We start from the raw sequence: 142431 nt of genomic DNA on the forward strand, positions 1-142431 counted from the left end.
TCATTTGCTTTCTTCTCTGTTTATAATGGGAAATAAAGTTGATTTGGGTTTGCACAAACTTACCACTATCGTCAACCTCATAAACAGTTAAATATATCGTATCCTTCGCAAAGGGCGTATCAACTGATTCGTCGGAAAACATGCCACATGTATAAGCTCCCTGAACCGGGGTATCATCGCGTATAATTAAACTCCACTCATTTTCTTCCTCATTCACCGATAACTCTGCTACCGCAATCCACCGGCCGGGAATCTCTAAAGCTTCTTGCTCCCCAAATGGTAACACAAACCACTTGAGTACCGGATTGGGTGGCATTATATCTGCTGTGCAGGTGAGTGTAACTGGAGTTCCACTTGGTACCACTAATGTATTGATGCCACCTGTTCCACGAACAAAGTTCAATCCTTCTACGTCAGCTGTAATCTTAGTTCCAACTGTGTGATTTGAAAAGAAAAGTATGACATGAAATACCCGCATTGGTTTCTAACATTGTCTCACACGGTGGTATAGGGTATTTTAAGATGAATTCTGCAATTGATTCCAAAATAGAATTTTCATTTCATTTCAACTCATCTCATCTCATCTCATCTCATCTCATCTCATCTCATCTCATCTCATCTCATCTCATCTCATTTCATTTCATTTCATTTCATTTCATTTCATTTAACATGATGAACAAAGTGAGCTGGTATGAACACAAAGGCTGGTATGAACTGGTATGAACACGAAAGTTACTCGGCTTTCCTCATTAGGATATGTAGAAGTTAAGGTTAGCAACTACTTCAAACTGTTACGATTTGGTAGTTCACAGCATCTTGCGAATGGTAGTAAACTTTGGCGAAAATTGCATTGATCATTTCATAGCGAGTGTGTAGAAGAATTCAAATATCACAGATACAATTTTGTAGGTCCCGTGATTCTTGAGTCATGTTGTAAAGAGGGCTGTAACAAGAACACTTTTGTAAAACGAACATATAACTCATTCAGAAAAATGAATAAGTTTTCAAAGTAGTATATGACTTGTAGAATGAATATTTGCAAAACATCAAAGTGTTATTTTTCAATAATATATTGATTTAGATAATGAAAATCGATTGTTTTGCTGCTTCGATCAAGAATACCTAGTCTATCCTCAAGGTCCCTAGCATACGTAATCTCAACGGTCACGTGATAGTGTAGCATATATGCATAATAGAAAGAACGGTAATATCACATCATCATCATATTACATTACACTCACCATGTACGTCCACGTTCACAGACCCTTCTCTGCCATCTTCTGCGACGCATTTATAGTTTCCACCATTCCCGAACCCTTTGGTTAAACTTAACTCATACACCCTTCCCGTCTCTGTCTCGACCATCTTATATTCTGTGATAAAAAAGGAGTTACAAAATTACGTTACCGACAAAAGCGCATGGACAAAAAACACGACAGTAACCAAAATCCCTCTAATGTATGCCTGTTTGTAATCTTCGACACACACAGCCCCATACACCCCTACACGTGTTTGCAGAATGATTACAAAATTACGTTACCGACAAAAGCGCATGGACAAAAACACGACAGTAACCAAAATCCTCTAATGTATGCCTGTTTGTAATCTTCGACACACACAGCCCCATACACCCCTACACGTGTTTGCAGAATGAGGACCCTGTACTGGACCGCCAAACAGGACCGCGTTTTGTTTGATTTTCTGCGCTTAACCGGGGACGTTTATACCAACTATACACATTTTATTTTATTTTACTACAACATACCATTTACAATAATTTCAATTTCTCGCCGATACTTATTTCCATCGGGATCTGTTGCTTCGCACGTGTAGGCACCGTCATTTGCATATTCCTCGAACTCAAATGTTGTTTCATGTTCAAATCCGAGTATGGTATCAGCTTCGACAGCTTTGAAAATTGGGTACAATTGAGTAAATTGACGTTGTGTCCATGATATGGCTTTGGCAAAGAACGATGTACGACAAATCAACGTTACGTCGCCTACCTCTCTGCTCACTGAAAACAATGGATCAGACAATTTATGAAAAAGTTAAATAATTGCTTGAAACAGATTGAATGATGACGAATACATGTGAAGACCTGAGCGTAAGAAGACCGTAAGTCCACTTGGCCCCTCAACATGTATACACTAAAGTTGCGTATAGTTTCGTATAGTTGGTAATGTTTTATACATGTTCAAGGGCCAAAACAAATCGTTCACAACCTTTCATGATGTTTTCACCCTGGAACATGTATTAAACATTATAAAACCCTTAGAAACTATACGTAACTTTAGTGTATACATGTTGAGAGACCAAGTGGACTTACGGTCTACTTCCGCTCAGGTCTTCATGCTGAATCGAATATCCAAACGCCTGTCACGCATTTTTTGTTGACCCTGCATTGTGAGTCAGCTGTTGTTACAATATAGAGCGGAGGAGCCTAGTGGCCACCAGTAGTGTCAGTGGCAGAATTACACAGTACTGCCTAATTTCATACCTGGTAGTATTGTTTCATCTGCTTTCATCGCTCTTGTCAGTCCGTCTACCTCAGTCCTGAGAGCGATCGTTAATCCATCTGTAAAATATTGGCAAAATGGTTGAAATTATTATGCCAATAAAATATAATCTGTGATGTAAAGTAATGCATAAGGCGACGTAAATCAATGGCAGTGACCATTACATAAATACAAGAAAGCTTAAGGTGGTACTATACCCCTCGATAAATTCTCAAAAAATAATAACATACTGGTAATAAAAGTTATGTATATTATAGGGGCAAGGAATCCAGTTACTACATTGGAATTTCAGTGACTCAAGACAAGCGGTAGGTTATTTATGATAAGAAAACGCTAGAATGTACCTCATTTCTATTATACAATGATCCACTTGTCTCGAATCACTGAAATTTCAGTGAAGTAATTGGATTCCTTGCACATATACATAACTTTTGTTACCAATGTGTAGTTATTTTTTGGAAAAATGCAAAATTAGTCAAAAATTTATCAGGGGGTGTAGTACCACCATAACACACATACTATTTAGATTTCAAATGGAGTCATCCATTTGAAATTCACACTCCATGTGTGAAGCATTTATAAACAAGACACACCATTATAAACAAGATACGCGCCCATACACTTTTCCATATATTTTGTGGTATCATAAAGATGTGGTGTCAAATTTGGTTTGTTTACCTGACTTTAACCGATGTCTAACAAATCGAGGTATTACCTATATTCGCCTGTCGAATCGGGATCATCTGATACGACTCAAATTTAAAAAGCCCGCATAGAACTAAAGATTTAACTGCATTGAAACCTAACACTCATTTGCTTTCTTCTCTGTTTATAATGGGAAATAAAGTTGATTTGGATTTGCACAAACTTACCACTATCGTCAACCTCATAAACAGTTAAATATATCGTATCCTTCGCAAAGGGCGTATCAACTGATTCGTCGGAAAACATGCCACATGTATAAGCTCCCTGAACCGGGGTATCATCGCGTATAATTAAACTCCACTCATTTTCTTCCTCATTCACCGATAACTCTGCTACCGCAATCCACCGGCCGGGAATCTCTAAAGCTTCTTGCTCCCCAAATGGTAACACAAACCACTTGAGTACCGGATTGGGTGGCATTATATCTGCTGTGCAGGTGAGTGTAACTGGAGTTCCACTTGGTACCACTAATGTATTGATGCCACCTGTTCCACGAACAAAGTTCAATCCTTCTACGTCAGCTGTAATCTTAGTGTATGAACTGGTATGAACACGAAAGTTACTCGGCTTTCCTCATTAGGATGTGTACAAGTTAAGGTTAGCAACTACTTCAAACTGTTAAGATTTGGTAGTTCACAGCATCTTGCGAATGGTAGTGAGCTTTGGCGAAAATTACATTGATCATTTCATAGCGAGTGTGTAGAAGAATTCAAATATCACAGATACAATTTTGTAGGTCCCGTGATTCTTGAGTCATGTTGTAAAGAGGGCTGTAACAAGAACACTTTTGTAAAACGAACATATAACTCATTCAGAAAAATGAATAAGTTTTCAAAGTAGTATATGACTTGTAGAATGAATATTTGCAAAACATCAAAGTGTTATTTTTCAATAATATATTGATTTAGATAATGAAAATCGATTGTTTTGCTGCTTCGATCAAGAATACCTAGTCTATCCTCAAGGTCCCTAGCATACGTAATCTCAACGGTCACGTGATAGTGTAGCATATATGCATAATAGAAAGAACGGTAATATCACATCATCATCATATTACAATACACTCACCATGTACGTCCACGTTCACAGACCCTTCTCTGCCATCTTCTGCGACGCATTTATAGTTTCCACCATTCCCGAACCCTTTGGTTAAACTTAACTCATACACCCTTCCCGTCTCTGTCTCGACCATCTTATATTCTGGGTCCATTAGTTCTTCGTCATCTCTGTACCATCTTACAACTCCTGCAGAATTCACACCGTAAAATGTACATCGAATAGCTGGGCTACCAGTAACCGTACCATTCCCTGTATCAATGAAACGCCGAAGCATGTTGTGAAGCAATCGTGTATAATGTCACACCTACGTATTCACCTACCCTTATACATTCGTACTAGCCATAATAACTCTACCCTCAGCCTTATAAGATTATTGATAGATTTTATTTTGCCAAACTACCTGTTATAACTATAATTATAGATTTGTAAGTTAAAAGGGGCTCTCGGGTTCATGTCGATTTGCAGTGGCGTAGCTAAGGGTTGTGGCGCCCAGGGTTAAGGATGAAAAATGGCGCCCCTCCCAAAACTTTGAAACAAGTGCACTCATTAATATGAATTTGCATAATGGCCTCAACTTGATCTTTCAAATGATTTTGTGCAGGAGGGAGCGCAGAATCGATGCTGAATTGGTCAATTTGGCGCCCCCTAAGTTATCGCCCAGGGCAAGTGCCCCACTCTGTCCCCCGTCGCTACGCCACTGTCGATTTGCCTGCCCCTTCTCGACCTGCCAAACATTTTTTGCTCCCCCTTGCACATGTCAAATTACCGTTTTTCTAGACGCGATATTTAAAAGGTGCTCCGAGAATGTGTGCCGAAAATCGCTTGCTCCCATTTTAGCAATCACCTAATAAACTGAAAGATGAATTTAGTTTATATTTTCATACCTTTTGGCTTTTTGCAGATGTATGCAAACTTTGAGGAACAAGGTTCGTCAAACCAACTCAAGCTCTTCATACGAACACACAGGTCACGACCATTCCACCCCGTTAGAAGGGTATCCCAATAAGTATAATCCGCCTAGAGGAGAGACAACATCGAATTATCATTAGTTTGGTTAACGGTATATGTGTGGGTGTGTGTGGGGGTGTGTGAGTGGTGTACATTTGCCTTCCATTAATTTCGAGTACTCCAACTGAACAACACAACGACACACCAAAGACCTCGTGCACAAAAAATAAGTAGGACCTAGACACGTATTGGGCTAATCCTGTGAAAGATTTTGGACAGTGGAGTATTGATTTTAATGGAATGAGCACATTTGGCAGCTCCATTTGAATTTCATACACACTCCGAGAAAAACTCAACCCGAATCTTCTGCAAAGGGAGGATGAGTTTCAAATGGAGCTGCTAATGTGTTAATTACATCTGAAATTCATACACCCTTTGTTGAAGATATTTCCAAAATCTTCCACAGGGGTAGTGTGAATTTTAATTGGAATACCCAGGCAAAAATATATCATGGGTATTCCCAAAATTCGCTACTGGTTGCCTCTATCAAGGATTTATTGAACCCATTTAAAATGTAATTGACGCCCTTGAATAAAGAATTCATGGGCATGGAAATAGAGAAAATTTGACATTGACCGCGATTAATGCACATGAGCTACCCATGAACATGCCCTGAACATATCAAGGCTCTGACTAAACGCATGACAGAAAAAGAAGATAATTTGACATTGGCCGCGATTCATGCCCATGAGTTACCCATGAACATTCCCTGAACATGTCAAGGCTCTGACTAAACGCATGACAAAAGAAAAAAGCATGCAAGGCATGAATATTCATGTGTGAGCATGAACAACCCATCAAAAAGTCCCAAATTCACGAAAATTCATGCCCGTTGGTAGCGAAAATAGAGCATGTTCATGGGATGTTCGTGGCAAGATCTTGGCATGTTCAAGGGCATGACTCATGCCTAAATTTTACCTGGGTAGCTCATTCTCGGAAATACGTCAAAAAACGAGGTCCTGTACTCTGTGGCTAACGGTTGCTGGATGTTATCGTCGTAAGAACGGGTATTACCGAATTTTGAGTGGCGTTGTGGGTGTGCGTGGCTGTGGGTGTGTATTTGTTGATACTCACGGGTGTTTCGTCTGTGAATTCGAATATCCCATCATTATCCTTGTCATGAAAACCAATCCATGCTTCTCTCACGCCAGTCGATTGAATCAAATCTACAGGTACAAACAAGTTTAGGGGATTTCTTAAGGGATCTGGAATGAGCGTTCTGAGCGTTTCGACAGTATTTTTTGTGGGATATGAGAGCACATCAGACATATCGAATTGCATTCTGAATACGAAGAATGTCTTTCTGATATCAAATAATTTTTTGAAATTCACGGAAGCGATATGGATTCGCAAGAGAGGGGACAAGACCATGAACAGAGACGAGGGCACGTTCTTTCTGAGTTACATCTTTGATCCTCTGCTCAAGACCACCGCTGGAGACAGGAATACTACTTCCGGGAAAATCAAAACATCCGGTCAAGGTTCCCGCTTCAAGCAGATGGATCAATAACATCATCAATGCTTTGAGAAAGCCAGAAGGTTTCTGGCGAAACTGTCAGCAGAATAACGCAAGTTTTTCACTTGGTCTTGACAAATTAACTCTAAATAGACGAGATTATACGAGTTAAATATTCGTTTAGCACTGCTACATTTAGAACATATCGCTAAATGATGACAATAAGAATTCGAAGAAACCATAAATAAGCGTGTGTACGTGTAGGGGTGTAAGGGGTGTATATATGAGGCATATTATGTATGAATATATTGAGATTTTGCCGGGTGTCTAAATGGTAGTCTTGAGCATGTTATTATACTGACGTTATAAGGCCGCGGGGTCAAAATGTATAGTTTGTACTATCTGCGACCTATGGTTTGGGAGTCGAGAAGTTTCATTTGAAACAACGATCATAATTACAAAACAATATAATGGATATTTTTGACACCTCTACCTCGTCAAATATAACAGCCTTAATTCACCAGAATGCTGGTCTTATTCTTACCGCTGATGAAATCATTTTCCCGCCAACCGTGCACACTAGTTAACTCTGACCCAACCGCACGACATTTGACCTCGGCGTCTTCCTGTGTCACAAAAGTTTGACCTATCTGGTAGCAGAAATCGCCATAACTAACCCATTTACCGGATGTAGGGTCGGTATTGCAGTCATCTTAAAGCAATAAAAACACCTCAATTGTGTAAAGTCATCTTAACTTCAGGTGCATATTTTGATTATTAACTAAACTACATGTATTATTATAATTTAATTAGCAACATTGATACAGTATTTCTATAAATTACAATAATAGGAGACCGGTGCTAAGTAATAATTTCTGGTGGAATGACTTTGGGTGCCCTAACCTCACTTTATGATATACTTACCCAAACGTAAGCCGAAGCTCCATTTACCCACGTTACAGAGCCACAGGGCCGTTCCGACCATTAGGCCAGGTAAAGCGGTCGCCTAGGGCGGCAAACGTAGAGGGGCGCAAAAAAAAAGGGAAAAAAGAAGAAAATACGGGAATGGAGAAAGAAAAGGGAAGAAAAAATGAGGGCGGATAAAAAGAAAAAATGGGAGGAAAATAAAACGGGGGCGAAAAGAGAAACAGAAAACTGGGCGGAAAAGGAAACTTACTGGCATAGGCTTAGATCTGGGGGAATGGGGGATACCCACCCCCCAATATTTTGCCAGGCATGGGGATGGTCCACATAATCACCCCCCCCCACAATGTTCACGTCTGTATGTGGGTTTCTGACCAAATTAATCTCATATTTGGCATTGTAGCCCCAAAAGTGCAATTTTTTCGCGATTCCCGCGTACTTATTCCACTGTTGTACCACAATTTAATCAGTTTAGCTTCAAAATTGCACAATTTTTCGCACGCTTCGCGCATTTGTACAATAGACTTATTCTGTCGCCAAAAGGTGCTGGATTCACTATACTTCAAGAGTTTTTTCCAACCCCTTATAACCCCATCCCTACGTGCCACTGCTTACAGGAGTCAAAATATGTTAGGCCTTATGCATGATATCATGTGTATTATTCTTAATTCGTGTAAGCGGTGGCGGACGGAAGTAAAGACTGCACAAAAAGTAACGCAGCTGTTATAAATACGCCTATAGCTTCAGAACTAATAATTGTTTTCACAAAAAAGTGGGATAAAAAATACAGAAAAGAAGGAAAACGGTCGTGGGCAGTAAACAAGTAGGTCAATGGAGTAACCCCCTTAACACTTTTTTGGTATGCTTTTGTGAGGCGGCAGGGAGAGGCGTTGCCTAGGGCAGCAAAATCCCTAGGAACGGCCCTGCAGAGCCAAATAACTAAAATGTACATTTTAGTGTTGCAACAACTTTGTTTTCATATTCTGCCCATTACTCCCTTACCATACGCACTTGTATATAAAAATCGTGCTCCGGTCACCCTACTGTGCACCTTTACTTAAATAAACCAAGGCAGTTCTTTGAAGAAATTAACACTCGAGTGGAAAATTAAAGCAATAATGTGTGATTTGCATAAACAATAGATTCTTATTTAAATGTAAGTTTTCACTGATAGCTACTAATCACATTGTCGCCTTTTAATTTCGAGCCAAACAAATGAGGTAACAAGAACAAAATTGCTATTTCATTCCAGCGCCTACAATGCGTTTATCAGTTCGCTAAACGTAATACATTGTCATGAATATTGGCGTAGTTTTACATAGCTAGGACGAACAAACAAGACGTAAGACGAAATTTGATATGCACACAGATTATACGTCAAGACGAACAGCGCTTACAATGTGTATATAAACTCGCCAATCGTATGATTATCAGGATTATTGGCTACACGCCGCTGATGTGATGTACGAACAAGACGTAAGAGCTAGGAATAGCGATATGAATACAGTGTATAAGGTACGTCACTGATCAATGATTCACATGTACACACGCACGCGATGTGTTTATTCAGCACTCGATCAGTGAGTACAGAATAAAACCGATGAGAACCGGTTAATTATAAATGTTAAATTTTACTGTAATTAAACCACACTAGCTTAGTCTTTCAATTCACAGGGTATTTATGTACACCAATGGCTATTACAATGGTGCAAAAAGTAGAAATTCAAAAAATATTAAGGACGTTGCTGTGGAGCAAATTACACATTATGGCTTTAAAGAAGTCTACTGGATCTATATATTTTATATTTCTCACTTTGCATATTATGGGACAAAAGTAGAAATCCAAATTATGATAAAATAAAATTCACCGCAACCTAAATGCCCAATAATTCGAAAAACCATGTTTGTCGATCGAAAAACTTACCATAAACGAGAGTGATTGTTTTCATATCCGATGATAAGTCCGCTTCACCCATAAAGTCAACGTCAACGCTCTCTGTCAATGAGATGATCAAAGTTCAATTTCATGTTAATTCAACACAACGCGGACCATTAATTCACATTACATACCTTTCCTTTACAATGAACATGAACAGGGCCGGATTTTCCTTTTGGGGGCCATGGACCAGGCCAAAATTTAGCGGCCCCAAAACTCACCGTGAGGAAGGCATGTGCACTCATGTAGCCTAGGTAAGTTTTGGTTTATAATAGGGGGCCTACTATAAGATCGACAATGGCGGCGGAAGCATTACAAATTGAAGGAGTGAGCATATTTTGTTCCGATTCAATTTCAGACTATTTAAGCCAAAAATTGAGGTGACTTTTGCTATATAAATTGTGCAATTGTACCAAATTTTGGTCCAAAACATGGTATTTTGGGGCTAAAAAGGAACATGCACAGGCAAATTTTGGGACCCCAAATGTTGGGGCCCTGGGTCTGGGCCAATCTGGCCCAATGGTTAATCCGAGCCTGACAATGTGGATTATTGATATAAAGCAACCATTATTCAAACATTAGAGAGCTTGCGATTTCCAAACGTAGACATCGGACGTACGTTGATCTATTCAAAACCACTCTCCTGTATCGAAGCGAGGTCACGTATTTAGCTATTTTTGAAGATATTCCACGCGCAAAATCGACGTAGATACATCGTTGAAAATGCATAAAATTTGTCCATTTCACAATATGTTAAAGACAGTCAAAGATAATGAACATACGAAGGAAAGTCTAATTATTATTATGATCCTTTTTGTTTGTAACAAATCATTATAATTACGGTACAGCGATGTGTTAAAAATGGACTAAATTTAAACGCAATATTCATACGCAGAGATTGTCTATTGAAATGTGTGTGATACCTTGCGTATAAAAAATTAGCTTGCGATTTGACATTTTGGACTCAACGTAGCATTAAAACGTACGTTCCACCATGGTTCCACGTGGAAATAGGCTGATTTTACCTCGAGTCTAGGTAAAGGAAACGTAGAGAACGAGTGTTTCTCTACGAATGTTATAATCAAAATATCATGTGTTTTTTGTACAGCTGAGGGGTGGTGCAATAACTTTGTGTATCCCCGAGGTGGTGAAGTATTACAGGGGTGGGGGGGCAAAGATTGGTTGGCAGGTCAGAAGGGGGGGCAAGCATTTTTTTGCAGGTCGAAAGTTGGGTGGGGAGGGCAAGGAAATTTTGGCTCAGATATTTTAGGAACATTAGGAACGCGTTCAAATATGCAAAATTCCTGATCGGTTATTTATGTATTTATTTATTTATTTATATATATATATATATGTATAACAACATTTTACTCAAGTTAGACTATCTTTTGAATAAAGTGCTCAATCCCAAAGGGAGAGCGTATAAAATTCAAAGAACAGACCTTCCAGAATAGGTAGTCCACTCTGAGCATGCCATCGTGTCGTCTGACGATTGCCTTTTAGGCATGAAACTCAGAGTAACGACTACCTATTCTGGAAGGTCTGTTCTTTGAATTTTTATATATATGTATATGTATATATGCAAGAAGTATCAAACTGCCCGGTGGAAAAGTGCTCAATTCATTTGAAGAGCGAATATAGTATTGTCCAGTAGCTAGAATGTAAATTACAAATCTGCCTTTTGGACAATACTATATATTTATTTATTTATTTATGTATTTATGTATTTATTTATTTATTTATTTATTTATTTATTTATTTATTTATTTATTTATTTATTTATTTACTTATTTATTTATTTATTTATTTATTTATTTATTTATTTATTTATTTATTTATTTATTTATTTATTTATTTATTTATTCATTGAACCATAGATGTCAAAGAAAGGATGTTCACTTGCACCTATAAGATTAGTATTTTTGAAAAGAGCTGTATTGTATTCAATCTATGTTTGCAGACATACACAGGTAATTAGTGCAATCTGCTTGTGTTGGCATGGTTGGGCGATCTATTCAAACATTGTATTCATCTATTGCGATTATTACGTCACTTCTTAACTTATAGAGGCCCTGCATTCTTTTATCGATTGGCTCCAAACAAAGGATTTGAACCGGTGTCCTTCACCGTAGTTATGGCGGAGTGCAGTTCAACAAAAGCATGATTGCAATCAACCACGACATTTCGGCTCACACACATAAAAAATGCACTACGATAAAATAGGTTGATGAAAACAGTGCAACAGAGCATTAATGCACAAAATTGAAAAGCTGTATAATTTATAAACAATATACACTACACATAAAAAATACTACTACAAGGGATTTTCAACATAAGAATCCAAACAATCAAGTACCAACATGCACAGTTTTGTCCTTATATCACTTTTGGGTTTATAACAAAATGTTTTCAAGCCTCTATCGTGATTAGCAGCTGCATAAGACATCTCTTTGATAGCTGATAATGCCCATCTATTCACCAAGTGGCTATTAACTGATGAGCACTGTCATTATGCTAATATGAAATCATTGTTTATCAACAAAGGCGAGGGACTCGTCTGTCGATATGCTCAAACAAACCGCTACATTGTTCAATGGCTTTCTTGTACTATATGAAATATGGTGGGCGATTTGAAATGCACGTGCCCTGACCAAACTACGATGCGTACGCACACTGCAGGGCAAAGAACAATGGAAATTGTCATAATTCGCGCGCATACTGCCGGGCAATGACGTCACATGTCAAGTGGTCTATACCCGATCAATGTTGGAGTTGCCTATAGCCTATATGTTTAAAATTCAATATGGCTACCGAACTGTCATGTGGTCCAGTGGATTATTGCGCTGGACTTCTGTATTCTGTATGTAGCAGCGGCGTGGGTTCGAGGCCCACCTGTGCCGAACTGAAATTCCATTTTTTTTAAAATTTAATATTAGGGACATGAGACTGGGCGAATTTATGTATGACGTAGAGAGGATTAAGATCCCTTTATTAATCCCTGCCCCCCACCGACTACCCCGGGCTGATTTCATGCAAAACAAATCACCAGATGACTGACTATAGGACATAGCGCCACAACACGAGCGTTGGTAAAGTATGTGGCCTCACTGCAATACATAGCTACGTAAAAACGTACGTGTTAACGTACGTAAAAACGTACGTCCTACGTCTACGTTTGGAAAATCGCAATCTCTCTATTATCTTAGATTTAACTTACTTTAAATACTTATTTAGCGATGTTCTGTACTAGAAATATTTGTCTAACCTCACCACCAGATGATCCACAATAATATTTGTCCCAATTTAATTACAATGTTTCTTGTCTACTTGTAAACAAGTGACTCTGGAAGTGTAAATTGATATCCGCGGTGTCTACTCCTATTGATACATGTGATAGAATGAAATTACGGAAGTACTTTTATTCCATCTTCAGTCTGATTTCCGATTTTAATATCTTTATCAGGTTGCTTTCACAGTTGGAATTTGTCCACTTCAGTACCACATCTATGCTGGTGACAAAAATGCGACATCTCTGAATGTACCGAGTGTCCCAAAAGTCCCTTAACATTGTGAATTTGCCATAACTTGCGTTGGGTTAATAGTGTTGTTACAAAAATTGCACAGTATGTAGATAATTCTTTTAGAAATGTTATGATACCAAACATGCCTATGTGGTCATGACACTTTGGAATGAAATTAATGGATATCTACCGTACCGTAAAACCCACTTTTATAAACGCAAAATAAGTCTCGTCAATTGAGACGTGAACACGATATAACGTGTTATCATTTTAAAATCTGTTTTGTTTAATTTGGCTGTGTTTGTTTGATTGTTTGTTTGTTTGTTTGTTTTCAATGCGTAATCTTCATTTTCTGTTTTATCTGGGTTTTATATGGAAACTACTTAAGATCTTTTCTGAAGATTCGATGAACAGTTGTACGCGGTACGTTGTTCTCCATTGAAAGTCGACGTACTGATCGCCTTGGGCTTTTCGCCACCGCTCTTCGTATGACATCAATGTTTGTAGCCGATCTTCCTGTTCTTCCACGTCCTGCCCGAAGTAGATCATGAACAGATCCAGTTGATAGGAATTTCAGCACTAGTTGCTGGATTGTATTTCGGCTGGGTAGTGCATAATTTACATTAAACTGTTCCTTAAACATTGCTTCAGTGAGTTTGTCCGACTTTGTCTCGGCAAAGAACCATACGACCTGAATCCGTTGATCTATAGAAAATTCATCTTCACTTCAACTGTTTTAAAGTAAAGTTTAATATTGTCAATATATCCTAATTATAATCTAAAACAGCAGTCACGCTTATGCTAAGCCAAGTAATCCATGAATGTTCATACCTAAATGTTCATACCTTGCTTTTGTGGGTTTGATACACACATATGTACAGTCGCACAGTAAGGTCAAAGGGTCATCAATAATGCTGTTTTTGGTATCAGAATAATTCTAAAAGATCAATCTATATGAATATGTTCTCCATTTTGGTATGAAGTAGGAAATATTTGAGATATGGCCAATTCACAATGTTAAGTTACTTTTGGGACACGCTGTACCTTAAAGCGACACGGTTTATCATGACAAAATACTTTTAGTATGCACAATAAACAAAAGCGATCAATATAATTTCACTTACCAATAGCATCAAATGTCGCCGAAACATTAACAGTACTCTGACCAAACATACTGGAACAACTGAAACTAAAGGTCTCGTTAAGCCCTATAGTTTCCAGCCACATCCTCCAAACTACATCCCATCGAGATGGCGACTTGGGTTCGAATCTCATCCTGTTGAAATACGGATCTGCTTCCGAAATCTGTACACCTGTCTGGCTGTCATAAAGTATTGTATCTTCCCTTTTCCATCTATATGTACCAAATATTTCCTCAGGAGCACATACCAGAGTAATCGATTCATTAGGAAAGACTTTAAGGTCGTAGTTACCGTTCTCATCACGTGTCAGCGTTCCACCGCCTTGTTCCAGTTCCATCAACACGTCAACTGCAACAGTACAACAAAGAACAGTTATTATGCTGAGATCACATGTATAGGTAATATCACATTATATCCAGGGTGTCCCAAAAAAGAGATAACCCTCATTGCGCCCTAGTTTTCTCTTATCTCTGAAAAGATGGTCAAAGATATTTTGGTATATCAAAAAACATTAAATCGTTAGCTTTAATAAAGCAAAACAATTATTTCAATAGGCTCACAACGTTTGGAGATATGCTCTTTTAAAGAAATGTACCCGTTTTTCACTCCGAGGAGGTTTGGCTACTTCAAGATTGAAAAGAAGTATGCGTACCACGCATGACTATAATCCATTTCGCAATGATAACTTTATAAAATATCTTTATTTAGGGATTGGGCTTTACCGGTGGGTTTATGAGCTATAGGTTTTGTTAATTGTCATTAACTTGTGAGTAAAATTGATGCGGAATGGGACTTCTTTTGCTTTACTTGCAATTGCTTATTTTTTCTTGGTTGTTTATGCATTTTTGTTTTATTATGTTTCTTATTGTGTTGTTTCTTACTTTCTTTTTATTTACAGCATAAGTCATTTCTCGGTTTTTTTTCTTAAAGGAGTAACCAAAATTTTGCTATACAATAGACAGAGTAAACCCGAAAATATCGCCCTCTTTAGACATAATGCAAAGGGGCGGCTTATGGTTTATAGCTGGGAATTGCCAATATGCGGAAAGTATTTCATGTTCAATTGATTAGGTTTAATTGTCTCAACTAAAACATTACTACATCGTTCATTCATTTCTTTCATGCTAAACGTATCAAATAGTAATTAATTTTAAATTGTGTCCAAGTCAATGAATAAATATGCTATGTAATATAGAGTAGAGTTCTCATGATTGAATTTGCATTTGAGCGGTCACATAATGTTTTGAAACAAAAGGCTTTACTATTTTTACTTGATGTCTTATACTCTCATCATCATAATTTTGCCTAAAATATACACGTTCTGTACTTTACTACTGGTATTATTTGCCACAATTTCCCTGAAACAAAATTTATCCAATGTCGCGGGGTTAATAGTGTGCCTCGGGGCCTGCTAACTTCAACCCGGGACTCCAAGTTATATAATTGTATAGGGACTAAGAATATTAAGGTTTTGAAGTTCAAGTATATTAGTTGTCATCGCAAATCATAACACCAACTACATTTGGTAATATAATAACAACTTACATTAAGTATATAAAACAATGAAAAGTACGTATGCCCATTTAAAACATTCTAGTAATAATAATTCGATAATACAAGTAACATAATTAAAGCTGGTCGATGAGATGTGGAATTACGTCACTACCTGGACAATCATTCACTCGCTTTCTGGGAAGAACTCAATGGTAGGCCTCAACATAGAAAACAGAACATGAAAAATCGGACCATGCCTCTTTAAAGTAAGGAATTTAATTCTATTAAGAGCCAATCGTCCCTATGATTAGTACTGGTCATTTATGTCAAATATATAGCAATTTCGCGAACACAGACACAATATAGCAACACTTATTTTAACACTAAGTTGAAGTGCAAAGCCGAGGAACAACATTGATTGTTTTGTACTCTTACCTAAGAGGCCCACCGTATTTGCGACACAACAGGAAAGGGCAAAAAGCAAGCTCCACGTTAGTCGCATCCTTATGTTCGAGGATTCACTGTGCAACGAACCTTAACCACTTGCAGCAGAAGTATGTCTCGCGGCACAGAGTTACCAAAATTCTGACGATATCCAAGGACCAGTACCAATCTCCAGATGGATTCACCTATGCATTCTGGCTGCTGAAGTGGTTCCAGCTCATCATGTTTACCCGTGATATAATAAACGAGAAATCACAATAGGATCGATAGAATATATCCAACCCGATAATGCAATTCAAAGCAGTGGAAAGCTGTTTTGCCAGTATTGTCGCTTGCCATTATTGTCGAGTAGAAAAAAATAATCAAAAAACGTCTAAGCACAAATTATTGTTCTTTATCTATCTCTGTCGTCGCTACAGAAATTATCCAAAAAACATAAACCACCAGTTCACATGTATGATCTGCAAAGTCAATTTTGACTCATCACCGCGGTGCACCGGGACTAGACAACTAGAGTTGATAGGGCTGACACAAAGTATCCTGGGAAGACAAATCCCGTTATTGGGTCAATATTACCCCAAATGGCATAGCCTAATTGTTAATAGTGGGAGGAAGACAGTGGTCACAGACATTAGTCGGATTGACCTGCAAAAGTTCACTAACTTTTACCAACCACTATGTGAGTTCTAGGTAGCTTTCTGATCACGAAAATAACTATCACTGCAACTATATACAGTACTTGTATATCATCTGACCGATCATAATTAAAAATAGTGTACTTTTAGAAAGGAGTTAAAGTGCGCATAGAAAATTGGATTTGTATGTATTTATAAGTGGAAAATAATATTAAAATGAAAAATGGCATCGAGATGTTATACGACCTGTCTCGCCCTACTTGATTCTCAGTTCCCTTTGCATTTGTTTCGTCCTCTTACAAAGCTTAAATATTTTGGTCCGCTGAATTAGTTTCTTATGTTTAGAACTATTTAACGCGTTTAGAATTAGGCTGGCAGATATGGTAGGCTCGCTAGACTCATAACTATTGATGTTCTAAATTTACATATTATTTGGATCTTATGTTGAATTTGAAAACAAAAACAAAAACAAAACAAAAAAAACCCCAAAAACCCTCAAAACACCACCACCAACAAAAAAAAAACACCCAGAAAAAACAAAACAATGATGGATGCCAATCATTTTGATCCAGTTTGTGTGTTATAATATAAGAGTTCAGGCCAGGGTCAGTACAGGGTTAATCAATAGGATTTGGATTACGTTTAACATGTTTAAGGGTAGACGAGGTATTGTTGGTCGAAGCAACCTAAAAATCGATTTTCATTATCTAGATCAATATATTATTGAAAATTAACACCTTAATGCTTTGCAAAAGTTCATTCTACAAATCGTATACTTTGCAAACTTGCTTAATTTATTGTTGTTAATGAGTTATGTACGTTTTACAAAAGTGTTGTTGTTTCAGACCTCTTTACAACGTAACTCGGGAACCGCAACACCTATAAAAGTATATCTGTGATATTTTAATTCTTCTACACGCTCGCTATGAATTGAGCAATGCAGTTTTTGCCAAAGCTCACTACCATTCGTAAGATGCTGTGAACTACCAAATCACAACAGTTTAAAATAATTAATAACCTTAAGGAGGAAGGATCTAAAGTTTAAAGGGAGTCTCAGGCAATCATAACATTATGCTTTATATGTTAGAAAAATAATTATTGAATACGAATCACGTTTTTTTAAAAATTTAAAACAAACTCATATTGACCATGAAAACGAATAAAAACAGTCGGCTCTCAACACGCAATATTCAACATTCCCGCGCCAAAATTGTCTAAGTGCAATGAGATAATGGTTATTTGTGCTCAATTGTCGTCGGCCGTCATTGTATTACTAGACAACTTCGGCGCCCGGGAATTTTGAATCTGACGGACAGATTGCCTATTCATTTGTGTGTGTAGAATGCCGTCCAAAAATCATCTTGCGAAAAGTCGTTATAGGCAGTATCGTGTCGTCTTACGGCATAAAGCGGTATGAATTGTCTGTTTTGGACGGGCAACAGAAGTTCATGCAGCGTCGTTTCTCGCCGTTGCTATTTCGTTGCGTTAAACGGCTGTTAAAGTGTTTTGCTTATATAGATACAGCAAACACCAAAATGTTTTTAAAACATGATAAGCATGTGTTTTTGGTTTTAGTTAAAACATTTTGATAACATATCAATGTCGGTTTATATAAAAATCATGAAAACTCTTTTTTAAAACGTGTTATACGTGTAATACAACAGACCCATTCCATGTCATCAGTTAGGTTTGCCTACTCCATAGTATAATGACTTAATGTACAACTCTATGGAGAAGGCAAACCTAACTGATGTGTTGAAGCCATCAAGACCCCAAGCCAATATCTCTCAGAAATGTTGTCCAAGGGCATATTTTCAACATAACTGAAGTTGAAGGTGGGTCAAAATGTCTGACATTGGTTTTCAGGGGGGTCAAAATGTACAAAAAATGTACAATTGGGGTTTTGCATGGGTAATATCTCAGCTAAAAGTATTCTAATAGGCTCAATATTGGATAAGAGTAATGTCCTACCAAAGGGCTCTGACTGGCAAAAAAATGGACAGTAAAATTATTTTTACGTTTGCAGTTCTGACCCCCCAAAGTTGGTCCTGGATGGACGAAGTTGCATTTTGAGGGCCCTATATCTTTTAAAGTAAATAAGTTACAAGTTTTCTGATGCCAGATTTGAATTCTACACAAAAAAGTACCCCAAGATACATATTTTTCAAAGTTGTAAAGGGTTCCTTTATACATTTATGGACCTCCAAACGTCGTCTTTCACGTTGCGACACATATTTTACGCTGACCCCCCTAAATTTCAAATTGATGCCACGGGAAAAATAAATAGAGTATGAAGTTCAAATTTTCGGGATTTTACTTTCTCATCAATATCTACCACCACACAGAAAAAGAAAAAAAATTGAAGAGGTGCTGCGGTGCACATCCCTGGAGTTGACCCAAATTCGAAATGCTATAGTAGGAATATCATTTGGCAAACATTTTGTGTACTTAAGTCTATTATGTTAGAATGTTTTACAGCAAGTTTTGAACAACATTTGTTTGAATGTTATTAAAACCTTTTATGCCCTTGACCCTTTTAAGCCGACATTTAACGTTTTATGTAATATTATATTTGTGTTTGCTGGGTAGTAATCGAACTAGGCATATTAAATTATTTATTTTCATTTTGTTTTAAAAAGTAAACAGGGTACTATTTATATGATAATGGTGTTTGTTTCTTGTTGTTCGAATAATATACACCACGGCGACTTCCAAGGCACCCAACATGACACCAAACCCTGTTTAGGTTATTTAGACAAATAGCATACACGTGTGAACAATAGGCCTACTCATTTTCCAATTCGCCGTCGAAATGACGTCATGATCGGATTACCTACCATAGCAATAGATGTATACAATTTTTGAATAGATCGCCCTGCACTACGGATAAGCAGATTGCACTAATCACCTGTGCATGTTAGCAAACACAGAGTCCCTCATTTTAAATCATTAGTTTTGGTTTCTCTTTGTTCAGAAACCAAAAATCAAGGGATTAAAAAGTGGAGATGAACTGGTCTGCAATCATAACACTATTGTGCTGGGAGGACACAAGAGGGTATATATAACCAAAAGTATAATGGCCTATAACCATACGTATATAATAGCCTATATTGTGCTTACATTTTCATTATCGGATATCTATCAACGCGGGCGACAGTTGATGCTCTCTGTCGTAGGTGGCACACTTTCATGACACCTTATAATTACACCCGAATTCTACACCACATTTCGCCATACTGCATTTTAGAAACGCTTGCTGTTATAATAAGAAAAAAATTAATGCTAATTTATTGCACATTCTAGGGAAGCGTGGTTACCTTTTTAAAATAACACATAAACAGAGTTGTATAATAGTGTTTATATCACTGACGTGTCTATTATATCACTCAAGTGTATAATCTGTCAAGTGTCTATTGTAATGTCTGTGGAAATGGTGGTCGATGGTCTATATATTTTCACAGTGAAATAAGCTAAGGCTATTTCGTAGTCTCAAATCAATGCTTTCAAACTAAATCAATGCTTTCAAATGTAGACTGCTTTGTATTGCACTGCGAAATTTAAACATTTCTTTTGTATACTTAGATCAGGTAACTTCAAACCCTGTAATGTTCTTCTTCACACCACTTATAAGGAACTGAAACGAAAACCGAATCTGCCATATACAAATGTTCAGTTTAACAAAAGGTAGAAACAAAGAGTTCGACAAGTGGTTAGGCAGGATAATAGGAAACCACGTGACCAAAACCAAAACCAAAACTAAAACTAAACATTTGAAATGACCGAATTGAATACAATATCGCTCTTCTCTTTGCAAAGATACTTATCTTGCAGGTGCGAGTGATCAGCCTTTCTTTGACATCTAATGTATGGTTCAACTCATCGGTACCGCGTGAACGTTGTTTAAAAATCGCTAATCTGGACTGAATGCTTAGAGCAATAGATACAGCCAGTCGTATATGAATATCAATACCGAGGAAAGTGGGTTCGATGAGAAGATGAGAATATATTCTCATCTTCTCTGGTTCGATGCACCCAAGGTGAATTAATGGGTACTTCCTATATCTTCAGATATATTTGTCTCAGCATAGCGCCACAATGAGCTTATTGCAATTGGGGTTACATGTAGTTTCGGGTCAGACTGTATGCGGCTATCACGAACATACTAGGAACGATGAGCGTTAGGACCGACACAATCTGACTGTGTAGGAGGCTAGTTTAGATGTGAACATTCTACCGCACAATATCGTAATACGTAACCCGTATGGCGTTAGCAGTGAACGCCTCTTAGCAATCTCTCTATCTACTTCACAGGACGTGATTTTGCGATATGTTCACAAATGATAGGAAGGGGTTGTTTTAGCTGCCAGCGGTACCAGAAATATATAATATTGCATGATGCGCAACTTCAACCTTTGCTTTTGCTATATCTTTTGCTTTTGCTATATCTACTATCAGGTTGTAGGTACTGGTGGCAATAAGATCAGCCCACCGGTCCCTAATCGCCTCTCTGTAATTACCCAACTCCCACGTCCTCGAAGATTGACGTGGATTGGAACCCAGTGCATGTCAATCGCGTATACCCTGGATAGCTCAGCTTTGCGGCTGAGTGAACAGACGGGAGCAATGGGGGCAATACACTGGAGCCAGCCGGCTCCAGTGTATTGTTTAGTCTCCTTCAGCATCGGACTAAGTAGAGGAATCCCTGACAGAAACCTCTACTGACACCACGTCCTGCCAGCGCGTCGGTATATGGCAAAAATCCCTCATGAAACTATGGAAGACAAAGAAAAAAGAGGTCGTAAAGCCCATGGCCAGAAGGGGCGCAAACATCAAGGACCTGGTGATTGCAGATTGCCCAGTCGTGACATAAGATGTAAATCTTTGTATGGCGTCACACAGTCAAAGCCAATAGGAACCTATGTGATTGATGATGGTCACAAGATTGGACAAACACAACTCAACATATATACTAGAAATACTAGAACATTGAGAACGGAAGAATCACTTGAATCATTGCTAGACGAACTGAAAGGTTTCAAATGGGACATAATTGGTTTATGTGAAACAAAACGAGAAGGAGAGGGCATTGAAGAACTCAAGGGAGGTGCTTGGCTCTATAACCAAGGAAAAACAGAGGCAAACAAAAATGCCAAGGGAATTGGATTTCTTATCCACCCAAAATTCATAGACTATGTAAGGGACATGAAATATTACTCAGATAGAGTGATCTCTCTCATAGTACAGTTGACAGGAAACAAACAGCTTTGCGTAATTCAAGTGTATACACCCACATCGGATTATGATGATGAAAAAGTTGAAGAACTCTACGAGGAGGTAAATAAGGCGATAGAAGACAGCAAAGCTGAGTACACCATGGGTGACTTCAACGCCAAGATAGGAAAGTGTCTATCTGGAGAAGAAGCCATCATGGGAAGGTTTGGAGTTGGAGAAAGAAACAAAAGAGGGGACATGCTACTTGAGTTTGCTGCGCAACATGGACTTATTTGCTAACACATACTTCAAGAAACATAAAAACAGGTATTGGACATGGGAAAGCCCAAACGGAATTACAAAGAACCAAATAGACTTTATCCTAAGTAGCCAGCGTGGAATTGTTGAGGATTGTTCTGTCATCACGAGTGTAGACATTGGTAGTGACCACAGGATGGTCAGAGCAAAGATACACATAGACAGGAAATTGGCAAGACTCAAAATCATCAGAAATCAAAAGAAAAGCAAGTTAAACATACTGAAACTGAAAGATTTGAAGAATGATTTTCAACTGGAGTTGAAAAACCGATTTGCATGTCTGGACATAGAAAATGCAGATATAGATACCAAATATGAGCTTATATCCAATACAATAGTGGAGGCAGCTGAAGAAATAGCGCCAAGAGAGAGAAAAACCAAACAGACCACAGAGGAGGACAAAGAAATCGCAGAGTTAGATAAGAAAAGGAAAGAACCAAAACAGAAGATAGAATACTCAGAACTAGTCAAAACAGTGAGAAAGAGAAGACGAGAAAGAAGTAGAAAGAGAAAAAAGCAGCAATTGAATCCATCCTAGAAAGTGGCAAGGGACCAAAACAGATTACAAAAATGAACAGCAAGAAAACAAGAATTTGCCAAATGAGACAAAAGAATGGAAGCATCACCACAAACAGAGAAGAAATTCTAAATGTATGTACACAATTCTACCAAGACCTGTACAGCAGTAAAACAGATGAAAACAGCGGAACCAGAGTACCCACAAAATCAACCGATGACACTGAAGTACCAAATATAACAGTTAGAGAAGTGGAAAAGGCAGTAACACAAATGAAAAACAATAAAGCACCTTGACCAGATGACGTATCAAGTGACATTTTTAAGATAGGAGGGGAGGAGATCAACAAACAGCTGGTGAAACTTTATAATCAAATCCTGAAAGACAAGAAGATTCCTGAGAAATGGTAAGAGGCAAAGCAGACATCAAGAATTACCGGCCGATAAGTTTGCTTTCTCATGCATATAAGATATTAACCAGAATAATCCAAAACAGGATCCAAAGAATACTAGATGAAAACCAGCCAAGGGAATAAGCAGGATTTCGGGCAGGTTTCTCAACAACAGACCATCTACACGCATTAAACCAGCTGATTGAAAAGGCGAATGAATACCAGCTAAAGCTTTGTGTAGGGTACATAGACTACGAAAAGGCAGTTGATTCGGTTGAACATTCAGATCTTTTTGCAGCCCTAAGAAGAATAGGAGTCAATGAAACCTATGTGCTCATCATAGAGGATATCTACACAGATGCAGTAGCCACAATCCATTTGGACGATGATGTATCAAACCATATTCACATAAAGAGGGGAGTGAGGCAAGGGGATACAATATCACCAAAAATCTTCACAGCTGCCATGGAAGAGATTTTCAAGAAGTTAGATTTGGAGAAACAAGGAATAAATATAGATGGAGAATGGCTGACAGACCTGAGATTCGCAGATGATGTTGCTTTAACAACAACACCAGTCAAGGACATGGAGACTCAACTAAATGGTTTGAACAGTGAAAGCAAGAAGATCGGTTTCACTGGTCTAGTGGAAGCCTTATATAATAGGTTTGTGAGAAGTAAGACTATGATAAAACTCAGAAGTAAAGATACTACTCCCCATTCCAGAAAAATACAGAACTAATTTTTTGGGATTAAAAAAATATATTATCCTGTTTTGACCAATGAAACATAGCTGAATCATAATCCTAACTGGCAATGAAAGTAAAAAAAAAATTCGCCGCCTTCGGAGGCAAGTTTTTTTAAAATTTCATGCATTTATACACAGTTAGGTGGGGAAAGGTCTTTTTTTAGTGTTGGTGGGGAAAGTTTTTTTTTTTTGCTCATGTATTGGGTGAAGTTTTTTTTTTTTCAAAAACTTCCTACCCCCACCCTGAGAATCTAATGGTGCGTCCCTAAGATAGAGGTCGACACATCAAATGTCTTCGATTTTCATAGAGCACGCGGGCAATTATTGTCTCTGCTGTCAATTGTACACTTCTGTACACGCGAAGGCATTAAGTTCATGTCAAATGCGCGTGCCGTATCTGTAGAGACCATAACGAATTCCGGTAGTCATGGGCTCGCGTGTTTCGGTTTATATTGCCGTGGCAAGGAAAATCCATGCGCGCAGATGAGTGTAAATCCAAAAGTAAAGCCTAGTAAAGCCAAAGACCTTTGAAAGTTGCATACTGTATTTTGACTTTCCTTTATCACTTTCTATTTTGTAGTAAAAGTAAACAAATTTCCATGCTCACAATTCAACTCGAATTGTCACGATTTTAAAGCTTTAGTCAGATATTATAGCACTAGTATATAGGTATTTGCCTAATTTGATCGGAAAGATACCTGGAACTCACACAGTGGTTGGTAATATTAGTGAACTTTGGCAGGTCAATCCCACTAATACCAGTAATCACATGCATCCTCCCACTACGGCATAGGGTATCGTGGGGTAATCATTTGAAGGATCTATGGTATAATGCAGACTAGACAGAAGTGATGGAATTTGTCTTCCCGGAATGCTTCACGCAAGAAATATTGTATAACATGAAAATATACTTAAAAGCATGAGAAATGAAGTTCATTCAATCAACTCTTTGCAGAGCCACCACTTCTTAAAGTTAAAGGTATCTGCGATCATTGGGATAGGGGAAGCTTATATGATACTTTCGTTCTGTAGAAGTCAGAGGTAAATTTAAACGAAAGCTCAACAGTTTCATACTTATCCTATTTGGAAAACCTAAATCAGTATTATGAATAACCGTTGTTGCAGTAATAATTTCGTAGTTAATATTGTTTCTAAATATTTTTTCCTACTTGACATGTTTCAATAGACATGATCGGGGACATGATAGACATCATGAGATATAGGCTATAAAAGATAGGAGATATACGGTAATCATGACGAGCGTCCTTGATTGACTAAACACTGACAGATTATGCCCTATATAAAATATCTAAGGAAAATGTCCCGTCCGACCCCCACAGAAGTTACGAAAACCCGCACAAACCCGAACAAGGGCAAAAATGGCTTTCATCTGCTAACCCAGCAAACACACAAACGTTTTACAGAAAAAGGACAAATGGTATAAAAGCGTTTAAATAACATTCATAAAACATTTTTGAAAACATAGTACAAACCATTACATTCTAACAGAATGTTATTTTGGGGTTGACAAAATATGTTGCAAAAATACTTGCCCAAAATATTTTACAATAACGTTTTAAAAACGTATTCATGATCTTTATATAACCCGACATTTAAATGTTATTAAAACGTTTCGAACAAACGTTTTAAGAAACTTTTTGTGTTTGCTGGGAATGTCGCTATTATCGATACGTAACTGAAAGGCTGTTTTATACGTTGTTTCATCACTATGAGAAAACCATGACAATATGGTTGCATGACTGATGCATTATGGGATTGGATTTAATCGATCTCATGGTTGAACATGATGAGCTTCGCCGTCTCATGTTTAGACAGGGATGTGAGAGCCCATTATCATCGGTCTCTGATACACACTGTACCTTGCAAATCCATCTGAAGCTGCCCGGGTACTGGATGCTTCCAGTAAGAATCTAGTGCGTGTTGGTAGTATTGTACCGCGAGAGGTATTTCTACTGCAAGTAGTTGAGGTTGGTCACACAGTGAGTCTGTGTACATCAAGATGCAACTAACGTGGAGCTTGTTTTTTGCCATTTCCTGTTGTGGTGTGTGTACTGTGGTCCTTTCAGGTAAGAGTAAAGCATAAAATAACAATTATTATTGTTTAGTGTAAAAAGCTTCACACGTTTTGTAAAGTATCTTAAGCCGGGAGATTACTATAGATATGGTTTAAATAGCCAGTAAAATGTAGAACTTACTAGGACTGCTTAGTAATTATCTTAATAATTTTCATAATTATTAAAATACTTTCCTTTAAGGGCTCTAGTATGAGCATTTCAAAGGTATTTTTGTGGGACATGAGAGCACATCAGACATATCGAATTGCATTTTGAATACGAAGAATGTCCTTCTGATATCAAATAATTTTGAATTTTTTAAATTCGCTATATAATACAAATTTTATGACAAATTATTAACATTTGATATTTTTAAAATATTTGATATATAACAGTCCTCGAAGTAAACTTTATAAATTTAATAATATGTACTTAAAGTGTATGTAGCTGGGAGGAAAAGCCGACGATCAATTGAAAATTTTGACCTTTCATATTGAAGATATACATTTTCCCCAAAAGACCTATATTTTTTTTGGTGTTTTGGGAAAGAAAATCCAATGTAGGTACATATCATCAGATTTATAAAGTTTACTTCGAGGACTGTTAAATATCAAAAATATCAATTTTTAATCAAAATATGAGAAGGACATTCTCCGTATCCAGAATGTCATTCGATATGTCTGATGTTCTCTCATGTCCCACAAAAAATACTGTCCAAACGCTCATACCCCACCCCTTAAGATCCTAAAACATTATTATTGTTAACAATTAACAAGATTGTTGTTATTATTACAGTCTTGGATATCGATAAAGTCTTGAGAAAACACTCCGATATTTTGACAGTAAGCATAAATAGTTGTCGTGGTTTCAAACATATGTAACTTATTTTTATTACCACATGAAGTTTGTGTTTTGTCATTCGATGAAAACTAATACACTTGAACTTGGATGTGGATAACTTTTAATATCATTTAGTAGACCCATTGTAATTATTATTATGTAAAATTGGCATGGAGGTAAGTTGCCCCGGGATGAAGTAGCAGACTGCAGATAACATAATAGGCACACTTTTAACCCCGCGATGTTGGATATGTTTCGGGACATTATGTGGTCAAAGCTTCACGGAAATCAGGTATCACTCTGGCTCAACAGGTGGACTTGTTTATTTGTTTGTTTGTTTTGGTTTTTTTGGATAATGTTTGTATGTAGCGACGACAGGGATTAGTAAAGAACAATTTTGTGCAAGTGGGCGTTTTTAGATTATTCTCCTCGACAATTTCAATGGTAAGCGAAAATAGCAAAACCGCTCTCCACTGCTTTGAAGTACATTATGGGGATTGGTGTATTCTATCTGTCATTTATTGTCATCTCTCGTTAAATATATCACGGGTGAATATGATGAGCTGGAACCACTTCAGCAGTTGGAATGCTTAGGCATGTGTTAGGTGACACATTCTTAGCGAATCGAGCTGGAGGTTGGTACTGGGTTGATATCGATGTCAGAATATATTATGGGGTTCATAATGTAGTGAATTTGCCTAAAATGGCGAATTTAAGGAGGTTAAACATTGAGCTTTGGCACACCATGATGTAAACACCATAATGTAAACTCATGGAAAGTACACACTCTACCATCCCGACATGCACACCCTAACTAATATTTAGCCCATGTGGTTTGCAGACCTCTTTCGGACTAGTCTTGACACTTTATGAAAAAATGCCATCAAGTCTGTAACTGTACTTAAACTTGAAAAACTTTAATATTACTTGAGCCCTGTACAATTAGTATGTAATGTGCCGTAGAGTTAAATTGAAGTCCCGGGATGAAGTAGCAGACCCCGAGGCATATTATTAACCCCGCGACATTGAACATGTTATGTTTCACGCAATATAGTTGTATAAATGAAAAATGTAAAAGAAGTGGAAATTAAGTGGAAATAACATTGCGGTCTTACTTTATGATTTTTAACGAACGATGCAGCAATGTGTTCTATGAAACATTAAAACTGCGTCTAACTAATTTAAGATGAAATATGATCCGCATATTGGCAAGCCCGATAGAGTGCGAAGTTAACTATGTCCAGTGTAATAAAAACTGGTCCGTAGGACAAGCTGCTCCTAAAGGTAACCCATCCTGCCTGGAGGTAAACTATCCATATATGTCTAAATTTAGTTTTAAAGCATCGGTAGTAAAAGTGTCATATCTTCTTAATTATTCACGCAATTCATATATTTATTTATTTTAAAAAAAAGGAAAAACATCAAGGAATGTAAATATAAATAGAGGTGTAAAAACAAAAATAGTTAAAAATAAAAAATAAAAAATAAATACTCTTTCCAAAATTCTGTTCTCTTAATCTTGAGACTACATTTTAGAAACCGTTTGTTTTTTAATATTGGCTATAATTTTGGAGAGATATTCACTAGTGGGAAATTCAAAATGAGAATTCTTTCAAAACGATGAGAATTGGAAAAAAGTATGAGAATTTAAAATTTTCTCATTCATATAAAATTTTCTCATCCAAATGAATGAGAAATATTAATTACCGTGTCAAGAATCTGTCACAAGTGGTTAATTTTCTCATTTAAAACAATGTAACAGGTGGTTGACACGTTAATTAGTATTTCTCATTCATTTGAATGAGAAATTTTTACATGAATGAGAAAATTTTAAATTCTCATACTTTTGTCCAATTCTCATTGTTTTGAAAGAATTCTCATTTTGAATTTTCCACTAGTGATTGACGATATAAGGGAACAAAATCGTAACACTCACACAACCCAATCTGCACAAAATGATACATAAAATCGGTAATAAACCAAAAAAGTTTAAAAAAATATTTCCATAAGCTTCGCCGCGCATGCAGATAATCGCAGCGTATCTCTGCGTTATCAAATTGCGGCACTACGCAACACGATGCGTTGTTGCGCATGTGTACCCCGCTGATTCAACAAAGAGGTTCCTTTAAATTGCTAACATGAGTGAAATAGTGAAATAAAATATATAAATCCATAACAAAATGCAGTTGAGGTTTACAAAAACACAAAGTACACACATATCAAAAAAGGCTCAATTTCTCGAAAGAAACAACGTCTCGAAAGACATAACATCAGCTACAAATACAAAGTGCAGAAGCTTACACCCCAATCGCTTGTCCTAAGTGGGCACCCGCAACACGCCCCAAACACGTTAATCTGAAATGAATGTTGTTTTTTCATTAATTACAGATACAGTGACCATTATTGCCAAAGCAAAACTTCCATCTACTGTAGAGTCTCAAATTTCCCCCGGAGTAAGCTCGTTCCAGAATCTGCAGGTTACAGAGGGAGATACTATTGAGTTGGTGTGTAAATTGTCAACGTACTCACTTTCGAACACTGTAGAATGGACCCACAACAATAATCGGGTATCGCGTAATAACATACTGAAGTCTTCAAAGGGAAATGTAAGTGCTTGTTTTTTTAGTTGTTGTCTTTAGCGATATTGATACAATGATTTTTTATGGATATAATTTTCATCTGCCTGTCAAATTTAATGGTACATGTACGGATCATTGTGCCGAATACACAAAATTGCTGTTCTGAGTAAACGCCGCGGCGTTTGAAAATCTTGTTACTATTTCATTGGTCCTTCTAAAAATTTAGAACATTCGCGAGCACTCATTTGAAATGTATATTACAGAAGTGAATGTACACGATTTATTTGCAATACTCACATGATGTTTTGAAACAATCGATATATCCCCGCAAAACGCGTTTTAACAGCTATTCGGCTTTATGCTGTATCCAAAATGTCTCTCACCTTTGTTTCATAACCATGAAGGTATAGGACATTTTTTTGTTTTTGCTATAGCCCCCGAATGAAATTTATTTAATTATGTTTGTACTCACTCAGGTAGCATTGTGTGTGAATTTTACATCTGGACTAGAGGCTATTCTTTTTTTATGGGCATTTTAGTGTCTTCAAGTGGCTTTTTGCCTTCAATTTAGGCTCATTCAGCCAGCTGAAGTCATGGAAATCTCTCATTTTCACACAGCACTTAGTAAACAGTCATATTATTATTTCAAAGTTAGTTTTGTTGGTACAAAATGAAACCTTACGATGTTGTGACGACATGTTCAGAGGGGGACTTATTTCTTTTGAGGTGTTTATATTATCATTGATAAGTGAGCTTTTTTACTATTAAATTGATTTTTTAAGCTTCAAATAGTCGAAGACTTCTTCATACAGGAGTGGACCCTAACAATAAGCGGTGTGTCGGCAGCAGATGCAGGGCAGTGGAAATGCATCAAATCAGATTGGGGTGATTTACGAGTTACGGCTGTCATGAATTTGGATGTACTCGAAGGTGAGCAAATTAAGGGCTGGGGTATGAACGTTTGGACAGTATTTATTTTGGGACATTAGAACACATCAGACATATCGAATTGCATTCTGAATACGAAGAATGTCATTCTGATATCAAATAATTTTGATTTTTTGAAATTCGCAATTTAATGCACATTTTATGGCAAATCATTAAAATTGATATTTTGATATTTAACAGTACTTGAAGTAAACTTTATAAATCTGATGATTTATACTTAAAGTGTATGTAGGTGGGATGAAAAGCCGACGATCAATTGAAAATTTAGACCTTTCGTACTGAAGATATGGATTTTTTCCCCCAAAACACCAAAAAAAATTAGGTCTTTTTAGGAAAAAATCCATATCTTCAATATGAAAGGTCAAAATTTTCAATTGACCGTCGGCTTTTCCTCCCTGCTACATACACTTTAAGAATATATCATTAGATTTATATAATTTACTTCGAGGACTGTTATATATCAAACATTTGAAAAATATCAAATTTTTATAATTTGTCATAAAATTTGTATTATATTGTAATTTTCAAAAAATGAAAATTATTTGATATCAGAAAGACATGCTTCGTATTCAGAATGCAATTCGATAGGTCTGAGGTGCTCTTATGTCCCACAAAAATACTGTCGAAACGCAATAAACGCTCATTTTAGATGTGTCCCTTTGCTCGCTGACTAGAAATTATCTTCCCGTTTCTTGGGGCAGTAGACGGGGCAAATATGCCTACTGTTAGCCCGACGGAGGCGATTATTCTCTTCTTGTAAATATGCAAACAAAACTTAAAATAAAAATCGCATTCAATATTTATAATGTTCTTTTTTGGGTTTTGGTAAAAACGTTTTAATAACATTAAATGTCGGGTTATATAAAGGTCATGAAAACGTTTTAAAACGTTATGTATGAAAACACACTACAAAAATATGTTTTAAAATGTTTTCAAAATGTTACTGTAAAATATATTTTGCAAAAAATTTTTGCCAAATATTTTGTCAACGCTCAAATAACATTATGTAAGAATATTCCCAGGAGGTTATGAAAACGTTTTATACTCTTTATATACCCTTTATATAACCCGACATTTAAATGTTTTCTGGCAACCTTTTCTAACCTTTAGCGAATGATGTTGAAAACGTTTTGTGTTTGCAGGGGTTACATATTTTTACATGCACCAAACAGCATATAATCGGTCTCGATCCCAATCTGATCTGGTCACAAGAGGGCGAACTACTTGGAATTGAGTGGTGTCGACATCAATATATTTGATTAAAACGATAAACCAAGGTTAACATGCCGCGTAAAGCCATATTGTAACATTTCCATAAGAAATAAAATGGTATTTTTTTTACAAAATGTTAGTTTTTACTTTCAGATATGTCCTCTTTTAATTTTGGCCCAAAGAAAGAAAATCGCTATTTAATACCAGCGCACATGTTGACAATGCGAGCCACTCCGTCGAACATGTCTCGGGTCGGTTCTTTTGATGTGTATGACCGTCCTGTACGCCACGTACGTACTGTATTTTGAACATGGACTATGCGTTCGACTAATATTTGCACCGTAATAATCAAACAATATTCAAAATCTCGGAATTTGTCACAACTACAGCACCTAAAGCCTTGATTTTTACAGGTTTTGACTAGTGTACTAAAGTACATTATAATTATGTAACAAACATAATTTTGAAAAACATTGAGGGCGTGCTCCTCAGCAAATGTTACAATAGGCTTTAAAATTAATTGCATTTCAGTGCTTCCCGAATATATATTATGGTTGTGAAAAAGACATATATTTCGGTAGATTAAGGACTACAACCTGCATTATTATATCATGACTTTATTTGTATGTTCAATCAGGTGGATGTGAGTTCATAAGAGCAATGTCGGGGATTATAGATCACAATTTTTCAATCGATGGGGAGAGATGAGGTCCCACCAGGTCCGACCGAGTCTCCTACACATGTTACGCTCCCTCTGGAGGGGCGGAACCAAACTAGCTGATGTGGAGACTAAGCCAGTTTGCGTCGGTCTGATCCTCGTCTTTGCCCATGCGCAGATCTGGCTGGTCAGGAAGATATTTAATATCCCGAATTTATAATATGCCTACCAGTTCCATCTATAACCGATTTGCTAGAGAATATTTGTTACCATGCTTAATAAATTCGTATTAATCGTATAATAAAATGTGGCCAAATGTATATTTGTGTACATAGTGTGTGGATCCACTCTTCTACGGACTTGGCTACTAAACATGTCGGGAAGGATATGGCGGTATGCTGACCTGGGTCAATATGTTCTGGGCAGATGAGGTCCCACCAATTACCTACGACCTTGTGTGCGATCACGTGTGACAGGCAATTCCCGATAATAATATAAGTTCCCTGGTTCAATCCTTGACTGTGATTATTGTAAAACGGACCAATTGTGTGTATTTTCTACGTTGTTCTCACGTTCATTTCGTACGTGAGGAATCTTAATACTGGCTAAATACGCGACATCACCCCGTTACAGGAGAGTGCTTGTGAATAGATAGACGGGCGTACGATCACGGCGTGTGGAAATCGCAACCTCTCTGTATGTCTTATTTATACGTCCATGAAGCTACGGACTATTCAACAGATCAACCGATACACATAGTGGAATGAGCGAATATCTCTGTTTTACCTCATTTCGTCGGCCCGATATTAAAAGAGGACATTATCTGATAGTAAAAACTATCATTATTTGGGGGAAAATAATAATATATATTTAAACTAAAACAAAAATCGAACATTATTGCTTTAAGATTAGCATTGCCAATTGCTAGTTGGGTACCCTGCTGAAGTAGTAAACCAGAAATAATACATTATAATAAGACCGCTTTCAATGAATCAATTTTTTTACATGTTCACATTTTTTCATCGTCTTATTAGTGTGTGTTTTGCCTATGGGGATGGAAAATGGACGAATACCAGATAGTGCTATAACAGCATCATTCGAAGAGCCAGGGTTTGAAGCATTCAATGCCAGACTTAACAACGAACTCTACTGGTCAGGAGGTAATGGACAAACCCACTGGATTCAGATAGACTTGGGAAAGGTTACTACTCTGACAGGAGTCGTTACTCAAGGGGAAAGGTTTCAAGAAGGGGATCTGAATCCAGAATGTGTGTCTCAACTCAGCATTCAGTACGCTATGGAATTAACACCAGACATATCTGTAGAGGATCAATTGACACCGATAGAGGATGAAGATGGAAACACAAAGGTAAACTAAAGAAAATGATAAAGGTATAATATATCAGAGAGTTTTAACTCATGTTTAACACGCACATACATCTGTACATAAATTATATAATTCTCAAAAAACTGTACCGGACCCATTCCATGTCAACTCCAGGGATGTGCACCGCAGCACCTCTTCAATTTTAAATGTATAAAGGGAACCCTTTACAACTTTGAAAAGTATGTATCCTGGGGTACTTATTTGTGTAGAATTCAAATCTGGCATCAGAAAACTTGTAACTCCTTTACTTTAAAAGATATAGGGCCCTCAAAATGCAACTTCGTCCATCCAGGACAACCTTTGGGGGTCAGAACTCCAAAAGTAAAAATAATTTTATTGTCCATTTTTTGCCAGTCAGAGCCCTTTGGTAGGATATATACTCTTATCAAATGAGCCTGTAGAACTTTTAGGAGTAGGCAAACCTAATGATTGTTACATTTGAGACCCCTGAAAGCCATATGTCAGAAATGTTGATCGAGGACATCAACTTCAGGTATGTTGAAGTTGATGTGGGGCAAATGTCTGACATTGATATTGGCAGGGGTCTCAAAATGTACAAAAATGTACAATTGGGGTTTTGCATGGGTAATATCTCAGCTAAAAGTATTCTAATAGGCTCATATTGGATAAGAGTAATGTCCTACCAAAGGGCTCTGACTGGCAAAAAATGGACGATAAAATTATTTTAACTTTTGGAGTTCTGACCCCCCAAAGTTGGTCCTGGATGGACGAAGTTGCATTTTGAGGGCCCTATATCTTTTAAAGTAAAGGAGTTACAAGTTTGCTGATGCCAGATCCCAGCAAACACAAAACGTTTTCGACATCATTCGCAAAAGGTTATAAAAGGTTTTCAGAAAACGTTTAAATGTCGGGTTATAGAAAGGGTATATTAAGAGTATAAAACGTTTTCATAACCTTAAAAAACATTTTTTGATAATCTACTGCTCAGCAAACAAAAATGTTTTACAGAAAACATTTAAATATCGGGTTATATAAAGGGTATAAAAACGTTTTAATAACATTCCAAAAAACATTCTTGAAAATTTGATACAAAACATTCTAAACAGAATGTTATTTTGGGAGTTGAAAAATATTTTGCGAAAAATGTTTGCCCAAAATATTTTCAATAACGTTTTAAAAACGTTTTCATGACCTTTATATAACCCGACATTTAAATGTTATTTTAAGGTTTTGAAAAAAACATTTTAAGAACATTTCTGTGTTTGCTGGGTTCAAACATTTTAACATAATGTTATTTAAATATTGACACAATATTTGGCAAAAATGTTTGCAAAAATAGTTTACAATAACATTTTTTGAAAACATTTAAAAATATTGTTGTAGTGTTTTTTCATACAAAACGTTTTAAAACGTTATCATGACCTTTATATAACCCGACATTTTAATGTTATTAAAACGTTTTTACCTAAACTAAAAGCCAAAATATAACTTATTTAAAACGTTTTTAAAACGTTTTTGTGTTTGCTGGGGATTTGAATTCTACACAAATAAGTACCCCGGGATACATACTTTTCAAAGTTGTAAAGGGTTCCCTTTATACATTTATGGACCTCCAAACGTTGTCTTTCGCGTTGCGACACATTTTTTACACTGACCCCCCTAAATTTTAAATTGATGCCACGGGAAAACAAAATGGAGTATGAAGCTCAAATTTTCGGGATTTTACTTTCTCATCAATATCTACCACCACACAGAAAAAGAAACAAATCGAAGAGGTGCTGCGGTGCACATCCCTGGAGTTGACATGGAATGGGTCACCGTTTGAAATTGCAATTTTTTACCATTAATTATAAGTTCTGAATAAAACAATATTGGATGATTTATGCCTCTGTATGATATACCTTCCATATCCAATTTTCGTTCTAAAATATACGACTTTGACGGTGACAGTTCATATTGAATACTCTCCACGGATTCTAAACTCTAGATCACAAATTCTAGTCTGCATGCTTCGTGAGAGTTGAACATACCAAAGCGCAACTTTTAAAACTGCATCTTTTCGTACGTAATGAGCCATTATGCTCGAATACACCGATGTGTAAAATTGTAATTTGATCCAGAAACATAAAATAAAATAGGCTACCAATAACTTTTATAATTTTGTAATTTGATTTAAAATGATTTATTTTAAGAGATCTTAGGGGGTGAATTTAAGACTTCCTGGGCCGATACGCTACACGGTGGGCTGACAGGGCCCGTGAAATGTTGTCACACCACTACGTCGGACTCGTTGCTTACTTCGACATCATGGCATTTATGTTGTTGATTTTCAAGTCTTACAAAGTATCACAAATGTGAACATTCACAGTGTAAGATTACAATTTTGTAATATGATTTTGGCCCGTAGATTTCAAACTTCGGTTTATATCAAGCACTGATTTTTATTGGCTTGACTCTTGATAGTGTTTTGCCTTATAATAGCCTATTATAGCAAGTTTTCTTGTAATTATTTGCTCGTTTGTCGCCAGATTTTCGATGCCAATACCGATGTATGGAGCTCAGTAACCATTAAGTTTCCCGAACCAATTGAAGCTCGCTACATACGTATCATACCGCAAGATACATGCGATTCTAACGGTGTACCCAGGATGAGATTTGAACTGATTGGTTGCCCTGTAGGTGAGTTAGTCAGAAATAAAACAAAATAAAGAAAACGAACAGTGGCACATTTGTTTTGCTACTGCAAATTTTGGTAGGTTTGATGTGATCATTTATCAATTTTTCTAACAAAACATTATTATAATGTTCAATTCTAGACCTGGCCATGGATAATGCCAAAAGCTATCACAATAGTAAATAGTATACATATAATTTTGTAGCAATTTTAAACATAGATTATCATTTCTATTTCAAATTATTCATCTTTTCTGCTTTTTTTGTGGTAATTTTAATTCTATAAACTGTACATGTGTGTGCAAATTAAGGGACGCTATTTACATTATTTTAAATTTAAATTAGCCGAATTATGAGTTATACCTAACATTTCATGATAAAGAGTTTTTTTGTAAATGCCTTTGTCATTTGTTAGTCTGTTTGCTGTTGTTCTAATACCATTTTACAAGTTTCTACCCCTTGTAAATTGCAAACAAGGTTTTAGATAAATAGCGCCATCATTGTTCAACTTTTCTTAAAAATGACTCAGTTTTACATGCCGTCAAACAACCGTGGCATACCACCGCAGTTTGGTCCTATAGAAACGTGTATTCGAGGAAATTGCCATTTTAACTGACCTTTGATTTTCAAGAGGCCATAGGTCAAAACCCTTCGGCTTCAGGAAATTGACATATTTGACTTTTTTGATGTACACATTCATATCAATACATTGGTATACTTTTGATATCGAATATCTTAAATTTAAAATGTAAAATTCACTTTTTTCTTAAATTAATTAGATTAATTCTTAATTAATTCTTAGATTAATTCTAACCGGCAGTCACCTTAGTTCAGATCGGTTAGACGGGACCCTATGTAGCTATGTAGCCACAAAGTGGCCTCTGTACTAGAATAAGTCTCATCATGCCGAATAAATATCAAAATACGCAGTAAAAACTTCTCCTTTCAATTATAAAATGGTAATCAATGTTTAGTGCCTTTAATATATTGCTTTTATTTAAGTGTACGGCTGCTAGTATACGCATTATGTGATGCTACCTTAACAGAGTAGGCCTATGTTTTTAGCATTGCAATTGAGGTTTGTTGTACTGTTTTCAGTTGACGTATTGGTGGAGCTGGAACAAGGCCGAGGAACGTTGACACGTGATGAGAACAGTAACTACGACCTCAAAGTCTTTCCTGGTGAATCAATCACTCTGGTATGCGCTCCTGAAGAACTCGTTGAATTAAGCACCTATAGATGGAAAAGAGAACCAGATACCATACTTTATAACAGCCATACAGGTATACAGATTTCGGAATCAGATCCGTACTTCGAGAGGATGCGATTCGAACCCAGATCACCATCAAGATGGGATGTAGTTTGGAGGTTGGGTCTGGAAATTATTGGTGTCGACGAGACGTTTAGTTTCAGTTGTTCCAGTCGATTTGGTCAGAGTACTATTAATGTTACAGCAACTCTAGCTGCTATTGGTAAGGTTAATAATATTCATACACTCATAAAAATCAAAACCAATCATAGAGCAAACATTAGTAAAACGTCAGTAGTGCATTAATTGTGATAAGCGTACTACGCTTAGTGCTTTCGGGTCGATGCATATACAGTTGTTCGTATTTTCCACAATTTTAAGTGACAATGTTGTTTAAAAACTAGCAAAAATCAGTGAAGAAGGTTAATAAAATCACTTGTTAGGAGTGAAATGCTCGTATACTGAGATGTTGATGCGTCTATTATGCAATCCCATCTGCGGGGCTCGTTTATTAGACGCATGAACGTCTTAATACGTTCATTATTTTGTACAATTTCACTCCCAACAAGTGATACGTATTTATTGACCTATAATTATAACTCTATTTCGCCTTTGATAGACCTTTAGAGAGCAAATCTTCATAGTCTTAAAAGTGTACATAATGAAGCACCTAACTTGTCATGTTAAACTGCTCACTTACAACAAAATGAAATAAAATAGTTGTAAATTATGATTGGTTTGTTGACGCACATTGATCAGCACTATAAACATGATCAAGGAAATGTTCCATGCATGTATGGTTTATTAAAATTAATTACAATTAATTAATTAATATTAAAAATATTGAATTTCATCAACTCATTGACAGAGACCGTTGACGTTGAATATACGGGCGAGGGAGAGTTATCATCAGACAAGCAAACATTTACTGTGGTTTATGGTATGTATTAAAGGGGTTAATGCAAGAAATTGAAATTTTATAAATTCTTAGCAAGATTAAAAGGGCAATATGTAATAATAATAGGTATGTCACAGTGGCTGCACAATACTTCTGTCATACTGTGCACGCATACATAACAGTGAATCAAAAAGCGCGCGGATCAAAGTTGGCCAATTTTTGAAAACATACATGTCAAAAAACGATTTCCTCGTTATGTTTCATTGATCACAATAATTTGTCTTTTTAATATATGGTAGGTAAAACATTTCCTAAATCACTATCAACTCCGCCGAAATTAAACACTGCCTAGTTTAAGAGTTAAGACCTGTTTTATGAATTTTTTTAGATCGTCCATAAATCAATAAATATAGGTCTCTCGAAATAGAGGACCTAGTACCACCGGTCTGAAATACCAGTGTTTGTTATCATGTATTTTTTTCCTTGGACAATGAGTGAAACACTTCCCTATACCAATTGAAAACTCGGTGCACTTAGGCAATTAACTGCAGTTTCTTTATTCAACATCACAGCAGGTTCATATTTGACAAAATCATGCTGTATGAATAAAACATAAATAAAACATTGAAAAAGTAAAATTACATATGCCTAATTAACATAAGAATGGCATAAATATATAATTAGATGTAATTAGCTAATTTGCATAATTAATGACTTTTTGTGTATTTTTTGTTACCAAATGAAAGAACTTTGGGTACTTATGTGTGCAAAAAAAAACCGCATCCTCATATCATGTACGGTTCTCTGTTGGCATTATTTTTGCATATTAATTAGCTGGACTTAGTAATTTTTTAAGCTTTTATTTGTCTGCAGATTGGTCAAAATGGCTAAAATTGTATATTTGGTGGATTTATTACATTTATTCGAGGAGAGATTTGTTAATCTTGTTTTCTTTAACGAAGTCCGGAAAGATATGCAATTAATATGTGATACTTAAATCAATGCTACCTTTTAAGTAAGTGTCCGAATAAGCATTACAAATCCCAAAAATTACCATTTTGCCATTTATAGCAATTTGTGGCAGGTTTTCACCCGATTTCCGGGTATCTTCAAGTTGACGTTACATCACTTTGCATTATCCGATTTTAATTCTGTTTTTTTTTTTTTTTTTCATTCATAACGATGATTCAATTAAAAGCGTCAAATAACATGTTTCTGCTGCGCTTATTTTTGGGGTGATATACCTAATAATAACTAAATAAATTACGGAAAAAATCCTTTGTCCATATTTTCTGGTGACTACATAGTACAAGAACGTACAGGACTTTGGCAAGAAAATTGTAACCGTAAGTTTCGACTTTCTGAAGTGTAACTTTTACAACTTTATGTAGAGGATCACAGGCAAAGTGACATACAGCTGAATTTATACTCTATCGCCGAGCGATGCACCGCTTTTGGAAAGCGATGGGCAATCGCCCAATTTTGTGATGCATCACTCGTCATGTCGTCTTTGTATTTATACTTATCACGGTGATAGCGATTGCAGACGGCAATTAAGATATTCTAAATGCCACAAAATACATTTGAGAACGTACATTGCTATCAATAATTATTGCTAATTGTGGGATAGGCTTTGCGACGGGAATTCATAACAATTAGTGGGTTTTTATCGGGTTCGCCGTCGGACAAATTTAGAACTGTCAAGCGTTCGTCAGGAGTAAAAAAACCTCCTGTGAAAATCAAAATTCTTACACTGTAGAAGCCTAAATTTTACACCTAAGTTTAACATCAGGGGTGGAAAAAAATATACAACACTAAGCATTATAGTTATCTCCTGATATTTACCGAAGAAAAGAAAATTGCTAATTTCAACACTGAATTCGATCGTTTCAAGCGCCTAATTAAGTGACTGGGTGAGTCTTGTTTAACAATAGCCATCGCCTGACTAGCGTTCTACGTGTTTGATACAGGGGATGGTATGATTTCTGGTAGCTCAGGTATTCGATGTACATTTTACGGCGCGAACTCTGCAGGCGCTGTAAGATGGTACAGAGATGACGAAGAACTAATGGATCCAGAATACGAGATGATTGAGACAGAGACGGGAAGGGTGTATGAGTTAAGTTTAACCAAAGGGTTTGGAAATGGCGGAAACTATACATGCGTCGCCGAAGATGGAAGAGAAGGATCTTTGAACGTGAAAATACACGGTAAGTGTAGGATGATCATAATAATAATTTTATGTTACTAATATTAATCGTCTTCAACGTGAACGTAGACATCATCTACTGCTACACTTAGATTCTTATACTCTTAACATTAATCTTATAGTTCGGGACCTAGCTTAGTGTAATCACATAAGCCTATTTTTTAAACACCAGTGAGTGGAAAGCCGAGAGACCTTTGCCAAAGATCTTATACAATGAGATGAGACACTTCGTACAATTAACGTGCAAACGGCCTATACCGATGTGAAGACAGTGCAAGAGTCACATTTGCTTAGTCTCAGGCCAGACTGTATGAACGACGAGTGTCAGGACCACATAATTAACTGATTGTGTAGGAGACTAGCACGAGAGTCACATTTTCTGTGCTCAGACTAGTTCCGGAGTGTCACGGGCTTGCCTTTGCCGTCATACCAGTTTAATTTGGACCAACTTGTTCCATTTCCACTTCGAAATTGAGCTGTACATCACTACATGTATTATACCCTGTATCATAATAACACTGAAAATGAATGCGATCCTTCGTTGACTATTTAATTTATTTTTAAATCATACACAGTTGAAACTGAAATAACAGCTGGCGTAGAAGGAGGGATGTTTGTTCGTGGGACAGATGGCAGTCTCAATACTTTAACGGTACCAAGTGGAACGCCAGTGACACTAACCTGTACAACAGACAGTATGCCACCAAATCCGGTTCTTAAGTGGTTTGTGACGCCCTTTGGAGAACAAGAAGCTTCCGAGATTCCAGGGCAGTGGATCATGGCACCAGAATTATCGGAGAATATAGAAGCAAATGAATGGAGTTTAACTTTACGCAATGATATCCCGGTTCAGGGAGCTTATACATGTGCATTGTTTCTTGCCGATTCAATTCATACGATTGCGAAAGATACGGTTTACTTAACCGCTTCTGAGAGTGACGTCACAGGTAATATTTTGTAAAATCGTATCAAGGTCAAACGTAATGAGAATCGTAATACATCACCCCCTTATTCAACAGTTGAAGTTACAAAACATATACATATTTGATACACCGTGCACGATACCACGACAGTGTTAGAGAAAAAGCGGGGGTGTGCGTTTGTTGTTTATAATGGCGTTTATACAAATAAGGCTTTTACGTGTTGTTTCAACTGTTTGGTAAAATTAATTAAAATTTTACATAATTTGGTAAATATTACTCGTACATAGTTCTGAGTTTCTTTCTATAACCTAAAACATAAATATTTCTTTGTGTCAGTCTGTTCGCCAGTGTGTCTGTCGGGCTGTCTTTGTTTATATTTCCTGGTAAACTTACAAGATGACTTAGAGTATATTATGCATTATTTTACATGGTATTAACACATTGTTTCAACTGTTTGGTAATTATATACAGTGGGATTTAGTATCGCTCTCAGGACTGAGGTAGACGGACTGACAAGAGCTATGAGAGCAGACCAAACAGAACTACCAGGTATGAAATAGGGCTGTACCTACTTCCTCCGGGCAGTACTGCACAATTATGGCAATACTGGTCTGCTACATTGGGTTATTCCATTTAAAATCCACACTACCCCTGTTGAAGATTTAGCTAAAGCCGTCCACCGAGGGAGTATGAGTTTCAAATAGAATAGACATTTGGGTAACTTGAAATACTCACTGCTGTTGTGAAAATTTAGGCAAAGCTATAATAAAGGCGGGGTATGGGTTTCAAATAAATTACCAACCAATTGGTATAGCCCTTTATAGCAACCGCTGAAGGGTTCAAACAATGCGTGACAAAGGCCGATTAGTAGCCTATTCCAATGTTGACATTGGACATTCGATGCAACAAGCATAGCATTCGTCATTCAATATGTTAAAAGTCATTACAATCTTCTAATAAATGCTTCTTGATGAAAAAGTTATATAGAGATTTGCATATGGCGTAGGTGTGATTACATACTCTACAAGTGACAAGATCGAAAACACCCTAGTAAAAGTAAAATGTCACATTTTAGTCAGTTATGGAGGAGTGTGTCCGTAGTAGTACGAATATATTTATTTACACGCAATTTACAGGGCCTTTACATTTGTATAGTATTACTAGTGCCTTTAATGCATCCATAAAGGCCATCCTGAAATTGAATACCTGAATACAAAAATTATCCAAGTGCATTTTGGATATTTGTCTTTGTCGTCCCAAATGAAACCGAAGATGATGTCTCTTGTAAAAGATATGACTAAAATATCATAATCAGATATATGGTTATGATATACAATGTGTCACATAAAAATTACATGTAAAAAATGAACCACATTTTCTGATCGTACAACAAAACAATGTCAATTTTTCAGACACCATTTATTCATCCTTATTGTAAGTGTCTGCTAAGGATGAAATCAAAACCGGTGGTTACCGGCGGTTGAACCGCGTTCCATTGTTTGGAACAATAGAAACGGCTCCATCCGGACGGAACCGTCCGGAACCGGCGGGATAAACACGCAAGTTGTGAACTTGATATTCGCATGGGTAGTAAGTAGAGGCGGGTACATAGATTGTGCCATGAAAATACATTTATATTTGATAACATTAACTTAGATTAGTTTCAAATCTACATTTAACCTTTTAGACACAAATTATCTTATATGGTTTCGTTTTAAATGACGTAAATAAATTTTCAAAATGTATTTGGGTCATTGTTTTATTTAGGTATTCAATATTTGATCAAATGAATTTAGTGTTTTATTTCGTGTGACATAGAAATCCCTATTATACCTTTATCATAATTTTTTATATTATATTTTATAACACATTATTTTCAGTAAGCTTTGGGGTAGGCGATATAACATTGATTTGCCGTGCAACATTCTTTGCCAAAGACATAAAATGGATAAAAGATGGCAACGTAGTTGGTCAAGCTGTAGATACCATACCCGGATATGAACATGAAACAACATTTGAGTACAGGGGTTTTCAATCTAACGGGGCTTACAAGTGCGAAGCATCAGATCCTCATGATGGGAATACCTATGAGAGAGTCATTGGCATTATTCACACTGGTAAGTTGTAGTACGATCTTTCGATAATGAGTGGATGTCTTTAAAAACCCTAGGAAACAAAGATCCCAATAAAACACTTACATGACCACACTTTATCTGTGCAAACCCCTTAAAGAATAGACGGGAATAGAGAAAGCGAGGATTGAATAAAGAAAATCAAATATGGCTTAAACAGATCAGATAGAAGAGGAACTAGAGATAATTTGCGCTCACAGAGCGCAGACAATCGCAAGGCATGTAACGCTTTAATGGCCGTTTGACCAGACCTTTGACCTTAATGTTTCCCGGGTCATGAGGTTTGTTGTCACCGAAATTAAGCCCCCATACCCCTTACAGACAATGAAATTACGGTATAAGATTTGACCCCAGATAACCTTTGACCTGACCCTGCAAAGTGTTCCAACATATTCCCCTGGTCATTAAGTTTGTTGTCACAGAGTTTGAGTCCCGTACCCAATACAGATGTACAGAAAATGCATTTCTTAAATTTGACCTCTGCATGACCTTTGACCTGACCCCTGTAAAATGTTCCCCTGGTCATGAGATTTGTTGTCACTGAGTTTGAGCCCCATATCCCTTATAGATGTCCAGAAAAGGAAATGGTAAAATTTGACCCAAGATAACCTTTGACCTGACCCCTGCAAAGTGTTCCAAAATATTCCCCTGGTCATTAAGATTGTTGTCACAGAGATTGAGTCCCGTACCCATTACAGATGTACAGAAAATGCATTTCTATAATTTGACCTCTGCATGACCTTTGACCTGACCCCTGTAAAATGTTCCCTGGTCATGAGATTTGTTGTCACTGAGTTTGAGCCCCATACCCCTTACGGATGTTGAGATAATGCAATTGTAAAATTTTACCCCTTAATGACCTTTGACCCCAATTCTTTGTACAACTTTTAGACACTGGCTAAAGGCGATGCAGGTATGCAAGTGACGACATTGTGTTATGTAATTTGTGGAAGAAGAAGCATTTTTAGTGAAAATCACATTTTGGTCATAATGACCTTTGGATGACCTTTGACCCCGAGTTGGTCATGGTGCCCCCACATTGGCAAATATGGTCACATTGGCTTAAAGCATATGGCTACGATGGCTCGTTAAAAGTTTGACAGAAGAAAGAAAGAAAGAAAGAAAGAAGAACTGACCAAAAACAGAACACTCGCAAATTGGAAATTTGCGATTGTAATAAAAAAAAAAGATTTTCTGATCGAAACTTTGTACCATAAATATGTAGGCATTTTACCCTGTCAAACATATTTCGCAGTGAAATCACAACCATAGTGTTTTTTAATGATAACCAATCTTGCAATATTCTTTTCTGTTCTGATACCAGTGAAACAAGTGATCACTATTTTGATAAGTCACAAAGCGGTGAAATCACTGACATATTCACGGTTTTGCAATAAATATACTTGACGATAAATTTTGGAGCATAAAAATGATATATATATATATATATATATAAAGTATGCAAAAAGAGCAACTATAATTATTTTCACAATATTTCAACATAGAGAGAAGGATGATTTATTTACACGCATTTTGATACCCCATTCGTCAAATGTCGCTCAATATTAACAACACAGTAGTGCTTTTACAGAAAAATACCCGAATTTAAAAGTTGCAGTTTACAGCGATCAATGGTTATAATGCCAGCACTGTAAACACGTAAAGCCCGCCATAGCTTCGCGCTTTATTGCTGTATTGTCAATATTGAACAAAATTGGACAAATGGGGTATCAAAATGCGCGTAAATAAATCATCCTTCTTTTGTGTTGAAATATTGTGAAAACAATTATTATTAGTTCTGAATCTATAGGTGTATTTATAACAGCTGAGTTACTTTTTGTGCAGACTTTATATAATGAAGCTAGGCGTTATCATGTTATTTTCCTGCTACTAACTCCATTATTTTGGAATATGCTTTAAGCTATTGTTTAAAACATCAACATTAAAAGAGGTAGGACAGGATTCATTTAAAAAAAAATCCCAAAGTATTAGTGTTTTTTTTCCTGTTACCAAGTGAAATTAATTTTTCGCTCCCCAAGCGATCTGGTTAGCCATACATTACTGCCATGACAGGGTAAGAATTATGGGTAGGTTCAATGACAGAGAAGATATCCAACCCTTCCCAGAATCCTTTGCAACATGATACATCACCTCATTACATCAAATGACACTCCTATTACTTCTACAGGTTCCCTTTGTTTCCATATTTGAGAATAGACTTGTTAAACATGGGTCGATAGTCACAAAATAAACACATTTTGCAAGATCTGGATGTACTCTGTTCATTGAGGTACTTTTTGTCACTGCACTGCACTAGATAATAAATTGAAAACTGAAATGGAAGAAAGGCATTGTGGGAAGTGTAAGATATCTTCTCTGGTTCCATAATAATAGAGATACTAATCATTTTAAATGTTATCATGAAAGTTCATCTGTGTTGGTAATCAAATAAATGAAAAATTGAACTTTTGTTCACAACACATAAAGTTGCTCACCTGAAATTTTCAGTTGTTATATAAAAGACTACAACCTTCTTCAGCAGATTGATCCAGTTCGTTGGTCGATTTGACGACTCTCGACTTGTGACGTCAGAACTGGATCGTAGACTCTTGCTTGTAGCGCCCCATCCTTATTCAAAGAAGGTTGGTTGGCCCGGATGTGGATGGCCTCTTTGACTCCTCTTTCGAAGTACCGTGGTTCTCTGTCGAGGATTTGCACTTTCTCTAGGTCCACGTGATGTCCTGGGGACTCTATGTGAATGTGCTGAGATACCTCGGACGAGGTGGAGCTAGGTCGCCTATGCTCAAGGAAACGTGGTACTTCGAAAGCTGAAGAAGGTTGTAGTCTTAACAAACGAAAATTTCAGGTGAGCAACTTTATGTGTTGTGAACAAAAGTTCAATTCTTCATTTATCATTTTAAATGTTGGTCACTTTCTTTCTCTTCACAGTGTCAATATTTTATTGATAACCTAATTCCTTTTTAACCACTTTAATTACAATAATCAGTACGAATGGATATTGCAATCGAGTCTGGACGGAGCCAACTAATCGAGAGACCTGATAAGACAATAGTGACGGCATTTAAAGGAGAAACAATTACACTTTCCTGTACCATGGTCTACCCGGACGACGATTTCAAATATTTACGCTGGCATATAGGCTCCACATACTATAACAATGCTCAAAATTATTATACGTACTCCAATGACCCACGAAAAGGACGTTTATCATTTAGGAATAGTCCAAACGATGGAGTGTCATATATGACTCTCTCAGATATTAGGAAAGAAGATGAGAATACGTTTAAGTGTGGGTTTGGGAGCGATCCTGCTGATCCTAACCGGTTTACAGGGGTGGAGCTTGTAGTTGGTGATGAGATGAATAGTAAGTTAACACCAATATAGTAGTTAGTTTAAAATGAGTACTTCTGTAATCCATCAACTATTATATTAAAGCCAATTTACGATTATTATATTTCATCCTATTTAATAGAATACTGTAAGTAAATAGGCTACAGGTCAATAGGCCTAGTCCACTATCGAAATCAATATCGGAAATAACGGTTTATGAACTTGAACAAAAATGTCATGGAGTCGTTGCACTGAGGAACGCTGGCATGGCACCGACTGCGACCTCTCTCTCTCTTTATAAAGAAGGCGCATACTCCCAAAGTCACTGCTTATACCCGTGGCATTATTAGTCTCATCACTGGATTTTGACGTAAGCCCAATGATGTAGAAGTAAATGGCGGTGAGCCTGTGGCCCACTGATGATGGTTGATCTTCCGGTAGGATAACCAGTCGACATTACGAACTTACCGGATTAGTTAACGGACCGTTCTTCAGGTAGTCTTGAAAGAGCGTCCAGGGCATGGTATGGTAGTAGGTGTACCTGTCTGGGCATTCCTCTTACGGATTTTGCTGACCATTCCCAGAATGGTGTTTTACTGCCGGCAATGACAGTCTGTTTTATGCCAGCGTGTCACAGTGCAACAACTTTATACCAAACGCTTGCATCCAATTGGTGAGCAATTAACTCTTAAAACTCTGGTTAAAGTTTCACAGAGATTTGTCTAACCGTTTTTGAGATATAAACTGTCGATAGAGGAGGTACCATACATTCATTGACGGAACAAAAAGAAGCTTATACTGAAACTATTATGCCTGCAGATATTCTACTTCTATTTTCCATATATTTTGATTTGTTAAACATACTGCTTTCATATCTCATCTGTTCCAAAGCTTGTGAATACGAGTGCTACCCAGATACAGGATCTTGGGATGGTAATTGTTTCAATGTCAATCAATTATGTGATGGCCAATATGACTGCTCTAACTTTACGGATGAAGCAGATTGTCCAGGTAAGACTGTGTTTGCATGATTGGGGAGAATCAGAAACCCCACTTGTGCCAAAGTGTTGTGCCAAAGGCTCTTTATCCTCATTGCCTTCGTAAAGTGGGGTGGGATTGGATGTTTGTATAGTTGTTTGTTTCAATGTTGCAATATTGGCGCTGATTAAGCTGCTGCCTGCAAATTGTATTGTATCTGTTTAGGTATGTTTAATATAAATTCTAGCAATGTGACCTGCGGGTCACCATTAGCGTTTGAAATAAAACCTTAGTTTTTAAAAATTATGAAACAACCCAGGCAAAATAAGATTACACGTTAATCTAATGCAACAGAATGTTATTCACTTTAAAGAAGTTACAAGAGTTCCTCAGAATACTTCTGATGAGGATGTCACGAGTCACGACCAACAGATGTGAAGTTGTCATGGTTGTCGTAATAATGACATAATGACATAAAGAAGTAGTAAGCACTGTAATAGCACAATGGAATTATTGTGAAAGATCAATGTTCTGAATGATACGAAAAGGCAAAAGCAAGTTCTCCCCTATAAACATAGACAGGCGATTTGCGTGAAAAAAATAGCAAATTGCGCGGAATTGCGTGGAACTTTTTTTCAGTGCAAATCATGTATCTCTGCCCATAGGAAAAAAAAAGAAGCCAATTGCGCGGAATTGCGCGGAAAAAAAAGTTCCGCGCAAATCGCCTGTTCCTGCCTATAAGCTGGAAACCATATAAAATAACAACATTGAATACATATCTTTGATTAATAATCGACTCCTATGAACTACAGACATAGAATGCCCTGCATTGACTCAACCAGATAATGGATGGATTCTAGAAGGGACTACTTTTACATTTGGAAGCAATGCATCTTTCATTTGTAATCCTGGATATGTGCTCTATGGAAGCGAAACAATAAAGTGTCAAGACGATGGCACCTGGACAAATGTTCCACCAGTTTGTGGACGTAAGTACATGTATTTAGTATTTACTTTGAATACTAAATAAAGAAAGAAAGAAGAGAAATTGCTGTGTGCAATGAAAGTCAAAGTTTAATTTCAGTTAATAGAGAGCTTGCGAAATGAAGTTACTTTAACTTTAACTTTAACGTCTAGAGGATTATAGAGGATTATGTATTCAAAATAAGTTAAAGTAACTTCATTTCGCAAGCTCTCTAATATAAGTTTTCGGCCCTTTCGGCAGAGATTTAAAGGTAAAGGTCAGCTTTGGAAACATTTTTTTAAAACGACTCGTTAGTGGTATAAGAAGGATTTGTAATACTTGCTGCATTTGTGATAATTTTCATCAATCAATCAATCAATCAATCAATCAATCAATCAACCAACCAACCAACCAACCAACCAACCAACCAACCAGTCAATCAATCAATCAATCAATCAATCAATCAATCAATCAATCAAATCTTTTGTCAACGTAATCGTAAATCATTCAATTAATCATATTGTTTATTTCAGTGTTCAATAGGCCTATTCAAGAGCCAGGATGTCCGAAATTGACACGTCCAGAAAATGGTTACCACTTCGACCTCGGAAATGGATATGGGATGTTTAATCACTTCCTATGTCGAGATGGTTATGGGTTGAAGGGGGACTCTCAGAGGTATTGTAGAGATAATGGAACATGGTCTGGTGAGCCAGCAGAATGTTTCAACCAAGGAAGTAAGTCCATTCATGCAGTAGCAATTTGCATTAGAATAGTGATTTAACCATTAATTACCATTGCGATAGGTCAAAACTATTTTGAATGTATAGACGTACGCTGTACCTATGCACCATAGGTTATCAAAGAATAGGCATAAAGACATGCATGCGTCGTAATTATATAAAAATATCATGCACGTTCCACTCACACTTGTACTATTAGTGTCTTTGAAAAGAGCCGTATTTTATTCAATCTACAAATTCACACATGGCAGTCACCCGCCGCCGACGAGGTTTTCTCTGTAACGCATGCATTGGTTTTCGTGTTTTGCGTAAAATGCATAAGCTCACAAAACACGCACTTTGGGGTGGTACCTTGTTTTGAGATGACCGTGTTGGTGTGAGATTCGTCTTCATAAAATCTGTATCTATAAAATTCTAAGAAACAGATAAGTACACAAACTAACCTAATTTTTTGTGCTTTTTTGCATGTGGATAGCGATTGGTACAGTCGTTCGTCTTGCTCGAGGGAACGCTGAAACAGTGAATTACTTACAAAAATCAGTTTATGATCCTCATCGAGGAATTAAAGAATACAACTGGACCGTTTTCACAGGTAAGAATAATTGCTTTCTGAGATTATATTCATACAGTGGCGTAGTCGGAGGTGGGGGAGGGGGGGGGGGCATTAGGAGGGCAGGACAAAAAATGAAAGAGAAAATGGTGAAAGCAAAGTAAAAGAAAAAGAAGCAAGGAGCTCGTTTTTCATCAAAATTCTCCTGAATAATGGGTCAAAATAGTGTAAAATAAAAATGCTTTACATTATACGAACACTTTACATTATACAGTGTCTCTAAATAGATAACGGTATATTTTATTTATTTATTTATTTATTTTATTCATATTTATCCAGGGTAGCCCAATTCAGCCGATAGCTGGTCTTACATGGGGCCCTGCAATACATTTACATAACATTAAAAGGCAACAATTTTCAACATGCAATTTATATAAAATATACAACTATTAGATACAAAATTAAAACACAGAATTATATACAATTTTCAAAGTAAAATAGAAATACATCATTAACAAGTACATGCTCAATTTTTTAAGACTTGAATCTTTGCTTGAAAGTCTGTACATTTATTGAACTTCTTACATCATTACTCAGTTTATTCCAAACCTCAACCCCACTGTATGAAAAAGATGATTTAAAGTACCCAGTTTCATAACCATTTGTGCAAGGCGGTAGAGCCAATAAATTGGACGCAGCTTGTCTGGTGTTCACATTATGCTTTTCATGTACATAAGAAAACCTGTTGATAAGGTACTGTGGTGATATATCGTTAAGACATTTAAACATTAACAGTGATTTGAAATACATTGCACGATTTGGAAGTGATTCCCATCCTAATATAGGAAACATTATATTAGAAGACGTAAGGTAGTTGGCACGCAATATTATTCTAGCACATCGCTTTTGTAAAACACATAACTTACGAACATCTTTATTGAAGCGACCAAACCAAACTACACTGCAGTAGTCGAACTGCGGTTGGATAAGAGCCTTATATAAAACATTAAGAGTGCGAACGTCAAGAAATGTTTTTAGACGTCTCAAGAGTCCTATTTTACAAAATAATTTCTGTATGACTGAATTTACATGATCGTGCCAAAGTAATTTAGAATCTATCTTTACACCAAGACATTTGGCACTATGAACTCTTACAAGTTGACAATCATCAATGGAAACTGAAAAAGCAGAGCATTTATCATTACGTAACTTACTAGGCTCACTACCAATGAGCATGACATTTGTCTTATCAGTATTAAGAAACAATTTGTTTACATTTAACCATGCCTTAATTGCAGAAAGATCGTCAGTGAGCTTTTTAGAAATAATATCAGTATCAGTACCACTGACAGACAGAGTGGTATCGTCTGCGTACATAGATATTTTCCCATGTGATATTACATTTGGCATATCATTGATAAAAATCAAAAATAATAATGGGCCCAATATACTGCCCTGGGGAACACCAACTTTTATTTCAAGAGAATCAGAGACAATACCCTTAAAAGTAACTCTTTGCTTTCTACAAGATAAATATGATGCAAACCATTTAACTGTATCTTCAGATGCCCCAATATAATGGAGCTTTCTAAGCAAAATATCATGATTTACGGTGTCGAACGCTTTTCTAAGGTCGATAAAGGCAACACCAGTCATTTCACCGTTGTTGATGCTCGTCAGCCAATCGTCAACCATGTCAACAAGAGCAGTCTTGGTAGAATGACCAGGACGAAAACCTGATTGATGAACATTTAAGATACCATTTCGATTTAAAAAAGAGTAAACATGATTATGCATAGCCCTTTCAATGATCTTACTTATTACAGGTAGGATGGAAATTGGCCTGTAATTATTGGTGTTATCAAGATAACCTCCTTTATGCAAAGGGATCACTTTGGCTTCTTTCCACATAGTAGGAAATATCCCCTTTGACAAAGAAAGATTCATTATATAAGTTAAACTTTTAACAATGACTGGACGAGCCAATTTCAGGATCTTGCAACTGACATCATCCAGACCTACTGCCTTTTTAATGCCCATGGAGCGAATTTCTTTGTCAACAAAATCATATGGAATACATGGTATATTAAGAACAGGTTTATCATTAAGATCTTCACATGTATGTAACACATTAACATCGTCAATGTTATTAACATTGTTTACATTTCTTTCATCACTTTCATTAAGTAGATTTGTTGCAACACTTGCAAAATGGCTGTTGAACACATTTGATATATCAATGTCAGATGTAACTTCATTATCTCCAAACCCAACAGCTGATGGAGTTGGGGAAACTTTGGATGGAATAACTTTTTTAAGTGTTTGCCAGAGCTTACCAGAATCATTACAACTCTCATCTATTAGACCCTTATAATAATTACATTTAGCTGATCTTATATGCATATATCCTACAGATAATAAAGGGTCAAAATGATAAGATCGGAAAATTAATTTTTCATCATTGTCCACTAAATCTTTATTCTACATATGTAAAATACCCTATGCAGTCGATTGGCTGGTTTAGAGAATTAAATAAATAGCAAAGCAGCAATGCAGACGTTCTAACTGGTTTCCGGTATAACCTTATCTTCGATATCAGTGTTTGCTGGATGAAAGAAAGAAAAAAAGAAGGAAAGAAAGAAATAAAGAAAGAAAGAAAGAAAGAAAAAGGAAGGAAGGAAGGAAGGAAAGAAAGAAGAGAAAAATTTATTCTCGGGTGGGGTTTTGAACCACCAACATGATGATGCAATCGCATGTTTGGTACGGTCAGGGTTAATTTAATAATACATTTATGTTCTGTTCAATATCTTCAGTTAAACACGATGCAGGTTCACTGACGTTCTCTTGCCGGTTCCCGGGTCAAACAGTCCGACCACGCTGGACAGCTCGTGATGGCGGGACGCGCGATCCTATTGCTCCAATAATCGGGGAATATAGCGAGAGCGAAGTGGTTAAAGGTCTGGAATGGAGTCTATCAATGGGTGTTGGTGAAGGTGGATTATTGCAACCTGGCACTCAGACCAATATGGCATGCGATGCCAGTTTTAATGCCATTCCATACACAGGGAGATTCATAATCGATGTCTTAGGTAAGATGGTTCTCGTCAAGAAGTATGTACCCTTATTGCAACAGTACCCATTTAATCACCATTCATTTCAGAAAAGTATATTTAATAACGCATCAAAAGTCCTTGTAAATCAAAGTTACGTTATGGTAAAAAATTTTGGGCAAACATTTGTGCGAAATATTTTGTCAACAGTTAAATAGTATTCTCTTAGAATGTTTTTCATCACGTTTTCATAAAATTAGTGAATACTTATTTAATGGATTTGTTTAATGTTTAATGGAATGTTATTAAAACCGTTTTATACCCTTTATATAACCCAACATTTAAACCCTTTCTGTAAAACGCTGTGTGTTTGCTAGGCAGGGCTCAAGGGATTATAATCTTTTTTTGCTGCGTTACCAAGGTAACAAATCATCTGAGATATGAGAAACTGTTTAATTTTTGTCCCCTGTGGAATCCAAATTGATGGAACTTTTGTTTAAAAGAAACAATATGCCTACTGAAACCCCCATCATTCGCTATTTTCATCAATTTTTTTTCATGTTTATGCTGACACTACCTGTGTATCAATCTTGTGGAAGTACAGACAAACCCATCGCCGATGCCAAGACAAGTATGTATCATTTAAAACTACTTAATCTCTTTGCCCACTGTTATGACAACATAATTCAAAGTGATTAAAAGTCCACGCTGGACATGTTACAGATTACTTGAACAATTGGGTACACTTTACGAACGTTTTAGTGAAAGAGGTAGTAATGCCTCATCAGCCATACTCTTGCCAATAAATGTTTACTGCATGGTGTTACCTAGCTCGAGATACTCTAGCTAAAATACAGGTTTACATTTACTATCTTACATTATCTTGCTGTATTTCAGCTAGAGCGCCATATGTAGCGCTTCCGGTTTTTTTTGGAGAACAATACTGTTACGCAAGACGAAGAAGAAACCCGCCCGGAGCCCGCCCTACTCATTATTTCATTGTAATTATTGCAATTTGCCTCCACACATTACGTAATCAACACAAAGCTTTTGTGAGGGCTAGTGAGTGGATAAGAAATTGACAGCGGAGGATACGAACGATACGCCGATTTTTAGTTGTCAATCATGAATTGTCGCAACGTTTTAGTATTTTACTGCATGGCATTCCGCAAGCATCATGACAAATTATGCCGTATTTTTTCAAAGATCATCTCATAGTAAGATGAATGTGATCTGTACTTTTGTAACATTCCGATCGCTTTTGATCACCTATTATCGGCGAATTTGCTTGAAAACATGTGAGTTCATGTTGTGTAAACATAATTAGCATAGACACAAATGAAATTACGATGCAATACAATGTAATTTGAATGAATAACGTGGCCCGGTTTTATGCAGAATTATACCACGTCTGGTGTTACCTGTTACCGACTGTTAACATTTTATCAGTAGCTTGGTTCGGATAATAATTGACCAAACATGATTCGGTTTTCATTACTGCGCGCGTCACTAAAGTCCTAAAAACATTTGCTCGCGTAGATTCACATGCTGATTATCATGTGATACTTTTATGTTGAGGGAGGTACTAATTTCTCTATCCATTCTAACCTCAGCGAAGGTAAAAATAAAAGTAACAGAAGGTTTGAAACTTGGGGAAATAATTGAGCAACCAGACGGCAGCTCCATTACTAATATCCAGATCAGCTCAGGATCAACGGTCTCAATAACGTGTGATGTCACTACCCCAGGGGCTAAACCATCAGAAAATATGACAGTTATCTGGTATCATGAAGGGCCATGGGGTGATGGTGATCCTGGAAACTCAGGAGGAATATCTACTGGTGGGAGTTTAGATTTACAAGATTCAAGGGTATGTGTTTGATTGTAGGAATGTCAAATTTTAATTCAATTATTGAACTATCCTAAACCGTCCTGTTTCTTCATCTTCATTTTTCCTCCTCTTCCACGCGGTTGTTTGATGTGATCATTTATTAATGTTTCTAACAAAACATTACATAATCACGTTCAATTCTAAACCTTCAAAAATACCAACAGGTATCACACTAATATATACATATATTTTAAGCTATTTTACCAAAATTTTCATCTTATTCTGCCTTTTGATTCTATAAAGTGTATATTTCTGTGAAAATTGAGGGCGTTGTTTACATATATTTTAAATATAATTTAAACCAAAATAATATGATTATTTCTTCTTCTTCTTGTAAAAAATAATTGAAATAATTGGATCGTATTATTTCAATATACAGGTTTCCATTATACAAGATCTGAATAATCTAGACTGGACCCTTACAATCAGGAATGTTACTGAGAGGTACAATGTGGTACTAAAATGTGTGGTTATACCAGATGGTATGCTTATGAATGTAGACATGGGAGTTGTAGCAAGAGCTAATATCACGGTTAAATGTAAGTCTTTTGTGACCAATTCATTGTGAATGCTAGTCAATTTAAGATATTATTCCGATGCAAATCTGAGGTATATTTCCCTTACCAGAGACGCAGGCCTTTTAAACCTGCACTAGCCTACAAATTATTTAGATTAGGCAGGCAGGCTGCCTAATATACAGGCTAAGCTAATTTAAGCCAACTAAATTAGCCTGCAGGGTTTAGCCTGCTAAATTAACCTGCAAATAAATAATAACCTGCACTAGCTTGTAGTATATTTAGACAGGATAATTTAAGTCTTCCTAATTGACATATTATTAACCTGCATTTTAAATAGACTGCTTTGAATAATGATAAAACACAAAAAAAAAAAAATACACAAATTATCTGACAATGTGCCCTTCACATGGCAGTCTGAAAAAGCTATTATTAAAATATAATTGTATATACAAGCCGGAATTAATTAAGACGCTACCATATCAAAGCAACACTTTCATGAAGGTACATTCAGCAAGTAGCCCAATTACTTATTGCATTGTTAATTGTCAAGTATATTGAAAAACAAGGCATGATAAATAAGGTTGGAAATAAAGAATAGTGTGACATAGCCATATGGTAACATCATGGTAACAAAGGTCAATACGATGTTATGCGATATTACCCATGTAAGGAAACAGCCTACACAATACACACTACTTTTTTTTTTCAGAATTGATTTTCTATGATGATCTGAACTATTTTATTGAAGATCGGAGTATTTGTCAGGTTTTGACCCCTATGGAGACCGAATTGTAGGCCAACCTTCGACTTTTAACTCCAGAAGAAAATCTTTGTATTCGTTTGGAATTCTAAAATCTTACTCTAGGTGACTGTGGTTTGCAATGGAACAGTCCCATGTTTTTGTTCATTAATAAGTAGTTCAATTACTTCGCTACACAGGGATACCGGATTACAGGGACGACTATAAATGCGGACCAGATAATTTAGCCCCTAATGGTTTTGAAGCTACATGTCCTGGTGAATGCTGCTCAATGGATGGCGAGTGTGGCACAACAGATGATCATTGTATAACTAATTTGTACAAAGAATATCGAGGCAAGTAGTCGGATTTTGTTATAAACTTCCGTAATCGACAGAGTCGAATTTCTGAGGGTGAAAATTCCGGACCCAGGTTTTATCTGATGCCCCCATAATAATGAACTGGACGCTTTTACCGGTGTCAACGGAGAGGGTCCAGATCTTGCCTAGGAAATTCTTCGGGAGTAACCTTTGCACAAGGCTTGCACAACGTTTCGAGTTCACCCTTCACTTCAGATAACATCGTGGAGTCCTGTTGCCTCCTCGGAGCCCATCAATCACAAAAGTTTGGTAACGCTTCTGGGTGGAATCGTTGCATTATGCACATAATAACCATAGCCCTTAAGGGATCTAAATTGAGCGTTTATTGTGTTTCGACAGGATTTTTTGTGGGACATGAGAGCACCTCAGACCTATCGAATTGCATTCTGAATACGAAGCATGTCTTTCTGATATCAAATAATTTTCATTTTTGAAAATCACAATATAATACAAATTTTATGACAAATTATAAAAATTGATATTTTTCAAATTTTTGATATATAACAGTCCTCGAAGTAAATTATATAAATCTAATGATATATTCTTAAAGTGTATGTAGCAGGGAGGAAATGCCGACGGTCAATTGAAAAAAATTGAAAAGACCTAATTTTTTTTGGTGTTTTAGGAAAAAAATCCATATCTTCAATATGAAAGGTCAAAATTTTCAATTGATCGTCGGCTTTTCATCCCACCTACATACGCATAAATCATCAGATTTATAAAATTTACTTCAAGTACTGTTAAATATCAAAAATATCAATTTTTAATGATTTGCCATAAAATGTGTATTAAATTGCGAATTTTAAAAAATCAAAATTATTTGATATCAGAATGACTTTCTTCGTATTCAGAATGCAATTCGATATGTCTGATGTGCTCTAATGTCCCAAAATAAATACTGTCCAAACGTTCATACCCCAGCCCTTAAGGCTGACCAAAGAAATTCAATTTGGGCTGACAGCACAGAATCAGTAGCACAGTGGTTTTTGTCAAAACTGGATTGATTCAGACATTCTGTGCACAGGATCAATAACACATTGCCTATTTCTCATCCTTGGCTGTTGTTATCTGTCTTGTTTCTCACAAGAACGACTTTCCTTTAAATATTACAGATCCATGTAGATATGGAAGTAGTAAACCTCCAGTGAACAACGAAGATTGGCAAATATTAGGGGAAGGTTGTTATGTCTTATTTAAAGACAAGTTAACATTTTACGGCGCCAGAGATAAATGCGGGGAATTAGATGCTACTCTGTCCAGTATTCACAGCGATGAAGAACAACAGCTCCATACAAGTGAGGGAAATAGGAAATAACATACTGTATGTATTGAATTGTCATAATTGACTAATGATGGCGATGTAATCAAACTACAGTTCTTATTGTTTGAATTTGCCTTCGTCGCAAAGGGACGGAAGGGGTAATTACTTATTTTGAGATGTTATTTTGTGTCACGGGGAAAGAAGCATAATTATATAGAGTTACAATTAATTCTTCTAATGTATAATGTATTATTATTGTCGACTACACTAAAAGATCTTCTGGCATTGGCTTTGCAACATCAATATTGGGACCATTGCAACAAATGAGGTGTCATAATGCACACAAATACATTCTGCTTCGGTAGCATATCTTACATTTGGCATACGCCGCTTAGGAAAGGCCATTTTTTAGGAGGGGTAATTACTTTTTGGTAGATGTTTATTACAATTCCTTGGCATTGCGTACGGTGATATTATGCAAAAAGGCTATTTTTAGTCTGGATTGGGTCACAATTCCGTTAGTCTGGGGGTACTTTGTCCAAGCCGTCTGTCTGATGCAATTGCGTTAATATCTAAATAGAACCTCGTCTTGTGCTTTTTCCTAATGATTTGTTTAAAAAGATCTATTATTGATTTGATTCTAATTTCTATTTTGTCATTTTGTTATATTTTGGAAAGGTTCTATGACAGACCAGAGCGCCAAGAGAGCGTGGATCGGATTGAACGACCAAGATATTGAGGAGTTGCATACAAATGCCGATGGCTCAACGGTATGTACAGGTGTTCACCCCATTTTGTTGTTGTTAAGAACTGAGGTATGTAAGGGATACACGGCATGCATCATATCGACTATTTTAAAAAGATAATACGGGAAATTAATGTAGCCATATAACATAAGGATGACCGATGTACTACCAAGGAGTTGGAGAAAGTTTAAAAAATATTATTTTTATATTTGCCCAATTTTTTCAGAGCAATTTCACCTATTGGAGTAATAAAGAACCAAAGTCGGATAGTACTGGAGAAGTCCGGGATTGTGTTTTTCTCAAACTCTCTGACGATGGGAAGTGGAAGACCGCTGATTGTGCAGAAACGATAGCCTTTTTCTGTAAAAAACAAAAGCAAGGTATGTAAATCTTCGTTCAAAACAAGTTCCTGAAAAAAATCGCAGTTTGCAAAATTTCTTGTATACGAATGGTTTAACATACCTCAATGACAGTTTCGTACTGCATCGTAATACTTTCTCAAACTGAATGACAAATAGTCACGGTTAAGTGGCTTGTGACAACATTAATTTCATTTTATATTTAGTAGGAAGTCCGTTGAATCGCCCAGCCGAAAACCAATTTTTTCTATAGTTTTGTATAGTCAGAGGGCGCGCTCACATTATAACGTATAGCGACATGATGTGAGGAATGTTTGTACTTTTTTGGTATCACTAGATAAAGGAGATCCATAGCTAATTGTACCAATTATAATAGTATATTACGTTTATAATAGAAATGGGGGGGGGGCACAACCCCCTTCGTAGTCCATGTTACAAAATATGGCTCAGCAGGACGAGGGTAAAATAAAATAATTGAAGACCTGAGCGCAAGAAGACCGTAAGTCCATTTTCAGATATGATCGTTTAAACTTTTTAAAATAAGATAATTTCTCAGGTACATGTGTATAGGCAAGAAGAATCATTTTGTATATCAACCAAGTAAATATCTGTAATATTGATAGATTTTGTATAGTCAGAGGGCGCGCTCACATTATAACGTATAGCGACATAATGTGAGGAATGTTTGTACTTTTTTGGTATCACTAGATAAAGGAGATCCATAGCTAATTGTACCAATTATAATAGTATATTACGTTTATAATAGAAATGGGGGGCACAACCCCTTCGTAGTCCATGTTACAAAATATGGCTCAGCAGGACGAGGGTAAAATAAAATAATTGAAGACCTGAGCGCAAGAAGACCGTAAGTCCATTTTCAGATATGATCGTTTAAACTTTTTAAAATAAGATAATTTCTCAGGTACATGTGTATAGGCAAGAAGAATCATTTTGCATATCAACCAAGTAAATATCTGTAATATTGATCGATATTGATCGATTTATCAATTTTGGACTTACGGTATTCTTGCGCTCGCATTGAACAAAAGCTTATAACTCCAAACTGAATGCAGATGTTGGAAATATTTAAATAAATTGGTAATCTATGTGCAAAGAGGAGCAATTTGACACCTTGTTTGTTGAACTTGAAGGTTGTTTTAAAATTTGACCTCAGTTGACCTTTAACCGGAAGTGACCCTCTAACTCATTAACCGAGCTCAAAATGATAAATTACATATTTTCGTAATCCTTGTGATGAGACGAGTAATTTGACATGTCTCTTGACGGCATTGGACAATTTTTCATTTTTGACCCCTCTTGACCCCTCACGTGACCCCTATGGGGGGCAAATGTAAACAAAAAATTGTCAACATTTTTGTCTTCATCCAATAACTTCAAAACCACCTGCAACTCAAAAAGTGGACTTACAGTCTTCTTGCGCTTAGGTCTTCTATACTGTTTTTCTCAAAATTTAAAATTAAGATTCTTGTAATATACAATTATTAATTATCCATTTTGCATTTGCATTTACATTTTACATATTTGAACAAATTAATGTTATTATATTAATAATTTGCGTCATGATTCAGCCATTTATACATGTATGTATTTTTATTTATTATGTTTGTTGCTTTATTAATCGGCAGATGACGAATTTTGTAAATATGCAAACAAAGCTTAAGGGCGTACTACACCCATATATTGGTTTGATTGGTCTAAAAAAATATTTTGTCATTTATAGCTAGGCGATATATGCACTGATCATGTGAAATAAGAAAAGAAATGAAAAACATCGAGAAAATGTCGTTTGTCACCTATTTGTCTTAAACTTGGCTGGTTGTTAAGGACGCTTATTTTTAGCGATCCACGTAGTCTCCTTCACAACCGGTTTGTTTCTGCCGTTTCTAACATTCATCGATATTCACATACAGTATTAGACTCGCTACCAGTCCAAAATACGACCTGCCTATGTATATTTAGGGCTGACACGTCATTTGTATTACCAATAGGAAATACACAGGTCAGACTTTTGAAAATAATTCTTTAAGATTTGGTCAAAAAATTAGTAGCCGCCTCATTATGCTATATCTAATCAGACATTTTGTCGAAATCAAATTAAGGATCGAATGCGTTTTAGTGTCCAAAAAGGCAAAATTACCGTCAAACTTTCGCCGAATTCTGCAACTATTGCGAAGCCCTCGAGCGGGTGCACAGTTAAATCGGGAATAAAAATATCCGACCTTTGTGATAAAAAACAACAAATTACAACTTTGGACCATGTTTGGACGTACTATAGGCAAAAAAACACTATTGCCAAATAACATAGAATAGAACATTTGACATCAACTTGACAAACTAATGAAGAAAATGTGCTCCATAAACATTAGATAAGTGCGCAAAATAATCCCTATTCAAATGCGTGTATAAAACTGAACAGAGCCGGACGGATACTATAGACTACCGCATAATTTCAAAGTTCTCGTGTTGCCAGATTCAAACATCAGCATGTATGCCTAGCGCCTTCTCTTGGTAAAATCCCTGATAAAATCAAGATTGTGACCGTCGTCTTATTAAATTGAATTTTAAGCGTTGGAACTTAACACAAATGACCATACGGGTATGCTCTCCCGGAAGGACTTTGTTGGCATGATTGATGGGGAAAGCAATTCACCACCCCAGATGGCGAGTTGCGATAATATAAACTGAATCAGCGGTGAAAAGCACGAGTATAGGCCTACAATTCCGCAAGTACATTTTAAAGGTGACACGGGAAAATTAAAGTTAAAGGTTATAGCCCGGGGTCATGGGCCTATAACACTACTAATATATTAGGTGATGAAATAAGCAATAGAAATAAACAATTTTGATTTTTCATACTTTCCTGGGATCACTGGATAGGCCTTCAAAATTTGTTTTTTTCCTACTCCATGGCTCCGTAGGCTATTTGCCCAATACGCCGGGATTTGAGCTTAAAAATACCTAAATATATACATACACTAAAACACGGCAACTGGTTATCAGCGAAATTTACTGTCAGCCCTCTGTTATAACGCAATGGATTGTGGGTGACCTAGCAAAATTAGCGTGTGTCAAAATTCGGAATACCGTGGCGACGTGCATAATTCTATGGAATATATTTGATTTTTTTGCCTTGGATAGCGACAATCATAGGTAAGACACGAATAACATTATTCCACTTAAAATATTATATCACTGTATCAATTTTGGAGTTCCTAGTTGAAATGGATTAGACAACAACGGTAAAATAGTTACCAAAATAGGGATTTTAAGCTTTAACGAGCCTTACGGAATGTGGTGGTATAGATGACGAAAAATGCAATTTTTTTCAATTTTGCTGTAATATGGTTGTGATAACCTGTTACCTATGGCTTGATTAAGTTTCAGTGAAATAATGTCGCAAGTTAAAAATACAAAATATAGCTCAACATTGAAAATAGAAGCATTTTAACCAGTTCGTTTTTGATAGATGTGGAACACTGAAAATCACCAAGTTCCTGAAGCCATCAGGAACCACTTATTCCCATTTTACCTATCAACATTATTTCTCTAATGCGTTAGCAACACGTATCCAAAATTTTAACGAAATCCGTTGAAATTAAGCTTTCCAAAATGAAGTGAATTTAAAACACCAGTGATGTACCACCTTTTGGCTTCTATCTAAAAAGCATGTAAGCTACGTTGATACCGATGCCACCAATAGAACGAGAAGATTTGCCCCTTCATTTTTTTCTCATTTCTTCACAAAATGCAAAAAACCGCAAAAAAAATGCAATGGGTGTAGTACCCCCTTAAAATAAACTGCGCCCTAAATGCTCCCATAGATTTAACAATGCTACATATTTATACAGTGACCACAGTGGCTGTTGATATTATATTAAATCTGTGTATATTCCTCACCAGGGCTTAATACTCAATCTACCATGATTATCAGTGGCGTAACCAGTGAGCCCCCGCTCATGATGGCCGTCGGTTCATGAGAAGGTGTTGGTGAAAAATAATTTGGGTGATCAATGGACTAATATTTTACTTTGCTTGTGCACGGTGATGAAAGAAAGAATGGAAAATTGTATCAAAATGTAAAAAATTATTTTTTGTTGTTGCTAGCGCCTGATAACCTTTTTTTTTTTTTTGCTCTTCACTTTTTCAAACCATTGAAAAAAAAATGGGGCAACCATTCACAACTTAATATTTCGCAAAAATATTTCCGTCGGTACATTTACAAGTTGTGCCCCCTCGGTTCCAAAATCCTGGCTGCGCCACTGATGATTATATGTGATAGGGCCCAGATCCTACGTTTATTGAGTATTATAACTACATGTATTAAAATCTTTCCACAGCATCATTGTAACCTTAGAATTCGTATATCGATGTTAATTAGTTCTCCTTCGTTTGCTACACTATTGTCATTGTCGTTTGATATACTGTTGTCATTGTAAAATACTTCTGTCAGTGAGTGAGGCTTATACTAACCCCACATTAGATGACCGTGGCTTAAATCATACTGAATGTAATCATGTTCTTGTATATTATTTTAACACGTACCAATGCAGCTGATGAAAAGCTGGTGCGACCAACCAAACAACTGACAACGGAGCAGCCAACAGAAAACCCGACAACTAAGCAACGGCTAACAACGATGACATCACAGCAACAGACAACACAAGGACAATTTCAAATTGGAACTGGTAATGCTTTAATTTAAATTCTTTACTATCAGTTGTCTTTTGATTGACATTTATTTAATAGTGCTTGGGGGATTTACGATGTACTATGTACCTCACAGGCTTCAAGTAGCTTCCATTTACTTCTGTTTTGTGCCCAAGTTGTACCCATATAGGATCTGAGATCATCACACCATCTTAGTTTTTGTCTTCTCCTTCTTCTTGTTCCTGTTCTTGGCTGCCATTCAGTTAGCCTCTTTGTGACCTGCCCATCTCTACTTTGCCTCTTTGTTCCTTTCAATGTTTTTTTTGACATTTGTTTTTCCCTTCTTTCAACATTCTTTACTTTTATTTGTCACTTATTGTGATATGTAGCATTTTACTGTTTTTCAGTCCTTAATAGTGATTTTAATTTTAAAAGAAACATTAGACAGAGTCAGTCATGTAGTTCTTAGGAAGTAACCTTTGCACAAGGCTTTCGAGTTCACCCGTCACTTGAAATAACCTTGTGGAGTCCCATAGTTCCTAGGAAGTAACCTTTGTACGAGGCATTTTGAGTTCCCCGTCATTTGATAAAACCTTGTGTAGTCATGTATTTCTTAGGAAGTAATTAATTAGGAAGCAATTAGTTATGCAATACAAGCACTGTTTGACTATATGATATGTGACCATCGATTTGGTAGAAAGAAGTGAGTGAAACATTTCATATTATTTTGTAACTTAATGGAACATATCTGGGGAAGTCTTTTTGATCCCAAGAAATGGCCCGCTATAAATGTGCACATAGGTAATGTCTGTTTACCATGAACGGGTTTCTGTTCTTCTTGTTGTCGTAACAGATGTCACCATAGATGTAACAGCTGCAGAGTTTCCATACGAAGTAGAAGACCAAGTTATTCCAGGAGTCGGTAGTTTTAAGATAATCCGTGTTACCAAGGGTGATAGTGTAACGCTGACCTGCAAGACAGCAGCATCGAGTTCTGATAGTATAGTCTGGACACATGAAAACGTACCTATATCATTCAATGGTGTATTAGTTTCTCCGACAGACAATGTAAGATGATGCTTTACACATACTAACAAATCTTCCTTATTTTCATGAAGTGCCCTTCCCGATTCGCCCAGGGTAGCGGCCATGGCAAAATAGCTTCACGCTGAAATAAATTCTATAGTCAAGTGGCCAAGTATATTTTTCTACTTCTGCATGCTTGTTTTTTCATGCAATAATTTAGCAGACATTACGAAAAAAGTCACTGAATAATCCAATTTAATATAATAGTATGTCCCTTACAAACAAATATCAAATCGCTGTACAGTCGGTACGACGAACTAAAACGAGGAAAAACAACATTAACCCCCTGCAGCCTTAGCACTACCTGCCGATCTAACATTGCCTCTGATTGGTCAATGACATGATATCTTCACTTTAATCACCAATTAGAATGGAGATTTGGAAATAATTCACATACATTTTTTTGCGTGGTGAAATTTTTCTAACAATGTTGCTGATTGGTCCGATTGATAATGAAAACTTCTTTTTTGGCCAATCGGCAGGTATAGTTCTCAAGGGGTTCAAAAACACAAACAGAAAGGAAAAGGTTTGCATAAACAAATCTTGACCTTCCTACACTACATTGCATAAGCATAAAGTATTCTTAGGCGACTAGCCCTTGATAAATTATATATATTGTCAATTTCAGTATTGTGATTCCTTATCATTTCACTTATTGGCTTAAAGGTCGCAATCAAAGAGGACACCAGTACCCAGGAATGGGCCCTTACCATAAGTGACATATCGTCATCTGACGAAGGTCAATGGATATGTGCTATATCGGGTGGTCTGGATGTGTCGGCATCTTTTGTAAATTTGACAATAATTTCAGGTAATATAAGATTTAAAGATCATTCTGTAGAGAATTCACAACTTCACACAATCGTTTTACACAAAAATAAAGTTTACATATACAGGGTTCAAAAGAAATAACTTCCCCCTTAAAGTTACAAAACATTTATTTGCATAACTTGACATATATTTTGTTGATTTGAAAAATTCAAAAAGCTGTGAATAGAAGAATCGTTTTTCAACCCTCCCAAAGTTGTTTTATTTGCACAAACAATATTTTTGGTCAAAAATAATCACATTTTCCAAAAATGATGCTTTCAGAAAAAGTTGCACTTTACCACATTATGTACCAAACATATTAATGTTAAGGTTTATTTAATTCTTGGTTTTTTCCTTCACCTTTCTGTCTCCGATCCTTCAGGCACCCATGCAACCATCATTCAATGCAAAGCAAAGATTTGTTGAAGTTAATTTCGGCGTACAATGAGATTTTCTTTGAACTTTTTAATTAGCAGTTGTTTCAAAGTGATAAAATCACTAGGAAGCAGAAATGAGCTCTCCACGCATAAATTTGACCAAGAGTGTGAACATTTACCTGTATTGGGTCAGTTGAAGCATCTTGCATTTTGATTTAAAATGATGGCTTTCTTGGATAAATGTGTAACACTCATGATGATGTGGCCACAAGAGATTGGCTACATGCAGTTAATTGGCTGAATGCTGACTTCCAGCCTCCAATCTTTGTTGGCCATTTCTTCTTTGTCATGTACGCCTTTAATCAAGAGAGCCGTTGCTATACATCTTTGCAACTCTGAACTGTTTCAGTCTACAATTTGCAAGGACATTTTTCATCTCTTCTAGCCAACGAAAGAAATAAGCATCACACTGCAAACCTTATTTCTACTCCTATAGTGATTTTACCATTTTTGAAACACGAACTGAAAACCCCATTCATGGCAAAATTCATGTCAATGAATCATTGTTTTATACTGAAAGATGAATGCATGGTTGACTGAGTAACCGATTACATAAAATTGAAGACAAATTAACTAACAATTTACATTGATCACGTTGATATCGAGAACGTTTTTGTACATTACATGTATAGGATGTTGAAAAGTGCAACTTTTTCTGAAAGCATCATTTTTGGAAAATGTGATTATTTTTGACCAATAAAAATGATTTTCAAAACGAACAAAATTGGGAGGGTAGCAAAAAGATTCCTCTATTTACAGGTTTTTAAATTTTTCAAATCAACCAAATGTATGTCAAGTTATGCAAAGAAATGTTTTGTAATTTTATGGGGGGAGTTATTTCTTTTGAACCCTGTAAGTTTGCGATACACTTGAAATTGGGGCGGGATCCATACATGTAGTAAGGAAGCTGCTACCAACCATGATAACTATAAAACTGCAAAATGAGTTGTATTCATCCCTTAATAATAAAAAAACCCGATTTGTTAATCGAACTTTGACACACCTTACAGTAGCGTTGCTTTCTAATAGTGAACATCTAGTAATTTTGAGTTTGTAACACAAATACCGCACTAGCCTGGGAATAAAATAACAGTTATGCTCATTCACACTTGTGCTTTTGTATTATGTGCGCATACGTTGTTATAATTTCTTGGCTGCAATAAAATACGTTTCGAATAAACCAAATCACTGTAAAATATGTCAAAGAGAAGTAGCCTTGAATTTTTTTATAAAATTTCAGATTCCGGAAATCCTGCGCAAGATACTAGAGACAATGAAGGTATGTCTGATAAAAAATCGTTTTAAAGTTTAATATATGATTTTTAAACTTAAATTATCTGTAACCTTTTTTGTGGTCAAATTTCAAAGTTACTCAAATCATTGCAAGGATTCAGAAAAAGTATAGCTTGACCTACTGTGTTGACCTTAAACCTTGAATATGGCCGGAGTGCCGGGAATTCTTTTTTTGTTAACATCGTGAATGTGTTATATGACCATAAAAGAAAGCTACAAAAGTTGCAAGGTTTGGTAGAGTCCGGGGATGCACATTCAACCCTGGTATCTACTGTACTAGTTGGAGTGAATACTTTAACGGAAGAGGTTTGACATTGATGGTTACCTTCATGAATTGCGTTGTATTCGAATCAGCACTTTGTCATATTAGTCAATTATAATGTTATATATTATAGCCCTTTGGGATTCGAAATTATATAACCATGTTCATTATGTAGTACTCAATAAAATGCGTAAAGAATGCGCTTTGTTGACTAGTCTAGTAATAATTTTGACAGTATAGATAATAAATTAATGTGCAAAGGTGATATTTCTATTTGCCATTAATTATACATGAATTGCTGTTCTTCTCATTGCCTTAACAGATATTACCATAGATGTAACAGTGGCAGACTTTCCATACGAAGAAGAAGAAGAAGAAGAAGGAGACCAAGTATTTACATGGGCCAATAGCTTTAAGAATATCCGTGTTACCAGGGGTGATAGTGTTACGCTGACCTGCAAGACGGTGGCATCGAGTTCGGATAGTGTAGAATGGCTCTATAATTCAGTCTCATTGAATGCTGCATTCCCTATAGCAAAAGACAATGTAAGATAACGCTTTATGCATGCATACTAACGAATACGGGATTACTAGAAACCGTCCTCATTATATTCCGTAGATTGCCTTATGCAATTCGCCAGGGTAGTGACCATGGCAATAGCGGCTTCACGCTGAATATGGTTTTTAGTCGTTATTATACAAAAAAGCCGATTTATACACTATTTTTGTAGCGTACGAATGCAACGCGGTGTCATATAGAAATCATTTTAAACCAAACTAAAGTGAAACAAAACAATTCTTATATTTATAGGTTATGCTATTACAATAATCACATCATGTTGAAGAGAACAAAACGATGGAAGAAGTTCTGAATGCTAGTTTGTTCATGCCATAATTTAATAGACATCAAGAAATAAAGCCAATGAATTATCCAACATAATAACAGTGACAATAAAAAAGATCTGCAAACAAGTCTATACAGCTAACCAAAATGAGGGAAGACAATATTAGCAGATGAAGAGGAAAAACACAAAGATGAAGGAAAATGTGCGCAAAAACAAAATTCTTCTTCATCTCTCATTTAAGTAATCCGATAGCAAGGTCTACACAGTATTTTTGTGAGACCTGAGCGGACACCAGACATGCCAAATTGCAATCTGAATACGAGGAATGTTTTTCTGATATCTAAACTATTTTGATTTTTTGAAATTTGTGATACAATACAAATGTTATGGCAAATTATTTAAAATAAATTATATATTTTTGAATATTTTTGATATTTAACAGTCCTCAAAGTTAACTTTATAGTTTAATGATATGTACTTAAAGGGTATGTAGCTGGGAAGAAGAGGCGTCCATGATTTGAAAATTTAGAATCCCCCCACAAGACTTAAAATTGTTAGGTGTTTTTTTGGAAAAAATGTATATCTTGAATATGAAAGGTCGAAGTTTTCAAATGATGGACGGTTTTTCCTTCCAGCTACATACACTTTACATAATCATTAGATTATCAAGTTTACTTCGAGGATATCAAAAATATCAATTGTTAATAAATTGCCATAAAATTTGTATTATATCGCGAATTTCAAGAAATCAAAGTTATTTGATATCAGAAGGACATTTCTCGTATTCAGAATCCAATGTGCTCCCATGTGGCACAAAAATACTGTGCAAACGTTGCCATCTGACCCCTTAACTACATATAAGTACTATAGTATTCTCAGGCACTGTATAAACTATATTTCCAATTTCAGTATTCTGATTCTTTATCATTTCACTTGTCACCTCAAAGTTCGCAGTCAACAAGGATACCAGTAATCAGGAATGGACTCTGACCATAAATGACGTATCGTCATCTGACGAAGGGTATTGGATGTGTACTAAATCGAGTGGTCGTAATGTGTCGGCGATATCTGTTGTAAATTTGACAATAAAATCAGGTAATATAAGATTAAAAGGATCATTATGTGGAGAACTCACAACTTCACAAACTAAGTTTACTCAAAAAGGAAAGTTAATTTATAACTTCGCGACACATTTGAAAAGTGGCGACTTGAAATTGGGGCGAGATCCATACACTGTTGCCAACCATGGTAACTTTAAAACTGGAAAATGAGCTATACATCTCTTTATAATAATATTAATAATAATTATAATTTTTAGTTTGTAACAAAATACCGCACTAGCCTGGTTCAAGCATGCATTGGGCTATTCCAGTTGAAATCCACACTTCCCCTATGGAGGATTTTGGAAATATCTTCCACAGGGGAGTATGTTTTTCAAATGTAATTGGTCAGGGTTAATCATTTTGAAACCCATACTCCACTTGTACTATGGCTTTACCTATATCTTGCACAAGTGGAGTGAGTATTTCAAATGGAACTGTCATGGGACTATACCCAACTGTCTATTCTATTCAAAACTCATACTCCCTCTGTGGAAGACACAGAGGTAATGCATATTTTAAATGGCATAGCCCATTTAAACAAGAACAAAATGATATTGAGACAAAATAAAAGTTAATAATCAGAAATAAAGGGTGATTATTGTACTGGATTATTGACTGAAGCATATTTTGTACTTTCTTCTCAAAATTATTTTTAAAAACATCTTATTCAATTATCGTAGTAGGGTGACGTTGTGCTCATACACACGTGTTTTGTATTATTTGCGCATAAGTTGTGATGATTTCTTGGCTGCAAAACAATACGTTTCGAATAAACTACTGTATAATATGTTCTATGTCAAGTAGTCTTGCATTTTTCTAAAATTTCAGATTCCGGAAATTCATCGCAAGATACTAGAGACAATGAAGGTATGTCTTATAAAAATACTTTAAGTTTAATGTACGATTTTTAAACTTAAATTATCTGTAACATTTTTTTCTGTGGATTTCCATTAAGTTTAGATAAATGATTTTTGATGTAATCATTTCGATTAAATCTGCAAGAAAAGCAAAATGGATCAAGAAGCGCACGTCTTCTTGTTGAAAAGTTTACATTATCATTCCCCAAACACCAAACAGAAGTTAAACGAATTAACAGAAAGAACCTCTTAATTACACAAATGCTGCACACTTTTGAAACTCTCTTTTCCTCTTATCATAGATACAATAACCATAGGTATTGCCAAAGCAGACCTTCCATTTGCTGTAGAGTCTCAAACTCTTCCAGGAGTCAGTTCGTTCCAGAACCTGCAGGTTACCGAGGAGATACTATTGAGGTGGATTGCGAAGTGTCAATGTGGGATGGTGAGGATATAGTATGGACTCACAGAAATAATCCGATTTCATTTAATGGTATGCTGATTTCTTCAAGGGGAAATGTGAGTGTTTTTTTGTTGTTGTTATTTTAGGGCCATTGTTACGATTTTTATACGAACAATCTTGTCGTCTGTTTGTCGTCTGAAATTTATCGTTACGGATCGTTTCCCTTTTAATTTCTTTCATTTGAATACGGTATGGCAACAATTATACTTTTATATGATCTCTACAAAAACATAATGGCGGCATCAATAATCGATTAAATATTTAACCATCAATAAATTCTACTATTTTTACAGCTTGAAATAACAGAAGATGTCAAAAAACAGGAATGGAGCCTAAAATCAGCGGTATTTCATCAGCAGATGAAGGGCAGTGGATATGCGCCAAATCAGGAGGCGCCTCGCCCACAGCAGGTGTTATGAATTTGACACTCGGCGGTAAGTCAAATTGCTTTACGTTCCTTATCATAATTATTTTGTATGGACGGAGTGAATCTGCCAAAATAGTTTTCGCAGTCGGAGGGCCATCATGCGCGTTTTCCGTTAAAGGTCAAATTATTAACGTACGCGACCTTTGCAAAAATGACCGTCGCACTCTTGGGTATGCTTTTTTACCTTTCCCGCGGAAAACTTCGATTTAAAATGTATCGTATTATGTGTATCCAATCATCTTGGGCAATGTACAAATATTATTGGATTGAAAATATCTTTACAATTCTCTGCTTGATTCCCATTTTGTCTATACTCTTGTAGTTAAAATTCATGATTTTTGCGTATGCTTTACCTTCAAATTTATTTTCGTTGCTAAGGACTTCTAAACCGGATATTTTCTGTCTTAACGCTTTAAACATTCTAATTTTTAGCCAGACAAGTAATTTCAACCTTTATCTATCTTTTAGTCTTTGTCTCAAATTTTGAACTTAAAAATTCAAACTTAAATAATGGATTTAAAATGGTTACTCAGATTCGGCCCATCGACGAAAATTGAGTAAACAACTTCATAACAATACCGAGTGACTTGACACCATAAACGACTACACGCACGCGACTTTATTGCGCCCCAAGCGCACCATTCATTTGCGTTCAGTGAAATACTCGCGCGCAGTTTAACACTGCTCGCATGAATCTTCTCAATGTTGTTGTCGCATGGCCTACTGAATACTGGTATTTTCCCGTCTTGTAAAATACCCTTTTCATCCCGGCAGGTTTTTGTCTTAACCAACCAAAAATAATTTTTTTAATATGAGGATAATAAGCCATGTTTCTAATCATATGCAAATTCCTGATTTATGAACTCGCACCATTTTTATAATATAGTAGTTTTTGTTACTCTTTTATCACAATTCATGACAAACATTTGTGTTTATGTGCCCATATCATATTCCTTGCAAAGTTACGGTATTTTTTGTGAACATATATGGAATGTTGAAAGCCTTTCTTGTAGTTATATATAAAATATATAGCTATTAGGAGTTGTAGAGAGAATTTTGGAAGCTTTTAAAACTGCAACCCAAACCAAGCAAATTTGAATTTTCTTTGTGTGCGTATTCATAGCGTACAGTTTAATAATAGCGCGTCAAAGTTGAATGGCCCTCCAACTGTTCGTAGTGCAAACCAGACTTAAAATGATAGGTGATTAGTTCCTCATCAGATATGCACTAGGTATCACATACGATAATGTAGCATCCACTGCTAAATTCGGATATGCGTATCATCGGCACAAATGCCCATTATTTGTCATTTTATGTTACTTAACAACATTATTTATTTTGACACATTAAATAATGGCAAGACACGTACACCCTTTGCCCTAATGTTATCTCTCAAGATTTATTTCTGAATCTATAACCACTGGATTTATCGTCTCCATTACCAGTCATGGGAGCTATGAGCTTATCCAACTTGGTAACAATGCCTACAGCCACCAGTGCCACAGTCAGTGATGTGTTTAGAGACTGGTTTTCACTTACGATGGTGTAGCATTCCGTAAATTTGTTTAGGTCCAAGAAAGTAGTGTATGTTGGACATACGATGGTCTTGCAGTAGATTAAAAACAACATTAGCGTGCAAGACTATCGTATGTGGCACATTATGATAGTCTTGCAGGCAGGTATTAATAAAATTGCATTGCACTTACGATATTTTATTTTACGATAATTAACAAATAATTAAGCAGTTTTGAAAAATTCTTTTGCAGTTGCAGTTATTGATGTCCTGGATGACAGCGAGAGCCTTGTTCCTGTTGGAGAAGGTATGCATATTTAATTATTGTTTTAAATTACTTTCAAGATGTATAGATCTCATCATCAATTATACATATATTGTCATATTTGACCTTGAGGACTTTTGTCACGCCGTGTCCAATGTTCTGTATTAAGTTGGCTGCACATGTCGAAACGTATGGGCTGTGTACAAACTCTTCTAATACATTTTTTCCTGAAGAGTTTTAACTCTTAAAAAACTACCAAACCATGTTTATTGCCAAACAATGCTTATCAGAAAAGAAATATTTAACAAACACACAAGCACACAAAGGATTAAACAAAGAAAGGTATATTTCATTTGTTCTTAGTACAGATACTACAGTATATAACCCAGATGGATTAATGAATTTTTACTTAAACAGGAAGCCCCGCTTGGCCAGTTCGTCATAGAAGAACTGACCTACACCTGTTACTTTGATGACAGACAGAACAGAATTTACATGGATAAATTTTAACCTTGACAAATTCTCTAAGGAACTTAAAAACTGACGCCGTTTGACTAAAAATTAAACGAGTCATTTCCAACGACTTAAATATGGCGACGAAATATTGATTATTCTTTCTAGCCTAAAGAGTTACTAATAATACTCATCACTTTTATTCCAGAGCGGCTATGTGAACTAGTATCACATGAGGGTCGTTTTCTTTGTCCGGACATTTCATATGAGAAGACCACATTCCCTAATGCATTTGGTCATCGTACCCAAGCTGAGGCTGCGCAGGCATTACGCAGATCTACTTTACAGCTTCTTCCGGAAAATGAGTGTCTTAATAATAAGGTATGTACCATGTAACAGAAAATCATCGACCATTGTGACTATTGTAATAAAACACAGCTTTAGTTCAACTATATTTGACCAACCGTTGTCTGATTAGACTGGTAAGCTTCCATAGAGGCCCTGCATGCTTTTATCGATTGGCTCCAAACAAAGGATTTGAACCGGTGTCCTTTACCGTAATCATGGCGCAGTGCAGTCCATTCAATCAAATATTGTCATCAACCTATTTGATCGTAGTGCATTTGCTATGTGTGTGAGACGAACTGTCGCGGTAGATCGCAATCATGCTTTTGTTGAATGCATTTGAGTAGTCCGCCATATTTATGGTATGATACGCCATATGCACAACCTCTATTAATCTACGGCTGTATTAATCATGCTAATTAGTTAGCTTCCATTCGCGCGTTGTGCTAGTTTTGCCTTTCCTTTTTCGTTTGAATCTGCCACATGATACAATGTTACAATGAATGTACAATATGAATTAGATACATTTCATGAGTAAGCCTCATTTTTAATAATTACTTTTGAATACTTACCTTTTAGAGGTTTGCCTGTGTCATGCATTTTCCACCATGTAAAGAACAAGATGGCATATCAGTCCTTATCCAGCCATGTGCCTCTATCTGTGAAGAGCCTCAATGTAGTGCTATACCATTGCAACCTACACGTGAATTGGACTGTAGTCGATTTCCTACCAACGACGGGCTTCATGCTAAGTGTTGGGATACCAGTAACAGTAAGATGTGAATTTGTATTAACACTCATGACCTTTGTATCACTTCGCAATTTAATATTAGAAGATGTGAAATAAGTAAGTCCCTCGTTTTCAGTTTTAAAAATAGCATAATTAAAAGTGGAGAAGTTTTAAATAGTTCTCTCAACAAATATTTGACTTACTTGATATTTCATCACACATCCATGGGATTTCATCAAAAAGTGAGGTGGGGCGGTAAAACACCTAGTCATGAGACCCACGGGGTAGATAGCATGTGTCTCCCTAATTTGATTAAAGTTGTTTTAAAACCATCTTTTCTTGCTTAATGAGAAGATAAAATTGATACAAAAGCCGCTTACTTTGGTGTAAATGTAACATACCCCCTGAGCACTACCTGCCGATCTAACATTGCCTCTGATTGGTCAATTACATGATATCTTTAATCACCAATGAGAATGAAGCTTTGCAAATAATTCATGATGAAATTATTCTAACAATGTTGCTAATTAGTCCAATTGATAATGAAAACTTGTTTTGACCAATAGGCAGGTAGTTCCTGTCGTATGTTGTTATCATTTTGCTATGTTTAAACTTAATTAGATATATTTGGAGAAAATCTACCTTGCGAGGATGTTCCGTCTGAAATATGCAGGTATCTAGGTTTCCGGAAAACCAAGTTCCCCAATCAATTGAAACATGATAATGCGGAAGAAGCTTTAGCAGCATTCCAGGATAGATCAATTCAGGTAAGTTACGATGGTGATGGTATGATGATGATGGTCTTATGATGACGATGTTGGTGATGATGAATAGTGAATGATGAGGATGCAGATGATGAGCAATGTTTATGATGATAAATATTAATAAAACACTTTTATAAAGCGCATCACATACAAAAACATATCCCAATGCGCTGAACCGTAAAATATTTTCAGTAAACTACAACAAATGTATAGAAAATCAATCAACATGATACTTAAATTTAACATCGGCAAAAATACATTGGCTTAGAAGGGTCGTGACCATCAGAACCGCCACGGCGTGATGAAAAAACAAACAAAAAATGCACAGAAACACAGACTAGTCACCTATTTCCTCGTCACACACTAGTAGAAATTTATAATGAGAATTCTTTCAATGCGATGAGAATTGGACAAATTATGAGAATTGAAAATATTCTCATCAATATGAAACTTTCTCATCCAAATGAACGAGAAATACCAATTAACCACAGGTCACATGGTTTTAAACGAGCAAATTGAACACTTGTGACAGTTTGTTGACACGTTAGATGAGAAAATTTCATAGAAATGAGAAATTTGTCAATTCTCATAGTTGATTCCCTACAAAATACGCATTAAGCAAACGACTTGAGAAATAAATGAATCTTGAGATGTTTCTTAAATTGGTCCAGTAATGAGGGAGATCGTTCCACAGCATTGGAGTAGCGTAAGTAAAAGAATGTTGACCGTATGTGACGGTATTCACTGAGTAGTGGCAAAGTTGAGTGACAGAGCTATATAGATCTGAGAGTGCGTGAAAAGATCTTGGATGCAAGTTGGTGCGAGTCCAATAACGGCTTTGTATGTGTGATTAACAACAATCTGTAAACTATCTTTTGTTTAACTGCATGGCAATAAATGGAAATCGTGTAAGACAGGAGAGATACGTCACCAAGTGGGCAGCGGTGTTTTGGACACGATATATCATACTGATCCTATTGTCACATCTTAGCCAATTGATAATATATGAATCCAAATAAAAGAAAGTTCGCGGAATCCCGTTGCGATGACACAAAGGCGTGTACCAACTTTTCAGCATTTTTTCTGTCCAAATATTTCTGATGCGGCCAATGTTTTTGATGGCAATTAAGATACACCTGCTTGCGAACCTTAAGCACTTATGATGTCAAAGACAGACCTATTATCTGATTATTGTCATGTCACTGTCAGTGCTATTTTACAAATGATTCTGCATGTTTCCTCAAACAAAATCATGATAACATGATTTAATAATAATTAACTTACTAGTTGTCACGTTACATTTTACTATACATCTATCTTGTTTGTTCACATGGTTACAGGAATTGATAGATGATGAATGTTCCCTAGAGCTGGCGAAATTTGCCTGTGCCGCTATTTTCCCTCCGTGTGATAACGGCGAAGTGTCGCAACCGTGTGCCGAGGTAATACAGTGTATCATTAATTTTGTGTCAGGCGAAGATACCGGTTTTTATATATAATACGATTCGCAATTTCATGTGAGTGGATGGAGGGGGAACAGAGTTGTGGTAACGGGATAATCGGTTCATTTCCTTAATGAAATCCGGTCTGGAGTAGAGTATTATATATTTCATTTGATTTTACCGGTAATATTAATTAATATTATTATCTTTTGCTTAGCTATGTCGTCGAAGTTGGAAGAGTTGCAAGAACGTTGCCTCTCGTCTGTCAGTAGAAAAAAGTGACATATTCAAATGTGGTAAATTGTATCCATCAGAAGAGAATGGAGAGAGCTGCATGATGGGTAAGACATTATATCAAAGTTAGCTTGTGAAAGAATTCGTTCCCGTAATGTAATTTTTGTGAGAAGTATAATATACTATAGTGCAGTAGTATTACCTATCGACAACATCATCCCCCCGATTTTTCTCATTGTTGATGAGTTTTTGGTATCATTTAATAGATTATATTTTTCTTATTGCCATCCTCAAATTTGAGAAATCATGAAAATCAGGCTAATAGTGAGTGGTATACCACTTTCGACATTCTGGGTAGGAAAGAATGAATCCGTGAATAAGAGCCGTTTTACTCCCATACCAATTCGCACGAACTAAAATAGGTCCAAAATAATAAGGGGTCCAAAATAATAGAGGGGGCTCTAATAATATACGCTTAAAACAAAAATAAAGAAATACATAAGGGGTGAAATAAATAAAAAGTAAGGCCATATCTTGTCAAGCATGATACGAGGAACATGGAAAAAATATAAGAAAAATGCCCCTACTACAAAATTAATTAATTAATCAATTAACTTATTAATTAGAAATACAATTTTAAAAATCATTTTTTTTTCATTTAAACAAATCATAAAATAAAAGAAAAGTGGGAAATGTACATGATATTACACAAAACTAAAAGGAAATATATCAGGGTCAAATAAAAATAAAAATAATTAGATATTTTGTCACAAGAATGATGGGCGTAGTGGTATGACGAAGCACTCGACGGGAGTCAGGGGAGTGTTGTTTCGGGATGCCGGACCATAATGCAATTGACAAGTATCAACGTATTGGCTTGCAAATTTGGCTAATTATTCACTTTTACGCTGAAAATGATCTCCTTTTCTAACATAGATGCATCAAGGGGACGATATTTGAAATTGTATGTAAGTTTATAGAGAATCCATATCCTAAACCGATAGGGCTACTCCCTTTAATAATCTAGTTTTGGGGCCTTCGAAATTTTTAAAACCAAATTTGTTATTTTTTACCTACACAGAATTTGCACCCCAAGACACACCTACAGAAACGTGTTTCCAATCGGACCACTTTATTTGCGGTGAATTCAGTTCACATACTAGCTTGCCAAATGTCTTTGGTCATAATGATCTTCAAACAGCTGAGCTTGTATCCTACGAATTTCTTCCATTACTGAAATCTGACTGTGTTCCCAACGATAATCTTGCACGGTTCGTTTGTGCCGCCTTTGCTCCTGATGGTGGACCATGCGATACAAATAACCAATCACTACCACTACCTCCATGTAGGGAAGTTTGTGAAGAAATACAGAAAGGAACAAAAGCCTGTATGGAATCGAAACAGTTTGTATGGCCATATGTTGCGTCGTGTGATCAGTTTCCATCTGCAGCCGATGGCACGTGCTCAAATCTTGGCATGGATATTGGTAATTAATATTTGGCTTGCTTTGCGTATGATAATAGGACGATAAAACACTTCACTACCTGAACATTTATTTCCATTTTTATATATTTCAAATTTGAAAAAAAAAAAACACAAAAAACCACTTTGGATAATATTCTGTTAAAATGATAATGATAATTTACAATGGGTGACATGGCTTCCAAATTCCGAGTATGGACGTTGCTGTATGTTTTCAATCAATAAAAAGTTTGGTATCTCGTTTGGTTAGCTCGAAGCCAACATTTATCATCTATCACTCAACAGCGCCAAAGTGAGTATGATGAAAGTAACATCTATTGTGTCAGTGAGTGGAAAAGTGGATTACATGTCGGCTACCTTTACAGCGCGCACGGTTGTTTGATGTGATCATTTTTTTTTTATTTTAACAAAACATTATGTAATGTTCACTTCTAGACCTGGACAATACCAACAGCTCTCACACTAATATATACATTTATACTATTTTTAAGATATATTTTCGTTTCTCTATCAACTTATTCTTCTTTTTCTGCTCTTTTATGGTTATTTTTTATTGTGTAGAAATTGAGGGCGCTATTTAAATTTATTTTAAATTTAATTTATCCAAATAATATATAAGTTATTCCTTACATTTCATGATAATTCTTTTTTTTGGTTGAAAAAGTTACTCTTTTTCTGATGTTTTAATGCCATTATCCCAGTGTCTACCCCTTGTAATAATCAAAACAAGATTTAAGATAAATAGCGCCATGATTGTTCACCTTTTCTTTAAAATGACGTGGTTTTACATACAATCAAACAACCTATAAGTGATTACTTTTATAGGTGTTCATTTCGTCTAATACATAATATAGCCTGGTTGTTGACAATACCAATGTTAATTATTTAACTTCAGAGATGCAACCTGGTCAAGAGGATGAACAAAAGAATAATCAGGGTGAAAAATGTGGCGTCAAGCCTCGTCGATATGACGTCACGTATCTTGGGGAAGATTGTTATTTTCGAGGTTGGGCTGATGTGCAAGGACAAGGAGCAAGTAATGATTACTGTAGGTAAGTAGTTACTTGATTATCTTGAAAAATTAACTGACAGTGGCGTAGCCAGCTTTCTTGGTTAGGGGCAAAGACAAAAATTCTTTCGGGCGGGGGGGGGGTGTTTGGGATCAGAGGATGATTTAAGCACTTCCCAGTGCTCCACTGGGGTCAACTTGCGGTTAGCAGCTGTGTGAGTGAACATGACACCACTGCCCGGTACCACTGCATAAACGTGTATGGTTAAATTTGAATTTGGACTGATATATTTACAATAAAAACACATTCAAAATGTCGGTCGATTTCACATTTTATGTTATCTACAGAAGGTGTGAATTATCCTTTATGCATACATTACTTTAGATCTGAAATCGACTAAGTAATAATGACACACGGGCAATTCTAAAACAACATCTTTTGCACAGACTTCAATGGGATTTGAGAAGTTAAGTGGCAGTTGAAACTCGCGTGATAACATTTTTACAGTGCATGATGGGGCTTCCTTAAATCATCCTCTGGTTTGGGATGAACACGATAATTTTTTCATAAACCGGTTTTTAGGGAGAATGTACGTGAAGTCTTGGAGCTTCAAAATGGCTTTATTGGGAAATTTGGTAATGATTTTGGCACATGATCGGGGTGAATATTGTTGGAAAACAGGCTCATTTCCCGCTTTCTTTTCCCTTGTCTTCCCGATCTTCTCTTTCATTACTTTTGTCAGTAGGGCATTTGTTTCTTTCATTTTTTGCCACCCTCTCAAATGCAAATGAATAAGGCGTCGATTCCTTTTATATATACAGGGTGTATGAAAATAAAGTGTACAGTTTCAAAAGTGTCACTAGATTTGAAAAAGTATAAGGTATTTGGTCAAAATAATTATATTTTGTTGATAGCAGAATCAACATTTTGTCCTCGCACAACTGTGAAATCACTGTCATGACCACTAATAAGGACTTGGTGAATTTTTTGTGAGCCGTGAAGAATGCAGTTGCACGAAGTCAATTTAAATATCATGAAAATCAGAGTTTTACCACTTTCAATACAGTAATTGACAGAACGTTTTGCAGAATTGTTAGGCAAACGTATGATTACAGTGAGTAACACAAAGTGGAATGGCATCTGATCTCCTGATATTACACCTCTGGAGTTTTTCTTGTGTCTGAAATCAAAGGTTTTCACAAGTCATCATGCAGACCTTAATGAAATTCCAGAGCCACAGTATTACACAATTTGCCATCCCCTGGCAGGACGTCTCTCATAAAACGTGGTGCGAATGTCATGTTGATGAGAGCTGACATCTGCATACAGAGGAATGGTAGCCATGCCCTTGTGGCCATGTGAAAGACTGTCAATCACTGTAAAGAAAGTGTTTGTTTAAAAACATGTGGTTTTTATGTTGCTTTGATTTTTAATTGACTTTGCGCAACTGCATTTTACTCGGCTCGCAAAAATAGCCACTGAGTTCTTGTTAGTGGTCACACGCCAGTGATTTTACAGTTATAGGATATGTTGATTCAGCTGTCAACTATAGCATTTTGACCAAATTTTTTTAAATCTAGTAACATTTTTCAAACTGAATACTTTTTTTGATACACCCTGTATATTAAATAAATGGGGAGCATCTGACCAATTATCGTCAATTCACAGGGTTGTCGTTGATGGCGCACAGGAATACTTATCTTGTGCTTTAGCGGGAACAGAAGGGGAAAGTGAGTTTAATTTCAACTCTGCTAATGCCTCACAAGTCTGGATGGATGTCGGGCATAAAGAGACGTGGTATATGAAAGATGAGGATGGTGACGGAAAAGATGATTACTGTCGGTACGTTAAAGTTTAAATTTATTTCTACCTTCAAAAGGTAATAAACAACTATGTTTTATACTAATAAAAATATTGCAGGACGATCATTAACAATTATTACCCGTGATCCAGGTATGCAGGTACGTAGCCCAGAATGTTAAGTTCGCATCAACGGACGAGATTTCATCATTTTGTGAAGTTTCTCAAGTTACAAGAACCACACAGGATATGTCTTTGCAGATGAAGATTAATTTGAATTTTATACTGTTACTTTTAGCGATTCTTAATTTGCGATACCCATTGATACCCTTTAGGCTGTATATCATTAAAAGGTTGAAGACCATGTTGGTTTCTTGAGCAAGAGGATTTTATCGCTGTATTTGTATCATTCCTCTTATTTTATAGTAGAACTACGTGTATTTTCAAACGCTGCTGACAACCAAATGACGATTGAGTAGTTACCCCAGGACATTTAGGATGAGAGATACATAGACTAATCTTTTATTGCAAAATCGTTCTGTTCTGATGAACCCACACTGTAAAAAAATCTTGCAAATTTTACAGTAAAAGTGTGTGCAGCCAATCTGCCAACAAAACCCTGTAAAATGTACAGTATCCTGTAAAAATGAACACACTCAAAATGCTGTAAAATAGGTATATTTGGCGAGTTATTTTAGAGCTTGAGAATGTGTTTAGGATAAAAAATGCTGACTGACTTGAAAAGTCCACCCTTCCCATAGAACAGTTTTTTTACATCGCCTAACTGTAAAATTTACAGTTTCCTGTCAAGAAAATACAGGTGAAACCTGTAAAATTCATCTTTTTTACAGGATACTGTAAATTTTACAGGTTTTGTTGGCAGATTGGCTGCACACACTTTTACTGTAAAATTTAGTCACGTGATATTTAGTACTTAATCGTATAAGTGACCATTCTTACAGTGTAGTGATGATATTGATATTGCTTAAACGTTGAATTATAACTCCAATTTTAATTTCAGCTTTGATAGGCCTAGATAATTTAAACTAAAAAATACAGTATATGCCTGTTTTTATCAATTACAGCCAAATACTGTAAATAATTAGCCTTTTTTACAATATTTTACTGTAAATTTTACTGTAAATTTCACTGTTATTTTTTACAGTGCAATTGCAATTTTCTCCCTCTTACATCATCTTACTGTTCTATTCCAGGTGTGTTGGTGAACGATCCCAGACCTTCGTATCATGTATGAAAGCCGGTCGTACGGGCTTCATAGGAATCTATGATTTTACTCCACCCAATGCTGAGCCCAACTGCCATAACAGAAAAGTCAATCCGTACTTCGGAGTACCGTTACCGCCGCCATAATCTAGACAATTCGAAGTTAATATGCTGAAATATATAGGTTTCAGACAAAGGAAATACAAAAGAAGATCAATATACTTACGATGACGTCATTGGCACATTGGGATAATCAGAGTCATAGACGTCTTTTATAAAAGATGGTTGATTGACACAAACAGATTTCGGCATGGGAGTGTAATAAACATCTCAAAAAAAGTAGCTAACCCCCCTTAAATAATGGCCATTATTCAACAACGGGCTATTGTATTACAAATCTGTAAAATGTTATGGAAGCAGAATTTATTTCTGACACCTCATTTGATACGATAGCCCAGAAAACAATAAAACACCGGTCAATTTAATGTTGTGAGATCCAGATTTGAAAGTTGCACTTGCAACAATACAAAAACAGTCAGATATCATGATATCATTACACACATTGTCATTTTCACTCATTTTTAAACTCATGTGATTTAATGGTTTTTACAAATGTCTCTTGTAACTGTTGTTGTAATGTTCACTTTTCATATCAATTAATATCGGGTGTGGCTTCCTATAAATGCCAAGTACCTCCGCCTCATACTGTCGACAGGGAAACGAAACAAAACGAAACGAAACGAAACGAAACAGATTTTTAAGGTGTCCCTATTAACCAGTTTATGATTTTTATGATTTGTTATTATTTATGTGTTTCAATGACCTAGATTAAATTATTAAGCATTTTAAAGTTAAATTTAATAAATAGATAAAATACCTTAACCGGATATTATAGTTGACTTATTTTGCATTAATTTTTTTTAAAATTTTGTTGTTGTTGTTGTGAAACATGTGAACATAGATGAATGTGAAGAACTATCCACAGGAAAATCTCATGAATGCATAACCGCGGGATATAAACCTTGTACACTCTGACTGCGATGGCCTACACTATTTAGTCTTTGGGTGCAATGAGCCCGTTTCGCATTTGTGTAAAATGCGAAACGGACGAATAACTTTTACATTAAAATTTGTGGCAATTCTTTGCATATTATTATGTATCTTGACAACACACATTCATGTGGTAAAGATCAAAGGTCAGATTCCCACACTTTGGGTGCAATGAGCCCCAAACCACTTTTTTAATATGAAATCATATATCTCATTAGCCAATGAAAAATTATTTTAAATCATTGATAGCTCATGAAGTTTACCTTGACAAAAAATATATGCATGCAAAATTTGAACTTGCTAGTTTTTATACTTTGGGTGCAGTGAGCCCGTTTCGCATTTTTGTAAAATGCGAAACGAACTTATAACTTTTTACAATAGAATATTTTCTTTGCATACTATCATGTATCTTGAAAACACGCATTCCTGTGGTAAATATCAAAGGTCATATCCCCATACTTTGGGTGCAATGAGCCCCAAACCACTTTTTAATTATATGAAATCATGTACCTCATTAGCTAATGACAAATTATTTTTAACCATTGGTATCTCAAGAAATTGACCTTGACAAGAAATGTATGCATGCACAATTTGAACTTGCTAGTGTTTATACTTTGGGTGCAGTGAGCCCGTTTCGCATTTTTGTAATATGGGAAACGAACTTATAACTTTTTACATTAGAATATTTTCTTTGCATAATATCATGTATCTTGAAAACACGCATTCCTGTGGTAAATATCAAAGGTCATATCCCCATACTTTGGGTGCAATGAGCCCCAAACCACTTTTTAATTATATGAAATCATGTACCTCATTAGCTAATGACAAATTATTTTTAACCATTGGTATCTCAAGAAATTGACCTTGACAAGAAATGTATGCATGCACAATTTGAACTTGCTAGTGTTTATACTTTGGGTGCAGTGAGCCCGTTTCGCATTTTTGTAAAATGGGAAACGAACTTATAACTTTTTACATTATAATATTTTCTTTGCATAATATCATGTATCTTGAAAACACGCATTCCTGTGGTAAATATCAAAGGTCATATCCCCATACTTTGGGTGCAATGAGCCCCAAACCACTTTTTAATATAAAATCATATACCTCATTAGCTAATGACAAATTATTTTTTAACCATTGGTAGCTCAAGAAATTGACCTTGACAAGAAATGTATGCATGCAAAATTTGAACTTGCTAGTGTTTATACTTTGGGTACAGTGAGCCCGTTTCGCATTTTTGTAAAATGGGAAACGAACTTATAACTTTTTACATTAGAATATTTTCTTTGCATAATATCATGTATCTTGAAAACACGCATTCCTGTGGTAAATATCAAAGGTCATATCCCCATACTTTGGGTGCAATGAGCCCCAAACCACTTTTTAATATGAAATCAAATACCTCATTAGCTAATGACAAATTATTTTTTAACCATTGGTAGCTCAAGAAATTGACCTTCACAATAAATGTATGCATACAAACCTTGAACTTGCTAGTGTTTATACATAGGTGTAAAAATATTTGTTTGCTCGCAAACTTTTTGACCCCTTCGATGGTCCGCTAAACTTTTTTTTGACCCCCTCTTTTGATAGACAAAACTTGTTGATCCCTTCCCTCATATCGTAATACAATATGCCAACTCACTTCTCTATGGCGCTCGCGAAGTCGACCTGAAGCGCTTGCAGCGATTACAAAATGAGGCTGCGCGGCTCGTTTCGCATTTTTGTAAAATGGGAAACGAACTTATAACTTTTTACATTAGAATATTTTCTTTGCATACTATCATGTATCTTGAAAACACGCATTCCTGTGGTAAATATCAAAGGTCATATCCCCATACTTTGGGTGCAATGAGCCCCAAACCACTTTTTAATTATATGAAATCATGTACCTCATTAGCTAATGACAAATTATTTTTAACCATTGGTATCTCAAGAAATTGACCTTGACAAGAAATGTATGCATGCAAAATTTGAACTTGCTAGTGTTTATACTTTGGGTGCAGTGAGCCTTTTTGTAAAATGAGAAACGAACTTATAACTTTTTACATTAGAATATTTTCTTTGCATAATATCATGTATCTTGAAAACACGCATTCCTGTGGTAAATATCAAAGGTCATATCCCCATACTTTGGGTGCAATGAGCCCCAAACCACTTTTTAATATGAAATCATATACCTCATTAGCTAATGACAAATTATTTTTTAACCATTGGTAGCTCAAGAAATTGACCTTCACAATAAATGTATGCATACAAACCTTGAACTTGCTAGTGTTTATACATAGGTGTAAAAATATTTGTTTGCTCGCAAACTTTTTGACCCCTTCGATGGTCCGCTAAACTTTTTTTGACCCCCTCTTTTGATAGACAAAACTTGTTGATCCCTTCCCTCATATCGTAATACAATATGCCAACTCACTTCTCTATGGCGCTCGCGAAGTCGACCTGAAGCGCTTGCAGCGATTACAAAATAAGGCTGCGCGGCTCGTTTCGCATTTTTGTAAAATGGGAAACGAACTTATAACTTTTTACATTAGAATATTTTCTTTGCATACTATCATGTATCTTGAAAACACGCATTCCTGTGGTAAATATCAAAGGTCATATCCCCATACTTTGGGTGCAATGAGCCCCAAACCACTTTTTAATTATATGAAATCATGTACCTCATTAGCTAATGACAAATTATTTTTAACCATTGGTATCTCAAGAAATTGACCTTGACAAGAAATGTATGCATGCAAAATTTGAACTTGCTAGTGTTTATACTTTGGGTGCAGTGAGCCTTTTTGTAAAATGAGAAACGAACTTATAACTTTTTACATTAGAATATTTTCTTTGCATAATATCATGTATCTTGAAAACACGCATTCCTGTGGTAAATATCAAAGGTCATATCCCCATACTTTGGGTGCAATGAGCCCCAAACCACTTTTTAATATGAAATCATATACCTCATTAGCTAATGACAAATTATTTTTTAACCATTGGTAGCTCAAGAAATTGACCTTCACAATAAATGTATGCATACAAACCTTGAACTTGCTAGTGTTTATACATAGGTGTAAAAAAATTTGTTTGCTCGCAAACTTTTTGACCCCTTCGATGGTCCGCTAAACTTTTTTTGACCCCCCTCTTTTGATAGACAAAACTTGTTGATCCCTTCCCTCATATCGTAATACAATATGCCAACTCACTTCTCTATGGCGCTCGCGAAGTCGACCTGAAGCGCTTGCAGAGATTACAAAATAAGGCTGCGCGGCTCGTCCATGCTTGGGGACGGGATCAATCCTCTGATGGCCTCTTGCTGTCTCTCCATTGGTTACCGGTAAAATTATTTACCAAATCATTCTATATGCATTTAAATGTCTAAATAACCAGGCCCCTACATATCTCACTGATCTTGTCCAGCTACTTCAGGATGTTGCTACTGGCGGATATAGACACAGACTTCGCTCTTCTACTGATGCAACAAGACTTGCTGTTCTTCGATCTAAAAAACGAGTCGGAGATAATTCCTTTGTTGTTGTTGTTGCACCTCGCCTTTGGAATAGTCTCCCCGTTGACTGACATCAGGGAATCGGCGTCTGTGTCTATATTAAATAAACGCCTGAAAACACAGTTGTTCCAGAGTTAATTTTTCTGCATTTCTTTTTTCTGTATTTTAGCTTGTGTATAGCCTTGATTCAAGCCGTAGTGCATTTTAGGATAGTGGTAGCTAGTGGTATTTATCTTCATTTGACTTCTACTATAATACCACATGTCATGTTTAGAGATATCAAGTGTCAATCCTGTTTCTTTCTAGTTTGCACAACAACAGCAAGAACTCCCTGAAGGCATGTCACTATTAAACAGCAAACAGGGGAGAACTTTTAAAATATCACACCATCTTCAAGGGATTAGATTAATTAGTAACGATTATTTTGACACAGGACTAGGGTATAGGCCCCGGTATAGGCCTACAGCATGAGTCAGGGAAGTGAGAGTTCTGTGGTATATCAGTGGTTAGAATACTTAGTACTTTGGTATAGACCTGTATATTAGTATGCTGCATGTTTAAGGGGAGGGAGGACATGTTTAAGAACCGGGGCTTGGTCATAGAGTGACCAGGGCCAAAGCTGAAAAAAGAATGATATAATATCACAGAGACATCAGGTCCGAAAGGGCTTGAGCAAGTCTAGCCTGTGTATTGCTTTATGCCTATGTGTTTTTGTCCCTTTTTGTAAGGCGCTATGTGCTCTGTAGAGCGCCCTATAAGTATTGTGTAATAATAATAATAATAAAATAATAAAATTTCGACCATATTGAAGCTTATATTGGTCAAATTTGATCGTTCAAATTGGAACAAATTTGTGCAAAAAGCTAAAAAGGTCAAATGTGAGATTAAATTGGTCATTATCATTCACACGTACACATACATCAGTTTTAGCCCCTAAGACTGGTGTTTTGAGCGCCCGATTGTGCAAATAAAAGCCGCCTAACACCTAGAGAAGATGCAAAGACGAGGAGGGTTAATAGACTGTGTCACCCAAGCCTGTACCCTCTCTGCCCTGCTATGTGGTAAATCGACCCATGTTATGTGGTAAATCTACCTATAGACGAATCCAACGAGCCAAGTCATGGTCAGGATTTGGTCGGCCATCTTTGTTTTCCTGCTAGCACCAACCTGGTGTTTTGAGCGCCCGATTGTGCAAATAAAAGCCGCCTAACACACAGAGAAGATGCAAAGACGAGGAGGGTTAATAGAAAAATATATACAATAGAGGAAATCCTGTCGCATCTATTCATACATAGTCCTTTTGTTCATCCATTTGTACATCTATGAATAGATGCGACGGGATTACCTGCGGAATTATCTCTTTTGTATTATTCTATTAAACCTCCTCGACCTTCTCTAGGTGTAAGGCGGCTTTTATTTGCACAACTGTTGGAACTGTATTGTGTTGTAAACTTTAATTCATCATTCTTTTGTCTACCTGTGTTTTCGCGGAAGGTGTAAAACGGGTGATGGAATACAGTTTAAAATTTCTGCCAAGGCCGAATCATTGTGCATTTTGGATGCATTGTAGCCGACGGGGACCCAACTAAAGGCTGCTAGTCAGGTGTAGGAATGCGTGTATTTGGATTCGTCTATTTTGATGGAATTTATACTTTCCGAAACTATCACTAAACTCGGCAACAATAATAATCTGGCAACACAGGTACATGATAATTCGGCACATCTGGCCGCCAAGCCAAAATGTATTCACTGATAAAGTCGCTTTATAGCCAGAAGAAAGTACACCCTTGATATACAGTAACATAACCCAAAACACCATTTTCAATGTTAGAATTCGCATATCTAGAGATATTTCGCCTTCACTCCTTAAAAACAATAAAGACTGTTGTCATCTGGGGTTGTCATGTTCTCAAAATCCGTTTTCTAAAACAGTTTTACCTTACATTCTGACCAAAGCTCTATCACCTGGCAAAGTTTAAAGAAATTCCAGGAGTGCTCGTGTCAGTGGGTGTGAGGACGTAGACAAAATGCTCTCTATACTGTCTTTCCCTTTAAAGTTACTAGATTCTTAGTAATGTGTTTGTGAACTTTGGAAGGTCAAGCCCTGCAACCATCTATCCTACTACGGCACACCTAAGGGAATATATATCTACCCATAATGCTTAGTGGTAGTGAAATTATGCAACTGGAATAAAGGGAGGGTAATCCGCTCGCTAACTACAGTCTTGAAACATCTTGAAGGCAGGCAATCGGGTACAATAGCAGTGACAACGCCAGGGAGGGCATGGGGGAAATGTCCACATTTTGAGGCAATTTTGCGCAAAACGTGTTGATTTTGCCCCCCTGAAATTCGCTTTTTTAAAGTCACCCCATGAATGTGTGCCAAACAATCGCAAGGGATATAATTCTGATTTACAATTTCCAGGAAAAAATAGGATCAAGGAGTCTGAATATAGTATTAAAATAGTCCCACTTTATGTCACTTCTATTCCAAAAATTGTAGACAAAAGTTAAATCTGATAGAATATTGCATTGTGGGATTCTAGTATTGACTATAAACATTAGGATAAACAATAAGACTTGTGAGTAATAACTGTGTGCTACTGACGTTTAAGTGACGTACCTCGTTAGTTGTACAATGTTGCCCTTTTGGTATAGGTTAATGCAGTAAAAGTCATTGAACTACTGCTATTGATAACAAATAGCCAGACGACATTAAATTCAGTTTTAAACTGGGAACACCACGAGGCATAAATGCACATTCTGTCTGTCTGCACAAGTAATTGGTATTAAACACAATAGTGACACTTTGTTAGGATGCTACTTTTGAGGATTGTGTTAGTTGTTTTGTGTTGCTTTGTCGTGTATGTATTAACAGGTACGTGGAATATGTGACGTGTCATGTTAAAAGGAGACACTCATAAATGGAGAAATAGCCAAAAATCTGCCCGAGGGTGATTTTTTCACAATATGGATTTGTTGCGAATTTGTGATGTTATTAATGTTTAAAATATTGTCTGAGAGTTTCAGACCGGAATATAACTGGCATCTTGTATTTTTTGAGACATTTTTCAAGGTAATTCCCACTCCCAATATTGTCAATAATATTTTTAAAGGCCGATATCTCAATTTTATAATGCCATAACTTACGAACTCAATATCTTCGCTTAGGAATGTCCTATTTCATTGGGGAAAACAGCGTTGAGGAGCAAAATATCTCTTTATTTAAGATATGTAAAAAACTCAAACTTGATAACCTGCCCAAAAGTGTCTCCTTTTGACATGACACGTCACATATAAGTATTCATGCATTTGCTTACATAAGTTCATCAATTTTACTATTTGTAAGTCAATTTTCAATAATTTGCTATAAATTTTTTTTATTATATGGCGGATTTTTTAGAATGCAATCCAGTGCAAAGGTGGGTAACAGAACCCATACATGCCGTAAGCGGTCAAGGGATACGGTATTCGACGTTGAATATTCGATGTTACATGCCTTCGTTAGTTAATCAATCCAAATTCTTTTTCCAGTAATGTTTAACTTCTAATGAATGTTTGATGACGTAAAATCGATAATTTGTTATCGGAAGAACGTGTGGAACTTAACCGATCTACCAAGAAGTAGAATCAAATTAGGTAATCGTTATACCCAGAGGAATACTTTGGCGTGTATTTTGACGAAATCTGAGCAATTTTGAAATATCAACACTGTTGTATGAAATATGACCACTATATACCCCTCCGTATATAGGGTCACTGTTTGAATATTTTAATATAGCTTATTGTTTTCTACGCATTTGGTCTGATCTACAGACGTCGATTAGATTCTTTTTAATTTTAATGTTTGAAAAACAAAACAAAAAAACGCCCAATAATGAATTTAAAACTCGACGGTGGCGATGTAAAAGTCAGATTCTAGTGTAAAGGGCCTGAAGTATATTTCTGACACGATCTGGTCCATGGAGGCCAAAGGGGGCATATTTGAAAATTGAGTTACTATAATTATTATAGTACGTTTACGGGACCTCTGGACTATGTTTGTCTGACAAGATGTAGAAGGTTGAATTTGAGGTGCATGTGCATTGGTTTAAAATGGTATTTAGAAGATCATACTAGCACCTATGGTCATCTACCGACGTATAACGATGCTAACCTTTGGTACATGCTTCGCACCTAAATCGTTTATTTACACACTCAAGAAGCATATTGGAAAGGCTAGCATCGAGCGACGGCGATAGCAGCGGTAGATGCAAGTATGAATACATTATCATCAAACGTTTAATCCCTTATAATCTTTAGGTCCGAGAACTGTGAAAGTTTGTGAATGATGTAATTGATGTTCCCTATACGTCAGTGGAGAATTATGGTATGCAACTTCATCCGCAGTAGGCATACTCGGACTAGAATCCAGAATCCACAGTCTTTTGATAGCAATGGTGGAGTAAACATTCCCTCATTTCAAATATTTAGTTTTGGTTTCTCTTTTGTTTAGAAACCAAAAATCAAGGGATTAAAAAGTAGAGCTGATCTGGTTTGCAATCATAAAACTATTATGCTGGAAGGACACAGTATAGGGTATATACCCAGAAGTATACAATAGCCTATTGTGCTATCATAATTATTATCATGATTGATATCGGAAATCTATCCCGCGGACGACAGTTGATGCTCTCTGTCGAAGGTAGGTGGCATATTACACTCACGAGTTCTAGGCCTAGAAATCATATACATGCGCGTATATTGAAGAATGGGGCGGGGTGGGGGATTTGTTTGTTTGTATGGAACATAAACGATGCATGGAGATGATTTGATTATGAATTAGTTTATTATCCCCGGGAAGCACAACCCATACCTCTTTAAGAGGAGGCTCCCCTCCCTATATAACCACCTCTTCCTTAAATTACCCCTTTCCCCCTCCTCCCCTACATTCGATATTCTTCATCTCGAGCTCTCCTCCCCTTCTCTTTCACTTCCAATGCTCTCTCTCATCTGTTTCTCTCTCTCCCGGCCCATATCACCTTGCCCTCAACCCCCCCCCCCCCCCACACACACACACCCACCAATCTCTCCCCTCTATCTTCTACTTTTTGCAGTAAAATTGCTTCAGTAAAAGTCATTAGGTTATTAGAGGTCATATAATGGCCTTCCATCGATTCTGGTACATGGGATTAAGGACATGAATCGATTTTGTTTATAACACCTATACAATTCAATAGTGACCCTTTTGTAATGTCGAATGCAAATATTTCGATGGTCTATATTTTTTCACAGGTGAATTAGCCTAGACTTATTCGGTTTTGTAAACCACGTCTTTCAATGTAGATTACCATGCTCGATTTCTCTCCTCGTGAATATTGCACTGCGAAATTTAAACATTTCTTTTGTATACTTAGAGTAGGTAACTTCAAATCAAATCATTTTACGATCCACACCACTTTAAGAAACTGAAACCAAAACCGAAACTGACTGACACAAATGTTCGGTTTTAAACAAAAAGTAGAAACAATGAGTTCGATATCTTATGATTCAAGTGGTTAGGCAGGACAAGGAAACCACGTGACCAAAACCAAAACCAAAACTAAAACTATATATTTGAAATGAGGCATTGCCTCATTTCAATTGTATATAACAAAATCAGATTCATGTTTAATCCCATGTACCAGAATTTGGAAGGCCATTATATGACCTTTAAAACTAAACACTTTTGACAGATTTTTACTAGTTTCGGTTTTAATTTCAGTTTCATTATAAGTGTGGCAAGGGGGACGAGAACATATGAGAGAAGCATTTAGAAGGATTTTCGAGTTACCTGATCTAAGTATAGGAAGGGGAAATATTTAATTTAGGAAAGAGGTGGTTATATAGGAAGGGGAACAAAACAGTCTACATTTGAAAGCATTGATTTAGTTTGAAAGCATTGGCTGGGACTAAGAAATAGCCTAAGCTGATTTCATGTCAAAATATATGACCATCGAAATTTTGTTTCATACAAAACAAACAAATATACAAACAAAACAAATTCATGTCCCCACCCCACCCCATCCTTCAGTATACGGAATGCATATATGATTTCTAGGCCTAGAACTCGTAGAGTGTAATATGCCACCTACCTTCGAAGAGAGCATCAACTGTCGTCCGCGGGATAGATTTCCGATATCAATCATCATGATCATGATAAGAATTAAGTTAGCACAATAGGCTATTGTATACTTCTGGTTATATAGATATCGATACTGTAGGGGAGGAGTAGCATAAGGGGTAATTAGGAATATAGGATTGCAGATCAGATCAGCTCTACTTTTTATTGTATACTTCTTTGATTTTTGGTTTGACTGAACAAAAGAGAAAACCAAAACTATATATTTGAAATGAGGATTGTCTAAACACTAGATAAAAGGCAGCTTTGTACTCAACGCACTGCAGGGTCTATTGTTCTGTTGTGTCCGATTTGAGCGCTGACATATTGGAAAATGTTGCCATTCAGTATTCATGAGAGTGTACATTCAACGTCCAGTATTCGAAATTGGGTGACTAGTGTTTGGCAGGTGTGAAATAAGCCTGACTGAGTGTTTTCATTACGTAACGCATAAAGGTTTTGGCATCATTGAATGGCTGCCTAGTGCTGTTATAACATGTATAGACGAATCCAAATTCACGCATTCCTACACCTTAATGGCAGCCAAACCTGGGTCCCCGTCGGGTCCATCTCACCTAAAATGTGAAATGATGCGGCCTTGGAGGGTATTTTAAACTGCATGGATAGTTCTCTACAACTACAAGTTTTCTGATGCCAGATTTGAATTGTACACAAAAAAGTACCCCAGGATATATACTTTAAAAGTTATAGGAGGTTCCCTTTACACATTTATGGACCTCCAAACATTGTCTTTTGCGTTGCGACACATTTTTTTACGCTGAACCCCCTAAATTTCAAATTGATGCCACAGGAAAACGAAATGGAGTATGAAGCTCAAATTTTCAGGATTTTATTTTCTCATCAATATCTACCACCACACAGAAAAGGAAAACAAAATTGAAGAGGTGCTGCGGTGCACATCCCTGGAGTTGACATGAAATGGTTCATTGATCAGCTTGAGGCTGGCATACCTCAGAATCAAGTTGCGGCAACTTTTGGAGTTTCCCGCAGTATGATCTCCAAGCTAAAAGCCAAGTTTCATCAGACCGGAGATGTCAAAGACAGACCCAGAAGTGCCCGCCCAAGAAAAACAACGGCGGCAGAAAACCGGTTCGAAAACATTTTTAATGAATTAATGAAACAGTGTGATATTCCTCACTCATGTTTACTGATGCAAATGGCGCAGACAATGGCATATTTGGCACATTTAGTTTGAGACCTCCTTGTCTTTCAAAGACAGTTACTCAACAATGGAAAAAGTTATAGTTTGGTGTCATTGTTGCCAGGAAAGAACAATGTTTGTATTGGTATGAAACAATATGGAAATAGATTTCAAATATTTCTGACATAAAGCCGTTTTGGAAAGTTTCCAAACTTCTTTTGAGGAGTTTATAATAAACCTTCATTTAAAACGCACGACTCAAATTGTTAGACTTGCTTCAAGTCCTTTGATGTCCATATTTAGTGAATGTAAAATTAGTGGAAGCTTTGCAACATCTTCCAAAAATTTCTGTTTCAAAAGTTATTCTTTCGAAATACTTATTTACCATCATAACTTAGTAAAAATTTATAAAAATTTATTTGACATTTGAATTGTTGATGCCAGAAAGTAGACCTTCTTATCTTACTTGACTCCAGGCATACTGTGCACTGCAGGGGTAGTGTTTGAGCAAAATGCCCACCACGCCCACCCCACAAGGCACACTTCCTCCCTAGCTCATGTTTCGTCCTGCTAAAAATTTTAGAGAGTCCAGTATATGATAGGCCTACTTCTACCACTGATTATACATGGGTCCTATGAAGAGCATGAATAGAGATTTCGTCCTGCTAAAAATTTTAGAGAGTCCAGTATATGATAGGCCTACTTCTACCACTGATTATACATGGGTCCTATGAAGAGCATGAATAGAGAAAAAGTAAGGAGGAAGCCTTGATCAAGGCTACAAATTGTTTGCCCAAAGTTGTGAGTATGAGTGAGGTTTTGAACCCAACACATTTGAAGGTCGTGCAGTGAATGTACACAGATTTGGGTTACACAACTGTGTCCAGATAGCTGTTGACTCAATTCTCAATTGTGTTTCCTTTAAGGGATGGGGTAAGAACGTTTAGACAGTATTTATTGTGGGACATTAGAGCACATCAGACATATCGAATTGCATTCTGAATACGAAGAATGTCCTACTAATATCAAATAATTTAGATTTTTGAAATTCGCAATGTAATACATTTTATGGCAAATGATTAAAATTGATATTTTTGATATTTAACAGTACTCGAAGTAAACTTTATAAATCTGATGATTTAAAGTGTATTTAGGTGGGATGAAAAGCCGACGATCAATTGAAAATGTTGACCTTTCGTATTGAAGATATGGATTCCCCCCCCCCAATAGGTCTTTTGGGGAAAAATCCATTTCTTCAATATGAAAGGTCAACATTTTCAATTGATCGTCGGCTTTTCCTCCCAGCTACATACACTTTAAGAATATCATTATATTTATAAAATTTACTTCGAGGACTGTTATATATCAAACATGTGAAAAATATCAAATGTTAATAATTTGTCATAAAATTTGTATTATATCGTGAATTTCAAAAAATTAAAATTATTTGATATCAGAAAGACATTCTTCGTATTTGGAATGCAATTTGATATGTCTGATGTGCTTTCATGTCCCACAAAAATACTGTCGAAACGCTCAAAATGCTCATTCCAGATCCCTTAATTCTTATCGTCTTCCTTTCAGATTCACCAACAGCATCTCCAACGCTGTTCCTTGAACATCCCGAAAATGCTTATGTCAGCAGAAATCAAGATGTGACATTATATTGCAAGGCTCAACCAGTTGTGCAACTGTTCTTTAAGTGCAATGAAGATTGGGTGCCTCCAGAGAGGCATCATCGTCTAGAAACCCCTGAAGAGTATGATTTGAATCAAATGATGTATGCAAGTATAAGTAAGTACTATAATATAGTTATTATATTGCTTGTTACCTCCGTCGCCGAGGTTTGTAACTCAACACAAACCGTCTGCCGATTTCAATCTATAACTCTGTTTCTGAAAACCCGCTGTGCCTTTATTTAATGTGAAAGCATAACACTATTTAATTTTGAATATTCATGCTACCTGATATTTTTGCGTTATTCATGATGCTATTTTTTTTGTTATCCATTTACATATTAATCTGCATATTGAGCTATTAAAGCAAGGAATTTGAGACCAATTTCGTTGAAATCGGAGCATTTGTTATTTTGGGCCCCTGGCCACCCCCAAAATATAACCTTTTTGCTAACTCAAGAACGGTAAGTAATTTGATGTGCTTGTTAACCAGATTGGAGCAACTTTGAATTTTGACCACTGTGTTGACCTTTAACCTTGAATATGGCCGGATTATTTGTTGTTAACATCTTGAATGTGTGATATGACCATAAATGGGAGTGTCGTCATTAAATTCCCGTAGATACCGGACTTGAGCTTGCGGAATCATACTTGTAGCAGATGAGACTAGATAAAGTCACTGTCCAAGGTAAATTAGGTAGTTCTGCATCCGCATCACCCTATAGGCCATACACACGAAATCGTTGGCCGAATAATATGCACTCCTAGCTTGTTATCCTTGGTCTTTACCTCCGTATCCGAATGGTCAGTGGTTCAAACCTGGGGCGACAAAAAAACCTTTTTACTTCATTTTCTTTCTTCCCTCCCTCCTCCTTTTCCTTCCTCTTCGCGGAAAAGCAGAGGGTGTTAGGGTTAATTTAGCCCAACTGTCCCCTGAGCAAGACCGTAATTATCCCTAACCCTGCCCAATAGTTCAATGCTACTCTTCAAAGCGCCTGCAAGACCTCGCTTCCCACCAGTAGCGTCCGCACCTTTAAACTAGGTAAAATAAAACGAACGAAGACGGGAAACAGTTGTACATTAGCAGCAAATGTACAACTGTTTCCCGTCTTCGTTCGTTTTATTATGTTCTATATTTCACGGGAGTGCATCTTTAGAGATCCAGTTTAAGTATGTGTGTTTCGTCAACTTTATGTCTACAAATTTGGGTCTCGATTTCCCCGACTGTTCAAAAATTTCGGCTCGCTTCATTTGTCGTAATGGCTAATTTCTAAATTTTACCCCGAATGGGTGCAAAACACCGTTGGCCGGGCAATGTTCACACCTCGTGGCTTGATATCATGGGTTTTGCCTTCCGCAAGGATGACCCGCGATAACGACAAAACAAGATTTTCAATGGGGTTAGGTGCACTTTTGAGTTTGCATTTGTTTCTTTAAGGGGGTACTACACTCCTGGCCAAATGGGTGCCTATGTTTGCATTTTTATCAACAATTATAGCACATTGGTGATAAGTAAGATATGTATATTATAGGGGCAAGGACTACAAATACTACACTGGAAATTTTATTTCAGCACAGACAACAATTGTGGAGTAACAGTCAAAAATGAGGGAAACCCAATATTTGATCAATAAATCAATAACTACTTGCCGTGAGTTGCTAAATTTTCAGTGCAGTAGTTGTAGTCCTTGCCCCTATAATATACATTTCAACAACTCTTCATATACCTTTGTACAGGAGCCAACCGTTGTTAATCCGGGATGAATTCACAGTTCAGTAGCGTATACGCGAACGCAAGGTTACACGTACGCGTTACGCATAAGCGCGTAAAATTCGCCATGCCTGGAACATAATGCTTAAACATGAACTCTTCTTATGTTGGCGGTAGCAGCTAAATATTACTGCTTTATTCTTTAGTTTTATTGCTGATATTAACAGAAAAATACCGCGATCTTTTTGTAAGGTTGAGTGGTAATGGTAAACGGACATTCCGAATAAAAGAATCATGTGAATTAGACGCGAAGTAAACCACTCAGGCGACGCGGACGCATTGTTGTTAATCGGTGATGAACAACGGTGAAACATGATTGAATCCAATGCGCTATGATTTTTGAGAAAAATGCAAAAATAGGCACAAAATTGGCCAGGGGTGTAGTACCCCCTTAAATTGGAAACTGATCAATAATGGCAACATTGGAATATTAAGCCAAATGGGTCATCACCATTTACCATGTTTACAAAACGGGGTTCTTTTTGCTATTTCTGTTATTATATCGTAACGAAAGGGGGCAATTACTTAAATGAGATGGAATGGGTTTATGAATCTATTCATGCCTAGCTGTCTATGTCACTTTATATTCAGTGGTATTTCTGCACTATCAGTCTCAAGCATCAACATTATTATACTGTTTATTTTAAAACATTTCAGCTATAACCAAAGAAGAAGTTAGCGATTATTTTGGCGAGTTTTGGTGCCAATGTACAGCCTCGGCAGATGGTGGAGGGACGGTTCAAACATTCGAAAGTTCAAAAGCGTATATACGAGAAGCTTGTAAGTATAAGATTTCACTGACTGCAGAAACATGAAACCACCTCTGGGAAAGATATAGAGATATGTACGTCCTTCAACACTGATGCGACTCCATATCATGATCGAACCACCTCCATAATTATCATGTTCAACAACATGATCGTCATGATATCGGTGTCCTCGTTCTCTCCAGACTAGTGCACGTCCGTCAATTGAGAAGAGACAAAATCTAGACTCATTTCTGAAAAGAAACAGGTGTCCATTTACATGGGCATTTGCGGAGTTTAAAGCCATAAATTTTGCCCCAGCTGTTGATGAAAATGTAATGATTGTTTTAACTATCTTGGTTGCTTTCTTATCTAGGTAACACAACAATTTGTCAGTTCATTTGATTCAATATGGATATTGAGTCGCATTGAGATCCATGTTGAATCAAATGAACTGACACATTTTGATGTGTTACTGAACTAAGGTATCAAACATCCTACATAGCACAAACAAATATTTTTCTGATTTATCATGGAAAGGTCAATAACTTGGGAACATTTTCAACAAAATCGGAGCATTTTTCAATTTTGCTCCACGTGGTGCTAAAATTAGACCTATAACGTCACAATGTTAAATTTTTGTTCAAAACTCCATAACCGTACATCGTAGATAGATTAAACTATACTTTTTCTGAATCCTTATGACTAGAGTAACACATTGCTTGTGTTTTTAACAATGTCCGAGCAATTTTGAACTTGACCTCTGTGTAAAAGTTCAACGACTTTTTTCCACCAAATAAACATGGTAAAGGTGCTGTTGTGAAATGCCTCCATAACCTTTGATGATAAGCCCTATGTCACTTGATCGATAACGCAAAGTATCCTTAACAAAAACCAAGTTATTTTAGAATATCTGCTGAAATTCAGTGTTAGAATATCTACTGGTATTTTCCGTTCTTTTAGAGAATGTTGCGAATTAATTTTGTGGTTTTTTACAATATTCTTGTGTTTTATCAATGGGTGACTGTATATCAAAACGAACATTTAGACACCTCGTTTGTGTAATGTGTTCATATTTTGACAGTTTTAAAACAATTCTCCACAGATATTAGAAAGCATTTCGATCAAGAGCCAGCTGGTGCAAGAGTGTTAAAAGGCAACTCCATACAGTTGCTATGTAGACCACCGCGTGGGGATCCACTCCCTGAGGTTTACTGGGAGAAAGATGGCGCCCGGTTGGACACACAGGATCCTCACTACCTACAGACCCAAGATGGCAGCCTTATCATCAGCACGGCAAGGATATCCGATACAGGCAACTACACGTGTATTGCGGAAAATATTGTTAGTAAACGAAACAGTGAAACTGTGTCGGTTACTGTTTATGGTGAGTGTAGTTGTATCCTGTGACTTTAAAATTGACATGGACAAGCACATAACCCAATGTACACATTCATAACTTTTTGCGACCCTATGCTGCTGAATCAGTACAATTTAAATTTTTAGGGCTCAGCAACACTGTCTCATTTCAATTTTGGTACCAACATTATCAGAAATTAATTTCGGTACAATTTAAATTTCTAGGGCTCAGCAACACTGTCTCATTTCAATTTTGGTACCAACATTATCAGAAATTAATTTCCACTTTCTACTGAAAAAAAAAGCTCTTAAGCTGAATTTATACTATATCGTTGAGCGATAGCGATTGGGTTTTAGCCAATGAAGTAGCTAAGCGCTATTTGCTGCAGTGGGAAAAGCGGGCTACCTCATTGGTCAAATACCACTCGCACGTCGCTCAGCAGTGGAGTATAATTTCAGCTCTATGGTTAATGAAAACTGGTTTGAAAAGGGGTGATTTTTCAAAAACTTTCTTACGAATGTGGAATGTGCTAATTTTTCATTGCATTTGAATAAACTTTGCGAAAAGAGCATTAGTATAATTTAGGGTCTCTTTTTAAAATTGTCAAATTTAGTTTTTTTTGGTACGTATTACTTGCTGCATTATCAAATGCAGATGGTTATAGTTATGTCCAGTAGGTTTGTGTAGTAGATATGAGTGAGAAACACCCAGTATATAATTGTGTAGGTGTGGGTTGCATGCGGGTGCGGGACTTCCAAAAAAAAAGTTAATTAATGATTTTTATACAAGGAGTGAAACCAAATACCTCTAAATATTGCCTTTTTTTACTTTTTGAAAAACACCTTATCGCCAACATTCATTCAATTGTTTTCAGTGTTAGTATCACCTCCTACCAATGTCACCGCCATAGCCATGAATGCCACCTGCATTGAAGTCTCATGGAACCAACCATTAGAAGATGGTAGACTGGTAGGCTATAGGATCAAATACAGTACTGGTGATTTATCTGACATACTTTATACTAATGGCACTGTGAGAAAGGTGAGATTGTAAGCTATCAGGAAAATGAGGGAAAAAAGGTACGGGTATGTGGGTTATAAAAAGAAAATGAAGTTGCCCAAAGTCGTCCAAAATTGTCAAAAATGACCAAAGTTGCGCAAAATTGTGCAAAACTGGTCAAAGTTGTCATTTGTCAGTTGTGCAATTTTGTACAATTTTGTGCAACTATGTGCAATATTACACAGAGTTTAGGCAACTATATGCAATTTTGCGCGAAGTTTGTGCAACTTTATAATACGTTTAAACAACTTTGCACAACTTTGAAAAAGTTTATGCAACTTGACGTAATTTTATGAAACGTTTACACAACTTTTCGCAACTATAAGCAAGTTTGCGCCACTTAATGCAACTTTGTAAAATGTTTCAGCAGTTAAATGCAACTTTACAAAATGTTTAGGCAATTTAATGCAATTTTGGACAATTTTGCAAAATAGTTAGGCAACTTAATGCAACTTTGCAAAATATTTTAGAATTAACTGCAAATTATAAGATAAAATGTCAAAGGAATACATTTCTTATATCACGTTTTTAAACTTAGAGCTTAGTTTGCCATAAAAAAAATCAACTACCAGATAAGGGACAAATGAAATTAAAGTTTACTATTTACAGTTCATTTTGAAAAAAAAATTGTTCGCTTATAATTATACACTGTATATAATCCAACATTTAAACGTTTTCTGGCAACCTTTTCTAACCTTTTGCGAATGATGTCCAAAACGTTTTGTGTTTGCTGGGGTAGTATTCTTAACCAGTGTATTAACTAATTCTCTCCTCACAGATCAAACTCCTTGGATTAAAACCCAACGCTATTTATAGCGTCAGTGTCGCTGCAAGAGGGGAGGATTCAGTCAGTAATTATAGCACTGTGGTTGTTAGGACATATGAAACAAGTAAGTTGTTGTCCTGATGTACATAAATTGTAAACTGGTGGGTTTTTTACAAAGCTTTTAAGCAATTGTATGTTTTGTTATTCGTCATACAAATTACCGCTTCATAACTTGAAAATGGATTTTGTCAATATGTTTATCGAATCACGGTTTAGCTTGTAAGCGCTAAATGTGATTGGTTAATGGGTGTCAACTATCAAGTAATAGACGACAGTGGCCACGTCGCGACGGAGAGGCAAGTGTATTGTAGGCGTAGTAGTGCGTAATACGCGCACGTGATTGCAATACGCACAACTGAAGATGTGAATAATGTAAAACAATTTCGTTCAGTTCAGAATGAACGTGGGAGTTTTGATGACGATGACTCATTTTTAAAGGTGTCGCGCCACGATATGAGGACATGAGCGCAAGAAGACTTGGCCCCTCAACAGATGTATACACTAAAGTTACGTATAGTTTCTTATGCTTTTATAATGTTAATACATGTTCCAGGGTGAAAACATCATGAAAGGTTGTGAAAGATTTGTTTTGGCCCCTGGACATGTATAAAACATCAACAGACTATAATATTCAGAAAATTTGGCCTACGGTACGAGTTAGGGCACATGTTAGCGTACGGAGTAGGGTATGGGTACTGGTTAGGGTTTAGATTCTGCTTAATTAATTATTATTTGCTAAATTCAAAATTACACTCGTTTTAATCAAACCAATGGAATTAACTCATTGTGTGTTAATTTTGTACTCACTTTAGGACCAGAACCTCCTGTAGCACCAGTTCTGGTTAGTAAAACCCATAGTGATATCGGTGTGTCCTGGATGCCCCCTATTAACACAAATGGCATACTACTCGGCTACAAAGCCTACATTGCACAGGAAAAGATAGGGTATGGAATAAGGTGTTCCATATACCTGTATCTGTATTATATACGCAATACCACAATTTCCGTGAATTAGGTAAGTGAAAATGTTTGCTTCTCTCTTCTCCACAGGAACAAAGATTGAATGCAAGTGCTTTGTTAGGGGTTGTGAGGTAATTATGAGCCCGAGAGGGAGGGTAAAACTAAAAGGGGCAATATTTAGCAGGTCTAAAATGACAGAGGTTTATATAAAAACGGGTCTACAGGCCTCCGGACCCTTGCCTTTAAAATTTCAAGGGTCCTCACCAAGGGGACCCTTGCCTTTGACATTTGAAAACCCGGGTTGAAAACTAGATGGAAACTATAATAAAAGTGAGAACAGGGAGCTAGATCGGCTTCTGCACCTGGCCCAAATGGAGTTCCATACAAAGTCTATAAGAAGTGTGGTGAGTTAAGGAAATTCCTGTGGCGGCTGCTGAGAGTTGTATGGAGGCAGGATGTGGTCCCTCTGTCATGGAGTACAGCGGAAGGCGTATACATCCCAAAGGAGGAATGCTCTAATACATTGAGCCAGTTCCGTCCTATTTCGCTGCTGAATGTCGAAGGAAAGATCATGTTTGGAATCCTAGCAGAGAGAATTTCATCATTTGTGCTTGAGAACGGTTTCGTCAATACATCTGAGCAAAAGGCTGGAATACCTGGGTTCCCATGGTGCCTAGAACACACCAGTATGATATGGCATACCATACAGGAATCTAAGAAGATGAGAAAGGATCTGAGTGTTGTATGGCTCGATCTGACAAATGCTTATGGTTCTGTTCCACATGCACTGATTGAGTTTGCCATGGAATTCATGTGGATTCCTGAGAAGGTGAAAAGCTTCATCATGCAGTACTACAGTGATTTCCGTATGCGGTTTTCAACAACACAGTACACAACCACGCGGCAGAGGCTGGAAGTTGGAATACCAATGGGCTGTGCAATTTCTCCAATCCTGTTTGTGCTAGCAATGGAAGTCGTCATTAGAGCTGCGGAAAAAGCAGGACCAGGTGTAGAATTGGGAGGTGCAGAGGAACTCCCACCAATACGAGCTTTCATGGATGACCTTACCCTTTCTATGTAAGCTTGAGCAGTTGATGGAGTGGGGTAGGATGAAGTTTAAGACCAAGAAGTCGAGGAGTCTTGTACTCAGACGAGGAAAGTTGACAGACTTTCACTTCACCCTTTGTGGAGAGGAAATCCCAACTATTCAGGAACAACCAGTGAAGAGCATCGGGCGCTGGTACACAGAGGATCTGAAGGATACAAGAAGAGTCAAGGAGACAGCACGGAAAGTCAACGAAGGTCTTGAAGCCATTGATCAGTGCGGCTTGCCCGGGAAGTTGAAGCTGTGGTGCTTGCAATATGGTCTCATGCCACGGATTATGTGGCCACTCACAGTCTATGAGGTAGCAATAACCCATGTAGAGGCAATGGAGCGGAAGATCAACAACTTTGTCAAAAAGTGGCTTGGAGCTCCACGCAGCTTAACAAACATCGCAATCCATAGCAGCCGGACAAAGTTGACTTTTCCAGTGCGTTCCCTTGTTGAAGAGTTCAAGGTGGCCAAGGCAAGATCATTTATGACCCTGAGAGACTCAAAGGACCCGGTAATCAAGAACACCCAGCCGGATGTTAGGTCATGGAGAAAGTGGACAGCGAACTTGGCAGTTGAGGAGGCAGAGTCAAGCACAATGAGATGGTTGGCGCTACCCAGCTAGGCCGTCAGGGGCTTGGTTGGACTACGCACAAATGGTGGTCGTCTTCTTCTGACAACGAACGTCGCAAGCTGGTTTCGCAGGAGATCAGAGAGGCAGAAGAGGAGAAGAGACTGGCTACAGCAGTAGGTCAAACTAAGCAAGGCGCTTGGACACGGTGGGAGAATGTTGAACAACGCAACATGTCTTGGAGCGTGCTTTGGCAGGTGGAACCTCTTCGCATCTCATTTCTGTGCAGGTCAACATATGATCTATTACCAACACCAGCCAACCTGAGCGTCTGGTATGAGGACAAGACGGATTGTTGCAATGCGTGTGGAAAGAAGAGAACTTTGCAGTATATTCTGAGTGCATGTACACCTGCACTTGCGAGTGGTATGTACACCTGGAGGCACAATAACGTCCTCGGAGTGTTAGTGGAGGCAGTCAAGCTGCAAGTTGATCAAAATAATGTTTCACAAGCTCCAACCAACACCAAGCGTTACATATCATTTGTGAAGGAGGGCTCTCAGTCCAGGTCATATAGTTCCAGTTCAAGATCGAGCATCCTTTCTTCAGCAGACGACTGGTGCATTAGAGCTGATCTGGATGGCAAAGGATGATTTCCAAGAGAGATATTGATCATCACACTGCGTCCAGATATTGTAATATGGTCAGAGGCGGGAAAAGAAGAGATCATTGGAGAGCTGACTGTTCCATGGGAAGACAACATTGATGAAGCTCATGAGAGAAAATTGACCAAGTATTCAGAATTGAGAGCAGAATGCAAGGATAGAGGTTGGAAGGCTTCTTGCTACCCCTTCGAAGTCGGCTGCCGTGGTTTTGTTGCACACTCTTTGCAGAAGTGGCTGCGAGATTTAGGCTTCAACAGGAGAGAGCTAAAGTCAGTTAGCAGGGCAGCGTCAGAGGCTGCAGAATCAGGATCGTCGTGGGTGTGGTCCAAGTACATTCAGAGGAGTAGATAATCTGGAAGTGAAGTACATCATTAGTATCCTCAGCCAGAGCAGGCAGGCCAGCTAGCCATATCTTTTACTTGTTCTCATTCCTTCATATCAACTCCAGTTAGCTAGGGTTAAGTGATTCCAGCTGCATGGTAGGGTTAGAGGCGCCTGATCCCGTCCGCTTACTACAGACTAGTTTGGTCATCTAGGGGTACATATACACAGATCCCCCTTTTGACGGTGATGGCGTATCCCCATATGGGCAAAGCGTCTTGCTTTGTCATGCTGACATAGTATGGGTGCTAACTGGTGCTTGATCTTCTATTTTGGTTAGCTGGCCTGTACCGGTTTCATCATCTGAGAAGCAGATTGTTTATTTAGCAACAGATGCTAGAAGCAGAGTTTTAGTTTTATTTAGTAGCTCACCAGCGGGAGGTGGTGTTTCTTTCACTGCCGGCCCCCCCACCTCGAGGGAGTCTTGATTATAAGAGGGCCGAAACTCCCCAAGACAGTTGGCAATCAACTGATGATCTCGCTGGTGAAAGCATAAGACATTTTCCATCTGGTCTTTGTGTATATTTAACTAACCTGCAAGTGCTTTGTTAGGGGTTGTGAGGTAATTATGAGCCCGAGAGGGAGGGTAAAACTAAAAGGGGCAATATTTAGCCGGTCTAAAATGACAGAGGGAAAGCAGTTTTTTGTCACACGTAGTTCAATTAGGCCCCTGCTTCGGCCTACTAACCCTAGCTCTTATTTTTACAAATATGCATTGTCCAGCCAAAGTGGCTTAATTTAACATTCCAAATTGGTCGTCCTAATATAAATTAATAAAATGGCTTGAAAATGCGCTTAACTGTCTCTTATTATAATATTTTCTAATACAAATATTTTTTACCCTGATGATTTTTGGGGAAAAAATGCAAACGGGAAGTAATTGTTGATACATGTCACTGACAAGATCCAATCAAGGAGGCACTAAACAGCTGGAGAAACAGCTGAAAGACAGTTTTACAGGAGGACATTTTGACCCGGTACTGTCTGGTTTCAGATACTGCTCCTGACGTTTACCACACTATAATGGTTTATATAAAATCGGGTCTACAGGCCTACATTTGAAAACCCGGGTTGAAAACTAGATGGAAACTATAATAAAAGTGTGAACAGGGAGCTGGACGTATTATGTCATGTATGTGAACCAGATTTCCCAGTGGAACAAAATTAGGCTACAAAAAAACTATAATTTTCTGCTCTTTGCTTGGTTCAATTTTTACGGGTCACGCGGACCCATACTGTAGGAAATTTGCGGGTCCGCACCTACTTTTACGGGTATTTAACGCAAGGACGCGCCTTATTTCAAACGCTGGTCAGTTTTTAAGGATTGTTCATTTAGGATTTAATATATTTGGGGTTTATGTACTACGGATCTATTATGCAATGATTGTTTCTTGTCTTTCCGCTATGCAGAACCATACACAGCCTATGTTATAAAGGTGTCAGCTGTAAATGCGGCGGGAGATGGAGAAAACAGTACAGAGTTGACAGAGTATACTGATGTAGCAGGTAAGACAAACAGTTAGGAACAATACTATTAATTGGGTACAGTAAAACCAAGGACAGAAATGAAAAACAAACAGTTGCATTATTATGTGGCATGTTGTTCAGTGCTCTATTTGTTTTCGATTTTCATTTGCAACATTAGTGGAACCAATGTTTTTTGGGATCCTTAAACCTGAAAGGATAAAAGTTTGATTGGTTCCATTTTTTCTATGCCCCCACTAAGGTTATAAGATCACAGTGGGGCCAAAACTTTAAAAAAATAGTCTTATCATATTGTATTGTCACGATTGTAGTGTAGTTCCACTCATCATAGGGAATAAAAAAAGTCAGTTATCATACGGTGCTTAGTTCAGGAGATATAAGGTCAAATAGGTCGAATATCAAAACCTTTATGCACAGAGATACGAATTTAAAAACGGTCCATTTTCATCGACACTGGTGTCAAATTACCCCTCTTAACATAAGAAATCTCAAACACATATACTTAATTTACAATTTTGGTGCAATTTGCATTGTCTTGCCCCCTTCAGAGCTAATGCAGCCAAAGTCCAATATACATTATGTTAAGAGGAGTAATTTGACACCAGTTTCGATGAAAATGGACCGTTTTTAAATTATGTACACGCATAAGCATATTTTCATCCGATTCCGAGGCTATACATTTCTCAAACAAATTATTTTCCAATTTCGCTTGTCCAGAGGAGTAATTTGAGACAAAATGCGATTGTATTGGTGCATTTTGTTAATTTAGCCTCTGAGCATGAGATATTTGACATTTACTCTGTAACTCCTGAACTAAGCGGGCTAGTGCAATATGACAATTGCCTTATGCTTTAATTCCTAACGATGAGAGGAATAATTTGACGTGTATTACAACATGATAAAACAATTATATATTTTGGCCCCATTATGACCTTCGACCCTGGCCTTCGACCCTGGCCTTGTGGGCAGCATAGTGGGTATAGAAAAAAATGGAACCAATTCTAGTTTTATCATTTGAGGTGTAAGGATGTTCCAATAATGTAGCAAGACAAAATGCTACCCCAAATATCTCCACATAGCGCCATGTACTTAACGTATTGGCAATCGCCATGGTATCAGGTGAGTAGCACTATTTTTATATTTCTATCTGTGGCCTCTATGTACCGTACTGTGGTTAATTAGAGTGATGAATGGGTATGGTTCTATCCATCATGACATGATTTAAGTCTATCACCATGATAGAGGGTTTAAGTCTACCATCATGACTTTCGGACAGAGGCTGAAGGGCTAGAAATTAAACACAGGGTACACATTGTTGGAGCGTGCAATCATCGCAGAGGGGGCGTCTGTAAATGTGACCTACTCAGAGAAATAGAATGATCTCTCGGTTGGTATAGAACATTTCGTTTTATTGTTGGAGCGTGCAATCATCGCAGAGGGGGCGTCTGTAAATGTGACCTACTCAGAGAAATTGAATGATCTCTCGGTTGGTATAGAACATTTTGTTTTTATTGTTGGAGCGTGCAATCATCGCAGAGGGGGGCGTATGTAAATGTGACCTACTCAGAGAAATTGAATGATCTCTCGGTTGGTATAGAACATTTTGTTTTTATTGTTGGAGCGTGCAATCATCGCAGAGGGGGCGTCTGTAAATGTGACCTACTCAGAGAAATAGAATGATCTCTCGGTTGGTATAGAACATTTTGTTTTATTGTTGGAGCGTGCAATCATCTCAGAGGGGGCGTATGTAAATGTGACCTACTCAGAGAAATTGAATGATCTCTCGGTTGGTATAGAACATTTTGTTTTTATTGTTGGAGCGTGCAATCATCGCAGAGGGGGCGTCTGTAAATGTGACCTACTCAGAGAAATTGAATGATCTCTCGGTTGGTATAGAACATTTCGTTTTTATTGTTGGAGCGTGCAATCATCGCAGAGGGGGCGTCTGTAAATGTGACCTACTCAGAGAAATAGAATGATCTCTCGGTTGGTATAGAACATTTCGTTTTTATTGTTGGAGCGTGCAATCATCTCAGAGGGGGGCGTATGTAAATGTGACCTACTCAGAGAAATTGAATGATCTCTCGGTTGGTATAGAACATTTTGTTTTTATTGTTGGAGCGTGCAATCATCGCAGAGGGGGCGTATGTAAATGTGACCTACTCAGAGAAATAGAATGATCTCTCGGTTGGTATAGAACATTTCGTTTTTATTGTTGGAGCGTGCAATCATCGCAGAGGGGGCGTCTGTAAATGTGACCTACTCAGAGAAATTGAATGATCTCTCGGTTGGTATAGAACATTTTTTTTGTGTGAAACCAAATTGGAGACATTTGATTCACATTTTACCCCAATATTGTGATAGCATAACAGACCTCTAACAGACTTACGCGACGCAGTGGGTATCTTCGGAGGATGTTCCTCTCAAAATTTCTTTAAACATTTTCAAAAGCCCCAGGATTGAATGTTCGGGAAATTAGGGTTAAGGGTATTTTGTCGTGCATGGTTAAAAATTGAGCCTGGACTTTCTTTCATTAATTCTTTCAGAAACGATGAGAATTGGATCGGACATGCTTTCTCATCCAAATTAGCAACACATATAGAGCACCTCCGCGACCAAATCCCCCACAGAGCGTTAATATGACCGCGTCATTTTGTCTTCTCTTCTCCACAGCGCCAAGCCAGCCTCGAAATATCCGTGTTAAGACCGTCGGCCCAAACTCTGTTCAAGTCGTATGGAAAGAACCGAAAGTATACTACAAGGAGATCGAGAGTTATACGGTGACTTATTGGAAATATCAGGACAGGAGCGATAGTACGGAGCGATCGGTAGAACCAGACAACTATCAAAGAGTATTGGAAAACTTACAACAAGGTGCGGAATATGGAGTCACTGTACATGCTGCAACGCAAAGCTTGGTTGCCAGTCGGGGAGTACTCACCGGCAATCCATCAGAACCTGTCTACTTTACTGTTAAATGTGAGTATAAACGTATATAGTATTTTAAGAAAGAAAGAAAGAAAGAAAGAAAGAAAGAAAGAAAGAAAGAAAGAAAGAAAGAAAGAAAGAAAGAAAGAAAGAAAGAAAGAAAGAAAGAAAGAAAGAAAGAAAGAAAGAAAGAAAGAAAGAAAGAAAGAAAGAAAGAAAGAAAGAAAAAGAAAGAAAGAAAGAAAGAAAGAAAGAAAGAAAGAAAGAAAGAAAGAAAGAAAGAAAGAAAGAAAGAAAGAAAGAAAGAAAGAAAGAAGCGCTCTATCGATGAGGCCACAGAAAGAGCTAACGAAATAACTTTATTTCAAAGATATTTTATTGACAATGTGACATCAACGACGTCCGCAAATAGGCTATTATAGTACCCAGCTTGGGTAGTAGTACCCAAATTGAAGACGTATTGATGGCGACTTGAACGCATTTTTTTTTACAATAGTAGCTTCAATTTGAAGTGATATAGAAGTGTAATGCACATGTAATGTACACGAAGTATTATATACTATACATTTATTTCACAACTTCAAAAATACATGATATAATGACAAATGCCATAATTTGCAAACTAATTAAATACAAAACAAAAAAGTGTATCCGCTCACAAGCCCAAAATGCGATCACGTTAAAACAAGCAACCTATTGAAAGGCAAGAGACAGCACAAAAGCGGGCCTCAGACAAGATTAAGAGGTGCATCAATGAAAAACCTGAAAAAAGTTGTGGGGCAACACGCGGGGAGCAAGCTCGTGGGTACGTGCGGGTTGCCGTCAAACAGTACAAAATGAAAATACAAATACAAACAGGAAAATACAAGACAGTACAATAAAATAAGATGTGAACAAGTGTCAAAGAATAATTACTGGTAAACCGGTTTAGAAAGCAACTTGCTCTTAGAATGGTGCTGAAATACTGACTTGCTTTGTAACATTATCCCATCATCATAATTAATTAGTTTCTTGTTGCGTGTGTTAGTGTACGATTCCCATCAAATTTTAAATTTGTTATTCTTTACTCAAAATGCTGAAATAATATTAGTAATAACTGTCAGGTAAGGTTTATGTCAATTATAAGCCGACATAACCGTTTACACTTACCGATGTTGAATTACCGTGTCTCTTGAATACTTGCTTGCAAAGTTATAAACCTTTAATGTGTCAATTTTCTTATGCCTTATTATTGTTTTTCTCCTCACTTTTTGCCTAAATTTCAGTTTCATTATTGTCGACATTGATTGGATCAGGTCTGTTCACATTATCTGAATGTGGCAAGATTGTTAAAATGTAAACCAAAAGTGATCCCCTTGGCCTTACTTATTATATTACCTATGATTCTAACCCTAATCATGCTAATAGTAGGCATGTCCACTAAAAATTCAAGTACTTTTAAATTGATTCAGACCTAACTTATTGGATGGGAATTGATGAAAGAAACATTTTGGCGTTTAAATAATCTTAATCGGACGTTTCATTCCAGAGATATGGCCTTTCGAGTGTCACGGTTTTATATAGGACTGCTAGAACATGTTAAAAAGTTAAAGTCCAAAAAGGAATACTAACAGAAAGTGCAACTTTAAGGTACTTTTTCTTAATGTATTTATTAACTATCTTATCTGGAACATTATATTTGCTTATAACAACATGAAAATAAGATCATCCTGAAAATTTAATCGATTTTGTTGACATACAACAAAAACTATAAGACCTCAAAACCCATGGTTTGTTTGTTGAAACCTCAAGCATGATCATAGATGGCCGCCATGGAAAATATCTCCATAGAGGAGATGAACAATAAGTGCATTATTTCAAATGAAAAGCGGTAGTCTTAAACATTGTTCAATCTTTTAAGGTCAGCACATTTTATCTTCAAAAATTATTATATTTCATCATGGCATAAGTTTGGTAACATTAATCACTACCAATTTTGAGAAATTTGCTCCAACTCAAAGGTTATAGTCTTTACTACATTGAGCAATACACTGTGTGCATGGAAGCCATGATGGTCCCCGGTTTTTATACTCCCTATGAAATGGACATGGTAGTGAGAAGTGCACGGGGAAGTGCATGATTTGAGATGGGCCGCGGTAGGCTTAAACATTCTTAAATTTCTTAACATCCTCACATTTTGTCTTCATAAATAGTTAAATTTTATGAGTATGTAAGTTTGCTTGTCTGATTCACTCCAAATTCGGAGATAATTGCGTTTGAACACCTGATGCACGGAATGGTGTCACTTCAACCTGTTGTAGTTCTCATCTCATTAAATTTTTCATTAAAAAAGTTGATCTCTTCATGCAGGAAGGTCCTCTCTATTTACTGACCAAACAGGAAAAAGTTTGGTGAATGTTTTCTGGTGGAATCAGGAATTTCTTGAAACACCCTGATATAGGCCTACATTTGGATCAAAACAAGTATGTACGCCATTTAACATGCCTGGGATTTCTTGTATCGATCAGTTTCTCCATAGACAATACGTGTGTGAGTGCACGCACACAGTAATGAAAAATCGTTCTAGTGGAAACTGTATTGAGAGTGGGCATCCCTACTAATAGTACAGATATTTCTTAGAATGAAGTTTTAAACTTTTAAACTAAATTTGAGGGCATATATTTTACGTGTCTATTTGCAGCTGTGAGAACATGCCTACCAGATCAATTTTCTTGTGAACATGATGATCAGTGCATCCCACTCCTCTGGCATTGTGATCAACAAGATGACTGCCGCGATGGTTCGGATGAGGCGAACTGCCCGGTGCTAGCATGCTCCGATGACGAATTCACATGTGGCAACGGAAAGTGCATCTTGCTCAGATGGCATTGTGATCAAGAAGATGATTGCCGCGATGGCTCGGATGAGACAAGCTGCTCAGTACTGACATGCTCCGCCGACGAATTTGCATGTGGCAACGGACAGTGCATCTCGCTCAGGTGGTATTGTGATCAAGATGACGACTGCGGCGATGGTTCGGATGAGGCGAGCTGCCCAGTGCTGAAATGCCCCGCTGACGAATTCACATGTGGTAACGGAAAGTGCGTCACGCTCAGATGGCGCTGTGATCAAGAAAATGACTGCGGCGATGGTTCGGATGAGGCGAACTGCCCATCGCCAATTGCAACCTGTGCTTCTGGTGACTTCATGTGTTCGGTAACCAACAAGTGCATCCCAGATAGTTGGCAGTGTGATGGAGACAACGATTGCAGCGATGGAGCCGATGAATCTGCAGCACAGTGCGGTGCGAAACCAGCAGATGTTTGCGACCATCGTGAATTCATGTGTAGCAGTGGAGATTGCATCCATATATCATGGAAGTGCGACGGTGACAGCGACTGCGCCGATGGCTCAGACGAAGGCACAATATGTCATGTAACAACCTGTGGAAGTGATCAATTTACATGCGTGAGCGGCCAATGTGGACGGGACCAAACAATGCGATGGAATTCAGGACTGCACCGATGGATCAGATGAGCAACACTGTGATCGTAAGTATTTTAAGAAGCAACACATCTGGAAATGTAGCATGTTTAAGTCCATTTAATCAAGTAACAACATTTTATGAGGACAGATTAGTAACATTCATCCACTAGACAGGGATTTTATTGCACCATATCCTACAATGCAAATTGATTCAGTAGCAGGTGTTGTAAACTTACATTTATGCAGAATAAGTGTAAAGTCCTAGTGCATGCATGATGGGATATTATCTGAGATTGAGATTTATTGCTATGTGCTAGGTATAATGTTACAACTTTACCACAACCTTGTTTCTCTTTTAAGGGATTGATTTAGACATTGGCTTTAAAAGGGAGACTAAATGAGGATATAGTTTAACAACTGTATCTTTGTACAGTGTGGGCAAAAAACAACTTTACCCAATTTCAGAGGGTGGTTGCTCGAATTGTAGAAGAGCTATTCATAATATTATTACATATTCTAAATGTATATCTTTCTAAAAGTATGTGCTGAAGAAATGAAAGCAAAAGGAGCTAAATTAACAAAATGGTGCTAGTTTTACGTCCGAGGGTCAAAAATCACTTTGTCCACACGTAATTCAATGGGATTTGTCCGATTGCTAAGAGTAAGGCATACATATGCGTTAGGCATACATGTAATTAGTAAACACGTTTGGCTTGTCTTTGAAAAGTGATGATTGTTTTACATGCATGAAAGAAATACAATCGATTTTAATCCCCATTTACTTGTCATGTACTCGAACTTCACTCCTGTCATTGACCAACAATTAGCATAAATAATTATACAATTACAAAGGTTTCATCTGGCGCAATTTTTTAATTTTAAATCGGTCTTCGTGCATTTTGTGACTGCGTGGCTTATTTCTAAATAGGTTTGCAAGGTGTCAAGATAAGGCAATTCACAACACAAGAGAGGACTTTTATGGTAGAGGTATATTCTTAAGAACGGAATGCTTTTTGGAATTGCAGCGTCAATTTCGGATTCGTTTCCCGAACGTAAGAGTCCCGCCAAAACCTACCATAACTCTACTTACGAACAACTTTCCCAACCGCGGAAGTTCGCGGAAGTGTGATGAATAGATGCAAAGCACGGAGCGAACGTCAAAGAACTGGCCGTTCAGCTGCAAATATTGCAACGGTACATAGGGAACTTGCAGCTAACCCCACTACCCCAGAGTCAGTTGTCGACGCAACAATTTGCCGAACATACCACGAACGCAATAAGTGCAATAACTTTCTTGTAGATAACATTTGACAAAAAATGACAAAAATGAGGTATGAGGTTACAATTGCTTTGCACATTTTTGAAGAGCATTGTTTTTATATCTTTGCAGCAAGAAAGCTGCATATCATGACGAAATGTCGTAGCTTGACATTTAAATTGTTTATGTTTGATTTATTTCATTGTGTTATATAAAACTGCTGAACAAATTCGTGCGTATACTGAGTGGTTCTCATTCTCTATCAAATTCGCTGTTGCAAATGATGCGACGCGACAGCTAGTAGGTCTTCGCGTGGACAAAGTTAATTTTGACTCTTTCATTTAAAACTAGCGTCACGTTTTTAATTTAATACATTTTTGAATAGTTTTTTGACCAAATACTCTTAAGAAAGAGCTCTTTACGATCATGTGAAAACAATTTGAAGCAAACTTTTTAATTTTGAGATATGAACCTTTTAAATTGGGTAAAGTTGTTTTTGGCCCACACTGTATATTCTGACATGTTGAATGAACCCGAGTCATAATACATTTTAATGTTACAGCTCCAACAACCGGATGCGATAGGAAGAGTCACTTTCATTGCAACAATGATGACTGCATCGAGTTGAGGAAAGTCTGCGACGGTTATAACGACTGTGGTGACTGGAGCGATGAACCAGGTGACAGAGACTGCAGCACTGACGAATGTATCACGAACAACGGAGAGTGCCACCACAACTGTCACAACCTTCCTATCGGATACTACTGTAGCTGTCGTTCTGGATACGAGCTCAAAGACAACCAAACCTGTGTGGACGTCAATGAGTGCAACAATTCGCCTCCACCCTGCAGCCAAACATGCCATAACGCTAACGGTAGCTACAGCTGCAAGTGCAGTGAAGGGTTCACCTTGGACCCCAATATAAAGACCTGCATAGCTACCGGTCCCAACCCACTCATTATCTTTACCAACCGTAACGATATCAGGCAGTACGACCTCATCACCAATGAGTATCGGCTGCTCTTCGATAACCTGAGAAGTGCTGTAGCCCTTGACTTCCACATAGAAAGCCAAAGTGTGTATTGGACTGACGTAGTAGAAGAGCAAATTCGAAGGTATGTTATAATATTATCATTTAGGTTTTATGGCAGTCAGGTTAGCACAGTTGACAGGTCAACAGAGTTAAGTGCAATAGGCCTCGAGTTCGAGCCCCGGTGTCGTTGGAAATGTGAAAATTCTTCCCCTGGACATGAAACTAGCTCCTAATTGTCTCGGTCTGTACCCGTACGCTAATCCTGGTTACGGTGCTCATGTGTTGGTAGACTGCATCTATATTGAGTAACGTCCCAGAATGCTGTGTAATGGCTTATAATGTATGTCGTGAGGCCACCGTGGTCGGCTTACTTTGAATCTGTAAAGTGTGCAGAGGTCTGTTTGTTTGCATTGTGCACTATAAGAAATTCCCAAATTTATCTATAATTCACTTTAATTTATATTTACTTGTTAATTAATTAATTGATTAATTAATTAATATCCACTTCTCCAATCTAATTGTGAGTATCATTAAGATTACATTCTATTATTTATTTATTTATTTATTTATTTATTTATTTATTGTGTGGAAACACCTAAGTTATTTGGCAAGGGCATGTATTATCAAGTTATTGTAAAATGTATTACGCTTGGATTTTGTATTCTCATAGAGGTCGTATTCAAAACAGAAACGGCACTGGCACCGCTGAATTCGTCTTATCAGTAGAAACTGCTGACGGAATTGCTATTGACTGGATACATGGTAACCTTTACTGGACAGATACAGGGTTGAATACAATCAGTGTATCGAGTTTGGATGGATCAAAACACAGTGTAATCATCGATAACGGTTTGGATGAGCCTAGGGCCATTGTTGTTGATCCACGATCGGGGTAAGTGGTGAATCTGATATGTAATGGAGTAAAAGTACTTATTAGTACTTAATAATACTTTATAGTACCGGAACATGTATATCTTCTCGGAACTTGTGAAGTTTAGATCGGAGGAACATTGCTTTGTATACTTTCTTGACCATGTTTATAAGGAAAATTTATGTTTACTTTTCTTGCTTGTTGATTTTATTAACTGCAGATTCATGTTCTGGACAGACTGGGGTATTTACCCAAAGATCGAGAAAGCTGGAATGAATGGAGCTAACAGATCGAGTATCGTCACAACTGACCTGATGTGGCCAAACGGTCTTGCTATTGACTACTTTGCAGATCTGCTCTTCTGGGTGGATGCCAAACAGCACACTCTCAGCAGCTGCGACTTTGATGGCATGAACAGACGAACAATCATCAATTCCGACAGCATCCTGCCTCATCCATTCTCAATTGACGTGTTTGAAGACAAAGTTTACTGGACTGACTGGGAGAAAGATTCCATTCAGGAGGCAAATAAATTTGATGGCACCTCCAGGACCAATTTACTAACGCACATTAACAACCCAATGAACCTGCGTGTCATGCATCCACTGCTCCAATCTAATTGTGAGTATCATTAAGATTACATTCTAAGCGCCAAGTTTATCGTTTTGTAGATACATGGAAAAATTGAAAGTAGTTGTTAAACTTCTAATATTATAATATTAATTATATAAGCTTCCTGTTTCACTTTCTTTGTTTGCTTATTATGTCATTGCAGTTTCAGAAAACTACTGTGGAAAAAACAACGGAGGCTGCTCTTACTTGTGTGTCGTAGCCCCACAAATCTCCAACGGATCCGCCCGTTACTCCTGTTTGTGCCCCAATGTTCGAAATACTACGGAGGATAGCAACGCCTGCACAAGATCAGAAGGAAAGACTGAATGGACATATGATTTGGGTAATCAAGCAAAACCGTAGATTTTTAATATTTTCCGTTGGGTTGAAGCCATTTTGAGATACACATTTTATTTATATACAACAATATATTAGCCCCGGGCTACATGATGACAAAATGATACAAATCTTTAAGATTTTATTTTTGGCTTGAACCTCATCGTATTCACCGCAGAAGAGATAATGTAACAGGATTAACTACCACAGCAATTAGATGCATACACTTTTGATCGCCCTGCACTACAACTTTCACGCGGTACCTATGCATTGAACCATTCTATTGAATACTCATTTCATGCTGAGAACTCGCTCCTGTAAGATAAGTATCTTTGAAAAGAGCGGCAGCGTATTCAAGATGATTGCAGACATACCAAGGTGATGGGTGCAAACTGTTTGTAGTGCAAGGCAATATATTCAAACTTTGTATTTATCTATTGTTATCCTCTTACATCATCACTTCTACGGCGAATTGTCACTTATGCTATATACGATCTCCTCGAGGACATGGCAAACACAATACTGTGGACACGTGTCGTGCAAATAGGCAAGTATTTCCCCTATGCTCTCTCTAAGATGCATTCTGAATGACGATATATCTTCGGGGTTTAATGCTCCATAAGCCCAACAATATTTAGCGACTTAAGACATTCCCTCTCAGATGGCCTTAGCCCAACTTGCTAGAACATGCCCTCCGCCTGAGGCAATATAATCTCAAATATTGACGATCGGTAACGGGTTTTAGGGTGGTAATTAGTTTTGGCAATATTGTGCTGAAGTTATAACTCCTTTCCAGCCAAAATATTACCAACATGGAACCGATTTGTCAGTTTTATGAGTATCAGTACACGTAATGAGGAGAGATACATCCCATGTTAATCAGTTTGTGGAATTGGTATAGGAGGGGGCACAGCCAACTTTTGACCCCATTTATCAATTGTTTGTCCCATTTTGAGTCATTTTGAGGACACTTTACCTTGTGCCATCCTCATTTTATCCCGGAAAAAATTGATATGAGGGAGTTGCAATTTGTTCGGTTCACCTGGCTAGGTGGGAATCACACTCGGTATTCTACGCGGAAATAAACAGCATTAATTGTTACATGTGGTGATGTACTCCAGAAAATAAAACATCCAGTACCATGTTGCAATTACAATGACTGGGATACCGTACAGTTATGATTTATGTTTCATTTACAGACCCATGTAACTTTACAACTGACAATGAAGAATGGCAACATTTCGGCGACTTTTGCTATACCATTATCCGAGATAGATCGACGTATAACAACGCCATAGATAAATGTATGGAGCTGGACGCTACGCTCTCCAGTATTCACAGTAATGAAGAACAACAGCTTCACACAAGTACGGGAATATTGATATGTCTGCATGTCCTCACAATTAATAAAGTAGTATATGTGACATAATCTGGTACCAGGAGGCCAAATGAGGCATTTTTGAAAAGATTGAGTTACTATAATTATTATAATGTACAAACATTTGGCTTTTATGTACCGAAAACACCAAAGATCTATGATAATTGGTCTTAAAGTTATGAATTTTTTTTGCCTTGATCTTTATCTAAGTTTGCCGCCTTTGGCCGCCATGAACAAGGGAGTGTCACACAATGTAAATAAGTTTTAGACTTGTTTCACTTGATAGTTTGAAGGCTCCCCAGCGAACACAAAAATGTTTTTAGAACGTTTACTAGTATTCAAAACGTTTTAATAACTGTTGGATAAAATATTTTGTCAATTATTTATTTGGAATGTTTTGCAAAAAAAAAAATAGTTGTGTTTGCTGGGACACTAAATATATTATAACATGTTTTACTGAAATATTGTAAATTTTTTGTGTTAATTTTGTAAACAATATTTTGTAAGCGCAACATAATAAGTTTCCCGATAGGTCAGAGTTCAACTGCACCGAAATTGGCCAGAAATCGTCCCACAATAGTATTTGACATGGCAGATACTGTGTTTTATGGCAAATAAATATATATTTTCTATGAACTATATATTGAAAAGAAGTGATAGCTGCATAAATTGGTCAATTTCTATGCAGCGGAACTCTGACCTATCGGAAAACTTATTCTGTATTCAAAATATATTTTATTTAAAATATTTTACAAAATTAACACAAAACAATAATTACAATGTTTCAGTAATACATTTTATTCAATAAATGTAAGCACAAACACAAAGCCCACACCCCATCCACGCAAACAAAATCCCGAAAGGTCAGAGTTCAGCTATGCCAAAATTTGTCAACACTGTCCAACAATACATTAGTAATGTAATGCTAACATCGGTATGTGAACATCAGCAACGAAGTGGAGTGTCTTTAAAAAGGTTATAGTGGTATATACCGTTGAAATACACAATTAAATAAAGAGTGCAAATACGCTATAAATGCAAACTTTAAAAGTTACGAGCGCGATTTTCGGAGATATCGCTTTTTTAACCTGTATCAAACTTAAACTTCACTTAAAAAATAAAATGAAATTTTGTCTAACTATCGATAGGATAGCGTTTTGATTATTTATGTTAATGCATCGTAATTTTGATATAAAGGTTGGCTGTTAGACACAGGTGCCAAGAAAGCTTGGATAGGATTGAACGACCAGGATAGTGAGGGTAGTTTTGTTAATGCTGATAACACAACAGTAAGTACCGGTACATAATAAGCCAGTCATGGTTAGCTTGAGACAAAGCCAGCTGAGGCACTTTAGTATTTGAGTATACATACTTGCATGGCCATTTTTGTCCAATTTTGTTTTCAAGAAATCGATATCTATATCGTGTTAAAGGTCATGACACGACATTCCCCCCAAAGGAGGGTGCTAGTCAGTTGTAACTACTTTTCTATCCCACCAATAAAATATCATCTGAAAGCATAGTAAGTGATGCACATTTCTTACATGTCTATGTCACCCGTCACGAACAATTGAATATAGAAACACAAATTAAACGCTTTTAAGCGTTTAAAACGTTTTACAGATACAAGGAACTCTGTTATTCATCTGGGGGCAATAGAATATGTACATATGTGAAACACATTGATAGGAGGCCGGTCGACTGCATATCCGTCTTTACACGCTTTTCAATACGGAATAAAGGCTAACCTCTCGTGACATCATCCAAGCAGCAAAGTTCATTTCCCATTGAAAAGCGTGTAAAAACGGATATGCAGTTTACCGTTCTGATAGTATGCGGTTTTAACACAATGTTGCGGTTTTAACACAAAATACATATTACTTGTGAGGGAATGGAGTAATATTTTTATGTTTAGCGGCATGTATAATTATATCACGTTACATTCAATGGTCTTTTATTTTTATCTGAATTTTGCAGTATGACTTTTCCTTTTGGGACCAAAAACAACCTCGACAAAAAACAGCGGATCATGATTGTGTTCATCTGAAAGTTATTGGGGAAGATGGAAAGTGGAGGGTCGCGTCTTGTGCTGAAAGATATTTCTTTTTCTGCAAAAAAGCACAGCAAGGTAATGCAATTCCATAGTTAATTCTAAATTACAAACAAACAGACAAAATCTTGTCGCATTGCACCACTCCAAACAAATGAAGAGCATACTAAAATTACATTACTGTGATATTTAGGGAAATGATCAAATTATAATGTATTCCTTGTATCATTGAGCCTAAAAATACGTTTTAAAATATAGCGAGGTTTAACGGTACTGTTTTCAACATGTATATTATGGTTTATTTACAGTGGTGATACCTGACAAACAACAAGAACAGAATGGTGATGAGTCAATGGATTCACAAGGAGAATGCGACGTCAAATCTCGTCGATATGACGTCACTTATTATGGAGAAGATTGTTACTTTCGGGGTTGGGCTGATGTACAAGGACAAGGAGCTAGTAATGATTACTGCAGGTAGACAGCTAACTAACTAACTAACTAACTAACTAACTAACTAACTAACTAACTAACTAACTTCTATCTAAACTGTCATTAAAGGTCCATAACCGGATCGACAGCCTCATCCCCGATTTTTTTGTATCATATAATAGCTTATATTTATCTCATTACCATGCTGACATTTGACCCTTGAAATTTCCCGAAGTAATCATAAAAGCATACGTGAGTTTGAAGAAAAGTTAATCCATATCCTGAATCGATGGGTTACTCCTTTAATTAGACTTACTAAGTTGCGCACATTTTACACATAAAGTATATAAAACGTTTTATATTGTTTAATTATTGCAGTAGGAAGTTGAAATGGCTCTAAACGAATGCGTATGTAATCTGAATAATACGTTTATGCGAGCGTTGTCTTTTCCGTTGCCGCAAACGCTGCCATATACACATGTTTCCCGCTGCTGAAGTTGTTTCTTCACGAGGTTTTGTTGCTGCATTTTTGGCTACTGCCGCGGAAATGCGCCACCATGCTTGCACCGGCAGCACGAATCCTATCCAACACATGCGACTATTTTATCATAGCCATTATTATGCTATAGATACCTTTTTTTATTTATCTTTATTTTCGACAAAAGTCATTCAGTAATTGACATTTTCTATAAATAATGTAGGTGCTAAGACTTCATTTATTGCAATTAAGTCATATACACCAATATTATTGCATTTAATACAGGGTTGTTGCTGACGGTGCACACAAATACTTATCTTGTGCTCTAGCGGGTACAAAAGGGGAAAGTGAGTTTAATTACAACTCTGTTAATGCCTCACAAGTCTGGATGGATGTCGGGCATAAAGACACGTGGTATATGAAAGACGAGGATGGTGACGGAAAAGATGATTACTGCCGGTAAGTGATAGCAATAAGCAAAATATCTCCTTAGCCGATTGCTATACCCAGGTTTAATTTGAGAATCAAAATTTAAGTGCGGACTATTTAGGTGCTCCATTATATTGCACTTCTTTGTTTATTATCAGGGTAATGCAAGTCAAATTTGTTCATGGACAATTATTACGAATTTTGCCAGTGACAGGGGGCCTCTTTAAGTTCTCGATTTTCTTGGATTCTCTTTCGTTCAGAGGAACTCTAACCATAAGAGCTCCAAACATAATCCTATACCCAGCGCTTTATTCCACTGTAAAAGCATTACAACTTATAAGGTCATATTGTAAAATCCTGTCCATCAAAATGAACCAAAATTACACACAGGATTACTAAAATATCAAGCAGTTGTCCAAATGACACAACAGCAAATTGCATTGACATGGAACAGCTTCCTGGACCACATTCACAACCCAATAATTGGCATCCAACACAAGAAATCTGTGAGTAAGTGCAATAGTGTGGAACAAGACCTGTTTCTTGAAGAAAGTATGTGAAAAGCAGAAGCAACCCGTTCCACAATGTTCCACTTACTCGTTTTGGAAATTATCACCTACGTAATTATCTTGTACGCATTCTCACAAATTTCATTTGCTGGGTGCCAGTTTTTCGCCTGTGAATGTTGTCCATGAAGCTGTTCCATGTCAGTGCATATTGCTGTTGTGTCAGTTGGACAACTGTTTGTTTACTGACATGTGTTTAGAGTAGAGTATTGAAGTAATATGTGTATATGTGTGTATTTTTTTTATTTTGTTTTTGCTTAGTGTATTTTGTTTTCTACTTATTTCAGGTGTGTTGGTGAACGTCCCGAGACATTTGTATCATGCATGAAAGCCGGCGATGTGGGTTTTGTTGGAATTTATGATTTCACCCCACCCAATGCTGACCCAAACTGCCATGACACGAAGCTCAATCCGTACCATGGAGTACCGCTACCACCCCCTTAAACTGTGGCTGTTATACTGTTATCTCTTTGGCAAATCTTGAACTAAGTTGGAAAATAAATAAAACAACACGCGTCTAAAAGTGTTTAAACATATTTAGCTTGGCTTAGCGCTATTACGTTCGTTTTTGGTGCAACAAACGAGTTGTCCGCTCTCTGCTGCTATACGGTTGACGCTAAAAATCTATCTCTTAGCTTTTCTCGACACGTCGTTTAATTTGTTAATGCAGCATATTAATGTGACCGTACAGCACGAATGAGCCGTAAATGTCCTAAATTGTATTCTGAGTTACAGTGTAAAATGTGCATGAAGGTCGTATTCATAGGTATCTCAGGTTGGCGCGACATGTATCTCTTTTTAAATCAATCAATAATCCTATTGTTGAAGAGGATTATAAGCTTCTACCTTAGATGTCTAGAATTCTTAATAGGTCTGGTCTTTGTTTGCATTGGTTAAATCCTGTTCAAGTGGAGGGTTACAAAACATTATATTTTATCTAGATGTGTATAACCAACAATTAACAATGAGAGGATATTCCTGAACCTCGTTGACTTGGGGATTATTTGAATTTAAATTATTATTGTTTGATATTTATTACAAGCAATGAGGAAAAAAGAGACACATGTAGAAACCATTTGTTGAAGGAGCAAAGTTCAACAAACCATATCCCCGCTTTTGCATATCGTTTGAAGTCAAATGATATACCATTTTAAAGCTTATGATATATATTTTCTAAATACGAAATAAAACAAAATTGACCGGGGGAGGAATTTACGGCTCATTCGTCATGTACGGTCACAGTGTCCTCAGCTCTGTCGAAATTATGCTGGCCTTAAGAGAATGTACATAGAGTGGCGTATTTTCCCTAAGACGATGGAATTGTTTTACAACGAGGCTTCTATGAAACATCTACCATAATGATTATTACGAAACAAATTCTAATAATCCAGGAGCAAAGTATTCTTTGCCAGGAGCAAGGGGTTTTGAAAAATGGTTAACCAATCTTTGATACTGCTAGAGGGTAGTGGACTCCAATATTGTATGGTACGAATTACTCGTCTGATGACAAGGATTGAAAAATGTATAGTTTGTAGGCTAAATGACATGTTTTTGTTTGTATATTTTTTGGATCAAAAATTCTACTTTCTCCGATTTGGGCAAAAATGGTAGCAAATTTTTTGTGTAGCTGAACAAAATCATAAAAAGAATAGTTTTGCCTATCTACTGTGTTCACTTACTGAGATGGAGTGCAAACAAAGTCAACGGCCATTGGACCGTAGGCCACTGTAGAGATAACTTCCATTGCACATAACAAATAAAGTAAACAGTTTATAAGGTTCTATACGGTTTCTTGATTCTTATATCAAGCTTAGCAATTTACCACGATTTTTGCCCAAATCGGAGTAAGTTGTAATTTTGGCACCCGTACAACCAAAAACATGTCATTTTGAATTAAAATAAGAGAACTCAATAATGGTAGGTCATAGCCAGTGCAAACTATAAATTTGTAATCCTTGCCATCAGACGAGTAATTTGGTATATTTTTCAACAAGATTTTGGAATACCAAAACTGTCAATTACTGTAAATAAAGTGATGAAACATGTGATTTGCATGTGTTTTTTTAAATTTTAATTGACTTTGCGCAACTGCATTTTTACTCGATTCACAAAAATAGCCACTTAGCCACTGGGTCCTTATTAACAGTGGAACTTTGACTAAGATAAAAAATGTTACAGGTAAAAAGTTACATAATTTATTTACATTTTACTATATAATATGTTAGTCATGTTAGTCTAGCAGCTGCATGGAGAGCATGTAACAGCCTCAACAAAATCTGGAGGTCAACGCTCCCAAGGAAATTCAAGACCCGTTTATTTGCTGCTACCGTCGAATCCGTCCTAACGTATGGATTTGAAGCATGGACCATGTCTCCCAGACTATGTAAAGAACTTGATGGTTGCTACACAAGAATGCTTAGAGCAGTATACAACATCAATTGGAAGCAGCACATCACGAACAAAGAACTGTATGGCGACCTACCTAGACTTTCACAGAAGATCAGAGAGAGGAGGACACGTTTCGCTGGGCATTCATACAGAAGCAAAAATGAGCCTGTAGCCAAGCTGATCTATTGGACACCAAAACATGGAAACAGAAAACCTGGTAGACCCCCTCTAACATACGTGGATGTATTGTAACAGGACACTGGACTGGATGTTATGGATTTGGGTATGGCCATGCAGGACAGGAGGATTTGGCGTGCTGTTGTAGTTCGAGGACACCACTCATCTTAAGCAAGCAGTAAGTAAGCATATTTTTAATGCGATTAAGGGATCTAAAATGAGCGTTTATTGCGTTTCGACAGTATTTTTTGGGACATGAGAGCACCTCAGACCTATCGAATTGCATTCTGAATACGAAGCATGTCTTTCTGATATCAAATAATTTTCATTTTTGAAAATCACAATATAATACAAATTTTATGACAAATTATAAAAATTTGATATTTTTAAAATTTTGATATATAACAGTCCTCGAAGTAAATTATATAAATCTAATGATATATTCTTAAAGTGTATGTAGCAGGAAGGAAAAGCCGACGGTCAATTGAAAATTTTGACATTTCATATTGAAGATATGGATTTTTTTCCCAAAAAGACCTAATTTTTTTGGTGTTTTGGGAAAAAATCCATATCTTCAATACGAAAGGTCAAAATTTTCAATTGATCGTCGGCTTTTCATCCCACCTACATACACTTTAAGTATAAATCATCAGATTTATAAAGTTTACTTCAAGTACTGTTAAATATCAAAAATATCAATTTTAATGATTTGCCATAAAATGTGTATTAAATTGCGAATTTCAAAAATCAAAATTATTTGATATCAGAATGACATTCTTCGCATTCAGAATGCAATTCGATATGTCTGATGTGCTCTAATGTCCCAAAATAAATACTGTCCAAACGTTCATACCCCAGCCCTTAAGATTACGATTTACGACAGCAATTCCGTTTTGTCTGGAGAATACATGAGGCGGAACATATTTTTTCTTAGTATCCGATATCTAAGAAAAGGATCAGAGTTCCATTGACTCGTCTCAAAACATACATAAACCTGTAAAAAGACAAAACACAATGTTCTAATTATATGGAGGTACTATTTTAGTTCATATATGCATCCCTTTTATTTGAGAAAGAGTCTTTTTCGGATCCAATAAAACGATACCAAGAAACATTTCAATTCCTATCAGGGTTCATTCTTGTTCATTCTGGTATTAGTGTTTCTAGATGTTTTTAGAACCGGTAACACTTCTCTCTGGTTTTTATGACGTCACTAAACATTTTTGTTGCCGATATTAATGACCTGGTCATAAATTTTGGCTAGTCTGTTTACAGTCTCTATGATTGGCGATGAATCACTAGCATTGTTTCTGTCACTTGCTGAGACTGCAAGTACGATAATGATCTTTCTGTCCCCTTTTCAAGAATGAATGGGAAGAAGAGAAATGTATTTGGACCATCATATTAATAGGGATAACCTTACCGCCAACCAGGACATCATCATGGTAGCCATTTTCAATACCATGTTCCCAAACTATTCCGTTATTCTCACCGAATGCGGTAGCAGTCCATAATATCCGATTGATGATGGGATTGCTTTTGACAAAATCTAACCAGACCTGCTTCATATCTGAGAAAAAATACATGATTGAATAAGCGTGCAGAAAGTGAGAATTTAGGAAACGCATATTAAATAACATATCAAAAGTCCCTCAAAATCCAAGTAGTGGAACATTGCCTAATTTGTCTAATTCCAAAATGGCGGCTAATACATGGGTGAAATTTCAAGTGAGTTAAATGTGTTCTCATCATAATGATTTAGAAAAAAGTATTTTAGACATGTCTTCGCAGCACAGTTATTGAGTTTATAGGCAAAACGGTTAAATGTCAAATGTTGGGGTCCGAAAAAAAATTCTTCAGTTTTTATCAAACTGGTCTCACACTGTTCCTTTGGCAAAAATAAATCAAAAATGAGAAGAGTTACATTGTTATAGATGTTTTGTTAGATAGGTGGCATCTCAAAATAAATTAAGGTCAAAAGGGTTTCATAAATTATGATTTTTTGTTGCCATGATACCAACGTAACAAACCACCTGAGATATCGTCGGTCGCATCACGTACCACGGTTGTTTATGTGTATTTTACACTATTTTGCCCATGATCTAGGTGAATTTTGGTGTGAAAGGGTTCCTTTTCCTTTTTCTTTCCTTTGCCTTCCCGATTTTTTCTTTCATTTTTTTGTCAGGTGGGCTCCTTTCTCTTTCAATTTTAGTCAGGATCCATAATGAAGCTACCCTCTTCTCAGACCTCACGCCCACCCTGCTGGTCACGATATTGCATACACAGGCAGCAAGGCGGGCGGACAACACACAGTGTACCGACGACCAAATCAAAGGGTTAAAATTGGAATGTTTGCATTACATGCTTGTATTAAAATTGAAGTGTCAAGTAGTTCAAATGATCACCTTCTTTCCCAAATCCAGGTGCTTGACCATTAATCATAATAACAAAATCGTCAGTGTAGAACTCTTCAACAATGGCAGAATAATCACTGGTCTCAACCGCTTCTGACAATCTCGTATTAAAAGCTTTGATCTCAGCTTCAAGGGTAGGATTGCCTTTAATCGGTACTGAAAAGCAAAAAATGAAGGTTCATTCAAAGTATTCAGCTTGTCTAAATATCCCCAACGATGATCTGAACTGAAGGTTACAGTCTTTGGCAATCAGGCAAAATCAGTTCTTAAATCTAAATAACCGTTATTTTATTAAAATGTGATTTTTGGTTGTTAAGATGTGTTGGTTAAGGGATGGGTTCATTAAAGTAGCGTTCTCCGAAAAGTTTTTCGATAAATTCATTAATTTCTCAAAAAGTAAAAATCTCAGTTTAATAAATAACGGTTAAAATGAAAGCCATTATTGGGGGCCTAATTATCGTATCATTATAATAGGTCTGGCACCAATGCAAGCATTTGTTTCGGTGTCCCAAATTCATAGTAAAATATGCTGACGCTATTTTTTACAAATCGCCTGGAATTGCATATTTAGGTTTTAGCGATTGCTGAAAAAAGACGGGTATATTTCTGAAAAGCGTTTCCGCTTGGAATGTAGATGCCTATTGTGGAGCTTAATGTCCGTGATTTTAATTTATAAGCTCTTTCATTGACAATTTGCAACGTCTTTTGCACACCATGCGGGTCGCCTGCTTGAATCCCGATATTTTAAAAATTATGGGTTTTTGTAAGTCATGTAAATATGGACTATCGCGGAATATGGCGTTTTGGTAAAAAGTTGCATTTTTGCCAGTGATTATTCTGTTCTTGCTATGAAGAACATTATGAACTTACCTCAAACGTAGAACATAGTTGGCCAATATATTCCGGTTCGACTATGACTTATTCCAGATCCTTGATCTTTGCTATTGGCAAACTTATGAGCATATTTGTATTTTGTAAAATGGCGAAAATATTGCAAAACTGTCTACTCCACCAGCCATACTTTAACATCTAGTTACAACGTGTCATGCTGTCCTTTCCGATTTTGACAGAATGCCGTAAGCGTATTGGAATTCATATTCTGTCCTATTGATTTGAAACAATTGATTCGAACCAACGTCCTTGATTCTACTGTAATGTGTTCAGAAGTTTATGGATCTTGATCAATTGTGCAAAAGCTGTGCTCAGTCTGTCGTATAATAAGCGTCTCTTTGTTATTTACATTAGATAAATGATTGGGAAATAAAGAGAGTTTATTATCGTGAGTTCTATATATGTTTTTGGTTTAGTTTATCACTATGCACAGCTCCAAGATATAATATATAGTGCGTTTTATTTTTTTAAATTCATCCCATTATTTTGGCTTCAAATGGACATAAAACCATTTTTTACAGTTATTACTGATATTATTTCTTGACTTTTGGTAAACCGAAATAATAAACTATAAAACCATTAACTTATGGAATATATTTCCTATAAGGCGCGTGAAAGTCGATTACGAGTTTATCGTCCCCCGCCCGCGTCACTTTTTGGAAACCAAAAATACCCGTGTCAAATTTTCAAAAATGCCAAAATAATTCATTATTTCCAAAGTATCAGTGTTTTCACCAGTTTTAGCAATTGGAAACATATATTTTTGTTTGTAAAACATATATTCATAACTTGGAAGCAAAACCAGGCTCTTTTCTAACTTTCCCAGTCCTTACCCATATAAAAACATGTTTATAAATCACATGTATGAGTTTGGCTTTAAATCAACACGCATTTTATAGGTCAATAATGAAATCTGATGAAATAGTGAAAAATTAAAAAGTCACCTCACCTGGAAAAAAGGACGATAAACTCGGAATTGACTTTCATGGGCCTAATCTATACTGTCATGTTGGTGCAAAGTAGAGCATTTGAGATTGTTCATCAGGTGGTAAAAGTTGTTCCTGAGAGCATCTTAAGGGCTGGGGTATGAACGTTTGGACAGTATTTATTTTGGGACATTAGAGCACATCAGACATATCGAATTGCATTCTGAATACGAAGAATGTCATTCTGATATCAAATAATTTTGATTATTTGAAATTCGCAATTTAATACACATTTTATGGCAAATCATTAAAAATTGATATTTTTGATATTTAACAGTACTTGAAGTAAACTTTATGGTCCGTATGCACAAAAGAGTTAGACCGGGTCTAAAGTTAGACCTGTTCTAAGCAGAATTTAGTTCCACCAGGAATGGACCTTTACTCTTATTTCCTTCCTAAAGTAGCTAGCAAATTTTAAAGATTTAAATGCAAAGTTTAAAAATAATACAAAAGAACTTAAGAAAATGTAAAGGAAAATGTCCTCTCTCCTGGTATTAAATTCCACTTAGACCAGGTCTAACTTTAGACCCAGTCTAACTCTTTTGTGCATACGGACCTATAAATCTGATGATTTATACTTAAAGTGTATGTAGGTGGGATGAAAAGCTGACGATCAATTGAAAATTTTGACCTTTCGTATTGAAGATATGGATTTTTTTCCCAAAACACCAAAAAAAATTAGGTCTTTTGGGAAAAAAATCCATATCTTTAATATGAAAGGTCAAAATTTTCAATTGACCGTCGGCTTTTCCTCCCTGCTACATACACTTTAAGAATATATCATTAGATTTATATAGTTTACTTCGAGGACTGTTATATATCAACATTTTGAAAAATATCAAATTTTTATAATTTGTCATAAAATTTGTATTATATTGTGATTTTCAAAAATGAAAATTATTTGATATCAGAAAGACATGCTTCGTAATCAGAATGCAATTCGATAGATCTAAGGTGCTCTCATGTCCCACAAAAAATACTGTCGAAACGCAATAAACGCTCATTTTAGATCCCTTAAGTCCCGCTGCCTTCAAATTTCAAGCCGTAACAGTATCAGAAATGTTGAATGATACCAGGCAGCTGTTAATTGCCTAACCCACACACCTCGCTCTGCTTTCACTTTGCAATGGAGCTTATAACTCCCCATTAAGAACTCAGGAAATCATTTTGTATTCTTACATGTCAAAACTAAGCATAAGCCTGTCATTATCTTGCTATTCGGGGAGCACTTCAATTATATGAGATCTACTAATGACGCCTACTAATTTCAAAAGACTATTCGGCAACATAATCAGTGATAAATATAATAAAAGTTGTAAATGAAACAATAAAAGCGTCTGAATCAGGATGACGATAGATCCAATGGGAAACAAGTGTGTGTGTGTGTGGGGGGTGGATGACAAACCATGTGATCTGGGTGATAGCGAAAGGGGGGGTCTTAATTCAGTGATCCCAGCGAAAGTATAAAATGGTAAAACAAATTTAAATTGTATATAAAATGCCTAAAAGTGAAGGATAAATCATTAAAATTGTCATTAGATATTTTAAAACGTTTTGGCAAGAACCGAGGAAAGCAGCAGTATTGATAAAGTTTAAGCCCCGTTCAAATGCTGAGCCCTGTCCTATATTTTGTTAATCTTTTAAATCAGTTATCTCCTCTTGGGATTGTTCTTCATTGCCAATGCCATGATTGCTTTTTATAGTCTGGTACAACAGTACTGTTATAATATGTTTGACATATTTTGGATTTTAGTATATTTTGATGTTTTTCATAGTGCAATAGTATTTTGGTCAAATGAATATTTGCGTGCAATATGATGCTTTTCTGATCTAATACTTTTTCCCTATAGATGCAATTTTTGATGTATTTTAAAATTTCTTAAAGTGTTTAATATTTTTAATATTTATATGTATGTTCAAATAAGTAATTTTACATGTCATTTGGCCGTTTGGCCACGATATGTGAAAAATAAAATACCGAATATAATAATAATATCTGATTTCTTTACATACTATGTACAGAAATTACAGATTCATGTAAAATAACTTATTTTGTCTTTAATACAGGGCTTAATGTTTGCACATCGAAACTAACAAAGGTGCTGGGCAAGGTGCTACAATCTAAATTTTGCTGATTCATGGATTTCTACATTCTCCGGATGAAATTACTGAACAGGCTTTTTACAGCCCTACATAGGCCTACTACGCATCAGTCACCTTCGCCATCCTAGAAAATAACGCCACTGAGCTATTATGGAAGTCCCCCCGGACAAGACAAATTTGAATACCATTTAAAGTTCGAGGTACTTGCCCACTGAAGCATGATTAATAGCTGCTAGTATTGCATAATATTGTAAAGCGTTTTCTATCGGAAAAAATATAGTCTGGTCAGTACTAAAAGCGCAGAGTGATTTAAAAATATTACTATAGTCTGGTCAGTACTAAAAGCGCAGAGTGATTTTATTTATTGCATTTTTAATTAAAAGAACCACTTTTTAGGTAAGTTACATAGCTGAACTTGTGATAGTATTGAGATACAACAATATCATGGTATAAACAAGAATATGTTCCTTTGGTAACAATTTCTATTGTCTCTACCCTTAAAGTGAATACAGATTCGGTGCTTCGGTAACGGTTAAAAACAGGAGCCAAAAGTTTAGTAACCATCATATTGTAGTTTTAGATAATCGCCATAAAAGTGTTTGTAAGATACGGTTTTCCAACTGCTTACTTAGTGTTATTATTTTGTTCCTATTTGAGCTCATGCCTTGGGCATTCAAAACAAAAAACAACAATAGACACACAAATGTTAGTGAAATTTGACATATTTCAACTAGACCGCGTTTATGCGAAATCGTAGTTACGTCCTTAATGTACACAATAGATGCACCTTGACATGGAAATAAGATGAGAAGTTTGCTATACCTTGTATATACTTACAAAATACAAAAAACTGTGCATACGACTTATTTGATTTTTAACTTATGAACCAATTAGAACGACTTGAACCAACAAGTGCTCACCCGATCGAAGTACGTCAACAACCTATGGCAATGGGTCCATATAATGAAGGCTATTCTGAACATGTATCGGTCTTGATGTGTGTGGTGTTGTGTCCACTGCCGGAGAAATGTTGAGCTACTGGCAAACCTGGCATCTTGAGGCGGATTGATCTAAGGTGTTCTGTAAATCGATCCGCCATTCGTCGTTTGGTCTCGCCTATGTACAAGATGTTGCACTTTGTACACTGAATAGATTTCCGGAGTCTACAAATGCCACGGTGACGACCAAGCCAGAAGAGACATGGAACAGAAATTAATCTTCAGACTCGGCACCCTTCAACCCAATGGACTCAATGCTAGTTTCAACAGTTTTAAATTGTAATCATAATTTTCTTCAGCGCTCCCTTTTTCTTATACTTTTTCGCGCGGTTTCCCCTTTTCACTCCACGCGTTTCAACCTTTAGGCCTCGCTTGTTACGCTCGCTTGCGCCCCGTTTTTATATATTTTTTGTATTCTCCGTTTTGCGTGCATTTTTTTAAATTAAACATGTTTAACGCTCTTTTTTTGTATACGCTTTACGCGTTTTTACCTAGGCTTACGCTTGTGCTTGCGCGACGCCTATAAATTTTTTTTTGTACTCGCACACGCGTTTGCGCATTTTATAATAATTTTTTCCGTCTTGCGCGTTTTGTTTTCCAACTTTAACATGTTTAACGCGCTGTATTTGTATACGCTTTACCCGCTTGTCGCTCATGTGTCGCTTGCGTGTCGCTCCCACCATTCACCTGCGCTCGCGTTTTAATCATGTTTTAAATGTTTCTCTTGTAGGCCTCACAACACTATTTTTGTCACCTGACGAAGGGCGAGGCCCGAAAATTCGTGTAATAAAATATTCAATTACGACATTTTAATTATTCTTCGCTTCTTTGCTTCCTTCATCAAATGTCGACGCAGTTACTTTTCTACTATATATATATATATATATATATATATATATATATTTTTTAATAAGTATCACTCGGGTCATGATTATAATTATACAACAATTCTTTTTTTTTTAAATTTAAACGTTCAGTATTAATTTTGCTCTTTTTAATAATATGTTCATTTACACCGGATTCCTTCTAGATTCGTACAAAAGCGCCACAAACATGCGTTTACTTCATTTTGAATCACCCTGTATATCAGCTAATGTTAATCAATACAGTGACTTGCCAATCTATTTCTGTTTCATTATTTCTCTTTCATATTGAATGTGTAATTTATTTTTCAAAATTGTCTACGAAAAAGGTCGCTATTCATCCAGTAGAGTATGACCTATTCAAATGAGTTTTTATCTTATTGAAAAGGACCAGGTAAAAAATATGATATGATTTTTCTGGATCATTTTTTGGACGGGAAAAAGAATTTATGAGGTAAAAACATTACATTTATCTACAATTTAAGTAACACAATATGGGGCTTTGTGATTAATATCATGCTGTTCTTTCATTTTGGCGGCCATTTTTGAAAACGCCTTCAACTGAGACCTCCCTATTATTAATACCTTGAATTAGATATACTGTACTGCGATCAATATTAATCTGGCAAATTATTCCTCTTAAGCGACTATTTTAACAGTGTATATAATATATATGCTTTTCATTGGATTTTGGCAGCCATTTTGAAAATCGCCCTCAAATATGACATCTTGGTATTTGGTATATTTCTATTATACGTTGAATTATTTGAGGGCTCAATATAAAAACGGCCTATCCCACATTTTGGTTATTTTAAGAAAACTGGACTTTTGTGTTCGAATTTTCAATACAATAGATATCTTAAAAAAACGTTGATTTTACAACTTCACCAAGTTACAGTCATGGTATTTCATGTTTGTAATAATGACATTTGGTGACCATTACACGTTTCAGGAGCGTCCTCTATTTTTATCAAAATGTGGGATAGGTTGTTTAATATTGAGCCCCTCATTTATACTTTATTGCCAGCAATATTAATCCAAAATGGGGTAAAGTATACATCATAAGTGACCATTTTAATCCTTTATATATAGGCTTTTCAAAGGAGTTTGGCGGCCATTTTGAAACGCGCCCACAGCTGTGACCTTCTGGTGCCTTCCTAACAATGCTGTGATTTGTTTATACTTTTCTACCAATAATTCTAATGCTAAATCTGGTAAATTATACCTCTTAAGTGACCATATCAACCGTCTATACATGTAGGCCGATACCGTATGCTTTTCATAGTTATAGATTACTGTCATCAATACTGATTCGTATTTATTACGTGACCGTATTTAACCGTATAATTGCTTTACATTGGATTTTGGCTGCCAGTATGTACAAAGCGCCCTCACAGGAAAGTTATCAGGTTACAGGCTTTTTCAATTTTCTTCTTAATTCTCTTAATTCTGAATTCTTCTTTTTTTTTTTTTCTGAACTGGGAAATAAACTTAAAAAGAGGCAGTGCAAATGTTTTTGTTTCAATCCTGTGACTAGATGACAAAATTTGATCCTATTTTGATATAAAATTGGATGGATTAAGCATGATAAACAAAGATATTTTCTCGATTACATTTTGTAACCGTTTAAAGTGGGATCGATGGATGGTGTTATGATATCTACAGGCTACATGTACGGTGATCGTGGACTCTAAGCTGATGCAGAGACCTCCGATATCGGGTGAAATTGGTCGCTAATTTCAGTTCTGCTTCTGGTTCTGGTTGAGTCGGCATTGTCAGACATGCTGTACTTGACCAACTTTGGTCAACCAGAAATGAAGTCGGCCACCCACTGCACAATAGATGGTGACACACCCATGCTCAGAAGATTTGAAACAGCAGAAATCTGTTAGTACCAACGTACTGATTGTACCAGATTTCGCAGCCTCCGAGACCAACTGGTGGTAAACATCTATCAAGCAGTGGGTAGTCGACATACATTTCTGGTTGCCATATTGCCTCTCATGAACCTGAGATTGAATAGAATCAACAACAAATTTGGAAACCTTGCCTTCAGCTATTTTGGCCAAGTGACACTGGTCTTAAGAGGGATGACATTTGCTTGTTTCCACTGTGAGGCACTACACCTTCTTGAAGAGAAGTGTTTATGATGTATGTGACAAGTGAGCTAAGCTCATAAGCAAATTCTTTCAAAACCTTCTGAGGGATGTTATCAGGACCACTCGCTTTCGAAACCGACACCTTCTTCAAGTCACCATAGATCTCCCATGGCTGGAATTGAGGGGGAGGATCTTTACTCGGGAGGTAGGCATGCAATTCATCACAATTGAGGGGCTGTTGAACTTGGGAAAAACTTGCTATCTGTTTGTTGATAGCATTAGAAACAGCAACATGATCAACAGGGTCTACACCCGGCACATGGATGGTGGGGTTTAATTTGTCCATGTTATCAAAATAATGATCTTATTTCTTTGTGCCATTTACCAGGTTCAGTCTTTTGCAGATACTTGACTTTATTTATATTATGAGTATGTTTAGCTTTCTTGATTCCATATATGACTTGCTCATCAGGAACAGAACCATCAGCAATTCTCAGTAATGTTGGGAAGAGGTCCAATTGGCTAGCTACTGTTCCACTGACGGATCTTGGCTTGATATGACCTGGTCAATGGAATATACCAGGAATGCAAACACCACCTTGAAATGCAACTTGCTACCTGTCGGTTTAAAGGTAAGCATTGTAAATGGCATTTAATACATTTTACATGAATTCAAAAAGTCTTTATAAAACTTGCGAAGAAAACCCTGACAGCTTCGGTTCCATTCCTGGATTCAGATCATCTTCGCTCTTCAATAAACACAATTTATCACAGTTACGGCATCTAGACATATGGTTCATATTACTTGATCACTCAGGTCTGGAGGAATGTGCATTCAAAGGCATTGACGATTTTCAGTTGAGAGGAGTAGATGCATATGATGACGATGGTTTGTCTTGTCGTCAATCGACCTACTCACATTTGCTAAAAAAGACCAGGAATTCATCCGCATGGTACACGTATCAAAATAACTGAAACCCGTCACTGATCGATGGACAATGAGTCAATGGCATCGGTTATTTAATATACTGCTGTGCTTTTAGCATAACGGTGAATACGAGTTTACCATAAGCTGCCCATAATTAACCATTGTGACTGAACGCAATGATGTGTGACGCTATAAATTGGTCCACAGTGGTAAAACAAAATAGGGCTATACATACCTTTTTACATTTTTACATTACGTAAAATATTTGTCTACTTATTAAAAAAAATATGAGGGGGAACATATATGATGCGATCAAGCAAAATCAGTCGGAACTCGGAAATATTGATTTTGAGATATAGCCAAACAAAGGCAATATTTCCTTTTGTTTCCTATTGTTTTGAAAGCGCTTTAATTGCTCATATCTTTGGAACTGGATGTTCAATTTCAATGGGGGTTTCTGCAAAATCCAGCTTTGTAAATCCTTTTACTATCCTATAAGAAACTGAAAATTTATTATTGCCGAGTTCCGACTGATTTTGCTTGATCGCATCACATATAAGTTGTGCACCCGGTAAATACTTGATCCGAAAGTTAGTAAGCGTTGCAGAAAAAACGTAAACATATACTTCCTGTTGTATTACATGAATTCAAATCATCGCTTACCTTTCAGAATTCCTGCTTCATGGTAAACACTTATAAGAGGACCATTATCAGACGTGAATATGTAAATGGTGTTAGAGTCCTCCTTCAAGCGTTTTACTTCCTCCATTATGGCGCGCACTGACCACGCCATTTCACGAATGGAATGTTGTCACCGTAACGACCTAAACATATATCACAATAATTCACTTAATGGCATGCATTATGATGTGACTGCAATCTTTGAAACTAAACATAACAACTGGCTATAGATAATGTTAAGCATGGCGCGGAATGTAAACATGTTGCCTGTGGGGATCGCCGCTAAGTCAGGCATGCGTGTGTGAACTCAAAAACAGCGCAAATAGTACACGAAAGAATCTTCGCGCGTGAGATGAGCTATGTCGTCAGGTCTGAACGCCGTACCGCGTCAGCTGAATTCAAAATACGCTTAGACAGCACAGGCATGGTTACCACCTGTCCCCCCAAAAAATTGCAACAGAAGGTTGTTTGGTATTTTCTTGCAGAAAAAGGTCTAACAAATAACATATCAAAAGTTTAGAAAAATTGAACTTGGGCGAAGGGTCGAAATGTGACGTAATCAAAATGGCCGCTAAAAACCCATTAATCTACTGATGTCATCAATTTTTCACTCGTTATTGTGGGTTCCATTGGTGACTACCTTGTTCAGAAGTATATTACTGGATGTAGTAATGAATCTCTATATTGTGGTACTCAGATGGTTCAATTTGACAGCCATAATGAATTTCAAAAATGGCCGCCATTTTGGTATTTTGGCTTATGATGTCAAATCATGCACATAATTGTAAGGAGAAAATTTTTCTAGATTTTCTAGAATAGCCAATATCCTTTGCACCAATATTCCCATTCAAATTTATATAGAGGTAGGCATACAAACCAAATTGGCAACAAAAGTGAATTTCAAAATGGCCGCCATTTTGGTATATATTGGCTTATTGAGTTTAATTATGCACGTATTGTAACTTGAACTTTAAGTGACAGAACTTTTAAAATAACCAACATCATTTGCACCCATAGCACCATTAATATTATATTAATAAGTAGACATATGTACCGACTAGCTTTTCTCTACCTGGGGTGTTTAGCCGTAACTTGAAGAAGATGATGTACCAATTTGGCAGCCATATTTACATTTCAAAATGGCTGTCAGCTATAATCACCATTATACAAATCAATAGTGTATTCTTGAAGTAACACACAATTCATCTTGCGATACCATGATGCAATGCCTTAGTTGCAGTAGTAACATCAACCACATTGTATTATACATGTATGTTGGAATTAGTTGTCATCATCATCATCATCATATCATCATCATCATCATAATCATCATCATTATCATATCATCATCATCATCATCATCATCATCATCATCATCATCATCATCATCATCATCATCATCATCATCATCATCTGAGAATAATTCTTGATCCATATTCTCACATTGGCATATGTGTCCACATGCTCCAGTGCAATTGAGACTATTCTTTCTGTAGCTACATTTCACTGTGATGCATCCTGCAGAACAATTGCACCGAATCATCTTCAGCAATAATTCTGGTGCTGGACTTCTTTTCAACATAAGTGGAACAAATTTGTCACCTTGAACAATATATCTCCATTAAGTTGGATTCATACCATCACTTTTACCCATCCAATGCATGACCTGTAGATACGTTCAAAAAACCTTCTGTTGCATTTTTTTGGGTCATGTTGTACCCGTGTCATATTTTGATCCTACTATACTGCATTGCACTCTTCAATATCTTTTTTTGTAACCGAAATATTCTTTGTCTATTTAGATTACTAATCGAATTAATAAAAGCCAAAATAACATATCAATATATTTCACCAGTTGCATTAATTGGTTGACAACTTGCCTAGATGCTACGTTTGAAATATTTCGGTAACTAAGTATACAAACACTTTTACCTCTCCTATATGTGCCTTTAAACCCGTCATTATTGTACAGATTCACGTGTGTCTGGACGAGACCGTAATACAAGAAGAAAGGATTCGTTTCTTTTGCCGTTGTGCAGTTCTAGTTCTCACGAAGGAAACAGCGACATTTACGAATGTTTCACTCAACTTGTAATGTGAGAATGGTTATTGAATCATGGTGGCGCCGTTGTAAAGATAACAAAACAATGGATGTGGGTAGGGGAATTTGCGGTCCGCATGCCACTGTTAATGAAAAATAAATTAGTTTTTTATGTTTGAACTATGGAAGGCCGAATTCGCTGAGAAGCCTTTTCAGGATTCTGACCCCCTTGAGTGTGTACTTTATCTCCCTCCTTGTTTTGTTACAATCTAACCGGAAAAGACGAATTTCCCTGAATTTAAACCAACTTTTTATTGTAATTTTTTAACAAGTGGTTGAAGTTTTTTATATAGCATAAGTATTTGTAGGAAGCACATATCTCTGACAACTAATTGGCACTCAACTAACCTTTACTATTTACAGGTGGCGGCGGATGCGATGACGCCATTTTGTGGTCGCCATTGGATTAGCACATACATTACATTCTTGTAACTGATAATCAGGGACAGGCGATTTGCGGGAAAAAAAAAAAGCAAATTGCGCGGAGTTGCGCGGAATTTTTCTTTTTTCAGTGCAAATCATGTATCCCTGCCCATAGGAAAAAATAGCCAATTGTGCGGAATTGCGCGGAAAAAAAGTTCCGCGCAAATCGCCTGTCCCTGCTGATAATCGTCTATTTGAACGGGCTATCAGCCTTGTAGTTTCGTCAGCCTCTACGTCACGTGTCGCGTATCCTAAACCGTCTGATCATCTGGATGTCTAAACATACGCCTTCAAAATGTCTTTGAAATTTGTAATTTGTATCAAATGAATTTAAATGCAAATATAAAAAATAACGCCAGAAAGGGACGAGGAGAACACTACTGAAGACAAATGAAGAGGTACAAGAGTGGAGGGAAATAATTTAAGTGACTGAACTTCTTTCTATGCATGGTGTATTTGATTGACAGTTTTAATTATATGTTTTGTGTTTCGAATTCCTCATAACATTACAGTTAACTTATGTCATGTTACTGCACGGTTGTTTGATGTGAATATTTATTCAATTTCCCAACAAAACATTATTTAATGTTCAATTATAGACCTGAATAATACCAACAACTCAATATTACAATAATTAAGTACATATATTTCCAGCTCTTTTTAACATAGATTTTCGTTTCTTTTCCAACTTATACATCTTTTTCTGCTTTTTTGTGTTACTTTTTATTTTATAAACTGTATATTTGTTTGCAAATGGAGGGCGCTATTTACATATATTTTAAATTTAATTTAGCCAAATAATATAAGTCATTCCTCACATTTCATGATAAAACAATGTTTGAAAATTGTGTTAATATTTGTTACTTTTTTTCTAATGTTTTAATGCCATCATACCAGTGTCTACACCTTGTAAAAATGAAAACACCATTTAAGATAAATAGCGTCATCAGTGTTCACCTTATCTTAAAAATGACGTAGTTAACAACATTTTGCAATATTGACGTGAAGCTGGTTTCTAACCAAGGAATGCAAGGTGCAACGCACTTGGCTTCAGATCGAGTGAGATGGCGTACTCTTGTCAAGACCACACAAGACCATGCTCCGATACTTTAGCCTGGTACCTAAATTGTTGACCTTATTTCTTCTTGCTTTATAATCTGCCCAATCATTCCCAGACCTAATTTTATGAGCCTTGATTTTAAAGCGCTGAAGATATATTCTCAGGTGAGATACTCATCATCAAGCCGGGGAGGAAGTTTGTTAGCATGACAAACTGGAACAAAAATGCCTTCAAAAATACTCCAAGCCAAAGCAGGATTATCTGAAACCTACATTGTACTAGTACTTTAAGGAATTTGTTTTAGGTCACATAATGAAAGCATCGAAGGAGCAATATAGTATTGCATTAAAGCGTGTCATTCCGTATAAATTGTATTCATATCGCTATTCGTAGTACATCTTGTTTGTAAATCCCTCCCATCAATTGTGTGTAGCTCCACCAATAATCATGATACTAATACGATTGGCGAGATTATGCACGCATTGTAGGCGCTGGACGTCGACTTGACACATAAACTGTGGGTATATCGCTGTTCATTTTTAGTTTTGTTTCATCCCATCAACTGCGTGAAGCTCCCGATAATCGTGGTAATAATAATGATCGGCGAGCTAATACACGCATTGTAGGAGCTGTAATGACAGTAATGAAACAGTAGTTATCATAGTGATGCAAATCACACATTATTGCTTTAATATTGCTGTAAGGGCCTTTCGCAAGCCTCCGGTGCTTTCTCCAGCAAACACAAGGGAAGGCTTACTATTATGGAAAGATAATGACACCAATCCTATAAATGTATAAATAGGTCATTTTAAACAAATTGTTCTAATCTTTTGCGAATAATGTAGAAAACGTTTTGAGTGTGTTCTCTTATCGGCGGGAATTTTACACTTGTATCACTACGCCGAAAAGTAGACCCAAAGTGATAAAGTTGACCTTGTCTGGTCTATACTGTTCGTGTTAAAGAAAGTGTACTTCGCCCAAAAAGTGTCCGTACTCTTAATCAAAAGCCATTTCTAAAAGACGCTAAAACAGAATTTCATTTCAAACTAAAGTAGTCGACAGATGGATAATTTGTTTTTACACATGCGTGTCCTACCTCTTTTCGATACGACTTTAATTTCATAACGTTTAGCAATTTGAATAAAAAGGGAATTTTTTAAAAGTGACAAAAACTTGCATTTACTTTTCCCTCAGATAAAGATAACAGCAGAGTGAGCCT

At 36.7% G+C, this 142431-nt stretch overlaps 5 protein-coding genes across 5 annotated transcripts; all 5 read left to right on the forward strand.

Annotated features, from left to right (window-relative positions):
• The first annotated feature begins 21616 nt into the window (after positions 1-21616).
• LOC140169209 (craniofacial development protein 2-like) lies at positions 21617-22354 on the forward strand. Its single transcript, XM_072192466.1, has one exon. The coding sequence runs from the start codon at positions 21617-21619 to the stop codon at positions 22352-22354; it is 738 nt and encodes a 245-aa protein (XP_072048567.1).
• Positions 22355-25915: 3561 nt separating this feature from the next.
• Positions 25916-71537, forward strand: LOC140169733 (uncharacterized). The gene is made up of 33 exons (XM_072193028.1): positions 25916-26114; positions 29331-29548; positions 30304-30451; positions 33374-33708; positions 36216-36366; positions 37459-37833; positions 38479-38550; positions 40479-40718; positions 41293-41664; positions 42112-42189; positions 43521-43757; positions 46780-47157; positions 48015-48134; positions 48914-49090; positions 49599-49802; positions 50284-50400; positions 53172-53447; positions 54013-54039; positions 55022-55278; positions 55679-55838; positions 56757-56912; positions 58049-58231; positions 58876-58967; positions 59170-59323; positions 63874-64008; positions 64824-65038; positions 65723-65867; positions 67544-67582; positions 68181-68404; positions 69651-69798; positions 70635-70673; positions 70966-71182; positions 71420-71537. Exons 1-32 carry the CDS (start codon positions 26048-26050, stop codon positions 71118-71120), a joined length of 5694 nt encoding a protein of 1897 aa, XP_072049129.1. The 5' UTR covers positions 25916-26047; the 3' UTR covers positions 71121-71182; positions 71420-71537.
• Positions 71452-82962, forward strand: LOC140169211 (uncharacterized). Its single transcript, XM_072192467.1, has 11 exons — positions 71452-71560; positions 73320-73373; positions 73993-74165; positions 74709-74901; positions 75481-75626; positions 76964-77065; positions 77283-77406; positions 78381-78785; positions 79677-79833; positions 81460-81633; positions 82806-82962. The coding sequence occupies exons 1-11, from the start codon at positions 71452-71454 to the stop codon at positions 82960-82962; spliced, it is 1794 nt and encodes a 597-aa protein (XP_072048568.1).
• A 13250-nt stretch (positions 82963-96212) lies between these two features.
• On the forward strand, positions 96213-109976 carry LOC140169212 (netrin receptor UNC5C-like). Its single transcript, XM_072192468.1, has 8 exons — positions 96213-96465; positions 98776-98898; positions 99970-100251; positions 101099-101265; positions 102062-102173; positions 102922-103124; positions 107190-107285; positions 109938-109976. The coding sequence occupies exons 1-6, from the start codon at positions 96213-96215 to the stop codon at positions 103122-103124; spliced, it is 1140 nt and encodes a 379-aa protein (XP_072048569.1). The 3' UTR covers positions 107190-107285; positions 109938-109976.
• Positions 104967-124239, forward strand: LOC140169213 (uncharacterized). Its single transcript, XM_072192470.1, has 15 exons — positions 104967-105159; positions 105424-105561; positions 107190-107285; positions 109938-110243; positions 112873-113622; positions 115478-116030; positions 116619-116840; positions 117040-117440; positions 117595-117774; positions 118967-119134; positions 120343-120434; positions 121123-121273; positions 121504-121672; positions 122391-122564; positions 123388-124239. Exons 1-15 carry the CDS (start codon positions 104967-104969, stop codon positions 123542-123544), a joined length of 3750 nt encoding a protein of 1249 aa, XP_072048571.1. The 3' UTR covers positions 123545-124239.
• The last annotated feature ends 18192 nt before the right edge of the window (positions 124240-142431 follow it).

The sequence above is a fragment of the Amphiura filiformis genome, chromosome 14 (assembly GCF_039555335.1).
Source record: "Amphiura filiformis chromosome 14, Afil_fr2py, whole genome shotgun sequence".
Lineage (NCBI taxonomy): Eukaryota > Metazoa > Echinodermata > Ophiuroidea > Amphilepidida > Amphiuridae > Amphiura > Amphiura filiformis.

What these genes read in the sequence shown, in the direction of transcription:
- LOC140169733 (XM_072193028.1), top strand. Translation starts at nt 26,048, where the DNA reads ATGCAACTAACGTGGAGCTTGTTTTTTGCCATTTCCTGTTGTGGTGTG. An exon ending in CAACTGGACCGTTTTCACAG is followed by an intron (nt 50,401 to 53,171) that starts GTAAGAATAATT and finishes CAATATCTTCAG; the next exon opens with TTAAACACGATGCAGGTTCA. An exon ending in AGCTAATATCACGGTTAAAT is followed by an intron (nt 55,839 to 56,756) that starts GTAAGTCTTTTG and finishes TTCGCTACACAG; the next exon opens with GGATACCGGATTACAGGGAC.
- LOC140169209 (XM_072192466.1), top strand. Translation starts at nt 21,617, where the DNA reads ATGGAAGACAAAGAAAAAAGAGGTCGTAAAGCCCATGGCCAGAAGGGG.
- LOC140169211 (XM_072192467.1), top strand. Translation starts at nt 71,452, where the DNA reads ATGGAGCCTAAAATCAGCGGTATTTCATCAGCAGATGAAGGGCAGTGG. An exon ending in TATGAATTTGACACTCGGCG is followed by an intron (nt 71,561 to 73,319) that starts GTAAGTCAAATT and finishes ATTCTTTTGCAG; the next exon opens with TTGCAGTTATTGATGTCCTG. An exon ending in CCTTGTTCCTGTTGGAGAAG is followed by an intron (nt 73,374 to 73,992) that starts GTATGCATATTT and finishes CTTTTATTCCAG; the next exon opens with AGCGGCTATGTGAACTAGTA.
- LOC140169212 (XM_072192468.1), top strand. Translation starts at nt 96,213, where the DNA reads ATGCTCATTCCAGATCCCTTAATTCTTATCGTCTTCCTTTCAGATTCA. An exon ending in CTAATGGCACTGTGAGAAAG is followed by an intron (nt 101,266 to 102,061) that starts GTGAGATTGTAA and finishes CTCTCCTCACAG; the next exon opens with ATCAAACTCCTTGGATTAAA. An exon ending in TGTTAGGACATATGAAACAA is followed by an intron (nt 102,174 to 102,921) that starts GTAAGTTGTTGT and finishes TACTCACTTTAG; the next exon opens with GACCAGAACCTCCTGTAGCA.
- LOC140169213 (XM_072192470.1), top strand. Translation starts at nt 104,967, where the DNA reads ATGTCTTGGAGCGTGCTTTGGCAGGTGGAACCTCTTCGCATCTCATTT. An exon ending in TGTCTACTTTACTGTTAAAT is followed by an intron (nt 110,244 to 112,872) that starts GTGAGTATAAAC and finishes GTCTATTTGCAG; the next exon opens with CTGTGAGAACATGCCTACCA. An exon ending in CTGCAAAAAAGCACAGCAAG is followed by an intron (nt 121,274 to 121,503) that starts GTAATGCAATTC and finishes GTTTATTTACAG; the next exon opens with TGGTGATACCTGACAAACAA.